Source organism: Aythya marila (assembly GCF_965140915.1).
Source record: "Aythya marila genome assembly, chromosome: 1".
NCBI lineage: Eukaryota > Metazoa > Chordata > Aves > Anseriformes > Anatidae > Aythya > Aythya marila.
Window position 1 is genome coordinate 152813382 of NC_139042.1, and position 130063 is coordinate 152943444.

The following is a 130063-nucleotide window of genomic DNA, read 5'->3' on the forward strand; positions in this document are numbered from 1 at the left end:
ACGGAAAGAGAAATGTGACAGAGGAAAGGGAACCTAACTTCACAGGCCGGGGACAACAAGAAGCACACATAACCTCCCGCTATTGCACATGAGCACACCTGAAAACATGGCACGGTTTCCCCCAGCCACACACTGCAGGGAACCCAAACGAACGTGGGAACAGAGCGAGGGTGACGGCGCCTTTCTGCCTGGGTGGGGAGTCCCACCTGCCTGGAAAACCCCTCACCCTGCAGACCCAGACACCACTCCTGCAGCCCTCCCACCTTTCCCGACTTGGTTTGGGGCATGATTCACCCAGGATCTGCGGCTGGAAAGGCAGCAGCAGCGTTTGCCAAGCCCAGGCTGAGCAGGCAGGCGGTTCTCCTGCCTGCTGCTGCCCTCTGTGGGACAGCAGGGCCAGCCAAACCTGGCATGGCACGGCCCTCGCCCTGCAAAAGCTGTTGTTTCTCTGGCATGCAAACTACCGAGGCCTCCGGCTTGTGCGTAATCACCTTCCCCTGCAACTGGCTGCAAGCTAATTATAGTGCCAGTCTTTTCCTTCTGGATCACTGTTAATTACAGTACGGAGCGTCTCGCTCCATTAAGGCTCCAGATCTGGTTTGGGATTCCAGCCGCCAGTAGAAATAAATTGAGGTAGGCAAGAAAGGTTTCTCTCAGGCGTCACCCAGCCCCGTTGCAGGGAGAAAAAAATGAAGAAATCTCTTGTTTTTGCTGCACTTCTGTCCCTCGTTACACAGCAAGCAGATGCAACCAAGAGGGAAAGAGCCAGCTAAGCTCATGGGAAAGAAAAGAAAGGTTCGGAAAGCCGCCGCTGCTAACACCAACGTCACGCTCCAGTTCATTTCCCATTGTTTGCAACCAGCCGAGACGAGGTGCAGCCTTCTTGATAACGACTGGGTGTTGCCGAAGAGAAGAAAATAAAACACCTCAAGACTCGGGCAGGCTAAAAATTGAGCAAAAAGGGGGCTGTGAGGCACTAGGTTGAAAAACCGCTGGTCAGAAATACTCTCGCTTTCTGGGCCGGGGAGACGTACACCTCCTGCACGGGTCGGGCACGGCCCAGAATAGCAGTACCTAGGCCCCGGTTTCCTAAAGCTGATTTAAATGTTCTCAGAAAAAGGTTCTCTGAGGAGGTAGTAGCGACAGGCAGGGCTGACTCACGCGACTAAAATAACTCGCCTAAAAACGTGCCTGAACACGGCTGAGGAAAGGATGTGGCAATTGTCTCCGAAAGGCCCTTAAAAAAAAAAAAAAAAGCTTTGTGATGCAAGGTAGCGAGTTAAAAAAAAAATAATAATACATTCAGGCACCAAAAAAAGTGCTTTTTAATGGCCAAAAAATCCCCGCGAAGACAATGGGTATCCGTACGGAAAAGCCATTTAGGAGTGTGACACCGGGGCATTTCCCTCGCCTGCCAGCTGCGGGGTCAGTGCTGCAAGGCACCCCCGGCTCTCCCAGCAGCTGGAGGCCTCCGTTCCCCAAGGGTCACGGTGTTGGCACCGCTCAGCGGTGTTATTTATTAATAAAAAATAAAAGGAGAAGGTGCATTGTTCCTTGTGGGACCGCTGGAGCGTGTAGAAAAGGAGCGGTGTGTTAAGCCACGGGGTTAGGGGATTGCCCTGATTGAGCCAGAAGGGGAGAGACAGCACAGTTTACATTCCTGGAGGCTTTCAGTTTATGGGTTTATTTCCTTCAGTTTATTCCCCTCAGTTTATTCCCTTCGCTTTATTTCCCTCGGTTTATGTTTTATCCCCCTCAGTTTACTTCCAGGATTCCACCACCCGCCAACCCAACCCAACCCAACCCAGCCGCCCCCGCAGCCCCTCAGCCGGGCAGAAAGCCGGACCCTGTCACAAAAATGACAATAAATTAACAGCAGGAGTGGTTCCTTTATTATTTATTAACCCCGACCCCCCCCCCCCCCCACACTTCTTCTCCCCTCAGGGGCGCCGCCGCCATTACGCGCACAGCGCCCCCCTCAGGGCGGGCGGCGCGCAGCGCGCATGCGCGGCAGCGGGCGGGCTGTGTCCTTTTAAAGGACACACCGCCCCCCCCACCACCACGGCGGGGCGGAAGAGCCGGAAGCGGCTTCACTTGCCAGCACCACCCCTCTTCCGGTTCATCATCCGGCGCTCTAGCCTCCCTTCCCCCCCTTCTCTATGCCCTCCCGGAGGACCTCGGGCACCTCCCCTTTGTGGCGGCCCGGCAGGGGGCGCGCTCGGCGCGAGGCCACTTCCGGCGGTGGGGCGGGCGGCGCTCTAGCCTACTTCCGCCTCCTCTCTATGGCCCGGCGGCGGGCGGGCGGCGCGGCGGGGCCCCGCTGAGGCGGCGGCGGGGACGGGAGCGGGGCTGGGGGCGGCCGGGGGGGAGCCGGGCCCGGGATGGAGCCCGAGACGCTGGAGGCTCGCATCAGTGAGTAGGGGAGGCGGGGAGGGCGTTGGGGGGGTTGGGGGGGGTTGTTCGGCCCGGCCCCGGGCTGAGGCCGCCCTTGTGCCGCCCGCAGACAAGGCCACCAGCCCGCTGAACAGGGAGCTGGACTGGGACGGCATCGGCGCCTTCTGCGAGCAGCTCAACAAGGAGCTGGAGGGGTGAGTGGGCCCCGGGGGGGCGAGGGGCGGCGGTGGCGGGGTGCTGAGGGGCTCTGTGGGGAGCTGGGTCATTAATAAAGGGGTTCCTATAAGGCTTTGGGGTGGTTTGGGGTTTTATTTGTGATTCGGTTTTGTGATGTGTGAAGGTTTTCAAGGAAAAGCCCATAACTGGGTTTATCTCACTAAGCAATGAGGTTTTTCCTTGCTGTCCAGCCCCCCGCTCGCCACCCGGCTGCTGGCGCACAAGATCCAGTCCCCGCAGGAATGGGAAGCCATCCAGGCCCTCACGGTAAGGGCTGCCGGGGGTGTGGGGTTCCTCCAGCTGGGCTTGGGGAGCCCAAAAAGGAGCTTTGGGTGTCTGGGAAGCTGTGCACAGAGAGGCCTGGTGCATCCACGGGGCGGGAGGCGGGCTGCAGGTGGCAATGCAGGGGTGGAGGAGCTGCGAGCCAGCGTCTGAGAGCTCCCACTCCACCTCCAGATGGCTCTGGGACGCTACGGATGTCCCATTCCGTGGTTCAACGAGCCACCTGCGCAAAGACTGACCCCAGATTCAAAATCCTTCCCCTTCTCCTTTGGGAGGGGGACACTATGGAGGCATCCTCGCAAGGCGCTGTGAGGAAAGCCTGTTTTTTTGGGGGGACAAATCCCAAACCGGCTGACCCGGCGCTCTCCCCAGGTGCTGGAGTCCTGCATGAAGAGCTGCGGCAAGCGCTTCCACGATGAGGTGGGCAAGTTCCGCTTCCTCAACGAGCTCATCAAGGTGGTGTCACCCAAGGTGGGTCCCGCGGGGGTCCTGCTGGAGGGAACCCCCATCGGGTGGGAAGGAGGTGATGCTGGGAGGACGTTTAGTCTGTGTTCCTGGTGAGCTTTCACCCGCTCCTGGCTGATTGTTGTTGCAGGAGGCTGGGGGCCGGCCAGCCCTGATGCAACCGGCGCTTGTGAGACTTCTGAGCTCATCTGTGAGCCTGGAGCAGGCTTTTGCTGCGTTTCTGCCGGGTTTTGTCTGTGCTCAGGAGCCTCCCTCGGCTCTGACGCTGTGACCCTGGCTCTCCAGGGTGTCCCAGCCGGGTTGAGACGCTCCGAGGGCAAGCCCAGGCCTGGGCAGCGGTGCTCTGGCGAGCCTGTTTGAAGCACCAGCTCCTTGCCTGCTCCTCTGCTGCTGCTGCTGCTGTTCCTTCCTTCAGCCAGGGCAGGCAGCTCGTGTCACCAGCAAGCACGGCGTTAAGGGAACGCAGACTAAATATAACGAGGGGAAAACCTGAGGCTGTTAGTCACAGCTTGTGATCTGCCAGGATGAACACCCAGGGGCAGTAACAGTCAGATCCCACGGCATCCTCGCTAGGCTGCTCTGGGGGGATGCCATCAGCACCAAGACGATTTCTTTTGGTGGCACATTCACTGTTTTTTAGCACCAGCGCCCATTTCTCCCACCTCCCGCGGTGGAAGCCGAGGGGACGCGTTGCAAGGGCCTCGTGAGCGTTCCTGCCTGCTTCCTCTTTGTCCCTGCGCCGCTGGGAGCTGCCTCGCTCGCTTCTCCTGGGGGAGGGGAGGAGGGGAACGGGCCAGGCTTGTGGCAGCTCAGATCAGCTTCAGGCCACCTCTGCTCTCCCCTAGTATCTTGGCAGCCGGACGCCAGAGAAAGTGAAGTCCAAGATCCTGGAGCTGATGTACAGCTGGACGCTGGGGCTGCCTCACGAGGTGAAGATCCTGGAGGCCTACCAGATGCTGAAGAAACAAGGTGAGAGCCCTGCGGGGCTCCTGGCTGCGCAGAGGGGGGATTGCTGGTGGTCTGAATGGGGTGGAGGGGTTATCTCCTCCAGGGGATGGCACGCTGGAACGGGTTGGTGCTGAAAGGATACGGGTGGTTTGGCAGCACGAGTGGATTTGGAGCTGGATTTGTCCAAGGCGGGGTGCTGGTGGGGCTGGGGCAGCAGTTCTTGCATAAAAAAAAAAACTCATTTCGGGATCAGAGCAGGCAGGAGCAGCCCCAAAAGCCCTTGGTTCCAGCCGGGAATGATGGGCTGTTCGGGGAAGATCACCCCAGGGTTGAGTGTGTCCCCCAGAGGGTGAGACCTCCTGATGGCTCTGTGGCTCTCTGCTGCAGGTATTGTGAAAAGTGACCCCAAACTGCCTGAGGATGCTCCTTTTCCGCCGCCTCCCCCTCGTCCCAAGAACATCATCTTTGACGACGAAGAGAAATCGAAGGTAAAGGGGTCTGTGGGGGGAGAGGGGCGCAGAGCATCGTCCTCACTGCTTTCTGCCTGCCCCAGCTGGTGTCGCTGCGCTCCGGGCTCTCCGTTGTGCTCGGCAGGCAGGCAGGGGCAGGCTTTGAATGCAGGGACTCTGCAGAAAAAGGCTCCTCTTACTCAACCAGAACCAGGATGGAGAAAGGAGGACGAGTCCAACCTCTCTCCAGCGCTGCAGGAGTGATTTTGGCGGCCGTCCGCTCAGCGTGGGCTCAGAGCTGCCTTTTCTCTTGCAGATCCTGGCTCGCCTCCTGAAAAGCTCCCATCCCGAGGACCTCCGGGCCGCCAACAAGCTCATCAAGGAGATGGTGCAGGAGGTGAGGCTGGGGAGGAGGAGGGCAGGGAGTCACGGCCTCGGGGGCGATAGCTGGGTGCCAGGGGGGCAGCAGCTCTCTGTCCTTAGGCAAAAGTGCAGAGTAGCTGCCAAAATTCTGCAGCAGCAACACCAAAGAGTCCTCGTGTGACTTGTGCCTTCGCTGACTGCTCGGAGGAGTGGCTCCGAGTGGTTTCTGTGGCACAAAAACTCCGGCTGCAGCACAAAATCTGTGGCATCTCCAGCCCCGTCTGGCAGATGCTGCTGCAGGCATGGTCTGGGGTTTTCCACGGGCGTGGAGACAGCTTTTGGGGGCGGCGTTGCTGTGATAAAGCCCCGGGAGTCGACGTGCTGACAGGCAAGGACCTGCTTCCCCCCCCCCAGGACCAAAAACGCATGGAGAAGATCTCCAAGAGGGTGAACGCCATCGAGGAGGTGAACAACAACGTGAAGCTGCTGACGGAGATGGTGACAAACTACAGCAAGGGCGAGACGACGGAGAGCAACGAGGACCTCATGAAGGTGAGGAGAGGCTCGGGCCGAGCGGAGATGAGCAATCAGTATCCTCCCGAGCTCCTCCTGCCTGTTTCACACCACGGCCGAGCACCCACTGCTCCCCTCAGTGCCCATTTATCTCCCCCCAGGAGCTGTACCAGCGCTGCGAGCGCATGAGGCCCATGCTTTTCCGGCTCGCCAGTGACACAGAAGACAACGATGAAGCTTTGGGTAAGCTTCTCACTTTTTTCTCACTCTGTCTCCTCCTCACTCCCTCTTTTTCTCTGAATTCTGTGCTTGGGCTACCTGTGGTGTGGTATCTCTCAGCAGCTGCTGCGTCGGGGTGGCTTGGCTGCTCGCTGAAGGTTAGTTAGGGTTAGTGAGCAGATGGCACCGATCAGCAGCATTACAGAATTCTTCCACTCTTTGTACTCATTGGGTTGTACTTCACGCTGAAATACCAACTTATTTCAAGAAAGTTTGCAGCAACAGTGGCCAAAATGCTCTATGCTGTCAGGTCCTGGGGAATTGCTCTGAAGGAGTAGGCTGAGCGGGGTGTAAAAGTCACCCCCTCTTTACTATTTTACCATTTCTTTACTTCTTTCTTACTGTTTCTTTACTATTTTAATTTTTTTTTCCTATCTGTTCCATTTCAGCGGAGATCCTGCAAGCCAACGACAACCTGACGCAGGTGATCAACCTCTACAAGCAGCTCGTGCGGGGCGAGGAGATCAACGGGGAGGTGACGGCCGGGCCCCTTCGAGGTGAGGAGACCTGGAGAGTGGAAAATAGGAAGATGGAGCACAAAGACCCTATTGCTGGTTTCCTCTGATGTGAAAGATGGAAAGAAGTGGGCAGGTGAAACCTGCAGGAGTTCAGAGTTGGACTGGGATGAAGAAATAGCTTGTGGAGACGACTGATGTGTGAAGAGAGGGGGTTGGAAGGGAGAGGAGATTGGAATTTCCCTCTCCCAGGCGTGAGGGAGGATGGGAACTGGCTCTCAGCACGCTCAGAGGACTGAGAGAAGGTTTTTGCCTCTCACCTCGTTGTTTTTTTTTCTCTGCAGGCAGCACCTCAGCACTTCTGGATCTGTCGGGACTGGACCTGCCAGCGACAGGCCCTTCCTACCCAGCCGTGCCCACCCTCTCCGGTGGCTCGGCGGCCCCCGTGCCTGACCAGGCTGGCTCTGTCTCGCTGCTGGACGATGAGCTCATGTCTTTAGGTGAGGAGGCAGCAGCGAAAGCTTTGTTTTATGTCCTCGACCCCGGAGAGCCTGAGCAGCTGGCGCTTCTTGCGCCAATCGTGAAAGACCAAGAAGTATCCCTCACTTGGAGTGAGGGAGGTGGCACGAAAAACCCTGCAAAAAACCCCACCACCACCCTCCCTGCTCCTTCCCGTGCAAGGATGGAGGCTGCAGTGGTGGCTCTGCCCTGCTGCTCCTGTGTCTTGCCTGATGGGGGGATCTCGGTTACAGCTGCCCTATTTCAGGCCCCGTTTAGTGCCCTCACCCACTTGGTGGCTTGGCTCCACGGTTCTTTTTTTCCCCTCTCTGGCAGGCCTGAACGACCCAGCCCCGCATCCTGCCCCGGCTGCCGACAGCAGCGGCTGGAACAGCTTCCAGGTAACGCGCCGGGAGCCGTGGAAGCGGGTGGGGAAGGGGTGGGCGGAGAAAGAGAACGGAGCAGGGAAGGAAACGTCCTGGATCTGGTGGCTGATGCTGATGCACGGCCCTGCCTGTGTGCTCCTTCCCCAGTCGTCAGACAGCAGCGAGCTCAGCGTCGCCCCCGTCGTGGCAGCGCCGCCGCTCAAAGCGGACGCGGGCACGTCCTCCCCAAAACCTTCGGCTGGCACCAGTGGCCTGGACGACCTGGACCTGCTGGGCAAGGCTCTGCTGCAGCAGTCGTTGCCTCCAGAGTCCCAACAAGTGCGATGGTGAGCAGGGACAGGGCAGTCTCGCATCTCTCCCCACCCTCAGCTTCCACGCACGGAGGTTTCGGTGCTGTTTCCGCTCCTCACCCTCCGTTTTTCACCCCGCAGGGAGAAGCAGCCACCTCCCCGGCTCACCCTGAGGGATCTCCAGAACCGGAGCGGCTCCGGCACCGCAGCCCCCGCCCCCAGCGCTCTGCCCGTGCTGCAGGGCGCTCCTCACCCCCCTCCGCCCCTGCCCTCGGAGGTGCCTGCCCCCGCTGCGCACCCCAAAACCGCGAGCACGCCGCCGGGGAGCGCCCCTGGCCCGGCACGGCCTCCTGCCACCACGCTGCCCCAGGAGATCTCGCTGGCCAACATCACTGTGCCTCTGGAGTCCATCAAACCCAGTGAGCCGGGGTGAAAAAAGGGGGAAAATGGGCGATTTGGGAGGGATCCAGGCACAGCAGGGAAAAGAGACGAGTGTGAAGGGGGTGTTCAAGTGGAAGGGAAGCTTCCCTGTTGGGCTTGAGGGAGGCTGAAGGGTTGTGGCTGCTGGGGAAAGCTCGCTGCAGGCAACCGAGCGCTGCGTGTCCCGCAGGCAGCATCCTCCCCGTGACGGTGTACGACCAGCACGGCTTTCGGGTCCTCTTCCACTTCGCCAAGGACGCCCTGCCCGAGCGGCCTGACATGCTGGTGGTGGTGATCTCCATGCTGAGCACGGCCCCGCAGCCCATCCGGAACATCGTCTTTCAGTCTGCTGTCCCCAAGGTAAGGCAGCTACCGGGGGTCGGGTCCCCAAATCCTCCCCGCGGGATCGTCCCTTCGCGGGATGGGGTGGGGTTGGGTGGAGGGGAAGGGCTCGGTGGGATGGAGGGGGGAACACGGGATGCTCTCCTCTCTCCCCAGGTGATGAAGGTGAAGCTGCAGCCTCCCTCGGGCACGGAGCTGCCGGCCTTCAACCCCATTGTCCACCCCAGTGCCATCACGCAAGTCCTGCTGCTCGCCAACCCACAGAAGGTAACCCCAGCACCTTTAGGGTTGGTCTCGTTGCTTAGATAAAACCTCTTCTGACCGCTTTCCCTTTCTCCTCCATCTCCAGGAGAAAGTGAGGCTACGATACAAGCTGACCTTCACCATGGGAGAGCAAACCTACAATGAAATGGGGGACGTGGACCAGTTCCCTCCACCGGAATCCTGGGGAAACCTTTAGGTTTCAGGCACTACAGCGCGGAGTCCTTGGGAAAACAGCCCCGTGGGGGGAGGGCTGGGGCAGCCCGAGGAGAGACGGGGGAGGGTGGGTGGGGGGCTGCTGCTGCTGCTGCTGCTGCTCACGCTCTGCCCCAGAGGGAGCCTGCCTCCAGGATGAGAGCAGAGACACCGGGAGATGCTCGTCCCGCAGGGCCAAGAAGCGCAGGCGAGCTTCTCGTGGGCCAACGGTTGCCTCCCCTGCTCTTCCGAAGGCATTTCTCCCTCTCCAGTTTGTCCGGCTTCTCTTCTAACCCTGCTTTTCCCCTCCGGCCGCAGTGGGGAGTGAGGATGGGGGAGCTTTAGGGCTTTTGTGTCAGCAAACGCTGGGTTCTCAGGGCTTCCCCCTTGCCCTCTCCTGGGAGCTGAGGCCCCTTTTCTGCTGGGCTCGCCCTGGAGCTGGTGCAGAACGAGGCTGAACGGGGCCTTGGGTGTCTCCAGCACCACCCATCCTCATTTTGGGGTGTGTGGGGGGGATTTTTCGCTGCCCCCCTCCTTCCAGCGGCAGGCAGAGGTCTCGGAGGGAGGTGGGCAGCGGGGCAGAGCGCAGCACCAGGGGGCACCACGAAGCTCTGCACGGGGAGCCCGGCGCCACGCTGCATGGGGGGGAGAAAAAGGGGTTGGGCTGTGCCCTGTGCACCTTTTTTCCCCCAATTTTTCTCTCCCTGCAGCGGGGAGGGGGCTCGCCCAGCCGCCTGATCACTGTGACACGAGAGCGGGGAGGAGACCAGGGGGTGGCACGGCCCCGGCAGCCCCCGTCCTCACGGGGTTTGCGACCCCAGGAGCTGCTTCCCTTCCCCAGGGTGGATCTCGGGGGCAAGCTGTGCTCCTGCACAGCAGCTAGAAGGAAACTTGCACCAGGTGGAGAGGATTTGGGAGATTTTGGGGGCAGCGAAGAGGGGAAGAGGGCTGGGAGCTGGGGTGCAGCGAGTGGCAGAGGAGAGGGGGAAGCGAGGTCTTTGTGCTGGGGTTCTGCTGTGTCTTACTTCCCTTTCTGGTCTCTTCAGGGTTTTGTAGGGGTTTGGTTTTTTTTGTTGTTTTTTTTTTTTTTTTTTTCCTTTGCAGATCTTGTTTGGTTCCAGAACAGACTTGTATATATTTTCAGTGCGAATTCTGTAAATGGAAGAAAACAAATGGGGGGGGAAAAAAAATTAAAAAAAAAAAAAAAAAAACGCCCGGCGCGAAGAAATCTGCTGTATTTATGGGAAATAAAGAGTTCTTTCCTGAGCCCGTGCCTCTTCACCCCAGGAGTGGGGTTTCCACCTCTGCTCCCGGGAGCTGTTTCCACCCTGCCAGGGGCAGTTCCCAGCTCGCATCCTGCCCCTGCTCGCCTGAACCCTCTGCAATGCTTCCCCACGGGGCGAGGGGGATGCTGGAAGTCCCCAAGCTGCTCTCGATTCCTTTTCGAGTCACTTCCACGCCGCGAGCCGGGCGCTGCTTCCCTTTGGGGGGGAGCGGGCGCTGGGCAGGGGCCGTGCCCCCAGCCCCCTGCACCCCGCGGGGCTGTTTTTGTGGGCTGCTTGGTCAGAAACAGCCCCGTGGGGCGGTTTTCTTGCAGGGCCCAGCAGCTCCTGGGGTTTTGGGGCTTCGGGGCACGGCTGTGGTGGCCCTAAAAGCCTTTTGCTGCTGTCTGGCTGCCCCTACCCACGAGCTGACCGCTTCCCGTCTGGGTTCGGCTGCCAGTTCCTTCAGCAGCTCGGTGCAGGAGGGAGGAGGAGGAAAGTCCTGGCTGCAGGTAGCTGCAGATGAGCGATGCTTGCAGCTCACCCAGCAGGAGCAAAACCCCTGGGTGGGGTGGTTTTCGGGCAGGAGCTGCGCCCTGGCACCGAGCAGGGCCCCGCTGCAGCTCTGCAACATGTGGGAACGGGGAGGTTGCGGGCCCCGGGGCCAGGAGGAAGGGGGCCTCCGCGGGGCAGAAGGCACCAACCCTTCACCACAGCTCTGCGGGGGCTCAGAGGGGAAGGAAAGCAGGGCGAGGGGCACGGGGGGGGGGTTTTGCTGGCCGTGGAGGGGTGCCCAAAATTTGGGGTGGGCAGGTAGGGTGCGGGGGAAAGGCGGCAGCCGGGGCGGAAAGCAGGAAGGAGCGTGGGCCCTTCGCTCGGGCTCTGCAGCGGCTTATGCTTGTCCTGCCTTGTTACGTGTTTGCTGTAATAATATTTCCCCTTTAAGGCTGGGCTTCGAAGTTATTTATACTTGTGGGGTGGTGACAGGAACACAGAGCGGAGCAGGAGCTCCGAACTGCGCTCACCTGATCCGCAGCGAGGGGCGGCCGGAGGAGGAGGAGGGAGGAAGAGAGAGAGAGAAAAGGAGCCCACGGGAGGGGAAGAGAAAGCAGGCAGGGCATCCCCAGGGAGGGACGAGGGAGGGGACGAGGCGGCGAAGAGCGAAAGGGGGAACGAGGGAAGGAGGAAGGAGCGAGGAGGGAGAGAGGGGCTTGGGCAACAGCACCAGGCGCGGTGGCTCCGGGGAGCCCAGGGGGCCGCGGGCGTCCCATGCCAAGCGTGACCCGGGGGTGCTGAGCAGGGACAGCCGAGTGGGGAAAAAAAAAAAAAAAAAAAAAAAAAAAAGGGTTCTCCTGGCCTCCTCCTCGCCCTCAAGATGATGAAGAGGCAGTTCAATCGCATGCGGCAGCAGCTGTCCCATCCCAACGCCACCAGCCGGTAAGGACATCGCTGGGCTGGGAGGGGGCAGGACGCAGGGGCTGGAGGGTGAGCCCCAAGCCGGGCTGGGCTCCCCGGTTGGGTAAAGAAGAGGGAAAAAGTTTGGGGTGAGCTCGGGGTTAGAGCATCTTCAGCCAAAGCCAAGGGGCTGCTCACCACGGATGGGTTCCCCAGGCCCTGTTGCCTCTCCTGGGTACGAGGTTGGGTTCCCCAGGACGTGAGGGCCATGGGCAGGGGTTCTCCAGCCTCATGCCCTGGGCTGCGCGGTGACCAGGAGGGTGACAGGAGCTGGGAGCCGCTCTCCCCGCTCAGCACGATGCCCCGCGTCTGGTCATCCCGGGATGTCCTTCAAGGAGAGGACCGGGGATCCTTGGAGAACCCACGGAGAACCTACAGCTTCACACGGATCCCTCCAGCCCGGTCCCACCTCCGCTGCTTCCTTATTTTTCTCTTCGGCTTTCCAAAGCTCTTCCCTTGCAAAACCCAGAACTGAAATTGCAGGGCTGGGCCCTCCCTCCCCAGCCCCCTCAATCCTACAGCCACCTCCGCGCACCGCCACCTGCCTTCCCCAGCACGGGGAGGCTGTGTGGGACTGGCCACGTCCTCGGGGTCCTTCCAACCCACCCCGGCAGAGCTGCCACAGCTCCTGCAGCCCGGCTCGCCCCTTGCTCCTCTGGCCTTTCCCAGCAGGGAGCTGCTTCTCCTGCTTCCCCGGGGAGCTTTTCGCCCCGCTGCAGAGCCTCTCTCCGCCGTGGGCCGCAGTCTCACATGATTTCGAGCCCGCCGCCCCCGTTTCCTGTGGCTCCACGGGCTCGTCCTGCGTTGCTTCTTCTTGCAAAGGCTGAAAAGAGAAACGTGAACCCATCGGGCAAGGGGACGAGGCAGCTCCCAGGGAATTCTGAGGGGATGGGTCCTCCGAGCCAGGGTTCCCCTCTGCGACACGTCGCGGGGGTCTGGCAGCTGATAGCGCCTCTTGGGTTTCGCCTTGGGGTTTTTGATCTGAGTCTGCTGCAGACCAGCAGCTTCCTTCACCCGAACGCCTGCTTGCAAAACCAACCAGACAGCCGCTTTCGTTTCGGCACCCCGAGGGCTGCCGTTGGGTTAGGTCCCCGCTTTGGCCACAAAGTGCAGCTCTGGCGGCACCAAAGATTTCCGCTACCTGCTCCGCAGAGCCTCCCCCAGGGCTCCAGCAGCAGCCGCCTCAGATTCATCTTCGAGGAAGAAGCAGTCGGGGGAGAACATTTTACCCCCAAATTTCCCACCGGTGCAGTGGCCCTGTCCCATCAGGACATTTTGAGCCTTCTGCTCCTGGTGCTCCCTTCTCCTGGGCTCACTCTGCCTCGTGTAGGATGAGCCGGGCAGCAGCCAGCACCTCCCCGGAGCTCAAAGAGAGGAGGGTGAGATGCGCAAGGACCTGCCTCCCCCAGGAGGCCAACCAACCTGCTCATGGCTTCTTCTCCTTCTCCCGCAGAGCCCAAGAAGCGACCGAGCTCCTGACAGAAGATTTGCTGCAGGTGAGGCGTGGGCCGGCTCGGCGGGCGTGCGTCGGCTTGTGGCCACGCGTGGGGACGTGCCCGGCTGTTCTCCCCGCCGACACCTCCAAATCACGGGGCTGGGACGCTCCTGCCTGCCCCAGGGCGGCTCCGGGGCTGGCACGGCAGCTTCGGCACGGCGCTGGCTGATCTCAGCTGGCTCACCGGTGCCCCTTTCCCACCCCCAGATCGAGCAGAGGATCGAGCCGGCCAAGCGGGCGGCGCACAGCGTGTCCAAGCGGCTCCAGGCTTGCCTGCAGGGGCACTGCGGCTCCGAGATGGACAAGCGAGTGGTGAGTGCTGCCTCCAAAGGGGCCTTCTTCAAGCCCCGAAGCCAATGGGGAGCTGGAGCAGGGGAAGAGGTAGGGGACCAGAGCATGTCTGCCACGCGTCGGCTCATCTCTTTTCCCCAAACCGTGGCTCTGTGCAGAAGAAGCTGCCCTTGATGGCTCTGTCCATGACGATGGCTGAGAGCTTCAAGGAGCTGGACACGGACTCCAGCCTCGGGTAAGTGCCGCTGGGAGAAAGGTGGCAAAACCCTTTGCAGAGCTCCAGCCTGCAGCTGCTTCACCTCTCTTCCCCCGCGCAGGAAAGCCCTGGAGATGGGCTGCTGCATCCAGAGCTCGCTGGCCAAAATCCTGGCCGAGTTCGAGATCGCCGTGGAGCGCGACATCCTGCAGCCCCTCAACAAGCTCAGCGAGGTAGCCCCGGCCAGCCCCCGCTCTGCTGCCCCGTCCCCAAACCTCTGCCCCTCACCCCGGCCCCTCTCTCCCAGGAGGAGCTGCCCATCATCCTGAAGCGCAAGAAGACCCTCCAGAAGCTGATCTCCGACTGGAACGCCATCAAGAGCCGGTACGGGGCAGGCTGTGCCCTCCTGTCCTCCTCCTGGTGCCCATGCCCCTTTTCCACATTTGCCCGGTGCTGTATCCTCTCTGACGAGCTGGGTGTTGCCTCTCCTCTCCCCCCTCCAAAGGCTGAACCAAGCTGCCAAGGGCTCCGCTAACAGTGCCGGCGCTGGAGCCGTCCCGGGGGCTTCTTCTGCCAACAAACTGGAGATCCTGAAGGAAGAGGAGGAGGAGGTGAAGAGGAAGGTGGAGCAGTGCAAGGTGAGAACGTCACCGCCTCTCCTCCGAGGGGGAGCAGGAAGAGGGAGCTGCCCCAAGCCCGGGCAGGAGGCAGGAGGTCACTCTTCTCGCTGTGTCCCTTCCCAGGACGAGTACATGGCTGACCTCTACCACTTCTCCACCAAGGAGGACAGCTACGCCAGCTACTTCATCAGAGTGAGTCCTGTCTTTGCAAGTCCCACTCACTGCGTGGGCATCTCCTGGGGTAAAAAAAGCCCAGGGGGGGGGTCCCGTGTGCTAGCCGTGTGCCCCCTCTTTGGCAGCTGCTGGAAATCCAAGCCCAGTACCACCGGCAGTCCCTGGGGTCTCTGGACTCGGCTCTGGCAGAGCTGAAGGAGAGCCACAGGCAGACAGGTACCCGCTGGCTCTCCAGGCAGCCTGGGGAGGGCTGTGAGCACGGCCCGCGAGGCTGGAAAATATGTTTTTATATATCCCCCTCTCCCCCCCAGAGCCCTCCTTCGCCGCGGACGCCCCGGTGGCCGGGTACTACGGCGTGCCCCTGGAGACCCACCTCAGGAGCCTGGGCAGGGAGATCGCGCTGCCCATCGAGGCTTGTGTCATGATGCTGCTGGCCTCCGGCATGAGGGAGGAGGTGGGCAGCACTCCTCACCCCGTACCCCGGGCCCCTTTCCCCTAAGAAACAAATCACCCCACCCCTCATCCCTTTGCTCCATCCCCAGGGGCTCTTTCGTCTGGCGGCGGGCGCCTCGGTGCTGAGGAAGCTGAAGAGCAGCTTGGCCAGCGGCTCCAACGCCCTGGAGGAGTTTTACTCCGACCCCCACGCCGTGGCCGGTGGGTGACAGTGATATGGGGCAGGGGAATGGGGTCAGGAAGGTGCCACCACCCCTTCACCTCCATCCCTGCTGCTCCCCTCCAGGCGCGCTGAAGTCCTACCTGCGGGAGCTGCCCCAGCCTCTGATGACCTTCGAGCTCTACGACGAGTGGGTCAAAGTGGCCAGGTGGGTCAGCGAGGGGGGAAAGCCCCACGGGGTTAAAAAAAAAAAAAGCCCGCGGTCGGCCTCGTTTGTCTCATGGGGAGACACAACCACAGCGTGTGGGTCCTGCTGCCGCCTGGCTGGTGCTCAGGAGAAATTCAGACAGCTCTGAAGCTCAGCCTGGGCTTGGAAATGAGCATGGCAACGAAAACCAAGGCAGGGCAAGGGGGAAAGCTGCAGCCTTTTTGACTGCAAGAAGTTGGGATGATGCCCACCATCACGTGCCATGCCCATCTCTGTCCTATGAAGCTGGCTGAGGTCTCCTCCCCTCCCTCTTCTCTCTCTTGCAGCTTAAAGGACGTTGACAGCCGTGTACAGAGCCTGCGAGACACCTGCAGCCGCCTGCCCCAGGACAGCTACAACAATTTGAGGTGTTTTGTGGGACGGGGCTTCTCGGACCCCACACAACCATCAGGGGCAGCCGTTTGGGTCCCAAATGCATGCTCACTGCCCTCTTACCTTCTCCTTTGACCCCACAGGTATCTGATCAAGTTTCTGGCCAAGCTGGCCGAGCACCAGGAGGTGAATAAAATGACCCCCAGCAACATCGCCATCGTGCTGGGCCCCAACCTGCTGTGGCCACAGCCGAGCACAGGGTGAGGTCTGGCTGGGTGGGATGCCAGCTTTCCAGAGGAGGGATCAAGCACTTTTTGGGCTCTACCCCTCCTGAATGAGCATAAAATGGGTTAATTCCCCAAAATCCTTCCCTGATGCCTCCCCCGCTTCTGCCTCCCAGAGACCCCGTGCAGCTGGACTTGGCCTCGGTCTCCTCCATCCAGGTGGTGGGCATCGTGGAGGCCCTCATCCAGAACGCGGACACCCTCTTCCCCGGAGGTAGGGCTTCGCTCTGCCTTTCTGCCCTCAGGGGGTGGTGGCACGAGGTGAAGGGCACCGAGGCAAAGCACCAGGTCCTGCTGCAACCATGAATTGCAGAGGGACAAGTGAAGAACGTCCCGGGCAGCTCCAGTTTCCTGCCATGGATGTTCTGTGTCTAGCACGGGCACAGCAAGCATTTTCTGGCCTTTCTCCCCACCCAGATGTAGATTTCAACGTCTCAGGGATGTTTACGCCGCCTGCGGATGTCAGACTCAGCAAGGACGCTCCTGTAGAAGAGCCATCCCCCAAATCCCCCATAGCCAGCTCCCCGGCTCTCCCGGATGAAGAAGGGTAAGTCTGGCAGGAGCAGGGGGCTCCTCACCTCCATCCCACCCCACCCCACGGTTCCGTGTCCTCACGGGGCGGCCAGGACCACCACTGTGCCCCACAGAAGAGCTGACCCCTGCCACCAACGGGACAGCCAGAGCCTGATTGTCCCCTTCTCCCCCAGCACAAGGGACCCCGAAGTGAGCACCCAGCCACTTTCCACAGAGGTGACCAGACCGTCCCCCGAAGCCACGGTGCCGCCAGCCAGTGACTCCATCCGCAAAAGTGAGACCATGCAGGCTTAACGTTTGGGAGATGCCCACAGGGCAGACAACCCCACCAACGCTACCTTGTCCTGTTTGCCCTCATCTCACCACGTCCTGCAGGACCGGGTGCTAGGGCTGCCACATGGGAGGGGAAGGGCTTCAGGATGGGCAGCGTGGCCGAGATCCAGCCCCTCATTTTGTAATCATGGAACGGCTTGGGTTGGACGGGACCTTAAAGATCAGCTAGTTCCAACACCACCCAAGCCAAGGTGGGACTGTGGGATGGACGTGACTGGTCCTCTGAGGGGGGAGCGTCCCCAGTTCAAACCTCATGTCCCCTTGTGAATGGAAGAGGGTGGGAAAAGACCCCCAAAAACTGTGTGCTCTGTTTCCTCATCTCAAGACTCCAATATGGGAGCTGGGCAAGGGTCAACGTGCCCATCAGTCCACCCGAGACCCACAGCCAGCACCATGACCCTGTGCTTTCTTTCCAGCCAAGCGCCCGGCCCCAGCTCGACCTACAGTGCCACCACCCGTGGCCCAGCCCCGGAGTACGGTCCCTGAGCACGCCACCAGCCCCAAAGCCCGGCCGCGACGGATAGGTGCTCCCTCCATCCCGCCACCGCTGCCACCGCAGCCAGCACCGCGCCACAGCCGCGAGTCCCTGACGTCCCCAGGGCCTCTCTCCGCCAAGGCCACCACCGCCACCCCAGACTGGGCTTCGGACGAGGGGCCAGCGGGGGGACGGAGCCCCACTGGTGGCATCGCCGATGGCGAAGAATGACTGAGAGAGGTGTGGGGCCACCATCAGCTCCCAGCGGCCGCGGGCCTTCGCCTGCATCCCCGTCCTCATCCTCCACCAAGAGCCTTCCTCCCGAGGGGAAGGGGAGAAGGAAGGGGAGGCCCTGTGCCATTTTGTCTGTGGGTGGGAGATGCCTCAGCGGGCACAGCGCCATGTCGCAGGCCTAGCAGGCAGAGGGACAGGCCTGGCAGCGGCTGTTGGCGAGCACACCACCACCATTCTGCCAACATTTCGCCTCAAAGCTGGGACTGGGAAGAGGAACAGGCAAGCGGTTGGTTCCCCAGTGAAAGGTTTTTATTTAAAAAGAAGCAAAAGAATGACTGCACACACGCATGTGGATGTTTATGTTGAAAGTAGATTTAAAGAGTGGGAGGCATATGGGTGTGGGTCTGGGCATGGGTGTGGATATTGGTATGGTTGTCGGTATGGGTATGAGTATGGGTATGGTTATGGATATGGGTATGGGTATAGATATAGGTATGGATATAGGTAGGATAATGGATATGGCTATGGCTATGGGTGTGGGTGTGGGTATGGATATGGGTGTGGATATGGATAACGGATATGGGTATGGATATGGATATGGATCACAGAATCACAGAATTTCTAGGTTGGAAGAGACCTCAAGATCATTGAGTCCAACCTCTGTCTGGGCATGGGTGTGGATATTGGTATGGTTGTTGGTATGGGTATGAGTATGGGTATGGTTATGGATATGGGTATGGCTATAGATATGGGTGTGGGTCTGGATATGGGTATGGGTATGCCTGTGGATATGGATAACGGGTATGGGTATGAGTATAGGTATGGATATGGATAACAAGTATGGGTATGGATATGGGTATGGGTGTGGATATGGATAACGAGTGTGGGTGTGGATATGGATAACGGGTATGGATATGGGTATGGATAAAGGATATGGCTATGGCTATGAGTATGGGTGTGGATATGGATAATGGATATGGATAATGGATATGGGTACGGGTATGGATATGGGTATGGATAACGGATATGGCTATGGGTATGGATACGGGTATGGCTACGGGTATGTCTACGGCTATGGGTACGGGCATATTGCAACTATCTGGGGGGGGGCAAGATGGCGCCCGCGTGCCACCACCGCGTCGTAGCTCCAGCCGCGCCGCCAGCAGGGGGCGCCCCAGGGCGGCGCGCGGAGCCTCCTGAACCAATCCCGGGTGGCGCCGGCTCTGGGTCCCGCCCCCCGGCCCTTTTTCTCGGCCGGTGAGTGGGCGGCGCGGCTGCCAGTCCCGCGGGGCGGGGCGGCAGCAGCAGCAGCAGTAGCAGTAGGGCCAGCAGCAGCAGGACCAGCAGCAGCAGCAGCAGCAGCAGCAGCAGCAGCAGCATGGCGAGCTGCCGGCGGCTGAGCGGCGCGGGGCTGCGGGAGGTGCTGGGCCCGGCGCAGGGGCTGCTGTTCGACTGCGACGGCGTGCTGTGGGCTGGCGAGCGGGCCGTGCCCGGCGCCCCGGAGCTGCTGGAGCGGCTGCAGCGCAGCGGCAAGGCCGCCCTGTTCGTCAGCAACAACAGCCGGCGCTCGGTGGCCGAGCTGGAGCTGCGCTTCAGCCGCCTGGGCTTCCGCGGAGTGCGGGCCGAGCACGTCTTCAGCTCGGCGCTGTGCTCCGCGCTCTTCCTCAGGCAGCGCCTGGGGGCTGCAGGAGGAGGAGGAGGAGGAGGAGGAGGAGGGGATGCAGGGGATGGGGATGGAGGAGGAGGAGGCCTCGTCTTCGTGCTGGGCGGCGAGGGGCTGCGCGGCGAGGTGCAAGCCGCCGGCTTGCGCCTGGTGGGCGAAGGGGAGGCAGGGGGTGAGGCGGTGCGGGCCGTGCTGGTGGGCTACGATGAGGGCTTCACCTTTGGCAAGCTGGCGCAGGCCTGCGGCTACCTGCGGGACCCCCGCTGCCTGCTGGTGGCCACCGACCCTGACCCCTGGCACCCGCTCAGTGACGGCCGGCGGACGCCTGGTGAGCCTGTGGAGTATTAGGGTTATTTTTTTGGCTTGGCCACCACCGTCTCGATGTCCCTGCAGGTGCTGAGCCACTTTCTGCTGTGTCTTTCTCTCCCCCCCACAGGGACCGGCAGCCTCACGGCGGCGGTGGAGACAGCCTCGGGCCGCAAGGCGCTGGTGGTGGGCAAGCCGAACACCTACATGTTCGAGTGCATCGTGGAGCGCTTCGGCGTCGACCCGGCCCGCACCCTGATGGTGGGCGACCGCCTGGAGACGGATATCCTCTTCGGCAAGAACTGCGGGCTCGCCACCATCCTCACCCTGACGGGTGTCTCCCGCCTCGAAGAGGCGCAGGCCTACATGGCCAGCGACAGTGCCGCCGCCAAGGATATGGTGCCCAATTACTACGTGGACAGCATTGCAGACTTGATACCGGGCCTGGATGAGTAGCAGCCTTCACACGCGAGGGCAGAGGGGTCGGGTTCCCCGTCCCAGATCTCCATCTGTTCCCATTTCTCTCTCACCGCCGTGTTCCCTCGTTTGCCCGTTTCTTCACGTTCTGGTACCCTTCTCTGGGGGCAGAAGGAGGGAGGGGCAGGGCTCAAGTTGCCTCCTTTCTGCTGAGAGCTGTCCGGGATGGACAGAGTCCATCCTCCCTCATGTGCCAGCATCTTTGGGAGAGAGCTGGAGGCCTTGAGGCTGACCTGAGGTCAAAGCAGTGTTTCTGTACGGCCTCTCCCGCTGCAGGGGTTAGGGAACAGCCGTCTTAGCATTTTTCTCTTAGATAACCAGCGGCGGCCTTTTACTGCTGTCCCTCCACTCAACTTTTGAGCTGCATCCCCACAGCCCTCGCGGCAACCCCCTCCTCGCAGGGCGTGTGGAAGGAGAGTGCTGGAGCGATGAACAAGAGCGTCTCTGCCTCCCACGAGCAGAAGAGAGCATCACCTCGCCTCATCTCTTCTCTCCCCTCTTCCTTAGATATGTTTCCCCTACCACCTCCTGCCCTGACTCGGTTAACAACCATGCCGATGTCTGTCTGAAGGACTGTAGAAAGGGAAGAGAGACTTGTCCTTGTTCCTTTTTTTTTTTTTTTTGTGTGCCAAGCAACTCAGACAAGCTGTGACTGCGCACAGTGGGTCTGTGGTTGTACTTCATTTTCAAGCACCCTTTTCCAAAGGGGCTTGTGAAAGAGAGAGGGCTTCTAGACCTCAAAAGCACAGCAGGAGCGAACTGTACGACTCTCCCCTTCCTCCCCCTTCTCAGTGGATTTTGCCATGGTGTGGTGAGAGAAAAGGGCTGACGGGGGGGTGTCTCTGCTCCGGCTGCTGCTGTGCAGGTGAGATGTTGTTGGTATTGTCACTGCTGTGAATGTGTCGCAGCCCTCGAACCATTCCTTGCTGCTTCGTCTTTCTACGTTTGTTTTTTTTTAATTATTATTATTTATTGATCTTAATTATCAGACTTATTTATTGTTCAGATATTGTATTATTTGTATAAATTATGCTGACTGTTTGCACCGAGGGGGCGGGGGACAGTTTATTTGGGCCTCCCTGGCTGTCCACGTCCCGTGTTGATGTTCTTACACTCACCGTGTCTCTGTATATAATAAAGTGTGAGCGTAGGCTGGACGTGGCCTCCTTTCTTCGCCTCTAGTCCCACCAAGATGAGAATGGCCTGGGTTAGCTGGGTGGAAGACTGCATTTAAAGTCCCTCATAAGGGAGCTAAATCCTTCCCTTGATTAAACCTCTGTTGCTGGTATCCCAGCTTCTCCTATCTTGCTTGAAAGATCAGCTGTTGGGATGGATAAACACCCTCGGCGTCAGTTATTGCTGTGTTAGCTCATGTGGCACAACCAGATGCGATTGGGTGGTGCTAGGAGAATCCCACGTGTTGAATGTCTTTTTTTTTTTTTTCTTCCTGTTGTTGTTTAAGTCAAAATGACTTAAGAGATCAGCCCTCCAAAACAGAACGACATCCAAAGAGCTCTCTGAAGACTCCCTGTTGTCGTAACTTGTCCCCTTTGTCTGTCTGTCTGTCCTTTTTGTGCCTGCCATCTCTGATTTGATACCCAGAGGAATGGTACTTGCTTAACGAGTCTCTGATCACCTCTTAAATGACCAAGCAGAGCAAGATCTAATGTGTCTGCTAACTCCAGTTGCCTAATTAGAGGGATACCCAGACCCCAATTGACTTTCCAGAGCTCTGTTGTACCAAATTCCAGCTCGGAGCATTGCTGTTGAGCCTTCGGGCCACAGCTAGGCTGAGTTTTTTATAGGTGCATATACACAGGTGCACAGCAAGAACTTCCCCTGGAGTTCCCCCCTCTTTTTTCTAGGGTGCTCCTAGGGTTAATCCTTCTCCTTTTCCTGTGGCTCCCAGGCTGGTAGCAGGCTGAGAGCAGCAACATTGGGATCCACCAGACCTGCCAGGCTGCTTTTCTGTGGCTTTCCTCCACTAAAGCCTCTGGTGCCGAGGGGTCTAGGATCCCCAGGGGGATCATGCCTGTCGTTTAAACTGAAACAAGCGATGGCTTCTGCCTGGGTAGGCTGATTCGTTCACCGAAAGCAGTTTTACTTCTTGGGCTGAGTGCTCAGTGAGACGCTGCAGTTGCCAGGGAGAGCAGGGCTGCGGGAGCGCACGGGCGGACGGAAGGGATGGGAAGCTTGTTTTGGTGTGGAGAACAGCCTTTTATCTTCTCTCCTGAAAGCTGCAGCATCCCTTCCTGCTGTGCAATGAAGACGCCGCCCCTGCAAGGCGCGTGGCAGCCCTTCAGTTATCCGAGGAGCCCGGCATCCATCCTGCGAGCGCTGTTACTGTGGCAACCCCCGGCTGGTGCTGTTAGCAGCAACCCGCGGAGCACCGCCGGCTCTAGGCAAGGCCCGGGGAGAGGCAAGGGGTGCAGCACGCCTGATTTGAAGGCAGGTAACATGGAAGCGATCCCTGTGTGCTCCTCCGTGGCTGTCTGCTCCTTTCTGCCACCGCTTTGGGACCTGGGCAGCGCTCACCAGCCTGACTTCTCGGGCAGCGAGGCGTCAGCACCTTGCATTTCCCCGTGTTGAACTCCACGGGGTTCCTGTCGGCCCATTTCTCCAGCTCGCCGAGGTTCCTCTGGATGGCAGCACAACCTTCTGGTGTGGCAGCTGCTCCTCGAGGTTTTGAGTCATCTTCTGGGAGCTTGCTGAGGAAGCATTCCCCTCCATCATGCAGGTGACTAACGATGAGCTAAGACAGGACCGGGGCTCGTGCTGACCCCTGGGGTACAGTGCTGGTTCCTGGCCTCCAGCTAGGCTTCTTGCCACCCACCAGCACCCTCCGGGCTTGTCTGTTCAACCAGTCTTTGATCCACCTCACCTCAGCCTGCGCTTTAACTGCTCCTCTGTCAGGATCTGAGGAGAAAAAATATCAAAGGGACTTACTCAAGGCCAGGCAGGCAATGTCCGTGCGCTCCCCTCATCTCCCGTGTCAGTCGTTTCGCCACAGAAGCTTATCAGGTTGCTCAAACGACAAACGCTGCAGGAAGACACGGGCCTAAAGATGTTAATCAGTGAGCTAATAACCACCCCGGCTGGGACGTTGGTAGCGTTCAGCCACATGACCTGCTAAGGAGAAAGGGAAGGATCTGGAAGGTGTTGGGACTGGCAGGAGGGAGGAGGGTTTTTTATTTTTTTTATTTTTTATTTTTTTTTGTATGGGAAAGTTCCTCCAGAGCCAAGACAGGCTGACGACGATCCGAGGAACTCGCTCGCTACTCGTCCAACCTGATGCGAGGAGGCTCCCCCTTTGCCAGGGCAGGCACCTCAGGCACCACCCTGTCCTGCAGCACGGGGTGCCGGGAGGAGGAGGAGGAGGAGGCGAGGAGCAGCGAGCAGCCTGTTCCTGCCTGCCCCGAGAGCCAGCAGCCAGCGTTGGCTCTCCCACAAGGGGTAAGGAGCCTCCTCTGCTGCACTGGCTGCCTCTCCTCGCTCCCTGCTCAAGGTGTTGTCCCCTCCGTGTCCTGCAGGCGTCTGGGTGCCCCGCTGCCATCCCGTTGTACATTCCTTCCTTCTTGTTTTTCATTTCGCAGCGTGGACTCTGACCCCAGCAAACTCACCCAGCCTGCAACTTGCACAGCTGTGAGACGCTGGACCAGTGGAGAACAATTAAAAACCATTAATAACTTCACCAGATTAGAGAGTTGTATCAACCTTTGTAGCTTCAGTGAGACCCACAGCCAAGCACAGGCAGCTCCGTAAGGCCTGAGCGTGGAGATGAGGGAGGTGATGCAGGGAACAGCCCCTGGATTGCCCGGATGTGTTGTCCTGTCTGGTGGCTGTGACTTAGGCACCTGAAGCGAGTTGGGTGCTGTTTGCTGGTTCCTCAGGGTGCTCTCTGCTGTTGTACACGTTAGGGAGTCTTAGAGGATCCCCCCTGCGATAACCACGTTGGTTGTGGTCCTGGCCGGGTGCCCTTTCTCCACGAAGCAGAGGTGTTCCTGACTTGGCATCCTCCGGCCCTAATGCGTTGAGGTTGCTGATTCAGCCGACGTTGAGCAGAGCCCAGAAGCGGGGTGGAGCCGTGCCAGGCCCCGTTCGTGCGCTCACCAAATTTTGGAGGTGGAAATGTGAAGGATGGCACTGTGCTCCCGTTCGGCACAACCACCTGCCCGCACGGCCTGGGTCACACTGAGACTGGCACGTCCCATGGGACGGGCACATCCTACATCCTACACCTCCCCGGGGGTTTAGGCTGAGCTTCTTGGGGCTCACTGCCCTGTAATTCCCCACAGTCTCTTTCGTTGCCTTCCCTCAGCAGTTTCGGGGGTGAAAGGGCTTGTGTCACAGAGCAATGCCACGCTGTGTTTGGCCTGTTGAGGATGCTCAGCTCCTGCTCTGTTCCTTGTCTGTCCCTTGTCTCTTGATGCCGTGCCAGGTGCTGGAAGTAAATCAGACATCACTAGCAAGCCGTCTGTCTGGGGCTTTCATTCTCCCTTCTCCCAGGCTGTTGTTCCCCAGGCTGAAAACAAACCTAGGAGCAGAGGATAACTTCTGGCTCGTGTTCCCATTAGGCTTTCTGGAGAGAAATCCTCTTTCATTTCATGATATCCCTATCAAATTCTCTCTTCCCTATCTTTCTGTTGTAACTCTGCTGCCTATCATTTCCTTGACTAATGGTGGGTAAGCTGTGAACCCCTGCCACCATCCACCCTGCCAGGCACCACTCTTCCACTGCCCTTTAACAGAGGCCTCGGTGTTGGACAGGGCAAGAGGCAAAATAAATGAAATCGAATCGAAAGAAGTTATGCCTCTTGGAATTGCTTTCCAGCAGACCTCACTCTCCCTCTGTCAGGTCGCACGGCAGAATTGCTCCGTGGCTCTGCACACCCAGCCCAAGCTGGTGCTGCCTGCAAAACGCTCCATTATTTCCGTGTCACCCCGAGGCTCGCTGAGAGGCACGCTGAATTTCGGCTGCTTCTCGGGGGCCAGCTTCTTTCACTGCCCCTTGTCAGCACAGCGGGGCCCCCAGCTGCTGCTCCCTCCCGGCTCCGTTTGGCAGGGGGTTGCTCGCCCAAATTTCTCAGCTCGGGAGGGCCGGTGGCCAGCGGGGCTGCGTCCCGGGGAGAAAACGGCGCACGATGCGGCCCCGCGGGCTGGCTCCAAGTCACGGCTGCCCTTTGTGTGCACTTAATCAGCTCCGGCTGCGGCTGCCTGCAGTGCCTGGCATCTGCTGCCCTGCCTCCCGTTGCTCTTAGCGGGGCCTCGCCTCGGCCTGCGTCCCCCCCCTCGGCTCTGCTCCGGCTGCCGGGGTCCGATCCGTGGTGTTAACAGCGCCGGGGGACGTTCCTGGCTGGGAGTCACGGTGTTCCCGGCAGCACGAAGCCCAGAAGGCTGAAAGACATTGTATATTTAAAAATAAATAAATAAATAAATAAATAAAATCAAGCAGAGCGGTGCGTTTCCCATTTCAGCCTCTTGGAGGGATCAAAGAGTATCTTGTCTCTAAAAACATTCTCATAAAGTTTAAAAAATAAATAAATCAAAATAAAATAAAATAATAATAATAGTAATAATAATAAATATATTATATATATATGAGCTTGGCTGTTAACCACAGAGCAAGCCCTGCTTTTCACCTTCCCCTGGGACTCATCCCTCCCTGGCACTGCAAGCACCGGCGGTGGGCAGCTCCTGCCTGTCATGGGGCTGGCCTGAGACGCCTTTCCCCAGGCACATGGGGCACGGGGGGGCCCTGCAAGCCCACAAGGATGTTGCTCTGCCTTTGGCGGGTGTTTGCAGGTCGAAAAAAATGAGAAAGAAACCCTTTGTGAACCGTTTGCAAGACCCCCTTCCTGCCCTGAAGAGGGTGAGTGCATGCAGGCCCAGCAAACCAGGCCAGCCCATCACTGCAGATCTCACCCCTGCCCAGCACACTGCTTGCAGAAAGTCTTTTTTTATCTTTTTTTTTTTTTTTTTCTTTTCTTTTTTTTTTTGGAAAGCCTGCCTTTTCTCAGAAAGCACCCCATTTCCCCGCAGAGCGGTATCACTCTGAGCTAGCGGCCACCTTCCCGGGCGCACGAGGTGCTGGCACCCTCACCAGCTTCTGCTTCTGGGGACAGCAGCGCTGAGCCAAGCAGCTCAGTTTCATTCTGAGGGGCACAGCATCCATCCCCCAGCTGAGCTGAGCAGCACCCTGACCTTCTCGCAGCTCTTCCAGGGACCAGGGGAGGTCAAACTTTGGTGTTAGCGGGGAGCTGTGTTGGTGCAGTGCCTCCTGGCCCAGCTGCAAGCTGTTGGGCAGGGATCCCCTCCTGTCCAGGGCCGTTTTCATCCTCACACCGTGCTGTAAATGTGGCTGGAGCTCTGGTTTCATGCAGTGGGAAGGGTGACTCCACGGGGAGCTGGTCACAGCCTGCTGGTTTGATTTAATGCTCAGGGATGAGGAGAAAGAGGTTGGTTCTCCCCAAAAGAGATCCTCCAAATCAAGAAAGGCTCCTCTCCCCATGCCCTCTTGCTCCTTTGTCCCTCCCTCCCCTAATTCTGAGCTCGCACTGCTCCAACCCCACTTCTGCACCCACAGTACTCCTCACGGGGGAGGAAGAGCATTATATTGCAGCTTGAGCCCCACTCATTACATGAGCGCAGAGGGCAGGAGAACTGCCCTAATTCTTCCTGCTCATTCTTGATGTTTATTGTCACAAGAACAACACTAAGGATCCCATACAGCGATGCTGTACTGTTTGCTTCACAGCTAAGTGCATCAACACGCTTCCCTCCCTTCTCTTGAGCTTCCCAGCCGTGCTGGGATGAGAGCCAGGCTTCCTTCCAGAAAAAAAATGGGATGGATGGAGGCTGAGGAGCCCAGTTCTGCACCTGGGTCCCCTTGCGAGGGGGCTGGAGCCAGCAGCATCCCAGGGGATGACGCACCCCAGCACCTCCCTCTGCCTCCAAGCCGCGATAGCATCAAGCGGAGCACCCTGCACTTTCTCTCCCCGAGCAGCACGTCTGGTCTGCCCGCCACACCTCGGGGAAGGCAGGGAGCCCAGCCCTGCCGAAACATCCTCCTTTTCCAGCAGCTCCCAAAAAAAAAAGAAGAAAACTATTCAAGGGAACCCCTTTCTTCGGGATCATCATTGCAGACTCGTCTTTGCGCACCTCGCTCGCTGACAAACAGCAGGCGGCTGAGTTTCGGTCTGCAGGGTGCTGCAGGAGAAACGTGCCCTTATTCCACGAGCACGCTGCTCCAGAGCCCTGGCTCTTGGGAGAGCTGAAACCAGCACCTGGGCTGCCCCGACATGTTCGAGCACAGCACCCGCTTGCGATCTGCATATTAAAACACAGCAAACAAACCTCTGCCCGGCATGTCTCAAAAGGCGCTTTTGCAGACAGCGACCCGAGACGGGTAATATGCCTCGGCGGGTAGTTTCTAGGCTTGAAATAGGCTTAATAAATGGCAGGTTTCTTTGCTCCCACAAGGATGCTGGTTTGGGTATTACAGCAGTGCGGAGCCGGTGATCACAGCCAGTCCATAGCCTGCAGCTCTCCTGCACGTCAGTAACAGCAGAGCCGAGCCTCCAGCAGCAAGCGGGAGTTGCATTTTCTTTCCCCTTGCACTCCCGGTGCCAACCATTAGCCCGGGAATACTCCTTACCTAAAGCACGGGGTCACGTTTTAGCAAAACACTGCCTTTTTCTCCTGCAGCGCTTGCAATGGGCTGGTGCTGCCGGCCCTCTGGGTGGCATTAGCCAACATCCAGCCAAGTGGTGGCAATCCTTTCCCCCCTAGAGCCAGCGTCTGCTGAGCTTGTAGGTCTGCTTTTGAAACGTGTCATTTCTCCAAGTTCAGGTTTGAGGGCTCGCCGGCAGTGCCTGAACAGCGCATGCTGCACCCCAACACTTCTACTTTTTTTTTTTTTTTTTCTCTTTCTGCTTCTTTAACTGTATTTATTTAAAGAAAAAATGGAAATTCAGTGCACCGGCCCGAATTCCATTTCCCATTTCTTTTCAGAAGCAAATTATCGGTTTCAAGCTGCGTGGCAGAGTTGGACGAGGGCCCTAACCATACTTTGCCTGCAGGAGAGCTCATATCTCCTCCTGCTTATCTCCCGGCCCTCCCTGCGCGGCAGGGCCGGTCTGGTTCAGCAGCTGCTGCCCTACATGACGCAAGGCTTTTCTCCACCTGCGTCTGCAGCTGAGGGAATCCCTCTACGTACAACAACCACCTGGGCCAGGCTGTGTCACTGCCAGCAACATCCCTGCGTCCAAAACAAGGGGGTCCTTTCCTCAAGCACCCGGCCACCTTTGCTTGCATCACTTTGCTTTTACTCGCCGTCCTGTGCCTAGTGGCCCTCAACCAAAACGCAGCACGAAGCCTCCACAAGTAGTCGAGGTGTTGCTGGCTTTAAAGATCTGCTAACTCCACCACTTCCATGGAGTCAGGCTCCTTCATGCCTGAGTTAATCGAAGGCTTGGGGTTTTTTTTTGCTGCACCATCACTATTTCTAGCACCGTCAGTGGCTTCTCACTCTACTTGCATGCTAGGAAAGCACTTGAATGGCTCGGGACAATGATCTCCAGGGGCTGGCACGGGGTGATCCGTGCTGCCCACCCGCTGCCCAGCACCTGGCTGGGATGCTGAGCCCATCCTGCAGCCACAGGGAGCCCACCCCAGCCAGGAGACCAGGTGCACAAACCAGGCTGTGCCCCGAGGGGGTTCATCCCCCGGAGGCGAGATGGAGCCCAATGTGAGCTCCTCGTGGTGGAGGTGTGGGGGTGGAGGTGGGGAGCACCGATTTGGGATACTCCCTGGCCGCACTTTGAGGTGTGTCCAACACATCCCGATGCCATTAGCGTGAGCAGGACTCATCCCCGCTTCCCCAAGCTGTAATTTCAGGCTCTCCCAGATAAATCACCATGCCCGGGTACCCTTTGATAACATTTGTGGAATTATCTTCACCACCGGGGAACACATTTCCATACTGATTAAATGAAAGCAGAGAGTCCGGAGTCAGCAAGAGCAGGAGCCTTACAAGCAGCTCTCGTTCCAGGAAACTGGATGTGGTTGGAAACATTGCAGCAGGAGAGCTGGAGAGATCCTGCTGTGGCTCACTGGAGACGTGAGGCTCGGAGCCTGCGAGATAATAAACCCGAGTTCAGTGCGCCTAATCCTGAATTCAAAAAACCACAGCTCACGTAACACGGAGTGGATGAACAGGTACAAAGATGCTCTCCCAGTGGAAAGATGTTGCAAATAAATCACCGAGGGGGTAATTGCTGCCTAAACAGGCCCTTGCCAGCCGGGGAGTGATGCGTACAGGTGGACCTCGCTCACGTAGTCCACGGGATTTTCGGCCAGGCCCTTCTCCGGCTCTCCAAGGTCATGACTCAGGATGCCCAGTCCATCACTGCCTCCTTCACAAGCAGATTTGGGGGCAGATCTTCCTTCTTCTGCCTCAGACGCTTGCCTGACCGGGATATTTCTTTGGCAGCTGCCAAACCACCTTGGATAGGGCCACCCAACAGCTCAACCCAATGCCCATCGGGTTGGCTCAACCCCTTAACTTGCAGTATCTGGACTCCAACCCTCAGCACGCAGGATCCGTCCAGGTATGCTGATCCGTAGCAATGCCTATCAGCGAGGCCAGGAGGCAGACCTTCAATCAAAGCCACCCGCAGTGATGAAACTCACCTTTAGCAATCGTGTTTCCCACTTCAGCCCAAGCTGAATTACAGCCTGGACGTTGGGAAGGGTGGGGATGGCCATGAGGGAAGCTGGAAGCTCGAGGAACGGTGCCACCTCAGCACGGGGAGCTCAGCGCAGGTGCTTTTGGCATCAAGCTGAGGCTCTGAGGGAAGAGCGGCAATGAAAATCATGGGCAGACCCACACCAACAGACGAGGGTCTGGTTCCTTCTGCAGGAATGGTGGGGTCACAGCCAGCAGCAAAGGACGATCTCGGGCCCCAAGGGCAGCAGCAATTGTCTGAGGATTGTCTGAGATTTCTCACCAGCAAGGGCAATTTGCGCTTTCCTAAGAGGAGTGAGGAGACGGGGACGTTGTGCAAGGAAAGGGCTAACGAGAGGGCAGCGAGTCGCTCCAGGAGCCAGGCTGCCTCTGAAGCACGAGCCGCAGAGGTGCCCTGGGTCAGGTCCTGAGTGTGATGCCCAACCCCTAGCACAGGACAGGCTTGGAAGGGTCTCTCTTTGCTGTGATTTCTGGCCTCATGCTCACGTAGACATGAATTTGGTCTGCCCCTGCCACAGCAAGGACATCAAAGCCTGGAAAAAGCAGGTGCAGTTGTAGATACCACTTGCCTCACACTCTTAACCAGAATTAGTATCCCACAGGCAATGCTCGCTCCATATCTGTAGCTCTCTCTGGCCAAAGAGCTTGGCATGGCCAAGGGCACTGTTTGCAGCAACAGCATAAGGTCAGCTCACTCCCTTCGGCCTGGATAAAGATGACCTTTTGCTTCCCAAGATGCGATAAAGATCAGTGTCTCTACCTGTAATACGAGGGAAGGGGCTGCAGTGCAGTGCAGGAAAGCTCTCCTGGTGAGGAAGAGCCTGGCAGGAGAAGGCTGGAGGAGAAGAGACTCACACCACTGCTGAGTTTCCCCACAGCAGGACAATCACGTGCCACCAGGGTCTTCCGTGACCTATCTTCATCTTCCTCACCTCCATCCTCAGCAGACCGAATGTGCTGATAACCCTTCCTCTGGTGGCTGACCAGCCGCACGCTGGTAAGGACCGAGGTGATGGGAGGTGAAGATTACCAGCTCTAACTAGCCTGGCTCTGCCTTTCTCAACCCACAGCGGCCCTTCCCGTGCCAATCCTCTCCCGAAAATAACGGGCAAGCACCTCTGCATCTTCAGGGTGGTGGAAGGGGTGGCAGGGACCTTCCTTTCCTTGAATTTCCTTGTAAGGATGCCGATCCTGGAGCTTTAGGTTTTGTCACCTGTTTTTGTCGCCTGTTATCCACGAGCTGCTCTCTGATCTTCCCAGCAGCTTTTGGAGAAAGGTCCCTGGACGTGCATGACTCAAGGGGCTGGTGGCTGCTGAGGCTGGGTTATGGTACACACAACCTATCCTTCACCTTTTGAGTGGCCTCTCCCCTCTCCAGCCCTAAGTGAGCAAATATCTCGAAAATCCCCTTCTCCACCCATCATTTCTCACCTGCGACACATGCAAGGAGCCAAGCTCCAGGGCTCAATGCCGTTTTCCAGAGCAGGGGGTGGATAAACCCACGGCTGAGAGACGGGGAAGGAGACACATTTTGGCCTTCACTCCATCTGTTTGTAGAGCAGAAGGGGTCAGCAACCTGGCCAAAGGCCGGAGCCTTTCCATGCCCCCCTTATTTCCAGCAGGGAGGAGTTTCTCCCTGCTACCTCTGCTGGCATTGATGGCACCAAATAAAAGTACCCAGAAGAAAAAGTACCCAGCCTTTGGGGTCGTGCCTGATGGGGGTAAGAGGGATGGGGACTGTCACATCCTGAGCAGATGGGGAACCGATGGGCCTCATAGAAAGGGAAGAAGAAAGCGTTTCAGCGTGTTTCTGTTCTGGGCCTCTTGAGGAAATCGCAGAGCGTCTTGTGATTTAGAGACAAATATGCAAGACAAGGAAAGCTTTAAGCCACAAGCCTGGCCCGCTGCCCGATTTTTTTTCCCCTCCTCTCTCAGCATAATTACAGTTGAGCCATGTAGTAATTGGGTAACTTTTTCCAAAGGAATCTTTTCACTCGGGTGAGTCATACTTGCCACAAAGGGAACGTGGAGGCAGCTAAAAGACGTGTAAACCCAATGTTTTACGATCACGGAGCGTTTTGCCCCCATCTCCTTGTTCCTCAGCCCCTTGGATGTGTCCAGAATTGGTGCAAGAGCACTGAGCGTTCTTGGATGATCCCTCTCCACCCCTCCGAGAGGGTTTCCTCCAGGTTTGCTGTGCCCTACAGCCACAAAATATGCACACACATGGTTTTGGGGGCGCTTAGGGGTTCTGCAGAATAGGTGCTGGTGTCCCTTCGTTGGCTCCAGTACCTACAAGGGCTGGTGGTAAGGGCTGGGTCAGCAGCTGGGGGACAGCAAGGCTTGATGGTGCAGCTGGGAGCCCCTGGATCCTGCATCAGCTCCTGGGGTTTCACCTGGACTGCAGGGAGTTTCGGAGGCACCGTGTACCCCCAGTGGCATTTCTCCTGCTCCCAGTTTAAGCGGAGCTGAAGAGCCCAGCCCGCCCCCCAGTCTGAGTCCCTCTGACTGTTTTCCATGTGGGATCAAAACCTTGGAGAGCAAAACTCTCATTCTAGAACTATTTTCCATTGGCTTGGAGGCCACACGCGGCTGGATCTCCTCCTGGAGCCGGCAGCCTGCTTGGAAGGGTTGGGATTTAGCATCCTGGAGAGGGGCCTGGGTGAGGGTGGGAGGAGGCAGCCGTGCCTGACAGGTCCTCCCTCCCCAAAAACCAACCCCTCCCTCTCCATCCTCCATCTGATTGGCGAGCTGGGTGGGGAAAGGGCTGGCACAACTCAGCTCTCCATCTATTTAAAGGCCAGGGTGGGGCCCCTGAGCTACTTGCCTGGGACTTCTGCACCTTGGAGGAGAGGAGCAGCAGCCCACGGAGCAGCACCATGTCTTGCGTGAGTGCAGGGAGCGATGGGGAGCTGCAGGGGCAGCTTTTTTGGGGGTGCTGCTTTGTCGGAGGTGCTGCTTCACGGAGCAGGACGATGGGGGAGATGTTGGCTTGGCAGGAGGGTGCTTGCACGATCCTCCTCCAGCTGCTCATCTCTCCCTGTGCCTGGGTGCCTGCTGCTGGGGGGAGCCAGGATCCCTGCTGCATCTATTACAGAAGGGTGGCTGCTATTTCTCCTTCTGGCAGGGGAGCTTTTTCCCTGCAGGGTCCCTTTGGGGAGGAATGCGGTGAGGGTCCTTGCTAGGTTGGTTCCCAAGCCGGGGGAACCTGCTTTATAGCAGTTCTGCTCTGGGGAAGCGTCTGCAGTAAGATTTATTGCTCTCTGAGCATCTCCTCTCCTGGGCAGCCTTGCCACTTGCTTCCTGGCTGCAGTTTTCATGAGTCACTCCGTTATTATTTCTCGTAAGAAAATGCGCTCTCCTGAAGTGTCCTGTGAGCACCAAGGGCTGCTGGAGGGCTACTTGTGTCAGCAGAGTGTTTGCACTTTGATTTCTTTAGCAAGACTGAGGAGGGGGAAAATCAGGGAGTGTCCCAGGTGCAAACGAAATTGGGGTGGGGGAGAAGCTCTTGGTATTCTTGTGCTCTTGCATTCTTGTGCTCTTGCCTCTGGTGCTATTAAGAAATAAGTACTAGGGTATTTTCCTTCTCCTAGAGAAAGCAGGGAAAAGTGCATGCATGGAGCAGGAAAAAAGCTCTTGCAAATGTTAAACTTGAAAAAAAAAAAAAAAAAAGCCCTTGGAAGATGGGGAGCAAAACATCTGGCTGTCCCTGCAGAGCCAGGCTTCTGTGGGATGTCGTGAGACCCACAAGGCACATGGGTGTGTTCAGGAGAGGGTGGGTGTGATGGGAGCTCGCAGGTACTCTCCTCACTGCCACGAAACACAGATATGTTGACGAGAGCAGCAAGAGGAAGGTTGGGAAATCAGGCAGATGGTTCATGTGATTCGGGGGACTTCTCGAGGGAGTCCCGTGCGCCTGGCCCTAGGGGAAGGGAGCATCCCTGTCCTTCCTGCAGTCCCAGGCACTGCACTGCCTGGTGAGGCAGCGGGGAGAGCTGCCAAATTGGAGCAAGGGAGCCAGCAGGTACTGAGCTAACATCTGTCTTCTCGTTCCTCAGGGACCTGTGTGCACCAACCTGGGCCTCAAGCCTGGCCAGCGCCTCACAGTCAAGGGGACAATTCCACCCAATGCCAAGAGGTAAGCTGTGCCAAAGCCCCGAGCTGAGCTGGCTTCCCTCGGTCCCCAGCAGGGGAATCTTGTCCCTTGGGTGGGAGAGGAGCAGCTCTCTGAGGGGTTAACCCCGGCAGCAGTTCCTAGTGAGTCACTGCCTAATGTACACTGCAGACGTGGCTCCGCTGCCAAGGGGCTAAGCCAAAGCAGATGTGAAGCCCCAGCTGCACGAACTGGCAGTGACCACATCCTCTCTAACACAGGGTGAAGGAAATTGAAGCTGTATCTGTGCTGAGACACAGCTCGAGACCAACCCAACATCCTCTCCCCTGCCTGAAGGTGGCCTAGGAGCAAGGGCACCGTTACTGTGCCTTGGGCAGAAGATCCTGCCCCAAGGAATGGGGAGATCTTGGGTGCTCTGCTGCCATGGATGCTCGGAGCCACGGCTCCCTTCATGGTGTAAAGGGAAAGGCTGCAGCCCTCTCGCAGGTCTGTGGCTGGTGGGGCCCCTTGGTGAGCAAGGTGGAGCCCGTAGCTGCTGTACCAGCACTAGTGGTGTTCCAGGAAACATGTTCCAGCTCTTCCCAGCGCCTTTGAAGTTTGATACCATTGGAGTGAAGCCTCCTGGGCTTTCTCTTGCCAAACGAAATGCCTCCTCACTTCTCATTTCAGTCAGAGGCCTGGAGGCAAGGTGGACACTGGGCTGGGAAGCTGTTTCCTCCCACTGCCATTGCAAGATGCTCTGGGATAGCTAATGAGATGGTAATTACTTCAGCTGCCTGCAGGGCTGGGAGAAGGCAGTGGCTGTCAAGCAGGGTGCAGCCCCAACTAACTGTTTGAGGCTGGAAGGAAAGCTGGGACGAGCAACTGACTCCCTGGGAGCTGGTTTGGGTGTAGAGGAATCCCATGTTCAGGGCTAAACACTGAATATTTCTCCTGTTAAAAGCTTAGTTGAGAGTATCTTGCTCTGACAGCACCATCTCTTCTGTAAAATTGCACAGCTTTCCGAAAGGATTTCTCCTTGGTCACCCTCCTCTGGGCTTGAGGGAGCAGGCCCAGAGGCGGTCATGGTAATGAGTGACGTGCTACTGTGGTGTCTGTCTCCTTTCCCTGCAGCTTTGTGATGAATCTGGGGAAGGACTCGACCCACCTGGGCCTTCACTTCAACCCCCGCTTTGATGCTCACGGCGATGTGAACACCATCGTGTGCAACTCCAAGAAAGTGGAGGAGTGGGGTGCGGAGCAAAGGGAGACGGTCTTCCCTTTCCAGAAGGGAGCCCCCGCAGAGGTGAGACCTGGGATGTGGTGAAGGGAGGGTGTCTGGCACAGGGCACCCAACTGGCTTCTCCTGCTTGGCCAGTGCCACCCTCCAGGGCCCTGAGCAGTGGTGACGGGTGAGGATCAAACGTGCAAGCTCCATTTAACTCCAAGGGATGTTTCTGTTGAACTGAGCAGGGAATAAGCATTGCTTGGGACACCAGAAGCATGCTGGTGCTGCTGAAGAGCAGGTTATGCTGCTGAGCATGTTCACCTTGCAGAGCAGAAGGGTTGAGAGTATCTTGGCAGAAGCTTTCTCTGACTTCTCCCCTTATTTTGCAGGTCACTTTCAGCATCAACCCAAGTGATGTGACCGTCCACCTGACGGGCCACCAGTTCACGTTCCCCAACCGGCTGGGTCTTTCTGTCTTTGATTACTTTGATACACACGGGGACTTCACGCTGCAGTCCCTCAGCTGGGAGTAACTCCCTCTCCTGTTTCAAATACACCTGTTTCGAGTACAAAAAAGCCATCAATAAACATGTTTTGGTCTACCATGTCTCAAGCTAATTTTTGCAGGCTTACAGGGGTTAGTCAGCTGGGGGACTTGGAGTGGTATAACCTGCTTTGCTGGCATATCACACGTGGGTGAGATTAACTAAATATAGCCTTGGCCCTTGATCTAATGGGTGGAGAAGAGGTTGGTGGGGGCAAGAGCCTGGGAAGACAAGGTAAAAATGTTGGGAAGAGTCCCAGTAGGAAACAGTGTGCTGTGGCCAGATGTGACTTGCTTCTGCACAGGAATAGCAGTGGGAAGAAATGTCTTGCTGACCTTGGGAGTGTCTGCCATGGGCTCTTCATCCAAATAGTATGAATAATACTTCTGATACCCCTTCACTCACATATTAGCCTGCATAAGCCTGAGTATTTCTGTCTACTGTGAGGCTGGCCTCTGAAGGGGCAGGAGAAGATGAAGCGTGCTTGATATTACAGCATATTGCTCACTGGGCTGTGGCTTACCCAAGGCATCAGCCAACAGCTGCCTTGGGGGCTCTCTTAGCCTAATGCTAATTTAGCAGTAATGATGAGTGGTGTGCCTGGTGCAGCTGGGGTGGAAGCATGCAATCTTTGGGTCCTCACTTCCAGGCTGGCCACAAGCAATGTGAAAGACAATTTGATGTCCTGCAAGGTTGCCCTGCAGGCCTGGCCAGCGTAATTCCTCCCATTAGGCAGTTGCAGAGCAGCTGGTGCACGGGAGCTTGTTCCTGAGGCAGCAGCACCTCTCGTTCTTGCTCCATAATTCATAAGGATCTGCCAGGTCCTGTGTCTCAGGTACCCATGCAGAGAGAGGCTTGGCTGCTAGGAATTGCGACTGGGGAAGAGGAGAGAGGCAAGTTGGAGACAAAGGCTTGAGATGGGCTTTTAGGATGGGAGGCAGGAACATTTAGGGAGTAAAACCAGGCTGAGACTCTGCAGCTGGATCGCTTTTGGAGCCTCATGTTACTCAAAGCCAGGCTGCTCTGGATCACATCCTCTTCTTTAGGGTTACATCTATAATAGGAAACACAGCATCTAGCATTGCCACCCTGTGCACGGGCACTGTTAGGGGACAGCATAGCCTGGGCACTTCCAATGCGGTGATATGGATGAGACCAAATTTTCTGGGGATGAGAAGAGAGTTTATCTGTGTGGAAGTGAGCCATGCAGGGCTAGATGGTCTCAAGGCAAGAGACCTGGCCCAGTTCATGGTGTGGCATTGTCCCAGCCTGGGGTACATTCAGTAGGACAGAAGGTTGGGGATCTCCTTGACCACAGTAGGGACACGGTACTGGTGACAGGCCCTTTCGTAAGCTGTGATGAAGGACACGTAGAGAAGCTCTCTCCTTGTAGCTTCCTGTGCTGGACTGACCTTGAAAGCTAGGCAGACATGCTCACCTCCCTGAGCTGTACTGCGGGGCAATCTCACATCCCACAACGTCTCCAAACCATACTTGGAGAGTCCAAAGACTCTTCAAAGATTTCAGTGAGGGTGGGCGGAGAAAAAAAAAAGCTGAATGAGAGTTTCGCCACAAGCCAGAGGATGCACTTTAATCAGGTCTCCCACTAGCGTGCCTGCTTCTCGAAGTGACTCACCGGTCCTGTGAAATCTGTGAGTCACTGTTGTCCCTGTTTTGTTATGGCTCTGTCCGTTGCCAGCGAGGAGGTGAGGGTGGTGAGAGTTCCTTGGTGGTATAATTTAGACACACAGAGGTTGACTGCTCCCTTCCACCTACTCCCTGGCCTTGCACGAGGCGGAGGCCAGCACGTGAGGGCTCGGAGGATGAGAGTTGGGACTGACTCCTCACCATGAGCATCCTCAAGCGGCCTCACAAAGTGCGAGGCATGAAGGGGAACGCACCAGGTTGACGACAAGGATGGAAAACACCACAAGCCAGCACTGAAGACAAGGAATTTTTATTTCATGTCTCAACTCCCACAAAAGCCTGGGAGATGCCCCTCACCCAGGGAGCTGCTCAAGACCTGGGGCTTCCCACATTTTCCCCCAACATTTCCCCAGAAGCCAGGGGGATGCTGTGGCCTCCCGTGGCATCCAGGGAGGGTGTGTGGGGCCACACCATCCCTGACCCTCTGTGGCCAGGGCGCCGGCGGTAGCTGCTGGCCAGCAGGGTGTAGAGGAAGGGGTTGATGCAGCTGTTTCCATAAGCCAGGCAGGTGACACCAAAATTTAGATAGGCCTGGGCGGTGGGGCCAATACCCAGCCCCTCACCCTCATACAACCCAGCCAGCTGCCAGCCCCAGAAGGGGAGGAAGCAGGCCCAGTAGGCCACCACGATGGCAGAAATCCTGGAGGAAAGATGCCGGCTGGGAGCCCGGCCAGCCGCCGGCAGCCCCGAGGGCCAGGCGGAGGAGCGATACGCCCGGGCCAGGCGGGTGTAGACGATGCCCAGCACCATGCCGGGCACCAGGACGCTGGTGGCAAAGAGCACCGTCAGGTAGAGGCGGAAGGCTGCTGGCGTCCAGGTGGGGATGCAGATGCGCTTGTGGGGGCCATCCCCCTCCCGCAGCTGGGTCATCGCCATCATGGGGGCCGTGAGCAGGAGCGCAAGGAGCCAGAGGACGGCGCTGGCCAGCCTGCGGTAAGCGTTGCCGGCCCGCCTGGCCCGCAGCGGCTTGGTGACTGCCCAGTACCGCTCCAGGCTCATGGCGGTCAGAAGGAAGATGCTGGCGTGCATGGTGAGGAGGTCCAGGCTGAGCAAAATCCTACAGCCCGCGTCCCCGAAGAACCAGTCATGGGCAAAGTAGGTGCAGACCACGAAGGGGATGGTGGAGAGGTACAGGAGGTCGGCCAGGGCGAGGTTGATCACGTAGACCCCCAGGGAGCCCGCTGAGCGGCCCGACACCCTGCCGGAGGCCACCAGCACCGTGTAGATGTTCCCGACCATCCCAACAAGGCACACGAGCAGCAGCACTGTGCCCAGCGGCCCCGTGACGGGGCTGTCCTCTCCCAGGACACTACTGCTGTCACCCCCACCACCGCTTTCCTCCGAGAAGCTGCCACCCTCAGGATCTTCTTCAGGCCTGACACTGATGAGGGCAGGGTCACGAGACATCTTGGGGATTGTGGTGGGAGAGCTATCGGGCTGTGAGAGACCTGTTCCTTCTCTCTGCCCTCCCTGCTTGCTATATGAGACACAAATATTCTTAAGGGAAGCCCAGATAAATGGCGTGAGCTCCGCAGACGTAAGGTGCTCCTGAGAAGTCTATTCCTCACCTCCAGCCATCTCGTCCATTTTGCTGATCTTGTCTGTCACAAGCTCCGTCCAGTGGTTTTCATCAAATAAAGGCTGAAAAAGGGACGCCACCCTCTCCTTCCAGGCTGACAGGTGCAAAGTAACCGCTGTCAACCCAGAGGAAAGGTCTGTGCTCTTCACCAGCTCCTCACTTCTTGCTCCTCCAGTGTTTGCTGGGCAGAAAAACAGCCGACTCCACGGACAAGTGGGTTTCTCCTTCTCCCTAGCCTCTGTTCTTTCAGCTCAGATGCTGGAGAAGTGTGATCCCCCCTCTTTAACCCACCGCTGGAGAGCCTTGCCCACTGCACAGGAATGTGTCTGACTCACAGCTTCACACACCAGTGTGATCCCAGTCCCAGTTCATACCATGCTGCTAGCCACCAGCTGAGGAGCCGTGATGGCTCCCTCCTTTCTTTCAGACACGCTCCTTCTTCCTCAGAGCCTTCCTCCTGCTCTCTCCTCCTTCTCTTTCTTTTCTCCCTTTCTTTTTCCTTGCCCAGTTTTCCTCCTGTGAGGCAGGATAGATAAGCCACCCCAGGCTGGCAGGAGGCAAAAGAATTGTGCTGTGGCTTTCGAAGGGAAACTAGGGTCAGCACTGAAAATGCAAAGATTGCTACACTGCTCCTTGCTTAACCAGGGCAAGAGGACCTACCCCAAGTCATTTCCAAGGTCATCAGGACCCCTTGAGGTGTAGGCAATGGATTTAACCCACAGTTTTCCATGCAAAGGCCCCCACAGACCACCAGAGGGTAGGACATCTCCCATGGCCTGTGACCTGGCCCTGTTCCGCCCTTGTCCCCAGTCAGCATCAAGCTCCTAGAGGCGCAAAGGGCTGGGTATTTTAGACCCACTACCTCCTTCCTTTCCCCAAAGACCACCCTCTTCCTCTAGGATTTCCCCCTCCTCCCTTCCTGCCTTAGGCACCATTGCCTTCTGCTGGAGTATCACCGTATGACAACTGTGCCCCAAAGTCTTCCGCACCCAGCACACCCACTTTTTTTTTTTTTGAAATAAACCACATCTGAACCACATTTGTCTCAGGAAGCAGACAGACGTGCCACTGCTGATCTCCTGCTAGTCTGCAGGGGTTTTTAGGTCACTCAAGATACTTTTTTTTTTTTTTTTTGCACCCTCAGTGAGTGCGTTCACTTTGTTGTGGCTGAGTCAGAAGCCTCCACCTACCTCCAGCAGCAACATCTCAGCAGCAGATAGGCAGATCCTGCTGCAGCAGGAGCCAAGCACCTCCCAAGCAACGTGCTACATGCAACAGCAGCAGCTTCAACATGACCATGCCACAGGAGTATGGCACACATGGCAACGATGGAGGTGACTTTAGAGGCCTCCCTCGGGGTTATATGTGCCAGCACTTGGCATGGCTGGGTCCCTCTCCTCTCCTTTCTAGAGGAGAACTGAATGTGCAGGATATTCAGATGGGGCTTGACCTTTTTATTTATTTATTTATTTATTTTAATGCACTGTCCCATTTTCATATTATCAAAACTGAAAGGCACTGCGCTTCGGAGCACAAGCTTTGCAATGGCCCTCAGTTTCTGGGACAGTCATGCTCCAAACTGAGAGACATCAGCAAAACTGCAGTGAAACACACTTATGTGTGGAAAGATTTGCTGTGTCATAGCAGCAGGATGAGTAATCCTGTTTCTTATCCAAGAAGCCGGTGCTCCCAACAGGTTGTGGTGGTCTCAGCACAGAGGGAGAGGATCGCCAGAAAAGCAGAGGGGGATCACATCACCCAGTTGGTTCTGATGGGAAGATTCACAGTCCAACTGCACTGGAAAATGCATTGAATAGCCACAGCTCCTTGCTCTGACTGTCTTTTTTCAAGAAACATACCTTAGAAGCCAGCAGCTCAGCTCATTGAGGAAGTTACAATAGATTAAAATGGTTTTTTTTTATTCATTTATTTAGGAGCTAATTAAAATCATAGTTGACTCATTAATTCCACTTAGCTTCCCCTAGCACCCTAAATGCCTATTCTCACCCTGCCTATGTAAAAGTGCAGACACATTAGATAGCACAGCCAACAGTAGAACTCAACCAGTCCTTCCAGCATGTGAAACACGCTGGGGAGCTTTAAGAGATGATCTCTGAGATATGAATCATGGGTTGATTTGGTGGTTAGGTCTGTTACTAGAAGGACGTGAACATACAGACTTCCCTGCTATACTAATGCAGAGCAGGATACGTAATATTCACATACATATGGAATGTGTAGCTCAGAATGCAAGTTCCTTTGACATACAGAGAGCGAGGGAGCAGAGACCCACATATTCTTTACTTCAGACATCAATTCCTAGGCTCTAGTAAAGGCAACAGAGAGTCTGAAGTCTGTAGCAGGCATGCCATAGGCTGGTCTCTCCAGGAGCCAACCTCTCGCCTTCGGTTTGACTGCAGCGACTCAGATTTGGCAGCTGAACTTCAATAACACCAATATCCTTCACAGTATCTTCCCTACGGCAATATTCCACCTCCCACCACTTTTTTGTTTTGTACACACACACATATTGTCCACACACACACACGCACACAAACACTGAGCTGGTTTCTTCATCTGCTCAGCAGCAGTCAGAAGATGAGCTCCAAACAAATGCGGGCTGAAGAAACTTTCAAGCCCATACACACGGGAGGAAACAGGCTTCACAGTCGGCTGTTAGATTACATCTTTTAAGTGACCTTTAACAGCTATTAGACTAGCTGATCAAGTAACTAGATGTTTCACATCTCTGTCACCAGCAGAGAAGCCACTTCTTGTAATGAAATTGTCTCCTCTAGTCCAGCAGCCCCCACAGTCCACTGGGCCTCGGCTCCAGCAAGGCAGAAGTTTTCTTACGTAAGGCAGGTGGCTGTCTGCAGTTGAATGCAGATGTGATGTGAGGTCCCATGTCCACCACGGCAAGTGCCAAGTATTCAAGGCCTGATCGATAGGCAAGGACTGCCAGCATCCAGTCAGATCACAGCAACTCAGCAGTGACAGGTCGCGCTGAGAAGTCAGTCTCATGAGGTGAAATTCAGTCTCCTGACTTGAAAAGAAGCAGCTTCATCGGGTCCCAGAACAAAGAGAAATGTCCGTGGGGGAAAAAAAAAAGTGCTTCAAAGGGGAGGCTGCAAGAGCACTGTGTTTCTTTGATGTCGATTTCCTCTCCTGTCTTGTCAGCCCACCCAAGAGGACCAGGTAGAGTCGAGTAATAGCGAAGTTTCCACGTGGCTTCCTAGGACTTAAACTTGAAGTAGGCTTCAACTGTAGTGAAGGAGAAAGGAAGTGCATTAGGGCAATGCTCTGAAGTGGAGCAGCAGGAGGGGAAGGAAACAGCATCCAGGCACTTACTGGCATATTCCTGGGGTGTCATGGCCTGGTTGATGACACTAGTGAAGGCTGCGATCCAGCCCAGCTGGTCAGCCTCCGTCTCGCAGGTGAAGAGGTATTCCCGGTCAGGGGTGACAATGGTGAGGCCGTAGTGCCAAGAGAAGTTGCCCTGTGTCCCTGCAGGCAATCCCTTTTGGACACTATAACCGTTCTCGCTGCTGCCCACAAATACCTCGCCCTTAGCAAACGCGTCCTGCACATCAGGAGGGAAAGAGAGGGAATTACTGAATCCAGGAAGAACCAGAGATTAATAGCAGTGCTCCTAAGGGCAGGGTGAGGAGCAGGGACGCAGCAGCAAAAAGATCTGAAGGTGGTCAGGGGATTCAAAAGGGAGAGGCTGTGCTCAAAGACAGTGACAGAAGGGAAAATTTAGGAGTGTTCAAGAGGTCCAAGAGAGGATCTGCTGCATCTGTCTCTCCGTGACACTCACCATGTCACTCTCCTCGCCCCCGCTGCCTTTACACCCCTGCCCTTCCTCTTCCCATTGTTTGCAGGCAGCGAAACAAATGAAGTGTGGGATGAATGAAGTGGGATGGAAAGGGGAAGACCTGGAGTCCACTCAGGGACTTTGGGCAACCCCCCGGCCTCCCTTACAGCAGAGAAAAGCAAAGAAGCAAGACTGTGGTTGCACTTTGACCCTGCCCTCAGCACTGCTGCCTGCAGCCGCCGCAGGTCAGATCTCCCCCTCACCAAAGGGTCCTTGAAGTACATGAGCCTGCGGTGATCCAGCGTGAACCAGCGCTTCTTAAAAGCCTCTCTCTGCTGCGGAGGGAAGAGGTGACATTTGTAAGGTGACAGTGCCCTCTGCTGTGAGCTGTGCAGATGGATACCCAAAATTCACCCCAAACGCTTGAATCCAGTCCCTGCCTTAACAGCAACCTCCCTCTCTCCCCTTCTGAGCTGCAGGTGGGGATCGGTGACCAGTTTTCCAGTCCCAACTGTTGACCCTAACTCTTGGACTTCTGTGAAGGACCCCAGAGCTGAGACAGGAGAAATCTAGGTTCTAAACACCTCTAAAGTCATGCACACACAGACACATTCAGAGAGATTGGGAGAAAGCAGGGTGTCTGCTTTCATCTACTTCCACTTATGTCCTTCCCCTTGCTTTTATTTTCCTCCCCCTTGATTGCACACATGCTGTTCCCATTAGTGTCTAAAGAGTAGGGAGGAGTGGGGAAACAACAGGAGGAAAACGATGGAGCAGGGAAAGTCACTGGCTCTCTGGCAAATCCCTGCTAGTTTTCTTCTCCCATCTCAGCTCACCTTGGGACCTGTCTTCTCCATGTATCCCTCCTTCAGGAAGTTTCTTGTCAGCCGGCTTTTAATCTGGCAAAAAAGTGAGAGTAACATTCACTCAACCACACGTCTTTGCTATTCATTGTCAAACTCTTCCTTCTCTTTGCCCAAATTTACCTCCCTCTTAAATTCTTGTTTGCAGAACTGCCTAGCCACAAGTCCCTTCTGTTTGCAATGTGCCTTGGAATAGCAGAGAGTGGCTGTTCTCAGGCCACCCTCAGCCCTTGTACGCACACTTTCTCATCCTTCTACCTACATATTGCAATTTCTACTCCTGTGTCTAGGGATCTAACAATAACTAATGGGCTCTTTTATCAGAGTAACCGAGTACCAGCAAGAAATTCGGCACTATGCTCTAGTGCTGCCTTACCTCATTATCGCTGGCTATGGGAAATGCTACCTTCAGGTAATGGAACTGCACAGAGCGAATGGCATTGAACCAGTCCACTACCTCCTGAAAACAAAACAGAACAGAACAAAAAGCTTCGAGCAGCAGTGGGCCACCCAAACTCACCCAGCTGCACCCAACCCTATGTCAGCTGCAAGCACAGCTAGCTCTCCCCCCGCAGGCCCTACAGCACCTCCCTCACACACACACACACACAGCCAGCACATCTTCTGCAGCAGCTCCTCCCACACAAACCCACTCAGCCAGTGCTCCTGCCCTGCTCCCTGCCACAAAACTCTCTCGCAGACACGCGAGCACAGTGCCAGAACCCTCAGCCTCTTTTCCTACAGCAACTCGCCAACACGCACGCCGTCCTAGCCACAGCTCACACCGCTCATAACCCGCAGCTCTTCCAGTCAGCTCAGTTGTTTTGCAGCGTTTGATACGAAACCAAGATACCTTTCCACTTTTATGGTATACAAATATGTTCCGAGTCTTGTTGTCTTTGAGATAGGTGATCTGCAGGCCATTGGGATTCCCAATCTTGGCTGGCTGGAACGTAGCATTGATGACATCTATTTTGACACTGATTTTGGGTTCTTTGGACTGAGAACAGAAAGGCATTGATCATGCGTGAGCAATCCTAGCGGGAAAGAGATCTGAGCTACTGTCTTAGTGAAGGCCAGAGGGTGTTAAAAGGTATTAACTGCCCCCTTCCCATCAAAATTGCCCCCTCCACTGTGTGGCATGCTCAAGCCCAAAGAGTGGCTCAGCCCCTCCAATTTAGATTTGAGCCATACTCTGGAACTGCCAGTGAGATGCTGAAAGTACATCTGACTCGACAGCTGACCCAGTCTAAAGGCTAACAGACTCCAAAAGGAAAGCCCCCACTCCTGCTCCTCCCTACCCCAAGCCATTTCCTCCCTTGCAACAGTCCACTAGCACTTGCCCCATTCATTTCAGGGAAGCAAACAAGCAGAAAAGTAGCCCGACACGAAACAAAACAACAGGTTTTTGGCAACTTGGTTCACAGTAGAGTGAGGCTGGTTCCAGGGATGGTGCAGGATTGCACAGACAGGAAGATGGATGGGGTGAAGTGAAAGATCATCCCTTTCATCAATAGTAGGATTGTATGTCAGCCCTGTACCCTGATATTCACCAGTAAGACAGGACAGGGGGAGTCTCATGAAGTGCCATTTCCACCTTGTCACCAACAAAAGTAATGTTGAAGAGGGAAGGATGTAGGAGAACACAAAATGAAGATGTGGTGGAAATGTCACCCTGGGAGTTGCAGGAGAACCCCTCCCCTATGACACATCTCTCTTTTATCATCCCTGGCCTGGATGAGTAAGGAAATCTCAGGAACACACATAAGAGAGAGACACATCTCCGTGACATCACTGCCCGAGGTGGAATATGCAATGAGGTGGGAGTTGTCCACCATGCTCACATCCTGCTTGGTGAAATACTTCAGGCATCCCTCTCGCTCAGACAAGAGGAACTTGCGGGGTAGGAACTGTCCATTGTCTCGGCCTCGCTTCCAGAGGATGCCTTCCTTCACCCCTAGGAACAGAAAAGTCGGTTTTAAGAGCATCCCTCCACAGAATCAGAGTTGTATTCAGCCAGGGGTCCTGGCCACACGCTGGGACAGAGCATGCGATGCTTCCCACCTCCTCGGCTGGTTCCTACAACTGCCTCTGTCCGTGTGAGAGCCGCCTCTCCTGTGAACACCACAGCCCTGGCCCATGCAGACAGCTGGCGTGGAACCAGAACTCTTCCCATTCGTCTCTGCAGGCCCTTAGGCTCCTACTCTTTGTGTCACAACGCTGGCAGTGACATTTCAGAGGCAACTGCTGTGGCCGAAGGGGGTGGCACGCAGCAGGACAGACATTCCTTCTTGCAGAATTCTGGCTCCGCCAGCACAGCAAATGCCTCTGAACAATGCCAGCTGGTAATAAAACACTTGGAAGCAACCTACGGCAGTGCAAACCTACACTGTCCACAATTTAAACTCTCCCCGAGCCATGCTTTGTAAATATCAGGCAGGTTCTCAGGAGTACCTGTGGGATTTGCAGCACTGACACAATGTGCTTTGTCCTCGTAACACTCAAAAGCCTCCGGTAAAGGCAACAAGGAGGACATTTTGAAGCTGTGCCCTGCTCTTACCATCGGTATATGGCAGCTGCTTTCCTGGCTCGGTGAACTCTTTGCGTTCGTATTTGGCCCGTATCCACTGTTCTCTCAGCACCCTGCAGGGAGAGGTGACAGGTAGCTGAGAAATGAACCAGGGGAACCCAGAACTGCCCTTCCCCCTTTGCTTTTTATACACAGCAACTTACTGGCAGTCATTGTAGGTTGGCTGGTAATAGTAAATAGGGATGTGAGCTTCGTAAGTGGCTTTAGTCACAGCATTCCCATGCTTGGCCAGAAACTGCAGAGTTAGACAGAGAGTTAGTGCCTTCCCCTTGATGCAGACTCATGTCAGGCCTTTTTCTTATCTATTACAGGGCGAGCTCTCATGGACCATACTCATTTCCCTCCTTTGCAACATCCCTGCGAAGTCTGGCTAAAGAAAGGTGGGTCTCAAAGGACTTGTGTGTTCTCAGAAATTACACTGATTGCACCTGAATCAACAGAATGCCTTGAATGTCAATTCTGTGGTGCTGGGTGCATGCACATTCAGTGCATTTGCTGGAGAGACTGAGTTTAACAACAGCTCTGACTTTCCAAACCTCTTTGCTCCTCTCCAAAGAGCAGCAAGATACAGATTATTTTCCTTGGATCTCTGGAAAATTTTGTCAGTCCCCTGAAAATTACTGGGCCCAAGGGGAGATGTAACAGGAAGAGGTCAAGTCCACAGAAGTATCGTTATTCTCAATAATATCCCGTATCCCAAAACTCTTCTCAGAGCATGGAATTGCCCAAAATTTTCCCTTCGTATTGCTGAAACCAGGAGAAGACAATGAGCCAGGACAGAGCCAGGACGGAGCGGGCGAGTAGGAAATGAGTAACCATGATAAAAGACACTGAACCTGGTGTGACACACTGCAAGAGATTTGTGTCAGCCACACAGTAACAGGAAATGGGGAGACACATAAAGGCAAGTGCATCTTCCCTCTCCCAGTGAGTTAAGAGGAATTATCTCCACTTGTGTATCCAGAGCACTAGAAAAGTGCCTGCTTACCACATTAATCTCCAGTTCTGTGAGGCCAAAGGCCTGATTTGGCCAAAGGCTAGAAGAAGTGTTAGTATACAGCCTAGACCCAACCTACCTGACATACTGACGGGATAAAAATCTCACCTGCACCTGAGCATCATCCCAGTGGTCCATCTTCAGGGATTTGACTTTGCTGATGCTAGGGATGTTGCGGTGAATTCCTGAGCAGCTGAGGCATATAAAGACACCCAAGGTAGAGGATGCCCAGTCAGGGTCTGAGGGTATAAAAAGGGGTATGAGTAGAAGTGGTAAATTCCCCCAGGGAAACTGTCTCAACTCAGAACATATCCCTGAGAAACAGAGAGCTTTATGAGCATGGTTCCACCTGAGTGGGTTAATTAACCCAGGGTACAGATGTCTGTGTGGAAAAAGCATAGTTAATATTGCCTCCACTGCTTAATCTGAATCTCTGTTGACTCGAACCTTGTAAAACTTCAAAGTGCTCTGCAAACTCCCTTTGGGTAAAGAACCATCTGAGACAATAATGCAACCACCTCTGTGAAAAGACTCCAGGAGCTGTTTAGTGAAACACAGCAAAACCACAACAGTATTTAGCTCAGGAAGTGAAAAGCAACCTTCAAACCAAAATCATCCCGGGAAAATTTAAAACGGTAGAACGGTATCAATCAGCCCGGTTTTACTTTGGCTTGGGTGGTACTACCCACACGTCCCTTTTGGGAGGAGTACAATGGGCATTTTTTAGCAGTGCTTGTAGATCCTCAGAGCGGTCCCCTTTCAAGAGGACAAGCTCCTCAGTGAAAGAAATCTCCCAGGCGCCTGCTGAAGGTTGTCAGTTCAGCGCTGAGTCACAGAAGAGACCGTGCTCTCCCGAATCACGCCTTCTTTGTGCAGCAGTTCGGCTTTCACTGGGAGCTTTCCTGTCGGGTCCTGACTGGGCATGACCTTGATTTGCATCTGAGATCCACCATGATTGCAACCCACGGTGCTGCAGCTGCCCAGCCCCTGCTCTTCTGGTGCTGCTGTGTCCCTGTCCTTCCCACCAGTGCTGCATCTCCTTCCTCTTCCCTTGCTATCACATCTCTGGGGTCCTCTTCAGTCTGGACCAGCCCACACCACAAGAGCTGCAGGGCATTGCACGGCTCCCACCACCTGCCCTCCCAGCATCACCCCTTCCCCATTTCACACTCCTCCTTTAGCAGGCTGCTCCAAAGCCCCACCAGGCCAGGATGAGACCAAGAGACCAAGTTCCTGCCTCTGACCTGTCCTCCAGCAACCCTCGGGGACTCACCCGGCTTCCCGCAGTCTGCGCACAAGGAGTTTTCTGCCCTTTTCCACACTTCCCTCAGGGCCTTCGCGCTCTTCTCACCTCCAGCCATGGTATCTGAATGCCACCCCTGCCTCCGGGCAGGGCAGGTGCCTGGGGCTTCTTGCACCTGCAGTCCACCCCGAGGGAGAAAGGGGCCACCAGAGCGCCAAAAGGGCTTGCAGAAGGAAGGGGAAGAGGGAGGCAGGAGAAGCCCTGAGGTTAATGGAGGGAGAGTGGAGGGCTGGCTGCACCTGAGCCGGCAGGGCGCGGGCTGCTGTAAAGAGGCTGGAGGACGAAGTGCACCCGGGCAGTGAGAGAAGAGGAGGAGAAGGAGGAGGAGGAGGCAGCCTACCCCATGGGCGTGGAGGGAAGTGCGGCAATTAACCACAGAACTGGTTTTGCTGCATTTCTGCTGGGCAGAGGACAACCCAGGAAAAAAGAGCAAGCAGACAGTGAGCTGATAAAGGCAAGGCGGCTTGGGACAAGCGGCTGTCGGGCCCTGTCGGGACTTGTCACACTCTGCACGCTTGGGGCGGTTCTGTCCTTGACCCAACAGCACTTGGGAAGGTCCCATAAAGCCAGCTGGCCACCACGCAAGCCTTACAGACGTTTTTAAGGGAAGGACTAGAGGTCAAAAGAGGTTCAGAAGTTCAGCAAAAGTCACCCGGTTAGCAATGAGGAAGATGGGCATCCCCACGCCACCACCGGCTGGTGCTGGGACCTCTCCCACCATGGCCCTATTGCTCCCTGCAACTACCTGAAAGGAAGTTGTGGGGAGCTGGAGGTCGGCCTCTTCTTGCAAATAACTAGTGGGAACGGCCTCAAGTTGTGCCAGTGGAGGTTTAAGTTGAAAATTAGGAGACGTTTCTCCTCAGAAAGAGCAGTCAGGCATTGGGACGGGTTGCCCAGGGAGGTGGTGGAGTCACCATCCCTGGGGGTATTCAAGGAAAGGTTGGATGTATTGCTTAGGGACATGGGTTAGTGGGTGATGTTGGTGGTAGGGGGATGGTTGGACCAGATGGTATGGAAGGTCATTTCCAAGCTTTATGATTCTGTGGCTGCTTGGACAGGTCCTGCATCCTGGAGGCTCAGCCTCAGAGCCGAGACCCATCCTCAGGCTCACCTCCCCAAGGCTAAGAGGAGCTGTACACCAAACAACGAAGGCACCTTGAAATCCGTTCAGACTTTTTATTACAGACACATGGAAGTGAAACACTATGAGCAAGAACTCTCCTGCTCCCACTTCAGGGGAAAGAAAAGTGCAAGGGCACAACGAGGGGACACACAGAAGGGTCCCTATAACTCTCCCCCATCACAGGCGGCGACGGAGGCACAAAATGGCGGGCGGGGCCGGACCGGGCGGGGGGACGCCCCCGCCATGTCGCGCCGCGCCGCCCCTCATGGCCGGGAGGCGACGGAAGGGGCGGGCAGGGAAAGAAGAAGAAGAAACCGCGTGGGGCAGCCATGGGTCGGAAGAAAAAGAAGAAGAAGGGGCCCGGGGGAGCGGCTTCACGGCTGGTGGTGACTTTTGATGAGGAGAAGCGGAGGTGGGAGCGGGCGGGAGTGCTGGGGGGGTTCCCCGGGGTAGGGGGGGGGCGCTGGAAGCTGAAGGTTTCCTCTCTTGCAGGGAGTACCTGACCGGCTTCCACAAACGGAAGGTGGAGAGGAGGAAGGTGGCCCTGGAGGAGATCAAGAGGAAGCTGAAGGAGGAGCAGAGGAAGATGAAGGAGGAGGTACAGCACCCCCCAGCCCTCCGAGGAGAAGCCCCCCCCCCCGCCATGGCAGAGGGAGCCCCGGCTGGGGGGGGGGGCAGGCATCCTCGGGTTCCCACTGTGTTGCTTTTGGGGAAAAAAAGGTCCTCCTGAGCGAGGAATTGGGATGGGATGGGTATTTGGCGTAGCAGGGGTGCTGCAGTGACTTGTTTTCCTCCCTCAGCGGCACAAGGAGTACCTGAAGATGCTGAGCGAGAGGGAGGAGGCGCTGGGTACGTGCTCTGTGGTGTCAGGATTTGGGGCTCCCTCACAGCAGGGTGGGGGTCAGAGGAGCCTGTGAGGAACTGGAGGGGCACCAAACATGCCAGAAAGCTGGGAATCTGCCTCTGTGGCAGGGCAATCACAGCTGGAGTAGTAGTGCTGCCCCACAGGGATGGCACCTCACTCCTCTTATATCCCCTCAAGAGACTGGGCAGCAGTCTGTGTGGGTCTGACCCTCCAGTGTGATGCTCAGGAATGTGTCTGCACCTTGTGGAAGGTTGAGTGCTTTGCATTGTGTTGTGTTATATTTATTTTATTTTAATTTTTTGTCTCCCCAGAAGAGTATGATGAGCTGGAGCACTTGGTAACCTCACGGACGGAGTCAGTGAACATCGACCACCCAAACCACATCGTAACGGTGACCACCATCAGTGACCTGGACCTCTCAGGTGCACGCCAGCTGGGACTGACCACCCCTGAGGTACAGCCACTTGCTGCCTCTCTCATAGTATCAGCCTTAAACATTCTTGGGGCTGACTAGGTAGGAATGGCCAAAAGACTTGAAGCTAGCTGGGAGCATGGATGAAAAAGGAAATTGGTAATTTTCACATTTCTTCCTCTTTAGTGGTCCGGTGTTTGTGGAGAAGTGTTGTACGTGATCACTCCAAATCACCCTGGAGTCCTTTACTAACTAATCTTGTGTTAGTAGAAGCTGCCACAGAGGTGGATGGGGAGAACGTAGTATTTTCAAAGCAGGTACAGTACAAGCAGTGAAAGAATATAGGCTTCACTGCATGAACTGTCCTCCATGTTCTTCCTGTGACCTGTCCAGGAAAAATTGCTGCTAGGGTGAGAAGGGATTTTGCTCTCTGTGATCCTATGCTTGGACCACAAATAAACCATTTGATTCTGGTTGCGGTCATTTCTATTTTTGGAACAGATACTGAGATCTCATGTTTGTTTCGTAAAGGCTTTGTAGCACAAGTTGACATGACCCTTTTGATCTTTGTGGCTGGGTTTAATCTCTGGCAAACTGTCTGTATTGAGCAGTTAGCCTTTTATATTTCTGAGGACATCTTCTAAAATGAAAATCTACTTAAGGAAGTTTTAGTATTTTAAGGAAGAAAAAGCTGAAACCTTCGCTTTATAGGTTAGACTTCAATTGTGTGGCCATTAAGATCATGCTGAAGTTGGTTCTTGGGGTGGAATAATGTAGGACTTCTTACTGGTTGTCCCTATTTCAAGGGCCGCAATAAGAAACCTTGAGACTTGAACAATTATAGTTGTCTAAGATTTAAAGTCTTGATCTGTAACCTGATGTTTCACAAAACAGGATGAAATCAAGAAGGCAGCAGAAACACTGGTATAATGAGACTGCCTGTTTTAATAGGATTTTTTTTGGTTGATGTTTTTTTTCCTTTTTAAGGGAAAAAATGATGGTTCAGGAGAAGAGAAGGGAGAAGAAGTAGTGAACAAGCCTGCAATAACAGTGCCCAAGAAGTCCAGAAACCCCCTCCTTTCTGAAAAGTACGTATAAATTCATTCAACTTCTTGCTGCTAGGCTCTGTGAACTGGTCCAGGAGGATCTTGGTGCCAGAGGGGATGCTGTGCTTTTAGGGTGCCGGTGGGCAGGAGCCAGCAGAGGGCACTGGCAGAGCACAAGCCCGCCTGGGACACTTCCTATCGCATTCATCTCTGATGACAGCAGCAGGAGGAGGATGCGTCTCAGGGTGGGCTTTGCCCTGAACTGTTTGTCTTGTCCTCCTCCTTGTCAGATAACGCAGGGAAGGGTGTGTTGCAGGGAACAGAATTTGTACCTAGGATGAAGGTCAAATGACCCTAAAGCTTAAAGCTTTGGCATTCTCCGCATTTTTGAGTATCCAGGCTTTACAGCTGCTTTGGGGTTGCAGAGAATGACTTAACTCCCTGATGGATGGGCTGCCCTCTGCTCAAAAAGCTTGTTTTAGTTGTTACTGTGCTTGCAGATTGCAAGTTTTCTGCCCTCTCAGGACGATGCCTGGCACAGTGGAGTTCCCCTGGGGCATGCAGTTGGCCCACAGGGTTGTCCTGCTATTGTTGTGGTGTTGCCTTGCTCCTGCAGGCTTCAGTCCCCAAATATTTCTCTTTTCTTGCCCTGCCCAGGATCTCTGCTCTTACCGCCACGCTGCACATGCACAGCCAGAAAAAATCAAAAGGAAAGCGACCCCAGCGCGGGCAGGGCCCACGCCAGAAAATCCAGAAACCCGCCATGAGGCGAACCACCAAGACTCAGCGACGGAGGCTGACGGGCAAAATGGGCCGCGACCAGGATTAACGGAGAACCTGGTGCTCAGAGCAGCAGCTGGGACAGTTTTCTGCATCTGACCTGCTGCTCTTTTTGGCTTCTTCACCATGGGCAAGGACCTTGGTTGCTCAGCTCGGACCAGCAGTGAGCCCAGTGCAGCCCTTCTCTCACCTGAGTGCTGGCCTGGGGCGCTAGATGCTCTACCTATTTATTCCTGCGGTGTCTCCAACTAAATATCTGCCCTGAAGTCTCTAAAAACTGTGTTGGAGGTCAGATTCTGTGTCTGGCAGAACCCTTCTGTCCTCGAGCCTCCCCTTCCAGAGCTGATGCTTGGTTTTTATCAAAGGAGGGGATCTGGCGCTGAGCGCAGCAGGCACACCACCAGGGCAGCTTGTGAAACTGGGAGGTTTTCCCAGTCAGAAAACTGGGAGTTTTCCCACTCAAGCACCAGTGCCTTGGTGTTTCTGCTGTACAGTAAATCCTTCTTCCATGAAGATGTGGAATTTTCTTGTCTCGTGTGTTTCTTCTCCAGCGCCACACTGGAATTTGGGGATACTTGTATTATTTTTTAGGGGTAGCTGTCCCACGTGAAATTCAGTAACTTCCTGCGTAAATCTTTATGAAATAATCCTGCTAAAAACCTGACTTGAAGTCTAACAGCAGCAGTGCTCGTGCCAGTACCAGCTGAGAAGGGGGTAGATGATTCCCGTTGCTGTAAGAATCTCGCAATCCGCTGGTGCTCGAGAAAGGGAATGGCCAGGAGGCGTTCTGTGGTAATACAGAACGTGCCAGAGCAGGAACAAACAGCTCATTCCCTTGCCTGCTGACTGCGCCGATCCCAATCCCGATAGCTCAGAGGGCTATGAAATCCCTTAATGCCCTTGCTGTTTATGTGTGGCCCTCTCCGAGACGGGAGCAGCAGAGGCTGCCCTGTACCTCAGGGCAGTTGTCCTCCTTCTGGGGACCTCGGTGTGTGTTGAAGTGTTTGTTGTTTTACTGCCAGGTGATTTAGGAGAGTCACCCTTTTAGTTTGCGTGTTTCCCCGGCCCTGATAACTTCTGAGCCTTTCTCGAGCATCAGCTGAAATTTCCAACAGCTTCTCCACGCTCTGGAAACTTCCAGGTCCTCCTGGAAGCTGTTTTCACACAAGTAGATGAAAAAAAATATTAAAAAATAGAGCCATGAAATCCTACGCAGAGTTAACCACCAGTGTTGTTGGCTGCGGTATTGATTTCTCCAGCTGATTGATCCAAGCTTGATTTTGTAGCGTGAATTCCTGGCTCCTCCCCGGCCCCGTGTCTCTGTTACGGGGTGGGACTGGGCTGCCTTGGGGGAGGGCTGCGAGATCCCTCGTGAGCTGGTGAGTTAAGCATTTGCCAGACACATCACGGTTCATGCCAGCCTGTGAGTTCCACACAAAAATATAACGGGGATTAGAGAGGATCAAAAGCAGGCGGGGAGGCAAAAAGGGCAGAGGGGGGCGGAAGAGCTGGAGCTCAGCTCACAGATGGAGCTGCGGTGTGTTAATTGTTGCTCTGTGCTTGCTCCTCAGCAGCACATCAAGCTCCAGGCTGCATCTGGTGCAATGCCTCGAGTAAGGAACTGGGGAGAAAAGTTTTGGGGAGAGAGGCAAGAACTTTGGGGAATTAATGGAGCAAAATTGAGATTTATTTATTTTTTTGAATAAAACTTGATTTTTTTTTATTACCGGGCACAGAGGTAACTGCAGTAGGAGCAGCTGAGGGCAGGCCAAGCGAGGCCCAGGCAGGGGAGCGGCGGGGGCCAGGAACCGAGGCCCGGGGGCGAGCCGTAGCCCCGGGGCCACCGAGCCCGGCCCGGCCCGGGTCGATCGCCCGCCCGCTGCTGCCGCCACGTGGGTGCCCGTACACGTGGCGCCGGCGCGCCACCAGCCAGCCAATCAGAGGGCAGTATTCAAATGGCTGTCGGGCGGCGGCCAATGAGAGGGGAGGGGGCGTGGCCTCGCTGCCCGCAGTTCCCACGGCCGGCTTCATTCAGGGGGAGCTCGGCGGGCAGCGAGGCGCTGGGAGCCGTGGGGGAGTCGAGGTACTGGGGGCACTGGGAGCTACTGGGAGCTGCTGGGAGCAGCGTGTGCGGCTGCCTGGCTGCATGCACGCGTGTCAGAGGCCCTGGGGGGCTCAGCGTGACCCCGGCAGCAGGCCCCGAGCGCCCCATGGGGTGTGGGGGCGATGCTTTGCCCACCAGGCAACGCCACGTCGTGGGCTCCGGCCACGGGTGGCAGTCCGTGGGCAGGGGTGGACGGCGATGCTGGGCTGGTTCCTGCTGCATCCCTCGCAGGCGAGTGCCTAGGCTGGTGGCCGGTCAAGAAAACACGCCTCAGTGCAAGGAGGGAGACTGCAAGGGCAGCGCTGGCGCGTGCGATTTGCAATTAAGCAGAGCCCTTCCGGCACGGATCCCGTCCCCGAGTTGAAGGGCTCCTTCTCAAACCCAGAGGGGCAGAGGAGGTGATGATGTGCGGGATGCTTGAGGGAAAGCCAGGGTAGATGTGTGGAGCCCGGCTGCTGTGCTAGCCACGCTCGTTGCCCTTTGCAGCGTTGCCAGGAACTATCCCCTAGGTCCCGAATATTTTAGTGGGATCACTTAGTGGGTTTCCAAATTTCCTAGGCTGCTCTTTGTGAGCATTATAGGCATGAAGGAAAGTTTCCTTTCTGTGCCTTTTATCCGAGCTTGAATTAAGACAACTTTCTGCAAAGAAAAGAGCAGGACCCGAGCCTTGTGTCCTCGGGGACTCCCAGATTGGCTGTGTCAGCAGTGTTTGAGGGTGCAGAGCGGTGCCCCCTGCTAAAAAAGGCCTCTGCTGGAGCACACCCTTTTATTATGTGCAATTACGCGGCTCGCTTGTGCTGATGGCCTCGCATCTGGCTGCCCTTGGGCTCCAGCCTTGCCAGCCGAGAGCAGCAAACAGCCTGCGGGTAACATTTGTGCTTCCACAGGAGCCCGAGAGCCTCGGAGGGGGGGAGCTGAGAGCTCTGCCCTCCCTTCCTCCCCTTCCCCTGGGCAGCCCGGCAGCCACGGCGTCCTCGTCCCCGCTATGGGTGATGCGGCGGTCGCCGGATGACGTGCCCTGTGCCGGTTTCGAGGCCAACATATTCGCCGGGAGCCTGTGCCAGCACTGTTTGCGCGCCGCGGGGGCTCACCGGCACGCTGACCAGGTGAGCTTCTGCTTGGCACCCGCAGCCCACCCCACCTAAAAGACGCTCCTGGCAGAGCTTGCCGCGGCCAGCTGTTCCCAGAATTTAGGTGGAAAGGAGTAAATCTAATGGGATTTGGGGCTCTGGATGCCTCAGTCCTAAGCCGGTCCTTCCGCACGAGCCGCCTGGCTGCGGCGAGCTGCATCCAAGCAGGCGTCGGCTGGTTTCATGTTCGCGGAGGGTTTCGTGTTGTTCGCTGCCCTCCCGGAGCGACCGGCCCGGGATCATGAAATAGTAATGAGCCTCCCGCTCCCTTTCGTGCCCTCTACCCCTGCTCGTGGGCCCTCTAAGGTTACTGCAGCCCTCTGCCTGCGAGCTGCTCGGAGCCGCCTCTGAGCGAATCCCAGCGCGGGCGAGATGCTGGAGGGAGGGCGGCGCGGGCACCCTCGGCCCTGCAGGTAACCAGAGGGGGAGACGCCGAGGTGCAGGGGCTGGGGTTTTGCAACCTTTCCTGGGGGAAATCCTCCTCTTTCGGGGCGCGGTGTCCTCTCCTGGGGCTGTCTGGGTGGCAAAGGGGGGGGTACCCTGAGCCCACATCCACGTGCGAGCCTCCGAAACCAGCCTGCTGGCGGAGGAGGTGGAAGAAGCAAGGTTTTTCCCAAAGGACCTGCGTTTTCCTTCCTCCTCGTGACTTCATCACGGCGCCACTGCATCCTCCTCTTCCTCGCAGGAGCATGCCGTGGAGGTGGCAGGGCGCAGCGCCGGCCCCGAGGCAGAGCCGGGGGGGCCCTGGGACGCCGTCCGCATCGTAGCACCCCGCTGCGAGGTGTACGTGTGCGTGGGCCGAGCCGACGGGGACGGGGCGGCACGGTGAGTGCCACCAGCAGCCACCCTGCTCGAATAAAACCCCCCGGAGCACTGCGGGGAGAGGGGAGCCAAGCCACAGGAGCAGGGGGACGTCGGGAGCGACGATAGGGCTGAGCAGTCCCCTCCGTACGGGTTCCTCTGGGCTGTCCCAGGTGTTGGTGGCCGTCCCCGAGCTCTGCTGACCGCCGGCTGTCCTCTCTCCCCGCTCCACAGCTGGCAGCAGGGCAGGGCACGGCCCCCACTCGGCCCCGGAGCCGAGGGCGAGCACGGAGAAACCGGCACCGAACCCCGAGGCTGTGCCGAAGGCGGCTCCACGCTCGCCAGGGTGAGACGGGCGTCGTGGTGTGGGGTGTGCCGGTGTCCCCAGCCCCTCGTCTCCTTGTCACCATGTCTATCGGGCACGTTCAGGAGCTCCTGAGGTGGCAGAGGGGCTCAGCTGAGCTCCTTCATCCCGCAAAGCAAGCTCTGCCCCTAAATTCGCTGCTGGGTTCCCCTGTGGGGTTTTCCTGCCTCGCTCCATTGCCCTGCCAGCCGATTTGGGGCTGAGCCCGCCTTATGCTCCTCTCCTGGTCCCGTTTCGCCAGCAGCTCCGGGCTGTAACCCCTCTTTGCCTCCTTCCAGCCCGCAAGCTTGCTGCCCCCACTGCAGAGACCTGCCCTGTCTTGTCTCCCAGGACTGGGAAATGACCAGGCTGTGGGACAGCTCTTTGGGATCGGGCAAGCGGGTCGCCATGAGCCACGGGGGCCGCAAGGACGAGGCGCGGGCGCCGCAGGCAGACAGACCCAGGTGGGCTCAGCCCCTTCCCTCTGGATCCTGGGTGAGGACGGAGGCCCCGAGCTGTAGGAAAGAAATCTGCCCGCTGAAAGCAGGTACGCTCCGTTTGCCCCCGTCCTACACCCTGCTTCTGGCTTGCTCCCCGTTTGGGGGTGCCTGAAGTTGGCAGCGGGTCTCTAGATATGGCAGAGCCTGCTCCTAGGAGGTTTTTGATCCAGGAATCCTAAATGTTTAAGGCCTGGAGCCTGTGAGCTGGCACCTCTTGGTATTAACACCCTATTAAATCCCAGCCCGAGGTCCCGCCAGCCAGAAGCCCGAGGAGAGCCGGGCGAAGCCCCGCACGGGGAGCTGCCGCTTCTCCCCGGAGCACCCCAAACCCGACCCTCCCCGGGCTCCTTCGCCATCGCCTCGCGGCCGCAGCTCCTCTCTCACCCCCGGCAGGCTCCTGGCGTCCTCCTCCCGTCCCGGGGAGCCCCACGGGCACCCCGGCGGCGCGGGCACGGAGGGGAGGCGCGGGTTGGAGTGGCAGGAGTACACGGTGCTGGCGGACCTGCCCAAACCCAAGCGCCTCGGCCGCGGGGACGCCGCCGAGCGCTGCGGCTCCCGCACCCTCAGCCCCGGCCGGGTGGAGGTGGAGAGGATATTCGGCTGCGAGCGCAGGTGAGAAAGGAGCGGGGAGGCTCTGGGGTGTCCCCAAAAGCAATCGGGGGTGTGTGGGGGCTGGAGCCCGGCTCCTCGTGCCCGCAGGAAATCGGAGACGCTGGAGGCTTTCCAGGCGCTGGAGGAGGGCCGCGTGGAGAGGCTGGATGGGAAGACCCCGCTGCCACCCAGCAAAGGCCGCCTAGGTCGCAGGCAGTCCAGCCCCAGCCTGCCCAGGGAGGTGAGTCCCTGGCTGCTTGTTCCTACCACTTTTTTTTCCCCTATTTGAGAGGTTTCTCCTCGCCGCAGGCTGCCTCCGCGCGTGGGGGTGCGATGGCTGCAGTGCCTCTTGTTATGACCCAGCCGACCCTCATCCCACCTTATCTCCCTCCCCGCTGTCCCTCCCGAGTGTATTTTCCATCCCAAGAGGACCCTTTGCTCTCCATCCCCTAGGCCCAGCGGCTCTCCTGGCACCCCGAGCAGCGCAGCAGAGACCCCAAAGAGCTCCGGCGCTCCCCCAGCCCAGCTCGGCTCCCGGAGAGGACCGGGGCCCCCCTGCGCCCCGTGTGCCCATCCCCACGGGCGGAGAGGGACTGGAGGAAGCCAAGGGACTCCTCGAGCCCCACTCGGCAGCTGGAGAGGGGCAGCAGCAGCCCGCGCTCCCCCAGCCCCAATTTCAGGTCGGAGCAGAGGGCGGGGGGGGCCGCGAGCCCTCCCCAGCGCTCGGAGAAAGACTGGAGGAGCCAAACGGAGAGGGGCCGAGCTGCCTGGCAGGCTGGCAGCGTGGGGAAAACGGCGGAGAGGAAGAGCCTGGGGGATTCCCTGCGCCCCCCGAGCTTTGGGAAGGGCTTGGATAGCGCCAGGCTGGGCCGGGCGGGGCCCCCACGGTGCACGAGTCCCCTGGGACGGACGGAGAGCGCGTGGAAAAGCCAAAAGGAGATCTCCCCGGCTGGCCCAGCACGGGGGGCAGAGAGGAGATGGGGGAACCCAGGGGAGCCTCTGCACGCCAGGGGCTCCGGGAAACAGCCCGAATGTGGCTGGCAGAGCCTGCGGGAAAAACTACAGCCTCCCCTCCCCGGGAAGGGCACAGACGCTGAGTGGAGAGGCCGAGGGAAGCCGCTGCGCCCCACCAGCCCGACGCGCCCGCCGGAGCAGGACTGGAAGGGTCGTGGAGATGGCCAGCAAGCTCTGAAGCCAGAGAAGGACTCGAAGGTCCAGGAGAAGCCCCTGTGCCACGTGGATTTGATGCACCAGCTGGAAAAGGACTGGAGAAGCCCTGGGAGATGTCTAGACGTGTGGCCGCGGCCGGATGACAGCTGGAGAAGGCCCGAGAGTCCAGTGCAGCAGCTGGAAGATGACTGGAAGGCGCCCGAGCGCACCCAGGACTCAAACAACCCCGAAAAGCCCTTGGAAAGTGACTGGGGGAGCAAGAAGCTTCCTATTTACCACGTGAGTACGGCAGGGGAGTGAAAACACAGCCAGGAGCCGGAGCTGGGGGGGGACCCTGCTGCCAGGGGTAAAACCAGCGAGCATCTCTGCCTGCACGGAGCGGGGTGCCGACCTTATTTGCAGCTTTTCTCCCTGGCCAGGGCAAGATTGAGCTGCACACACACACACACGTCCACACGCAGCCTTCCTGCCCCTCCAGCATCCCCTTTTCCCCAGGGTGTGAGGAGCGGCGCCTCCTGGCACTGGGGTGCTTCCTCCTGCCCCACTCCAGGAGGGCGACAGCGGGGTCTGGGGAAGCAAGGAGGGGATGAAACCCCCTTGCTTTTAGCTCTCGCTTTCTCTCCCCGCAGCCCCAGCTGGGTGGAGGCGCCTTCCCAGCACAAAGCTCCTCGGGAAGCCAGCAGCCAGCCCCAAATCCCAGTGAGAGACGCAACAAGGTAGGGGGCAAAGCCTGGACTGGGGTTGGGGGGGCTCAGCACACACCAAGTGGGCACCTTCCCTGTCACCTCCTGGGCACGGGGCTCGCTGTCACACCCCGTGGGACGGCGGGGGTCACACCCCAACCCTGTGCCCATTCCCCAGATGGGAAAACTGAGGCACGGAGCCGCTTGGCGAGGCTGGATGGGGGGCGAGCAGCGCACCTGGGCCTGACCCCCTCGCCGAGCTGCCTTCCTTCCCCTATCTCCTGCTGGCAGCGGGGCCTTTTGGGGCACGAAGGGGGCCGTGAAGCGGGGGTCCCGGCGTCACCCCAAGAGCCCCACAACTTGTCCTTCCGTGGGGGCCCCACTGGCCTCACCCGCCCCGCCGGCTCCATTGGCTGTGCGCTGCGGGGCGGCTCCCATTGGCCCGGCTGGGTCCTCCCAGGAAGTTTAGGGTGGGAGGAAAAACTTTTTTTTTTTTTTTTTCATTAAAAAAAAAAAAAAGAGTAAAAAAAGCTCAGGCAGGCATGGTGGGGCCACGGGAACCACCCGGCCTCTGAAGCCACCCCGCCACCCTGGCTGCCAGCGCCCGCGCCCGCCGCGCCCCAGCCATGACGGTGAGTCCGGCACCGGGGGTCCCCCCGCTTCAGCTCGGGCCTCGCCGCCACCGTCTTCACCCCGTCACCCCTCTTGGGCTGCCCTCCGTCCCCTCCTGGCTGGCGATTCAGCAGCTTTCGGGGCAGCCCCCCACGCGTGGGGACACCGGAGGGCACCCCGGTGGGCGCGCGAGCGGCTGAGGCTCGCCACGCCGGTGGCAGGGGGACGGGGAGCGACACCGGGGGGGACACCCACGGGTGGCAGGCTGGGCTGCGTGTCCCCTCCAGCCCCAGAGGGGTTTTGTTGAGCAGAGCCGGAGCGGTTTAGCTTTGTCTTTTGGCCTGCGGCCCTTTCCTGGCGGAGCGAGTTCCCTTTTTTTTTTTTTTTCGGAGGAAGCGCGCTGGCGGGGAGGCCGAGAAGCCCCCGCTGCCAGCCCTGTGGCGGGGAGGAGGCGAGAGGAAGGAGCCCTGGGCAACCTGGGGGTGCACCTCCAGAGGACACTGGTCACTCAGAGGTGACCTCCAGAGGTCCCTCCTTCCAGCCGCCGTGGTCAGGGAAGTGTTGCTCCGGGGCCTGCGGTCCCGAAAGGAGCAGGAGGCGCGGGGACGGCGGTGGAGGCAGCGCACCTGACCGGCCACCCCCTCCCCGTCAGCTCTGGGGTTTCTGCCCTCCAGGGCTCCACCACGCCGAGGCGAGGTCCTCCTGTCCTTCCCCTCCTTCAGCTTCATCTCCCTCACCCTGTTGCCTTCTCTTCTCCTCCGTTTCTCCACCCTGGGCTCCGGCTCCCTTGTACCACCCGGCGGCGATTCCTCCGCTCCCACCCCAGCCCCTTCCCTTCTTCGGTGTTTACATTCTTCAGATACTTGCCGGCTGTTATCACAACCCTTGTATCCCCTCCTCGGCTGGCTCTGCAACCTGCCGGGTTGTAACCCAGTCCCTCTGAATGTCACCCGTGTCCCCAGCCACTCGGTGCTGTGTAGGGCCGGGTATAACCCGCGTAGGGCTGGGCACAACCCACCTCTCATCCCCACGGCTATTTTTTTTTTTTCCTGGGGACACATCCTGCTCCATCCTCGTGTCCCAGCCCCCGGATCTCTCGGCAGCTCTGCTTTCCTGCCCGTTTCCTCCTCCTGCCTTTTCCTCCGAGGGGGGATTCAGTCCGAGCCCTGCTCTGGTCTCTGCTCGTCTCCCGAGCTCTCTGCTCCAGCTGGATTTGGTCGTGGATTGGGGGGGATATAAATGGTTTTACACACTTTCTGCGGCCACCGGTGGCCTGTCCCGTGCTGCCAGCCCTGCTACAGCAAAAATACTGCCAGGGTGGCTGCAGAGCTGAGGCTGGCAGGGCAAAAAGGGCCCGTTCTGCCCGGTGACATTCACGTGCTCGGGGGAAGCCTGCGGCGGGGATTTGCTGGCCCTGGTAATGCGTGCGGGGCAGTAATAGGGCAGCGAGCCTTGGCAGGGGCTCTGGCAGGGCTGGCCTGATCTTTTTTTTGCAGTTTGTTTTCCCATTGTTACGCACCAGGCTCATTATTTCAGCAATTAATGCCCTGGCATGGTAAATCATCGATACCTGAGCCCTAGCTGACCTGCAGAGAAGCCCCCCGGGAGTCCTTTCGCTCCCTCTCTCGGCCCATTTTTCTTCCACCCGTGAGCCGAGCTGCCTCCTGGCCCCCGGGACGCGGAGCCCACCCTACATCCCACCCCAAAAACACTTTCCCAAATGGGAAAAGGAGCAAACACAGCGCTCCTGCCTGCCTGCCTCCCCTGCCCCGCACACGTGCGTGCCGGGAGGGGCGGCCGCGCCGAGCGCTTCGCCTCCTTTCCTTCCCTCCTGCCGCTCCCAGTCCGGAGCCAGGGCTGAAGTCACTGGATTGGAAAGGGATAACGGCGAGCAGGGTGGAGCCGCCACCACGGGGAAGGAATTAATTTTCAGAGCGCTTTCCCAGGGCGGCAACCACCGACGGGGGCCGGGGGAGCGGCCGAAGGGATGCGTCCGGCCCCCTCGGTGCCCAGCCACCGGCACACTGCTCATTGCCTCCTCTCCCTGTCGTGGAGGAAGAAGAGGCTCTGGGCTGAGATATTTGCTGGTGCAGCTCCTCCCGGGCTGGTGGAGTCGGGAGGAGGAGCGGCTGCAGCCTGTTGGGCCGAGGGCAAAGCCGGGGAGAGAGGTTGCCCTGAGTCAGCTCTCCGGCACGGCGCTGCTGCGGGGAGAGAAACTGCTTGGGATGCCGTCCTGGTGGCGCGAGGTTAGGAGCAGGCAGAGGGGGGCGAAACTTTATTTTAACAGGCTGGAAGCTGGATGAAACTCCCCTCATCCTCATCCTCTGTAGCCGTGGGGCGAGGGGAGGCTCTGCGGGAGGAGAGGAGCCACTCGTGTCTTTAATAAGCGGTCGGTGGTGAAGTCGCAGGCGGGATGTAGCTGTGGGGCACGGATGGATGCCTGGGTTTGGGGTGAGGTGTGTCCGCTTCTCCCCTGCCTTCTCCAGCCCCGGCCTGTCCGGCATTCCCTTCCCCTCGCCCCTGCCTCCCTCGCTTATCTCAGAGTAAATACCTCCAAGGCACCTTGTGGAAACCTCCCTGCTGCATATTTTCCTTTAATTTTTTTTTTTTTTTTTTCACTCTTATCTCCTGTTTCCTCTTACAGGAATGATTGCCTGCTGCTGAGAGCTAAATCCCGGCCTCCTCCGCCACTGGGTCCTAAACCCCCACACGTTTCCTAAAAGCCTTGCGGTGCTCTTCCCGCTCCTTCTTCCCCCTCTGGGGACTCTGATCCCATCCGCTGGCACGAGGGACCTTCCGTGGCTCCCAGCACGCAGTAACCCTCTGCTTTCTCCTCTCTCCTCCAGCCAGACCTCCTCAATTTCAAGAAGGGATGGATGTCCATCCTGGACGAGCCAGGAGAGGTAAGCCCCACCTGGATCCTGTCTCTCGCCCCAGCCCTGTTGGTCGTGGTCCCCGTGCGAGCAGTGTTTTTTTTCCTTCCCCTCCTGTTCCGGTCTCTCCCGCTGTGGGAAACCCCAGCTCGGAGCCGAGGGGCGCGAGGGGGAGTTGGAAGGGAACCGGAGAAGGGGGCAGAGGCTGGAGGCTGCGAGGTGGCGGAGCAGCACGTCCCCCCCTGTTCCTGTGCTTCCCTGGGTAACCGTCTATCCGTTTCCCTCCTGTCTTTTCCCCTCCCTCCCCCTAACGGGCCTGCTGGCAGTGGAAGAAGCACTGGTTCGTGCTGACCGACTCGAGCCTGAGGTATTACAGGGACTCCAACGCCGAGGAGGTGAGCGCTGGCAGCGGTTCCCGAGCCCTCTGTGCTTTCCTGGTCTCGTCCACGTGGTGAGGGGGAGAGGGACGCCACCGCTGGCCTGGCCACCTCGTGTCCTGTCCTTGTGAAAGGAGCCAGAGGTGGCCAGTGTCTCTTTGAGACCTCATCCGGGTCCATCACTCATCCTAAAAAGCCCTTGGGGGGGGTTTGTCATAGTGGGAAGTGAAAAGAGGGGCTGCTCTGATGCTCTCCAAATCTTCCTCCTCCCGCAGAGCGGAGGTGGCTCACGCTTTCTTTAGGCTGCAGGCAGGTGGCTGGGGCTTTTTCGGAGCCGGGCTTGCATTTATACCCCGGGGGGCGGCTGTGCTTTCAGGCCGATGACCTCGATGGCGAAATCGATCTCCGCTCCTGCACGGATGTGACAGAATTCGCGGTGCAGCGCAACTACGGCTTCCAGATCCACGTGAGTGCCCTGCAGGCACGGGGGGTTTGCCGGCTGGGAATGGCTGCTCCCTTGCCATCCACGCCTCTGATGCAGAGATTTGGGCTGTGCAAACCTCGTGCCAGGGTGCCAGGGTGGTTGGTGACATGCCTGGCACCCGGAGTCGCCCTGTGGTGGCTCATGTTTGCCTTTGCTTGGAGATGGTCTCCTGAGGGGTGTGAAAGAGGCTGCCCCACAAAGAGCACGTGTCCACTGCCACCCCTCCGTGCGTCCCCAGGAGCCCAAGATAGAGGGTGGCATCCCTAATGGCTGCAGCAGGCGAACAGAGAGGGGCTGCGGGGTTTTGTATAAAGCTCTCAGTGAGCTGATGCAGCACGAGCAGGCGCCCGGCGGTTCTGGGAGACCACCGGGAGCTGCCCGTGCCTCTGGTGAGCAGTGACAGCCTCCGTCCTGTCCCCACTGCAGACGAAGGATGCCATCTTCACGCTGTCGGCGATGACCTCGGGCATCCGGCGCAACTGGATCGAGGCGCTGAGGAAGAACGTGCGCCCCGTCAGCGCCCCGGATGTCACCAAGTAAGAGCTGCCTGGTGTCAGGTCCCCCTCCCCTTCCCCGCTGGAGTCTGGCACAGCTGGGGCTCGGGGCTGATCCTCTGCACCCCGTGGGGAGAGCCTCTCACCCACGCACGCAGCCAGAGCTGCCAAGCACCGTGACGAAACCTCTCGGTGCTCACGCAGTGTTTTTTTTTTTGTTTGTTTGGCTTTTTTTCGCAAGGCTGGGTTGAGCAAAACCCCAGCTGTGGGTTTCGGCCGGCAGCGCGCACACTGGGGCTGTCTGCCCGTCCCCACGCTGCGCCTCTCTCCCTCATGTGCCACTTCTCTGCTTGCAGGCTCTCCGATTGCAACAAGGAGAACGCGCTGAGGAACTGCGTCCCGGCCAGGGGCTCGCTGCGGGCAGAGGAGCAGCAGCAGCAGCAGCAGCGGCCGGGCTCCGAGGGCAGCGCCAAAGGCAGCCCCTGGAAGGCAGACGGGCAGCGCCATGCCTTCGACTACGTGGAACTGTCCCCTTTGCAGCAGGAACCCCCCAGCCAGGGCTCCCCGCCGAGGACGAGAGGCAGCTTGAGGGGCTCGGAGCGAGCCCCCAAGCACCACGAGGATCTGGAGCGGGATCTGGCTCTCCGCTCGGAGGAGAGGCGCAGGTGGTTCGAGAGCCCCGATAGTGGGGTGCCCAACGCCGACGGCCTGGGGGGGGACTCATCCCGCAAGGCTGGGGAGCCGGATCTGGCCCCCGCGCCGCTTTCGGAGGAGCAGCGGGCTCGGCTGAACGAGGAGATAGAGAAGAAGTGGCTGGAGCTGGAACGCCTGCCCTTGAAGGACTCGCGGCGGGTGCCCCTGACAGCACTGCTGAACCAGGGCAAGGGAAACCAAGGAGGAGACCTCAACGAGGCGCTGAGAAAGGAGGTGAGAGCATCTGTCCTCTCGGAAAGTTGGCTTCTTACAGTGCATGCCCTGGGGCTTTGTGCCTCCCTGGCAGCAGGAGGCTCCGCAGAAGAGCGAGGCCACCCACGCCGGTGGCACAGCTTGCACGGAGCTGCCTTTTGGTGCAGTTTTGTGTGTGCTGCCTCCCTTTTGAGCTTCACCTCTGAGCTCTGGAGAAGAGCAGCGTGTGTGTCTGTCGGAGCTAAGCATCCTCAAACACAGATCTGCCTCTGGAGGAGAGCGTGTCCATCTCCTCCCCTCCTTGCTGGCTTCCCCACGCTGCTCTTTCCAGGCTGCCACCTCCTCCCTGGGCTCAGCACCTCTCTCTCTCTCCCCTCCCTGGCACAGGTCCAGTCGCTGCGGGCGCAGCTGGAGTCCTGCCGGGCCAAAAACGAGGCGACAAAACCCCAGGGGGACAGCCACGTGCCCCGGGGGTACATCTCTCAGGTGAGCCCCAAAATGGGAAATGCCACGGCCTGGGACTCGCTGCCAAGCAGGTATCGCTAATCGTTGGGTTGCCTCGGTGACCCTAATGGGGCTCGGCTGTAATCAATGGTAATTAGAGAAAGGCTGGTGTGTGTATGGCAAGCCCTAAAAGGGGCTGGAGCCAGGGGAACGGGTGCTTCCAGCTTCCTGGCAGGAGGTTAGCAGCGCGAGCACGCTGCTGGGATTTCAGGATGTGTCGCAGGCAGCCAGGGGAAGGAAATTCGGGCTCCCGGTGAGCTGGCTGCTGCTAGCCCAGAGAAAGGAAACCACGAGTCACGTGGAGCTGTTTCTCAGGTGCTCTGGGATCTTGGGTAACATCCACAGGCCTCCGTTATGTTCAAAAAAATGAAAATAAATAAAGGAAAAGGAGCGGGGAGAAATGGCATCCTATCTTCCTGATTACTTGGCTCCCAGGCCAGGGCTTTGTATGTGAAAAACTTCACTTTTGAAGTGAATGACTTCATTTTTTCCTAAAAGGGCCCATTCCCCATCAATTTTTTCAATGTTCGTGGCCAGCCTGATCCCTCTCCTTTTTTGATCTGCGAGGCAGCTGCCAGCTTCCAGCCTCTCAGCACGAAGGGAAGCCGGGGAGGGCTTGTGTCCCTGCAGCCTGCTGCTCCAGCATCGCCTCTCACGGTGGTTCAGCGTTTCCCTTAGTGCCAGGGGAAGGAACTGGGGGCAGCAAGTTGGGGGATGCGAGGGCTTCTTAAAAATAACTTTCTGGCGTGGTTAGGTGGCAAAAACATCCTTCCCAGGCCTTGGGGGCTGAGAGGGGAATGTCCTGCTTGGGTTTTTCTTGTAATACCAGTTATCCACAGTGCTGGGTGCTGAGGGAGCTGTCCTGCAGCTCAGGGCCAGCGGAAAGGAAAGCAAACTGGGTGGGAAGGTCTCTAAGAGCCAGGCTCTGGGGAAGAAGGGCTCTTTAACAGCGCCCAGCCAAGTCATGTGGCACTGGGAGGTGTCACTTTTCCGAAGAAGAGGCTCGGTTTCCATCGATTCTGGGGTCGCTGCTTCATTTGAAAGGCAAATAGCGGGACGTGGTTCCAGCTGTTAACCTCCTCCAGCCAGAGATGTTCAATCTCTTGGTGTGTTTTGTGATAAAAGCAGCACCTCGCTTTCGGGAGGGACAAACCATCCCGGGAGGTGATCTCTGGCCCTGGGCTGGAGTAAGGTTTGCCGAGTCAAACCAGCCTGGCACCTCCAAGCCCCTCACTCCTCCTGTTTCTTGTCCTTTCCCCCGGCCTGGCAGGAGGCCTGCGAGCGCAGCCTGGCCGAGATGGAGTCGTCCCACCAGCAGGTGATGGAGGAGCTCCAGAGGCACCACCAGCGGGAGCTGGAGCGGCTGCGGCAGGAGAAGGAGCGGCTCCTGGCAGAGGAGGCTGCGGCCACAGCAGCGGGTAGGGGCGGCTGTTTCGGGTGGCCTTGGGAAGCGGAGGAGGCGAGGGAAGCCCAGAGGGCAGAAGGGATGGAGGAGGAACTGCAGAAGGAGATCTGAGTCTGTAATAGCTCGGTCAGCTCCCCGGGTTGGTTTCCCCAGATGTGCTGAGCAGGCAGAGCCTGATCCCCCGTTGTCCCTCTCTGCAGCCATCGAAGCACTGAAGAAAGCCCACCGGGAGGAGATGAACAAGGAGCTGGGCAGGACACGAAGCTTCCAGCAGTGCGGCTCCATCTCGGATGCCCTCCAGAAGCAGCACCAGTAAGAAATCTCCTCTCCTGCTCCCCTTGCTCTGGGCTGCTGCCCTCGCCGAGCCCCGTGCTGGTCTTATCGCACCCATCTGTGTCTGCCTCTCCAGGGGTGGTGGGTGACAGCCAGGCTCGCTGCCATAAAACCAGCTATATGGCAGAGAGCTTTATCCCCTGCTTGGTGCCAGCAAAGCAGGATTGATCCACAGAGGAATAAGGAGGTGCCTGGCCACCCAGAACTAGCCAAGCCCTCGCTATTCCTGGCGTGTTTCCCCTATCAGCTCATATCTGCCTGCGTTACGCAAAGCTCCTCCGCTTCTCCTGCCTGACTCGAAGCTCCCCGAAGCCCCATCCTTGTGTTGGGAGGGTGGAGGATGAAGCCTGGAGCCACACGGAGCAGTGTGGCAAAGCCACGACGGAGGCTTTGGGAAGAGCCCGTCCATGGCACGGGGCCGGGCGATGCTGATGGCAAGGCCAGCAGTGACCCGGCGCCTCTTTGGCAGGTTGGACGTGGACTCCCTGAAGCGGGAGCTGCAGGTTCTGTCGGAGCAGTACTCCCAGAAGTGCCTGGAGATCGGGCAGCTGACGGAGAAAGCGGAGGAGCGGGAGCAGACGCTGCAGCGCTGCCAGCAAGAGGGGAAGCAGCTCCTGCGGAAGAACCAGGCAAGAGAGGGGCTTTCCCTGCCCATGGAGCATCTTCCTTCTGCTGGGGGCTGCCCCTATCTAACCTGGCTTCTAAAACTCCCCCTTTTGGGTCGTATTGTTCCACTATTTTCTCGGGGCTTGCCCGCAGGAGCTGCAGACCCGCCTCTCGGACGAGATCGGGAAGCTGCGGAGCTTCATCTCCTCGCGCTGCTCCGGGGACCGCTCACAGAACAACGAGCGCAGCTCCTGCGAGCTGGAGGTACGGGGCTGGCAGGGTCTCACCCTGAAAGAGATTTGGGCTCGGAGGGGAGCCGCGGGGCGGCCAGGAGCCGTGCAGGAAGGAGGTGCGCAAGCTTCCCCTCCGTGCCTCTCCCGGGGCACCTCGCATCATTTCCCTCTTCCTTCCTCTCCCAGCGCCGCGCTTGCGCCCGGCCGGGGCAGCGGTCATCCTGTGGCTCTCTGCTTCCCCCTGCCTTGAGTCACCTCTGGCTCCTCTCTCCCCGGCCCAGGTGCTGCTCCGGGTGAAGGAGAACGAGCTGCAGTACGTGAAGAAGGAGGTGCAGTGCCTCCGGGAGGAGCTGCAGATGATGCAGAAGGTGGGCGGTTGCCTGGAGCCTCCCTCCCCTGCCTCCCCTGCTTGCTAGGGCTGCGCCGGGAGATGTTTCACCTTGACAGAAAAAATAACATTTTATGGTGAAAACGATGAATTACTGGAACAGCCTCCCCAAAGGTGTGGTGGAGTCCCCAAAAACTGGAGGTTTTCAAGACGCAGTTGGGCAGGGTGCTCAATAAAATCTCATCTAGGCTCCCTTTTCCCACAAAATATTGGACCTGATGATTTTTCGAGGTCCCTTCCAACCCGGGCTGTTAAATACTGCTATAAAATCGCTGCTGAGGTTCAGATCTTGGGCTGGTTCCTCCTCCACCTGCTAGCCTTTCTCCCACTGGCCTCGCCTCGCCACCCCAATACCAGCGCCAGGGTTTGCTGACTCTTCCCCCCTCTCCCGGCAGGACAAGAGATTTGCCTCAGGGAAATACCAGGACGTCTACGCCGAGCTGAATCACATTAAGGTGCGCTCAGAGCGGGAGATCGAGCAGCTGAAGGAGCACCTGCGCCTGGCCATGGCAGCCCTGCAGGAGAAGGAATCGCTGGGCAACAGCGTCAGCGAGTAACGGTGAGCGCTGGGGAGCTGCCACGTCCCCCCCGAGCGCGGGTGGCTGGCAGCTTCCTCCTGCTCCCCTTTTTTTTTTTTAAATTTTATCTCCTTCTCTCTCTCTCTCCAGGTCTGTTCTTCGTTTGTTTATCTATTCTTGTTTTTAATTTGCTCCGTTCCTCACTCGTGGGGAGGGGGAGGTTGAGTCCCATCCGTTATCGCCTTGGCACGGCGTCCCCCCCTCCCCAGCCAGCCTCCCCTCACGCCCCTCCTGAAGCTTTCGATGAAGCCCTTCAAGCCCCTCTCGCCTGCGTATCTGAGCACGTCGTTTGGACTGGCTCCTAACATGCACCTTCTTCGGGATTTTATATGTGAAAATTATATTTTATAGAGGAATTTCTTGTCTTCCCCTGGGAAGAAGGGGAAGAGGAGGGGGGAAAGCTTTGACATCACCTGCGTTTTCTGACCTGAGAAAAAAAGAGAATCTCTCCCCCCTCTCCCCAGCCCCATTTCTCCCGGCCGTGCAGCCACCATTGGCACTTTTTGTGCCCTCTCTTCCCCCCATCTCCGTGGCCCTACGGGGTCATACAGCGAGGACACTGCTCCCCTGGGGAGAAGACGCCCAAAGCCATAGGAGGGAGCCGACGGGGCCGCAGTTGCGCTCGCCCGGGACTTTGAAAGAGGAGACCTTGGCACGAGGCTGCGTGATCAAGCTCTCAGTGACTGTCCTTCGGCTCTGCCTTGGCAGAGCCTCAACCCCCTGGCACCTCCCTGCCCGCCCTCCCTTGGGACGGGGAGAGCCCCCCCGTTGTTTTTTTTGGGGCAGAGGAGCTGCTGCTGTGCTGTGCAGCCAGCCCCGAGGTGGGAGCTGCTGCTCTGCCGTGCCCTTCACTTCTTAACTTAATAAAATCTTTCCATTTTGCTGATGAAAAACATGTTCCGTGAGGGGAGGGCTCGGGACAAAAAGTGCAGACAATTTTTGCAGCTTCCTGCGTGATTTTGGGGCCGGCACAGAGGCTGAGGGAAGCCGTGCAAAGCAGCTATCCGGCTGTCTGCTCTGTATTTGGGTTTGGGGGGGGGAATAATCTGCATCATGACACCGGTCCAATAATTCTGCTTTAGCCAGAGCTGTGTCTGGGCTGGGATGAGAGAGAAATGATGGTGGGATGTGGGACCTGGCTCGGATTGTGCCCAAAATGCCGGCTTAAAGATGGGATGAGTTTGGCACACATGGCCAGAGCTGGGAAGGCGAGAGCTTCCAGGCTGTGGATGTCCACCTCGATGTTAGGGATTTGTAGGAACCAAATTAGGAGGGCAAAAGCATTACACACATGTTTTTAGGAATAAACACGCCTGCACGTCCCCTGTGGCTGAATTCAGGCGGCATGATCCTAACCACCCACGGGGGATGCAACTGGCCGGCCACCCCCTTCCCCAGGCGCTCGCTATCTGTGTTTGTTTGGGTTTGGGCTTTTGTGTTTGTTGGTTTTTTTTTTATTTTATTTTTTTATTTCTTTTCCTGGCCGGGGGCTGCTGCCTGTGATAAAGGCATCGCGCCGAAAAGCGTGGGCACTGCCGATCAGCCCCGTCACCCCGCGGCGCAGCGTGTGGCGGGGCGATACCGGCCCCATGGCGGCCCCACAGCGCTATCGCCCGGCCGCAGGGGCACGGGAGGGCCAGGCAGCCGAAATGTCGGCGGGCTCGGCAGCCTGTAGGGCTGCTTTTCTGCGTGTTTCGAGCCCCTTTGAAAAGGGGAGCGCGGGCTGAATTGAATTTCGCCGGGATGGATTCGCTGGTGTCGATCACCGGGAGCGCTGCGTGCTCCCCCTGCTGTGCCTGGATGCTGTTAAAGAACAGCCCCGGCCCTGCGAGGTGTGGGTTGGTACCCGGTGGACTGCAGCACGTCCACAACGTGTGTGCTTTGACCATTTAAGAAGAAGTCCTGGGCTGGACGTGCAGAAATCCCGAGGGGGGCTGGTCAGACGAGGGACGGGGAGGGAGGAGGAGGAGGATGAAGACGTTGGGATTACTGGAAGATTCCCCTGCCAGGCTCCTAACCCGGAGGTTTGTGATAGAGGGATGTTTCCCAATCTCCAAAGCCGATTTAATGCCGGAAACGTGCAGCATCGGCCTCTGCACCATTTCCATTACACCTCCAGCCCCAGAGCTGCTCCTGCACGTTAAGGACACGCTGGTGCACCAGTGCAGGGTGCGAGGGATGCTCTCACCATCAGGGGTGCTTCAGGGACCTTTGGGATTTTCTTGGCCAGAATTTGCCCGTGGAGGACCCCCAAAGAACTGCGACCACCCCTACAACCTTCCCTTCTTTTGTCTTGCTAAAAATTAGGGACCTGGTCGGGATGAAGGGCTGGGGTCCCCCATGTACAGCGGAGAGGCCGCGGCCCCGCCAGCTGCAGGAGGTGCACAGGTGATGGGCTCCGATAAGACAGCCCCTTTCCAGCTGGCTCCAGCAAGGTGAAGCCTTTTGTCCTCCTCCCTGCCCAGGCGCTGCGCCGCCCTGATAACCGCTGCCTCTTTTTTTGGAGGCTCCGCGGGGAAGGAGCGGGGCTGGGAGATGCTCTTGGCAACCCCCCCCCCACCGCCACCTCTCTTGTTTGCTCCGCTTGGCGGGCGAGCCCGGGTGCTGCTGGCGGTTTCAAGCTTGGATGCAAAATAAAACCAGATGGGGCCTTATCTCCCCGCGCCCGAGTGCCTACGTGCAGGCAGCCAGCAACGGCGCTCCATTTCCCGCTCAGAAAACGCAGGGTGCTTCACCCGGTCAGGGTGTCACGGAGAGGCCAGAGTCCTCTACCAGGGTCCCCTTTTCTTCTCCCGATGCCTGCGTGTCCCAGGCTGGTGGCACGAATCCACCCAGGTGCCATCGGTGTTGCGGGAGGGTGCTCAGCATGCGCTGGATGTGCTGAGGTGTTTTGAGCTGCAGAGTTTTGTCCCCCAGCACTGCAAGTCTGCAGGCAGCCAGATGTTTTTCAGATGGAAGGAGGAAAACATCATCTGAATCCTCCGGAAAGGTGATGGCCACGGCCACATTTAATCTCCTGGGGGCAGCTGAATGTAACCCCAGCTGGGAAGCGATGGCTGATGAGAATTCACGTCCCTGCTCTGTCCCCCAGCAAAGAGCTGTCTGTCCCCAAAAACAGGGGACAGCCTTTAGTTTGTGACTCTGCATGAGGGATGTGAGGATATCCCCAAAGCCCCTTGGTGGGGAGCAGAAGGGACAGAGGAGTGGGGACAGAGACACTGGACCGTGGGGTACGGCTGCCAAACCCATTTTTGAGCCTTTTTGCATGAAAATAGTAGCCCCCAAAACCTTTGTGTGCCCTGGGGACAGTGGGTGGTGTGACAGGGAGCCATCACCCACCCCAGGGTGACACCATGGTGGCTCGGGGCAGAGGGAAGGGAGAGACCCCAAGTGTCCCTCCTTGTCCATCTAGTGCCCCTCTCCTTATCCCCTGTTGTTCCTCCCTCATGTCCCTCCTTGTCCCCTAAAACTCCTCTATGTGTCCTTGCCACATCCCCTCCTTGTCCCCCCCCACTTTCCCCTTCAGTGTCCCCATTGCGCATTCCTCCCTGTCCCCCGATACCCCTCCCAGTGCCTTTGTCCCATCCAGTGTCCCCCCAAAGCTCCAGTGTCCCTCCCCATCCCCTGGTGTCCACCCCAGTGTCCTTCCCTGTCCCCACGGTGTCCATCCTTGTCCCCACACTCTCCCTCCCTGTCCCCACCACGTCCCTCCCCGTCTCCCCAGTGCACCCCAGTATGCAGGGCGGGACGGGACGCAATGGGGGAGGGACACGGGGGACAGGCAGTCCTCCCTGCCGTCCGCACCACACCCTTAAATTCGGGGCAGCGCCGGCTGCACCCGCAGAGGCGGCAGAGGCAGCAGAGGTGGCAGCACAGCATCCCGTGTTGCCCGCGGCTCCTTCTTGTAGCCTGCCCCGGTGCCCCCGTCGCGGGTGGCCGACCCGGTCCCGGTTTCCACCACAGCAGCACCGGGAGAAGCGCTGGCCATGACGGACAGCCCCATCCCGGCCCCGGCCCCGGCCCCGGCCGCCAAGCCCAAGCGGGCGAAGGCGCCTCGGAAGCCGGCGTCCCACCCCAGCTACTCGGAGATGATCGCGGCGGCCATCCGGGCCGAGAAGAGCCGCGGCGGCTCCTCCCGGCAGTCCATCCAGAAGTACGTGAAGAGCCACTACAGGGTGGGCCAGCACGCCGACCTCCAGATCAAGCTCTCCATCCGGCGCCTGCTCGCCGCCGGCGTCCTCAAGCAGACCAAAGGGGTCGGGGCCTCCGGCTCCTACCGCCTGGCCAAGGGGGACAAGGCCAAGAAGTCCCCGGCCGGGAGGAAGAAGAAGAAGAAGGCTGCCCGAAGGTCCACGTCGCCCAAGAAGACGGCGAGGCCCAGGAAATCCAGGTCGCCGGCGAAGAAGCCCAAAGCCGCCGCCAGGAAAGCCAGGAAGAAGTCGAGGGCCAGCCCCAAGAAAGCCAAGAAGCCAAAGACTGTTAAGGCCAAGTCGCTGAAGACATCCAAGGTGAAGAAGGCAAAGCGGTCCAAACCCAGAGCCAAATCCGGCGCCCGAAAATCGCCCAAAAAGAAGTGAGAAGTCTGGAGGCCTTTGTCCAGACTCTCCCCGTTGGTTTCTGTAAATAGCTTTTGCCTTTATTTTTACCTCTTACTATTGCCTTCTTTTTTTTTTTTTCTGTGTAACGAATCGATCTATTTCTGTCTGGAAACAGCTAAAATAAGGCAATTAATGAAAGAAAGAAAGGAAAAAAAAAAAAAAAAAAAAAAAAAAAGGAACGTCTTCAGCATGAAGAGTTCCCCTTTTTAAGAGCTGCTGGTCTGGGTTTTTATTTCGCCTCGGAAGCGCGGGTGGCCCCGGGGGTCTGCTGGGGCCGGGCAGGACTTGGGTTCCTGTGGGTCTGGGGGGTTGTGGTGGGCAGGCTGAGGACTCGGAGGGAGGGAGGGAGGCAAAGAGAGCCGCAGCCCTTCCAGGAGGAGGAGGACGATGGGTTCCCTGTTCCCTTCCTGCCCCACGTCCCCATCAGCCCGCCACCCGGCGGGTGAGGGCTGGAGATAACGGCGCAGACGGGTGGTGGCGGGGACCTTTGGGGTGTGGGGATGGGCACGGCCCCGCTGTCACCAGGGCTTTGGCACGGGACCAGGGCTGGCCTGGCCCCATAGCGTCCCTCCCAGTGGGGCTGGCAGGGAGCCCACGGGACGGTCTGAGAGCCGCGGGTAGGATCTGCCCAAGTGATCCCAAATCATACAGGGGATGATTTGAAGGAAAGGGGGTCCCTTCCCTTTTTCCCTTCTCTTCCCTTTTTCTTTTCCCTTCCCTTTTTCCTTTCCCTTCCCTTTTTCCTTTCCCTTCCCTTTTTCCTTTCCCTTCCCTTTTTCCTTTCCCTTCCCTTCCCTTCCCTTCCCTTCCCTTCCCTTCCCTTCCCTTCCCTTCCCTTCCCTTCCCTTCCCTTCCCTTCCATTTTTTTTCCCTTTTTCCCTTCCCTTCCCTTTTTCCCTTCCCTTTTTTCCCTTCTCCTCCCTCCCTTCCCTCCCCCCGGTGCCATTGGCCGTGCTCGCACCGCCCCCAGCGGTTCGGGGCTCGGGGATGTGGCTCCGGGTGGCGGCGGCGGCGGCGGGGGCCGGGGCCGGGGTCGGGGCCGGGGCCGGGGGGTCCCGGGCGGCTTCGGGGGCGGCGGCGGCGCAGCTCCGGCGGCGGCTGGAGGGGGAGCTGGAGGGGATCCGGGGAGCCGGCACCTGGAAGAGCGAGAGGGTCATCGCCTCCCCGCAGGGCCCCCACCTCCGCCTGGCTGGAGGGGGAGACGCCGGTGAGTGGGGTCACCGATGGGGTCCCCGATGGGGTCACTGATGGGGTCACCGCTGGGGACCCGGTGGTGGCTGCAAGGTGTGCCCCCGCAGGGATCCTCAATTTCTGTGCCAACAACTACCTGGGGCTGTCGAGCCACCCGCAGGTGATCCGCGCCGCTGTGCGAGCCCTCGAGGAGTTCGGTGCCGGCCTCAGCTCCGTGCGCTTCATCTGCGGCACGCAGGTAAACGGGGCAGCGGGCACAGGGAACATCCCCCCTTAAACCGTTCCCCTCCTGGAGAGGAGAAAAATCAATATCCCCCCGCATTCAGAAAGCAAATGCCGTTCCCCACCCCTCCCAGCACTCAGGGTTGCAGCCAGGCTCGCTTAAAAATCCTAAACTTGAACCATCTCAGTCAAACCTACCCCAATTTATCCCCCTCAGAGCCCCAGCAGGTTAAACACAGAGAAAACCCATGGCTGCTGCCTCGTGGCTGGGAGGCTGGAGTCTCCCTGCTGGGTTTTTGGCATCCAAACCGATCACCGTGGTTTTAGGGCCCATTAGCTTCTCCCCCCTACACACCTCTCCTGGATAAAACACATTTATTTTCTCCCCCTGCAGACTGCACCCATCAGCAGTGGGCAAGCGAGAACTCGCGCTGCCCTAAGCGGTGATGCTTGCTTTTTTTTTCTCTTTCTGCTCAGAGCATACACAAGGAGCTGGAGGAGAAGATCGCGCGCTTCCACCAGAGGGAGGACGCCATCCTCTACGCCAGCTGCTTCGATGCAAACGCCGGCATCTTTGAGGTTTGTCGTGCCTGGCAAAGAGGAGGGGAGAGGCTGCAGAGGCTCCCTGGTGGAGAGCCCAGACCTGGTGCCCTTGAACTGGGAGGTGTGGGCCGTGCGGAGCTGTTTACTCAGCCCTCAGAAAGCCAGGGGATAAGGGAGCTGGGCAGGAAAGTGGAAAATTTAGCAGCGCCAGGAGAGACGTGGCAGCTGCAGTCAAATGCTGCTTTGTCCTCCACACCGGGACGGGCTGCCCGATTGGGGCGAGGTGGTGCCCTGCAGCAGAGGCTGACCCTGTACGTTTGGCACGGGCAGGCTCTGCTCACCCCGGAGGACGCGGTGCTGTCCGACGAGCTGAACCATGCCTCCATCATCGACGGCATCCGCCTGTGCAAGGCGAACAAGTACCGCTACAAGCACATGGACATGCAGGACCTGGAGGCCAAGCTGCAGGACGCGCAGGTACGGGGCTGCGCTCCCACCCCAAAGCCCCCACGTGTCCGGGCAGGACCCAACCCTGAAGGATTCGGCTTTTTCCCATGCCTTGGGCATCCTTTTTTGCTGTTTGGCGTGGATAAATCCTGTGGGGAAGCAGCAGGGTGCCACTCTTCCCTCCCACAGAAACACCGCCTGCGGCTGGTGGCCACCGATGGTGCCTTCTCCATGGACGGTGACATCGCGCCCCTGCGGGAGATCTGCCAGCTGGCCCAGAAGTACGACGCCCTGGTCTTCATCGACGAATGCCACGCCACAGGGTTCCTGGGGCCCAACGGCCGGTAAGGGGGCGTTTCACCCTCCTGGAAGGCCCCCTTGGGTCTTGGGGGTTCGGTGTCACTGCCTTGCCGCCTGCCTGGTGGTGCTTCGTTTCCCTCGAGGTGCCAGGTGTAGAGCAGATCCCCTGGTAGGCGCTGGCACGGGTCCTAACGTGACGTTCCTTTGTCTGCAGGGGTACTGATGAGCTCCTGGGAGTGATGGACAAGGTCACCATCATCAACTCCACCCTGGGAAAAGCTCTTGGAGGAGCTGCAGGTGAAGGCATCCCCTTGCCCATGCCCTAAAGTGCTCCACAGCATCGCTTTGACGTTGCCTTCATCTGTCCAAAACCAACAAAACGCCTGCTCTCCTTGTCCTGCTGGTGGCACGAGGCTCGGTTTGGGACCCTGCCGCAGCACCGAGGGGTGCCTCACCCATTCCCCTTTCCCCTGCCTCCGCAGGTGGGTACACGACGGGCCCCAAACCCCTCATCGACCTGCTCCGCCAGCGCTCCCGGCCCTACCTCTTCTCCAACAGCCTGCCCCCCGCCGTGGTGGGCTGCGCCTCCAAGGCCCTGGACCTGCTCATGGAGAGCAACGCCATCGCCCAGTCCATGGCTGCCAAGACCCAGCGGTGAGGGGCCGTGTCTCCACTCCTCTCCCATCCCCGGTGGGGTGGGAGCACGGGAAGGGGCTTGTTAGGAGCGTTAGGGACTTGTTGGGTGTGCGTTCACCCTCTGCTGACACCTTGCTGGAGGTCCTCAGGGGGAGGAGATGTGAGCCAGAATCACCCCCAGGGCTCCCGGGGAAAGCACGGCAGCGGTCCCCAAGGACAGGGGTGACAAGCTTTGACTCCTCCTCTCGTTCTCCTCACCAGCTTCAGAAGCAAGATGACGGCAGCCGGCTTCACCATCTCAGGCAAGGACCATCCCATCTGTCCCGTCATGCTCGGGGACGCCCGGCTGGCTGCGGTGATGGCTGAGGACATGCTGAGCAGGGGTGAGCGGGGCAGGGAGCTCTGGTTGCAGGCACGTTTCTCGATGGAATCGATGCCTGATGGTGCCACCACCACCATCATCTCTCCTCCAGAGAGATTCCTGCATGAAATCTGCTCGTTTCGCACCCTCCGGCTGCAAATATCCTCTTGGTCCTTCCTAGAGGGGAGGGGATTTTCCATGAGTCCATCAGAGCTCGGAAGCAGGTACCCCTTGAAATCCAGCTCTCCGTGCTTTCTCCCCAGGTATTTACGTCATTGGCTTCAGCTACCCCGTGGTCCCCAAGGGGAAAGCCCGCATCCGGGTCCAGATTTCGGCTGTGCACAGCGACGAGGACATCGACCGCTGCGTGGAGGCCTTCACCGAGGTGGGACGGAAACATGGAGCGCTGCCTTGAGGGGCCACCAGCGGCGTCTTTCCCTCGGTGCCTTTCCTGCCCGTGACCAAAACAAGTGCCTGTGCCGGGGTGGGGAGGCTTGAGCACCGTGCTGCTGGACGCAGGACCTGAAGGCTCTGGCTGTTGCGGTGTGCTGGCAGCAGTCCCCGTGTCATTAAAGGTTTCCTGCAGTGCAGTGGGTAGATGTCTGGCTCTTGCTTTCTCATCCGGGAGCTGCGGTTTCCCAGGCTGTGCATCAGCCCCTGGCAACCCCTGCCACCAGCAAAGAAAAGAGGGCAGAGGCTGGCCTCAGCACCAGCTGCTCCTCGCTCCCAGGCTTGCTTGGTGCCTGAGATCAGCCCTACAACTTCACCCTCCCCACAGGGCTCCCACCCCAGCCCCGGGAGCTGCATCTCGCCCCACGTGGTGCAAGCCCAGGAGATGGGCAAGAGGGCATGCATCTGTGCAGGTGACAGAAACCTGTAATTTCCCTCCATCAAGTGCAATTTTCATGTGGCAGAGAACACACAGCAGGCTGGCATCTCTGCATTTGTTCCTCCGAGCCCTGCCGAGGTGGTGATTTAGCACTCGAGCAGGCACACGCCGGGCCCTGGGTATCACAGGCCGGCTTTGTTCGAATTGCCTCTGCTCCAACCGTGTGTCATGCAGCCTCCCGCCCGTGTCCTTGCACGCACACGTTCTCTCCCCATCCTCCTCGCCTCTGGACACCCCAACCTCTCCCCTCCGTCCCTGCTGCCTCTCCCAGCCGCTCCAAGGCCGAGCTGTGCAGCAGGCTGCGGTCTGCGCGGCGCCGGGAGCTGCAGCGCCGGGGAGGCAGGCGGGTCAGGCCACAGCGCGCCGCGGCTGAATAACGCAGCCGCTGCCGACCGCAGCGAGGAGGTGCAAGAACGTTTTGTTCCCAGGCGAGTCCTCCAGCTCTTTATTTTCTTCAAGGCTTCCTGGTGGAGGTCTGATCCGCGGCTGTTTGTGGCTCTTAGCCCAGAAAGCAGAGGGCTTTTTGCTCGTTAGGACGCAGAGGCAGGAGGTGCTGCCTTTCCAGGCTGTAGTTCCCAGCCTGACCCATCCCAGGTGGCCCACCCCAGATGCTGGTCCCACCCCATCCCTGTAGGCAATGTGGGGTAGGTGTGGGTTCACCTCTCTCTCCCATTGCGCATTAAGCTACCGGAGCTCCCCATCCCATTCAATTCCCCTACAAACAAGGACACTTCCAGCCCTGGCTTCCTGCCTCCCTCACTTCCACCCACCCTCATGAACAGCCCTCACCGTGCTGTCACACCTCAGTCCCAAACCTGCCCCTCTTCCAGCCCTTCTCCACATCACAGTGTCCACCTTCAAGCTCAACCCACATCCCCTCACGTCTTCCCTGCACCCCAGCCCCGCTCCCACCACCCTCAGTCCCCCGTGCACAGGGATGCCACGGACTAACCCTCCCCGCATCCTTTGCCCCAGATAAACACCCGGGGGGCGTCCCGCTTGGCTTCTGGCATTTTATTTCTCCCTCTTCCCAGCCCCTCAGCGGCAGGAGCACTTGCAGGCGACCACCACGGGGTAGGGGATCTGCCGCCAGGCGCAGTGCGGGGGGCCGGGGGGCCGGGGGGCCCAGCAGTGCCAGGCCAACAGCTTGAGCTGGGTGAGCTGGGCAGGACGGCAAGCCATACCGGGGGGCCAGGAGCAGCCGGAGGGCTCGGGCTGGCAGGCGGTGTGGCGCACCCAGCGGGGCCAGAAGACGGGCCCCAGGTCTACCCAGGAGGAGGCGAGGCAGCAAGCGGCCCGCTCCACCAGCCACTGCCGCAAGCGCCGCGCCACGGCGGCGGCCAGCTCGGGGGGCAGCCCGGGCACGGGGGGCAGCAGGGTGGGCAGCTCCAGCCCCTCGGCCTCACGCCACAGCTTGCGGCGGTACCGCCCGGCACCCTCTGCCAGCTCCCGGCTCTGGTTCTCCAGATCCTCAGTGGTGGCAGCGGTGGTGGCGGTGCCGTTGTGACCCGCCGGCTCCTCGGCCGACATCCAGAAGGGGTCGAAGGCTGAGCCCAGCAGCCGGCGAAGCCGCCCGGGCCGTAGATGGCGGGGTTTGGGAGCGTAGCGGTAGTCCTCGGGGGAGAGCGAGAGGCTGTAGGGCCGCACCGGGGCCGAGGGGCGGCCGCGCAGCAGGCGGGCAGCAGGGTCAGCGGTGCCGGGTGGCAGTGGCAGGTCTCGAGGGTCCTCCGGTGGCGGCGGCGGTGGTGCCAGGCCCGAGGCAGCCGGCGGCGGCAGCGGCAGCAGGCAGAGGAGGAGGAGGAAGAGGAGGAGGAGGAGGAGGCAGCGGCAGGGGCCCTGCATGGCGAGCGGCGCTGCGGGCTGTGGCTGCGTCCCCCCCGGTTATCGCCGCGTCCCGAGCGTGGCCTTCCCCTTTTCCCTGGTTGTGGGTGCTGATACCCGGCCGCCCGCCCGCCTGCCCGGGGACACCCTGCTCCCTCCAGACATCGGGGGGGGCAGCGGGGGCCTCCAACCGGGCTGAGGTGCTGCGGGTGGGGATGAACGTGGGCAGGGGCAGCGGGATCCTCGCCTCTGCCTCTTTCCACCCGTGCTGCCCCAGAGAGAAGAGGCTGCCACGGAGGGGAAGGGTCCGGCACCTCCGTATCCTGCCCATGCCTGTGCTTGAAGAGGCATCCGGGACCTTCCCAGCAAAGGGGAGCTGCTGGGTTTTGGGTCTTGCTCGGAAAGGGCCCCCCCTAACCATGCTCAGCCCTGGTGCTCCTGGAGGTCTGCAGGGCATGGATTCGGTGCAGGATGGCTGCGTGGGTCACGGTTGCTTCTTGTCACATCAGCCGGAGCACACGCTGTCCTGCGGGGTGATAAGGGAGCTGGAGGTCTGGTGGGGCCGGCCCTGCACTGCTTGTCCTCCCTCCCCTGGGAGAGAAATTCTGGTGAGAGGTCAGAAAACAAAAGCCTATTTGCCCTCCGTCTCCGGCTCTGATGCTGGGTGTGATTTGATCTGGTCTGCGCTACGAGCCCTTTTTGCCATGCTGCTGGCAATTAACAACAGCTCGAAATAGCAACTAATTGCTCGTGCTCCAGAGGTTTTAGCCCCATAGACCGAGCAGGAGGTAAGGGTCAGGCATGGCGGGACATCCACGTTCCCTGGAGGTGTTGGGAAGCACCTCCCGAACACACAGCGGTGCCAGGGCTGCAGGACCCTATCCTGCCCCTCCCAGCAAGGAGCAGCACCCTTGTTCTCCGCTGTCCCCTCCTTGTGGGAGCTGCTGAACCCACAGGAAGGCTGGGCAGAGAGGAGTTAACTCCAAACCCAACGACGGGGAGAGGGGAAAAAAAAATAAATACAGAGAGAGATCAATGGATCAGCAGCAAGAGCAGAGGGAGGGAAAAGGGGGAGACAGAGAGAGAGAGAGAGCGTGCGAGGAGCTCCAGGAGGAGAGAGACGAGCGCGGGAGTGAGGAGGAGAAGAGAGCAGAGCTGGCGGCTGGCGGGGAGCGCTGGAGCACCGGGCAGGGGTGACGGCACTGCTCAAACTGTCCTTGTCCCACGTGGATGAAGGGCTGCCTCCTCCTCGCCACCGCTGCCCAGGCTCTTCTGGAGGTTTCCCCTGAGCAAGCAGAGAAGCTGAAGGCCCTTCCTCGCAAAGGTGAGTGCCAGCTTCACATCCTCGGGGCTCCCCGGGCAGGGGTGAGCGTGTGCCCACGGCTCCCCACAGCCTACGTGCGAGGTGTGGGCCCAGAGGGACGCCGCAGGCTTCTGCTCGTGCAGGAAGGTCCCACAGGGCCGGGATGGAGGAGCTGGGCAGTCACCAGTAGGACAGAGGGGAGCTGAGAGCCAGGGATGAGCTGCCAGCACAGCACAGAGGGTGATGTGAAGGAGAAGCAGCATGAGAAGAGAGATGGGGGAGCACAGGGTGAAAGAGCTCGCGCGACCCAAAAGGAGTTAATTGCATGTCAACAGTTGCTAGATAACGGTGTCTTTCCTTCTTGGTTGCTGCTCAGCCAAGGACAATTTGTTCTAATGATGGAACAATAAGGCGAAGGCTCGTTAGGAGAGCGGGTGTTTGCGCTCCCCGCCTGAGCACGGTGTTACTCAGTGCTAGAGGAAGTTTGGCAGCAAATGTCAGCACCTCGCTCCTCGAGCTCTGGGGTAAATCACTCCTTTGCGATGACTATTTGGTTGTGTTTTGAGGTCTCCCCCCCATTCCTCTCCCACATCACAAGATAGGGCCCAGCAGCCAAATTTCCTTTGCCTGCACCTTCTGTTGGGTCAGCAATACCCCACACCCACGGATCAAATGCATCCCACCTGTGCTTTTCAGAGACCTGTTGAGCTCTGATTTGAAAGCACATTAAAGGCAACAGGGTGCTGCTGCCAGGGGGTGTTCCTTCTCTGTGTCCTTGTGGCCCTGGCCAAGCCTGGTTGAACATCAGCTGGGATGAAGACTTGCCAAAGCAAGAAATCCCAAAAGGTTTAAAAGCAGTTTGGGGATTGTAGGAGGAATGTAGGTGAGTTGGTGGGAGAGGGGACGCTGTGATGGGGACGTGAATCCAGGCTGTCTCTCTGTCTCTGCTTGCAGGGCCCTGCTGTCGGATGGGGAGATGCCAGGGGGCTGGAATGCCTCCTCTGACAGCCCGGAGCTGCGAGCGGCAGGGATCATCGTGCCCATCATCTTCTCCCTCATCTTCCTCCTGGGCACTGTGGGGAATGGGCTGGTGCTGGCCGTGCTGCTACGGAACGGCCAAGTGAAGTATAACACCACCAACCTCTTCATCCTCAACCTGGCCATGGCCGACCTGTGCTTCATCGTCTGCTGTGTCCCCTTCCAGGCCACCATTTACACCCTGGACGGGTGGCTCTTCGGGGCCTTTGCCTGCAAGGCCGTGCATTTTCTCATCTACCTCACCATGTACGCCAGCAGCTTCACCCTGGCTGCTGTCTCCATTGACAGGCAAGTGTCCCCTCCCATCTTGGTCCCTCAGCTCAGGGACAATGTGTTCACCACTCTCAAGCTAAGGGGTAAGGGAAAGATCAGTCCCTACCTTGTTGAATGTCCTGTGAAGAGCATGTAGGGTCTCCCTAGAGGCAGGGCCAGCAGATCCAGCTTCTCACTGTTCCTCCACATCTCCCTCTGCCTTCTCCCAGCACCTAGCCAAGTTCTCAGCCTGGTTACCCAGCCCTTTCCCTTTCTCACCTGAGCAGGAGGAGTACAGGCATGCACTGAGGCTTGGTGTCCACCATACAAAACCAAGAGTGCTAAAACCCAGGGAAACAGTGCACCAGAGGAGAAACATGGAGTCCTCTGTGTCCTGCTCCTGCCCTCTTCCCCGCTTCAAGAGGCACGTTGCCTGCCCCTCCTGAGCTAGCACAGGGTGATGGAGATTCCCAGCTCCACGTTGGGATGATCCCATTAGCTATGTGAGCTCACCATAACCCTCCCTCGTGAAAGGTGGGGAAGAGGAGAAATGGGAGGCTGCACAGGAAAGGCTGCCTAGATGGCAGCTCCACGGGGCTGGAGGGCAATGAGATATCCCACCCGCATTATGCCTGGTCTCTCCTTCCCCTCCCCACCAGGTACCTGGCCATCCGCTACCCGCTGAAGTCCCGGGATCTCCGTACCACCCGAAACGCAGGAGTGGCCATCGTAGTGATCTGGTCGCTGTCCCTGCTCTTTGCAGGGCCTTACCTCAGTTACTACCAGATCGTCCATTACCACGGGGTGCCCATCTGCGTCCCCATCTGGGAGGACCAGCGCCGAAAGATTCTGGACATCCTCACGTTTGTCTTTGGATACCTCTTACCCGTGACTGTGGTGAGCCTGGCATACGCCAGGACCATCAAGTTCCTGTGGACCTCTGTAGACCCTATTGAAAGGATCTCAGAGTCCCGTAAGGCCAAGCGGAAGGTCACCAAGATGATTGTGGCTGTTGCTATCTTGTTCTGCCTCTGTTGGCTCCCCCACCATCTGGTCATCCTCTGCTTCTGGTTTGGCCACTTCCCCTTCAACAGAGCCACGTATGCCTGCCGCCTGGCTTCCCACTGCCTTTCGTATGCCAATTCCTGCCTCAACCCCATTGTCTATGCCCTCATCTCCAAGCACTTCCGAAAGCGTTTCAAGCAGGTCTTCACCTGCCTCTTCTTCCAGAACAAGAACAGGAAGAAGAAGAAGCGAGTTGGAAATCAAGTCCACGTGGTCAACGTGGGCAAAGGTTTCACCAACAGCACTGGAGGCTTCTATGGAGGCAACACGGAGGTGACCCAGGTCCCACGGGAGAACACCAGGAGGAGGGATGCAGAAGGTGCCAACCATGCCAGAGCATGGACTCACCAGCTACAAGACGCCATGGCCTCTGCTCAGAAGGAACTGCTGGAGGAGGAAAGCTTGGTAACAGCTGGCAATCTCCTAGCCATGACCCCTCCGAGAAGATCTCAGGAGTGTCTGACCGTTCACTACAAATGAACAAAGCAAAGAAACCTCTTTTCCAGCCGGTGGGTGGAAAATTATTCCAGAATAATGTGGGGCACAGCCAAGCTGAAAGCTCCTGTGGCAATGGTCAACTGGTTGCTCAAACTCACCTCCGCTTACTGGACCGCTTGTCTAGGACTGGCACAATCCACCATACAGATGCAAAACAGAGGGATGCATTAATGTGATGTGAAGAGTGGAAAGGCTTGGGTGCTGACATATCTGCATGCCCTCCCTGGGGCTTCTCTGAAGTTCAAGGAGGAGAAGACCAGCTTCTTCCCTTGACTCCGCTCCACCAAAGGTACTTGCTGGAGGATGTCTCCTAGAGGTCTGTCCCTCATTTTTTCCTAAACAAACCCCAAAGTCCTCCTCCCACCATGTTGTTCCACCTGGTTCATCCTTTTTCTTACTTTCTGTCTGCCTTTTGCAAGTTCCTGAAGGATTGCTGCCTTCTCTTTGGTATTTCTTCATCATGAGGAGTTTCATCCCTTCCTCCTGGGGCTGAAGGACATGTTGCTCTCCAAGCAGTGATGCTATTCAGTGGAATTAGCTCCATGTGCATGGTTTACTGACTTGGCAAGACACTTTATTTCCATGTAATGACTATTTTGGTGGCACCCACGTGCACTTAGTTTAATCTTTTCTCCTCTGTGCCCCTTCCAACCTAATGGAGAGGGCTTCCAGGAGAGCGTGAGGCCTACACCAGCCGGTGGGCTGGGACATCTTCCACAACGCTCATCGCTGTGGGACTTCTGTGGGACCCATGTCCTCCTGGGAGCAAGACTTACCCCTGCTTTGTTCCTTGTTGGCCACCCTGCCCTGAACAGCCACAGAGGAGGCTTTGTTTGTGGTAGCAGTTGAACGACACCCCACAGGAGGGCCGAGCATCCCTGCTCACAAAGCTGAGCTCGAGCACTGCACAGCTCAACAACACCCTCCAAAATCCCACAGCCAGACCTCAGATGCCTTATCTGCAAAGCGTTAAACCTGCCACTGCGCTGTTCCAGCTCAATATTTACAGTAAATATTGCATGCTTGCAACAGCCCTCGTTTTCCTTAATTGCAGATGGCATTTGCTCAGTGCTGTGTGGCTCCTGAGTGTATAAGCTCTACCGTGAAGCAGATCTATGCTGATAATGCCCTAAGAGCCTGTGAAAAAGAGAAAGCTTGGCAAAAAGTGTCTAGTGAGGGCAGTGACACTGTGGGACACTCCAGAGTTTCGTGCTGGAGCTGGCTGTCATGGCATCAGTAGGTTTCAGAGTGAACGTGTTTGCCCTGAATGGGGTGGATGGCAATTTTTTCCTGACAGTTCACTTCTCGCTGCCCTGCTGCCCACAGCCAGCACGTGCGTGGAGCCAACCCTCCCAGCAAGGCCCCTGAGGCTGGTTTTCCAGGAGGAGACGCAGAGGCCAGGTGGTGCGGCAGACTGCAGGCTGGAAATCCGCGGGGACCGCGCTGCTCACTTCACAGCTAATTCAGACAGCGAGGGAGCCCCAGCTGGGAGAGAGGAGCCATTTACTGCCAGCCCACTGCCAAATGCCAGCATGCCAAATGCAATCGTTGGAGGCAGCACAGCCCTGTCAGTGGTGCCCCAAGCCCTGTGCAGGCTGTGGAAACCCTGGTGTCCTTCCTTGCCCCTGTGTCTGGTGGGATCTTGGAGATGCAGCTGAAGGCTGCGGTCATAGGTGAAAAAATTTTGGCTTTGTCCTTGTTCTCTGACACTTTCAGTGCTACGGGCACTGTAGGGTGGGGATGAGGACACCTGGCAGCAATGGGATCTGGGGGTCTGGTGCGTGCAAGATGCTGCAGATCTTGCAGCGGAGCTACACCCTCCCACCCCCCTTTATTCCTCTTCTCTTCACATCCCCTGCCTCTGCTTGCGTAAATCTTCCCTTATTGCTTTGTCCTGCCCACTCATCAAATTCCCAGGCGACGTGGCATTTCTAACCCTCACTGACGCTGTTGTGCGGCTTGTTAGAGCTCAGCTGCAAGGACACCCCCTTCCCCACGCTGAGGTCAACTCCATTGCTGCGCTGGGGATTATTCTTCTTTTCCCACTTAAGTGTTTGATGTCGATTTCTGCCCCTCGAGCCTCCCTCACCTCCCAGCCCTGTTCCCGATTCCTCTGCCTCTCTTTCTCCGTGGTGGCTGCTTCTCCTCTGGAAATACCTCCGGTGTGCTTTGCCCACCTCCATGGGGGTTCGCTAGTCCTGCAGCTCGCTGCCACCACCCTTTGTGCGTGACACAGTGGCTGGTGGCCTGCTGGCATGTCACACCAGCCTCCGGGTACAAAAATCTGCATCATTTCCAGATGCAAAAGCCCATTTTGCAGCCCAAAGTGCTGGAGGGAGAAGGGAACAGTGGTCAGGAGTGGTGATACTCCGATCCTGCTCCTCGTGGGCCCTGCTTGCAGAGGGAGCAGACCAGGTCAGGGCTGAGTGTTGTGTATTGGGGTGAAGCCTAAATAACACGGGACAAAGAGGATGGGAGAAAACCTGTGTGAGAAGGTTCATTTAGCCCAGCAAGCCTCTGCAAGCCCAAGCTCCCGTTCCTTAGCTCTCTGGGGCTGAGCCCCTCTTTTGGGGAGCACGTGAGTGGGAAGGGCAGACGCTGTGTCTGGCTTGGGGAGCTCCCATAGCCAGGAGGGAATTCCAGTCTGCCCAGTAACAGCACGCACGCTCCAACTGGTCCAACGGCTCAAAGCTAGGGGAGAAGAAAATGTGACTTCTCCTTGATACCGAGCTGGCTGTAATTAAAGCTGAAGGAGCTTGATTGCTGTTCTGCACGCAGCCTCCCCGTCAGACTGATTAGCGTTCGGCAATCTCTGCTTCCAGCTTTTCACCTTAATTAATGATTACTTGCTTATATTTTCTCCCCTACTTCTCATCACTCGGGCTGATGAGCTTGGCTTTAACCCTCTCAGGGCTGGCCGCACCTGGGCAGTGGCTGAGCACAGCTCAGTGGGGCGGTGAGGGCAGGCTGGGCAGCTGCCTCTGCCATAAAATCAGGCAAGGGACAGCTTTGGGGTGAGGTGACAGTCGTGGACAGCATGTCCTGCTGGTTTTGTGCTGCTCCTGGTACGTGGGCCTTTCCCCAATGAGCCCGTTAGCTATAGGAAACTCTGCTTATTTGCTTTGGGGTTTAGCCGCCTGTCTTCTGGTTCCTAATCCGTGACCAGGCTTAGCGGGCTGCCAGCTGATTCTTCAGCTCTTCTGCAAACCACATGGTATCTTCCCCTCTCAGAGCTTTCAGAAGGGGAAAAAAAAAAAAAAAGAAAACAACAGATGAGTGCTATTTGCTGCATCTCCTTCATCAGCCTCCTAATCAAAACTGCTGGCTCTTCCCCCGAGCCATTCCCTGGGCCCTGGGGCTCGGGGCCACTCTCCCACACTGGCTGGGTGCAGTGCACGAGGAAAGAAGCATCTTTCTGCCAGTACCTTTCCATGACGGAGGAGATGAAATCCCCCTTGCTCGCTGAACGAGCCGAGGAAACAGCTGAAAGGGCGGGAGGTTTGCTGGAGATGCTTCACGGGGCTTCCTCAGCAGCACGGAGGATCATTACCATGATGGATTTGGAAAGGTAAAAGAGGGGAATTAATTAAAGTGCATTTGGAGGTACAGCGGTGAGGGGGGAGCAGGGCTTTGGGTCAAGTCCTGCCTGCCAGAGCCTGATGGCAGCCTGGCGCCACGGCCCTGAGGAAGAGGATGGGCACTGCCACTCGAGGAAGGCCTGAAATGCGGTGCTTGGCAGCGTAATGCAAGGGAAAAGGGGAGATGGACCGAGTTTAATGGCAAAATAAACAGCAGAGTGAAGCCCTGTGCTGTTGTTTTCATCATTGCAGCAGCAGACACCTCTGTGGGAAGCTGCCACCAACCTCACACCTCCGGGCTGTGCAGGCAAATCCATGGCCAGGGTGTGAGGGCAGGGGGAAAAGCTGCTGGGTGAGGCTCAAAGCGTCGTGCCAGGAGCAGAAGGAAAAGCAGATGGAGCCCGGGAGCAGCTCCCAGCACCTGACTCCCTGCTGAGACAGAGCTGCGGAGCACGGCCAGCTGACCCAACAAACGGCGTGGGGTGATTCCTCTCTATTTTTCTCCCCACTGGAAATCAGATCCCATTTTCTTTATCTGTTTCCACTGAAGCAGCAGCAAAGCCAGCGACGAGGCTGCTCTCAGCTGCCTCAGCTCATTGTGCCAGCCTCCAGGGGCCCGCCAGCGCTGCCTCACCTCCCGTGGAGGCGGCAGTGCTGCGAGAGGCAAGGCAAAAACACTCCTGGGTGGCTGCAGCACCCTCACCTTTCCACTCCAAGCAGAGTGAGGAGCACTTATGGAAAAACTCCAGCACCAGGCAAATCGAAGGCCTGAAGAGCTGTGGACAACGAGGTCCTGAGTGCTCGGGCTAAAAGCTCAGCACTGGATCTCCGCTAAGCGAATTCCCCATTGGGTGGAAAGCTCCCGAGCGGCGTTGGGTTTGCAGCCACCATCAGCAGCCAAGGTAACTGCAGCGATAAGAGCACCTCATCCGCCCGCTCGGCGGGTAAACCTAATGGTCTCCTCAGCAACAAGGCTGTTGAGCGCAGAAGCGGTGGCGGCCGGGTGAACGTGGCCACCAAGCTGAGGTGGGAGGAAGCCGGACGGGGCCAGGCCGGACACGCGGGTCACCCATTCCTCTCGCAGGGACCTCTTGGTGAAGCCTCTGCCCTGCCCGACGTCCTCCCTAGCACCTGATTAATCCCTTCGCCCTCTCCGCAGCACAGCCGTGTACCTTGGTCTGCAAACAGACGGCTGTTTGAAGTCCAACAGTTTCGTGTCGCCGCTTCTGATTTCAATACCAGGTTCGAAAGCGGCAGTTGCAGAGCCTGGCGCTGCGCCTGGAACGGAGGTAAAGAGGGATGAGCCGCTCCGAAAAGAGAGAGCTGGCTGAGGAGCCCAAAAAAAAAGGCCGAGAGGATTTTATTGAAGTTCAACATACAAAAAAGGTCAGATTGTCTCCCACCCTTCCCATCCAGCGTTCCCTAACCAAGTAACCTTATTCACAGTGACGGCTCCAGCCCTACCACAACGCTGTCCTAACCGTGGCTTCCAGCACCAACGCGTGACCCCATCTACAAGCACTGCGTGTTCTGGCATCTCAGCTCGGAGCTCCAGCTGCCCTTTTCCTAGACAGGAGGCCAGCCGTTAGAGAAAACGTTTTCCAGTAGCAGGAAACAGAAAAGTCAGATGCAGTGGGTTTGTGTCGGCTTGGTTTGTTTTGATTTTTTACAGCGTGGCTGCCTAAAACCGCACGAACATTGGGTCAGCCCCTAATCCTTATCTTTGCGCCGGGGCAACCCTGACCCGCGAACTGCCTACCTGGGTAACTTTCACAAGTGATTCGTTGATTTAAGCATTAACTTTCAGCAGTGCTTTACAAACCGTGCCCGGAGGAAGCTGTTAGCTTGCTTAAAAGCTTCGTATCCCATCCCTAACCGGCCTGATTCTCTGCCCTCTGTCTGCAGGCCCTGGGGACAGTCAGGATTAAGCGTGGCTGCGCGTTTCTGCAGGCGGTGTGTTTGCTCAGCTGCTACCATGCAGAATAAAGTGCATGTCATTCTCCCAGCACAAAGCCTTCTGCTGTCCGGGGCGCCCGCTTCCCACCCCCCGTGCTGTTTGGTGCTGCGGTGGTGGCAGAAGATGCCTGCTCCAGGCAGCGAGCTGGGCTGGCTCGTGACTGCTCGTGGCATCAGCCACCGCCTGTGTTGAGCTGAAGCGCTTAGGACAAGGCAGAATACCTCCGAGAGGGGTATCCTATTCAGCGCCAGCCTCTCTGATCCAAAGAACGACTCTTCTTTTTTTTTTTCCTTCCCCTAAAGTCTCAGCCGCACAACTCTGCTGTCCAAATCCCGCTGCCTCCCCTTGAGGCAACTGTGGGGCCACGGGGACAGTCCGAGCACCAGCCAGAGCGCGGATCCGGCAAAAACGTTCATTCATCAGCCTGCAAAGTCTGCGCCTTCTTCTCTAAGGCTTCTCCTCCTGGGCCAGCAGCCCCGTTACCTCTTCTCCATCTTCTGCATCTGCAGGCTGAGCGATGTGAAGCTGGCGAGGAGGTCCGTAACCTCATCCACCTGCCAGAAGAACACAGCTGGACGTCAGGCAGGGGAAAGCAGCCTCAGGAGGCTGATGCTTGACCTCCAGCTCGTCTAACCAGCCCTGAAGATAGAAGCGCGTTGCTGCATTACTCAGAACTCAACAGGGAGCATCACGGCCACGGCCTCTAAGCTCGAGGGCCAATCCTTTGTACCAGAAAAAAGAGAAGCAAACAAAATAAAACCAACCAAACGGGCAAAACGAAGGCACCCTGTGCGTTTGTGCTGCCTCCTGGCCTTAAAATGCCTCGGCACATCTGGTGCCCAGCTTCTCTGCAGAGCTGCTGGACACCCTGATGCTTTCTGCATCCTGAATTCCAGCTGAAGGAGTCCCACAAGTCCCCACGTAACTCGGCCACGTCACCCAGAGCGAGCAAGAACACGTCCACAAGCCTGCCTTTAAAGCTGCCTGGCTCACGTAGCAGCTCTTGAACGCAGAAGCCACCGCGCGAGCAGGTGAGTCACCCGGCGCTGCCTACCTGCTCCTTCGTGCTGGTCATCTGTAACTTGGAGCAGAGGTCGTCCAGCTGTTCCTTCTGCTCATGCCTCCCCAGGCGGTCCAGGTATTCCCGCAACATCTGGATGATCTGAAACCCACGGGCAGAAGAGGCGAACATCAGACAGCCCCGTCAGGCTGGGGCGTTTTTGCGGGAAGAAGTTGAAATTTAAAAATTCAGAGCAGCGGGGTGGAAAAAGGAAGGTCTCCGGAAACGGAAGGAAAGGAAAAAGCCAAACTCTCCCCAGAGCAGCTAAAAGACTAGAAAAAGGCTTTAGACTTTAAAACAGCTGCTCAAGATGTGAGCTATAGCACGCAGGAGGCTGCCAGCGGCTGCAGCACCTCCCGGGGACGTGGGAGCGTTTCCTTTACCTGTTTCACTTCGAGGCGCACGGCCTCCAGGCTGTGGGAGAGCCCTTCCTGCAGGATGTTGAGCTTGGATTTAGCGAGGTGCAGCGGGGTTCTGCCAGCCCGATCCAAGGCGTCGACTCTGGCCCCTGCAGGAGCAAGGAGAGAAAGCGAGGGCTGTCTTAAAGACCGGGGAACGCCAGCAGGGCAGGGGCAGGCTGTAACTGTTCGAGAGGAAACGTTACCTCCGCGCAGCAGCGTGGTGATGACGGGAACGTGGTTCGTGCAGGCAGCTGGGGAGGGAAAACACAGGACACACAGCTCAGAGGTAGCAGCAAACAGCAAAATTTCTGCTCAGGTGCGCAGCTCGCCACTTTCCCGAGGCTCTTTGCCATGAGAAAGAGCCCCACTGTTAAGTGTCATCGCATGCTCAAGCCTGGGTACCCTCTCTGGGACAAATCTTGGGGCCAGCAAAGGCAGGGGAATGGATTTTCTCTAAATCCGACCCGACGCCCTCATGAAGGACGAAGGGATTGAAAAGAATCCCTCAGAAGTTCTTCAAGCTGGGGACGCATGCCGTGATGCACAGGAAAGAAGATGCAAAGGAAAAAAAGAGCAATGCAGAGCTCACCTCACCTCCCCGCACGCAGAGCTGAGCTGTGTGGCACTTACCCAAGTGTAAGGGAGTGTTCCCCAGCCCGTCCCTCTGGTTTGGGTCAGCGCCGTGGTCCAGAAGCAGTTGCACTGGAAGCAGTGACACAGAGCCAGGTCAGTCCCTTCCCTCCGCCCCGCTGACTGCACCTCGCTGCTGAAAGAAGCCTCGTTTGGCAGCACGTGGCGTGCCACCGCCCCGCAGCTGCGTTAGGGGTGCTTCTCTCAGCTCGCCAGCTCCCTCACTCCCAGAGAGGAAGGACTGGGGCTAAGGACATCCTACAACCAGCACAGCCCCACAGCTGGGAGCTGCCGCTGCTCCCACCCCAGCTAGGGGGACTGCAAGTCCCAGAGCTGGAACTCAGCTGGCAGCTGTGCCATAAAACAGGCAGAATTGGCAATTTCTGTTAGGTGCTGCATCAAAAGGAAGAACATCCCCCCCCAAAACGCCCCCTCCCCACTCACCGATGTGGTCGTTGCCGTTGCAGGAGGCGAAGTGCAGGGCTGTCCGGCCTTTGTCGTCCGCGGCGCAGGGGTCGGCTCCATCCTCCAGGAGTTGCTGCACTGACAGCACCAAGGAGGAGGAGGAGGTAAGTTGCAGGGGCACCCGATCAGAAAGGGGTGACGCCACCCGCTCCTCCGCAGCTAAATGTGGACTTTGCACGCCGTCAGCCGGGCGTGAGCCAGCTCCAGCAAGCATCCAGGCTCAGCAGAACCAGCAACACGCCCTCCACCCCCTGCTACAGCCTTCGTCAGCTCCCGAAACTGCCTTAAAAGCCAAGCCAACGGCTGTAATGGCTAACGCTCAAGATCCACCTAGCCAAATATTCAGGCTCCAAGAACGAACAGCAGCAAATGGAGCATACAAAGATGCCAAGGATGCGAGTCTTGAGTCATCTGTATCTCAGGCGCTTCCCAAGCCAGAAATAGCAGCGTGTGGTCAGCAGCCCTCCACGGGCTGTTCACGGATTTCTGCAGTCGTGTTTTGCATCTGCGTGAACTCTGCCCATCAGCGCGGACCCGCGATGGGAAGTTTCACAGTGTAACCCTGCCCAGCGAGGAAAAACTACCTCTCCACATCTGTTTTGAACAGGTCACTTCCTGGGTTCACCTGCAGCTCCTGGTTTTTGCCCTAAGAGTGGCGGTATGAATATATTTTTAAGAGATGTATGGAAGCGAGCTAACGAACAGCCCCAGTAGCTTTATCATCAGCTCCTTGCGGTTGCTCCCCTCGCTCTTGCACCCAGCAGAGCTGCCTGCTTTTCCTCGAGCTGTGGGAACACCTCAGGATCATAAAGAGGGGCATCGATATATCAAACACAGGCACAGAATGAAACAAACAGCGTTTTCACGAAGCCTGACCCTTTCAGTCTCCATTTTGACCTGCTGACTGACGCCAAGCCGCACCCTTCCAGCCCTGACAGCACCCACAGCCTGTACCCATCACCTTGAGGCACCTTACGCCGGTGCCCGGTGCCTCACCTGTATCCAAATCGTTCCCGTTGGCGGCTTCCCGCAGCCTCTTCAGCGCTGTGGAGAGAAGCCGGCCGTTACCCTGCAGGCCCGGAGGGGGGGGGGGGGTGCTGAGGGCCCATCCCCCCCAGCCCGGCCTCCCCCACTCACCGTGGCTCTCCTTGCCCGTAGGCCCCAGGCGGCGGTGCAGGCGGGCAGCCCTGCGCAGGCGGCGGGCCGGGATCTTGCCGGCGGGCTCGTCGCGCTGCCACAGGACGTGCAGGCAGCCCAGCGGGCCGCCCCCCGCCGCCGCCGCCATCGCCGGGCCTGGCCCCGCTGCCGGCCCTGAGGCGCCGCCGCCGCCGCCGCCCTCCTCCATCCCCTCACGGAGCGCAGCGGGCCGCCGGGGGGCGGGACTAGCGCGTTGCCATGGCAACGGCTCGGCGCGGCCAATCGGAGGCGCGGCCAATCGGGAAGGCGGGAGCTGCGAGGGGATGATGGGCAGGTGGTACATCCAATCAGAGAGAGGAATTTGAGACAGGCAGGTGGCTCAACCAATCGGAGCGCGCGCGGCCGCTCGCCTCAGCTGGGGTGCGCGGCCTCGCTGCTCCTTCCTGCCGCGCCGCCAACATGGCCTACCCGGGAGAGGACTACGACAACGACGTGAGGGGGCTGGGGGGGGGCTGGGACCGAATCCGGATCGGAATCCGGATCGGGATCGGGATTGGGATTGGGATTCTGATCCGGGTCCGTGACCTCTCTCCCGCAGGCCGCCTACGACCCGTACGCCTACTCGGCCGACTACGACCTGCACACGGGTGGGTGCAGGCCCTGGGGGGGGATGCAGGCCCTGGGGGGGCTCCCCACAGCTCCCCCTGACCGCGCTCTGTGCCCCTCGCAGGGGACCCGAAGCAGGACCTGGCCTACGAGCGGCAGTACGAGCAGCAGACCTACCAGGTGATCCCCGAGGTGATCAAGAACTTCATCCAGTACTTCCACAAGACCGTGTCGGATCTCATCGACCAGAAGGTGTACGAGCTGCAGGCCAGCCGCGTCTCCAGCGACGTCATCGACCAGAAGGTCTACGAGATCCAGGACATCTACGAGAACAGGTACCAGCCCGGCAGGATCGCCCCTGCAAACCGGGTCAAATCACTCCCAGCTTGTAAAAGGAGTCGCTAATGGTCTTGTTCCAGCTCTGGGTTTTCTTTAAAATACAGTCCACGGTTTGATTTAAATTGGAAAAACAAAACAAAAGCATATTTCTAGGCTATTCGTTTAATATAACCCTTGGTGAGCTGTGGCCCATCTGAAAGAACACACAGGTCCCGTGGGATGTTGGCAGCAAAAAGTGAGCCCAGCAGTGCCAGTGTGTAGAAAGCAGGGAGGTATAATCACATCCGTTCTCTACAGGTGCTCCCATTTGTGTCCATACCTGCGTTGCTTTACCATAAAGAGAATGTAAAAGTAACACGTGCAACTTTTCCACACTTTCGGGACAAATTAAAGATTTTAATTGCTCTGTTTGCCCCTCTTCTTTGCTTCAACATTGGTCTTAATAAGGGGGGATGTCTACTTCCCATCAAGTCCAAGCCTTCTGTATCGTGAACTCTTAACTCCCGCTCTCTGGTACTGCTAATCAGTTTCTCATGCCATGTGTGTGTCTATCTTTCAGCTGGACAAAGCTGACAGAAAGGTTTTTCAAGAACACCCCGTGGCCAGAGGCGGAGGCCATTGCCCCCCAGGTTGGAAATGGTGAGCATTTCTTCCTCTTTCCTTATCAGAGGGCTAAGGAACTAAACCACTTCTGATTTATTAGCGAGCTGGAGCACGCTGTCACTGATCTCTGAGTCACTCAGCTTCGCTCACTGCGGCAGCTCCATCAGTAGATGCCTGTCAGGAGGTCAAAACTGAACAAAATTTCCTCTTTTGTCTCTCTTTATTGCTGTGCCAGTACAAGCATCACCAGCATCTCTGAGAGCTCCAGTTGCTTGAGCCTCGTGGTTTGCTAACGTTCAGTTCTCTCACCGTTTACAGATGCAGTTTTCCTCATCCTGTACAAGGAGCTGTATTACAGGCACATCTATGCCAAAGTCAGCGTGAGTATTTGCCCCGTGTCTTCCTTTGGGTTGTACGCTGGCTTCTCTGGGCCAGAAAACTCACCCAGCGTTGGTGAGTTAGGGAAGAAGGAGGTGCTGGGAGGGAGTTGAGTTTTTTTTCTGGGTAGAGCTGTAAATACAAGACTTACAGATCGGTTTGTTTTGTGTGTTCCTTTGTGGCTCTTAATTTGTTCTTCAGATTAGCGGGTGGGTGAGAGTGGGTGTCACAGGAGAAGGCCACGTTGTTTGTGGCTAAAATACTGTGTGGGGTCAGAGTGCTTAGTGGAGAGGGAAATACAGGCACCGAAGAGGAGAAGGAAAGAGAAAAAATAATAATCTATAGAAAAGCACTTTTTTCTTTTCCCCTTAAAAAGGCCAATTTGAAGTCAATAGTAAAATCAGAGTAGTTCTTGGTTGTTTAAGGAAAGAAACCGAGCAGGTATGTGACTTACAAGGTAGACGAATAATAGCTGTAGCTTTGATGGGGACCAGAGGGTGGAGAAATGGGAACTTCAAAACGGTCACTTTAGTAACCCACGTTCAAGGCTTGCTTTAACAGGAGGGACTGGTTTCTTGAGTTGCTCTGTGAGAGGTTCTCAAACTGCCCATGGGTGTCTACAGGTGAAGCAAGGAAGGTGGCTCTAGGAAGAGTGATTCCCTGCTGTGTTCATTGGTCTTTCAGAAACGTTTAAAAATACTGTCTAGGGTCCAAGGTCTTTCGTGAAGGGAGAAGAACAAGAAGCTGTGGAAAGTAATATGAAATCTGGTAGAAAATTGGCTCTAACATCACCAAATTAAACTCTGTACTGCTGTGACCGTTGACTGTCCTTCCTACTTTGTTACCTATAAATTCAGTCCTGCTCTGCTTCAAACTAAACAGGCTGAGCTGCCTTCTCATTGCAGGGGGGCCCCACTCTGGAGCAGAGATTTGAATCTTACTACAACTACTGCAATCTCTTCAACTACATCCTGAGTGAGTTGCTGCAATTCTGTTTTGCTTCGTGTGCTTTGGAGAGAAAGAATGGGTGGAGAGGATAAAGCTGGAGAAAGGGAGAAAAACTGGAAGATGCTTGCTTATAGATTGTGTAGAGAAGAGTAGTCTGTGAGCTTTCCATGTATTTGAATTTATTGAACTTTAAACCACAAAAAGCCCAAAGTTTACAGTGCTTTTTGAAATGTTCTAAAGGCAGAAAAGAGAAAGAAAGAAAATCAAAACAAAACTTATTTAGTTTTCCATCTTCCTTGAATTTTTGCTTACAGATTAATTTTGCTTTTAAGGTAAAGGTAAGCTAGGAAACTGCAGCAGCGTTTCACAGCTCTTTACCGTTGTTGACTCCGCTTGGGATAAATTTAAATGTTTGTGACTTCCTGCCAGGTGTCTTGCAGAGAAAAGTGGCTGGGATAAACCCCTAGAATTTGTGTGCAGTTTCTGAGAATTGCTGCTGAGCAGTCACACTCTAGCCGTTAGCCCTATATATACTCGTGTTCTTTAAAAATAAGGGCAGCTGAGGCAGCCAGAGCTACACAGTTCCTTGCTGGAAACTTCATTCACCTGCTCCTGCATTTCCCAGCTTAGAAAAATTCTCAGTTCTGTCTGTGCCTCCAGTTCTGCCACCGCTCTTGCTCGAGGTGTTAATTTCTCATCTGTTACTAACGATCTTTTGCAGATGCTGACGGTCCTGCTCCTCTGGAGCTGCCCAACCAGTGGCTCTGGGATATCATCGATGAATTCATATACCAGGTACGTGACCCTGAGACTGGGCCGTTGTGGGGTGGCCTTGCCTCGATTAGCACTATTAAATTTTCCATCTTCCTCTCTGTCGTTCTCATATCTAGGGTATCATTGCAGGTCAAACGACTTCAGTGAGCGCTGTTATTCGTGCGACACTGAGTACGTGAAATAGTTGTAAATATACAGGTTTTTAAGCTACCAGGAGCCATTTAGGGAGTCTGAACTTCTACTGATATTTCTGTTTCAGTTGTTGCGCTGTTTTTGTTTTGGTGGTGGTGTTATTTTTTTTCCTCATTTGGTTTGTATTTTTTTTTTTTTTTACAGCTTCATTTTTGCCTGGTTTATACAAAGCCTGACTGAAATCTGCTGCTATAACCACAAAGACTTTATTAACTTGTTCATACTAGTTCCGTTGTTCCGTGGTTTTACTTTAGCTTTGTATTTGGTAGTTTGCAGGGCCTTTATGCATGCACTGAGAGATTACTGACCTTATTTGAAATCTGTGGTCTAAGATCTTGATGTCAGGAAACATTTTTATGCTTATTGTTCGGAGTGCAGTAATTCAGATCTCAAATACTATTCATTTTTCTCTACAGACTCCTTTCTGTGTGACTTAATATTGTAGAGGTGCTTGGAATTCCTCAAGTGCAGTCTTGGAAAGCTGATATAAAAAAGGATGTGTGTGTGTGCACAGACACATCTTATGACTTGGTCGTTCTTTTTGTTACTTCTTTAGTCAGCAAATCTGTGTTTAGTTGCCTGTCCTAACTGTCTAAGAGATCGTTCACTTGGTTGTGTTTTCTGGCCTTTTTCCTCAGCTTGCCTCTGCACAGTACCAGATTTTTCTGTAGGTCTTTTAATGGTGGTGTAATTTGCCGTTTTATCTTCTAGGTGGTCTCAAATTAAATTCTTCTTTTCCGTGGGACTTGTAGCTTGTCATACTGCATTTGTGTGATCAACTCAAGAGCGTACTGCACTTAGTTGAACGTCTCCAGACTAGCCCCTCAAAATCAAATCTGTTTTTTCACCCACAGTTCCAGTCTTTCAGCCAGTACCGCTGCAAGACAGCCAAGAAGTCTGAAGAGGAAATCGATTTCCTTCGTTCCAACCCCAAGATCTGGAACGTCCACAGCGTCCTTAACGTGCTGCACTCCCTGGTGGACAAATCCAACATCAACCGACAGCTGGAGGTGTACACAAGTGGAGGTGAGACAACTGGGTGATGCCAAGCAAGGTTGGTGTCTCTGCTGCCTTGCTTTGGTTCGACCAAGCTCTGTTCTCTTTGTATGGGAGCTGGATCGAACCCTTAGGCATCGGATGGATTAATTTCGAAGAGGTTCTCATGTTCTCATAGGCCTTACATGAGAAATGAGTACACCAGAGGTCTTGCTCCTTTATTTGTAAGCACAGAGGTGCGGAAAGGAGAGCTCGTTCCCTCGGAGGGACAGCATAATGGTTCCTTTTTTTGTTCCTAGGTGATCCTGAAAGCGTGGCTGGTGAATATGGTCGCCACTCCCTCTACAAGATGCTGGGCTATTTCAGCCTGGTGGGGCTGCTGCGCCTGCACTCCCTGCTGGGGGATTACTACCAGGCGATCAAGGTTCTGGAGAACATTGAGCTCAACAAGAAGGTAACGAGGCAGCAAACCCTCCGCTGCCCTTTTCCAGATGCTTCTCTTAAGATGGGCTCCTGAAAAATTGCCATAATTGATCCTGTAGCTGAGGAAGAGCTTGGTGGTGGTGTGGGGAGTTTGTTTATAGGGTTAGCTGGAAGAAACGTCTAGTTCCACGCTTGTGTGTGCTGAGCACAGCTGGAGCTTTGGCAGCAAATCAAGCCATATGATAATGGCTGCTGCTGTTGGAGCACATACGCCCGATTCTTTAGGAGGTTTGTTTGTGTTGTGCAAGGCAGCGTCGTTATGGGGAATATTAATTGGGCTGTAAGTGGTAGCACAGTGCTAACAGGAGACATTGCTGCCACCTTGGTTTATGGCTCATTCCTCTTCTTTCTGACTCTTCTTGTTCTCACTGTGCCCACTCCCACCCTGCGTGTGTTTGCTCTGGAGTTGGGTGTTACTTGTGACAACAGCAGCTAAAAAAAAGTCCCTCTGCAACACGGGCTTGGTCCAAGGCTCGGCAGGAAACAGCGAGAATGGGAGTTGAGCGAAGCAGTACTAGGCACAGCGCGAGGGTCTTCTGCTTGCAGGAAGCCGTGGAAAACATAGGGGGTGGGATAATCTAACAAGCAGTGAGGAAGCAAATGCAGGGAAGGGTGTGAGGTGAGGTTTCCTGCAATATTTTCTGTAATTGTTGGGGTCGGAGGTGGTTGTCTCCCCTCTAATGGTTCATCCGTCCTTCTCAGAGCATGTACTCCCGGGTGCCTGAGTGCCAGGTGACCACCTATTACTACGTGGGCTTCGCCTACCTCATGATGCGGCGTTACCAGGACGCCATCCGCGTCTTCGCCAACATCCTCCTCTACATCCAGAGGACCAAGAGCATGTTTCAGAGGACGACCTACAAGTACGAGATGGTAAGAGAGTGGGTCCAGGCTTCCCAAAAGAAAATGCTGCTGTCTTCTTTCCTGTCCCTCCTCTGTCACCCGATAACCCACGTCTAATAATCCAGCTTAATTTTCTAAACTGATGGTGACTGGAGATCCTTTGACCTCCTTTGCCATTTTTCCCAGTATTTTCTTTTAGCTGTGTTACTGGCTCCTTTAGCTGCTCACTGTGCAGTTGCCCCTCTTCCACCTGCATTTGTCCTGTGGGTGATGTTGTTAATGAATGTCAGCTGCTAATGATATTCTACCAAAGCTCCTTAAAACTCAGTCCTGTTCAGTTCTGTGTTTCAGGCTACTTCTGTTATCAGATACATTTCCATTATCAGATAGTCCTATGCAAATTGGTTAAATCATCGTGGCTAAAACAAAGCTTCTGTCTTTCTCCACCTAAGCTGCCTCTGATGCCTTTTTTTTTTCTTACCTACCCTGCTGCTATTCTCTCCTCTTCGTCCTTATGATTCATTTACAACTCCTCATGTAGCCAAATCAGGCAGTTCCTATTTCCGTGGCACTTCAGAAACTTGGCGTGTTAAGTTTTAGCCACGTAACTGCTTCATCCCTCACTCATATGAATTTTCCTTCTCCCTCTTTTCTTCCTTGATAACAATCCCCTGCCAGTCCGTGTAGGAGATGACTTAAACTCTTTTCCTTTCCTGTCCCTACTCCTCTGCACTTCCTTGCACCAAAGCCATCAGACCTGCTTCTGGCCATCCAATCTCTGTGTGGCTATGGCTACATTCACCCCTCTGGGCGTTTTCCTCTTGTCATTTCCCCTTTTTCATTGACAATAGCCTTGATTCATCTGCTTTGCCCAGAAGCCCTTCTCCTTGCCGCTGTTCCCCTTGAGCTTTAGGGCCAGCAGTTTTCTGGGTGAAGGGTCTGTCTCTGAAAAACACAGCTCCCACCTCTCTCCTGCGCCGTAAACCCCGAAGCCCACCCCCAGGCTAACAGGTTCTCCTCTCGGCCCCAGATTAACAAGCAGAACGAGCAGATGCACGCGCTCCTCGCCATCGCCCTCACCATGTACCCCATGCGCATAGACGAGAGCATCCACCTGCAGCTGCGAGAGAAGTACGGCGATAAGATGCTGCGCATGCAGAAGGGGGACGCGCAGGTCTACGAGGAGCTCTTCAGTTACGCTTGCCCCAAGTTCCTCTCCCCCGTGGTGCCCAACTATGACAACGTGCACCCTAACTACCACAAGGAGCCCTTCCTGCAGCAGCTCAAGGTCTTTGCTGACGAGGTTCAGCAGCAGGCTCAGCTCTCCACCATCCGTAGCTTCCTCAAGCTCTATACCACCATGCCCGTGGCCAAGCTCGCTGGCTTCTTGGACCTGACGGAACAGGAGTTTCGCATCCAGCTGCTCGTCTTCAAGCACAAGATGAAGAACTTGGTTTGGACCAGCGGCATATCTGCGCTGGATGGGGAGTTCCAGTCCGCCTCTGAGGTCGACTTCTATATTGACAAGGTTGGTATCTGCCCCTCGCTGCCTGTTCCTTCGCCCAGCAAATTTTGGCAGCACCAGGTTTTTGTTCCAGCCTGTGGGAAACGTCCCCACGCCACGTGATGGGCTGCCCACGATGGAGCTGTAGCCACGCTTGGTGGAAGTGCTGGTGGATGAACAGTGACAGGGTATTGCGGGCAGCGTTGGCAGTTATCACACCCAGGAGAAAAAGGCCCTAAATGTCTTCTCTGGGACAGAGTGAATCATTTGTCAGGGTTCTCAGGGGGTGGGGGCTGGGTGACAGCGCTGTCAGCGTCAGGTGAGGTTAGCAGCTTTGTAGGCGTGTCCCCTGTGTCTCTCCTTTGCTTGTCATGTTCCAGTTCTGGTTAGATCCACTTCTAGCTGCTGGTGGAGGGAAGCAGAGCGTGAATTGGGGTTGGGGCTGTCAAACTGCTGCTAAGAGAGCTGAAAATACGCAGAGGGTGCAAATACAAGGCAAGTTTGGGACGCATCTCAGGCGAGGGTAAAGGGAAGGCAGTCCCCAGGGAACAACGCTTGCTGTGGGACTAGCACAGGTCAGGTGTGTGTGCGGTGCTCAACTGGGGCTGGAGTCGAGCCCCTTTCGTTGCCCCTCCTGTCCGGCAGTGCCTGCTGCTCCCTGCCAGCACAGTCCTCTTCCTGACTTCCTGCTCTTCCTTCCCCAGGACATGATCCACATCGCAGACACAAAGGTTGCTCGGCGCTATGGGGACTTCTTCATCCGCCAGATCCACAAGTTTGAGGAGGTGAGGCCAGACAGGAAAAACTGCGTTAGCTCTGTGGGAATAGTAGGGAAAGGTTTGGGCTCTGCAGAGCCTGACGAAGGAGTGCTTTGTGTGTGTGTGTGTGACAGCTGTGCTGCGCCTTGCTGGGCAAGGGCAAGTGGTTTGAGCAGCAGCTGCTCACTTCGGAGGTTCTTACTTTTGTATGTTCTCGTGTAAGAAGTTCTCATCCAGTCGAGCCACACCAAAAAGGAGGGTTTTACTTTCTAATGCTGCGGACTGCGTTGTCCCTAGACCAGTGCGGTGTTCCTCACACCTCTACCCTCATAACTGAGGCTCCAGAAAGCATCCTGAAAGACTTGACGGGCGGTGACGTGCTGTCACTGCTCCGCTCTCCCAGCAGAGGCTGCTGTGGGGTTGGGAACTTTGGCAGCAAAATCCCAAGACGGGGGGGGGATGTGAGCAGTACGTGGCTGAGGGTTACCCTGTTAAGATACAATTTCCAGAACTTTGCAGCCTCTCTTCTCCCCAGATCTCCCTCTGCTGTCTTGGAGAGGAGGAGGAGGGAGTTTCTCTAATTCTGTTCCACACGCTGCCTGCAGCTGCAGGAGAGCTGTTTTTGCAGTGATTTACAGAGGAAGGAGTAGAGCCCCTGGATTAAGGCTGCTAAGGAGATCAGTAGCACGTGTCGATCCCTCTGTATTCTTCTGACCTTTGCTTTTTCTAATTCCAGCTGAACCGAACCTTGAAGAAGATGGGCCAGAGACCCTGAAGCTTCTGGGGATGCAACAATCAGCCTGAGCAGAGGAGTGGGTGGGAGACATTATTCTCTTTGCCGTGAGGGAGGGGAGCCCAGGGTTCTGGCATTTCTGGAATCCTCTGCGGCTCAAAAGGTTTTTGTACTTTAAATAAGCAGACTCATTTGGCTCAAACCATCCTATGAAGGACGAGACATCTAATAAAGGAGTGGAATTTTCCCGGTGAGCATTCAGTATCTGCTATTCTCTTTCTTTTTTTGTCTCCCCTTCATGTAAGAACACAATTGCATCCGGAGCTATGGGCAGCCACTGCTGGTTTGTGCCGTCTGGGGCTGATTCTGTAGCAGGTAACTGGGAACAGCTCTACGAGGTGCTGCACGCAGCGAACAGGGAAGGCTGCAGGAGTGGTGAACAGGGCGAAAAGGAGCTGTTCCACAGCATTTCCACAGGATATGGAAAAAGTCACAAGCTAATATTATTCCTTTCAGCTGTTGTTCCACGTCGAATAAACCCGAGTCATGGTTGTTTTCCTAGAAGGTTGCCTCTTTGCCTTCCCACCCCTCTTTTTTTTTTAGCTCTTAAGAAGTAGAAATGCTCCCAAGTGAATCAACATGTTTTTAAAGGAAAGGGTAGGATATTTTTAAACATTCAACTGATATTAACTTTGGTCATCTGATGAGATGTCCTTGCTGGAGGCTGTGTTTTATTTCAGCACAGGCAATGCCCAAGTCCTGGCCCTTAATTTAATGGAGTTCATTTTCCCCAGAAAATTGCCCGAGGGCATTGGATTTGTTAAAACCTTTTAAATGCTTTGAGCTTCAAATGTTTTCCTAGCTCTCCCTCCAGCCACCTTGCATTCTTCCAGACAAACTTGCAGTGCCTTGAAAGAGCAGCTGAAAACTAGCCCTGTAAAGGGGAAGCAAGGACCTATAAATATTGGGGAAGAGAAAAGGATGCAAAGAATGAATTGCATCTCCTCAACCCGCCACGCCCTGTCTCCCCCCTCTCCTTTTGCAGGCTGCCTTTAAATAGTTTTGTGTTTGAGTGGAAACAACAGGTGCAAAAGGAAAAAAAAGCAAAAAACCTGCGCGTGTAATGGGAAAGCTACACAAAGCACGCTTCGTGTACCCCCTCTGCCTCCTGGGACCCCTCCCTTTCATTCCTTTCCACTGAGAGAGGGTCCTGGCAGCCCAGCGTGGCTTCATGTGGGATTCTGCGTGCAAGTCAGGAATAATAAGCCTTTGTTGGGCTACACGCCGTGTTCGAACGAGGGTCAAGTTTCTACTGTCCTGGATAACTTCAAAAGTTGCATTCCCCATCAGAAAGTCCCATAACTCAAGCAGGCAGGGCGCAGGCAGCAAGGTTTACGTGGGTAACTCCTGCTGGTGTTGTGCTTGCTCAGAGCTTACACCTGGTTTTGAAGGGTTGGGGGCAACCAAACCATGAAAGGGAAGGACTGAGATGCTGCTGCACTGCAGCAAAACAGGAGCTGGGTGGTGTTCCAAGAGAAATCTGGTCCTTTTTATTTTTAGGGCTGGCGCTTCCCACCTAGATGATTCTGTGATTCCGTGACTCTTCTGCCTGGGTGTATTTACCAACAGCAGCACAGTGACTAGAGCTGTCAACAGCAACACCCCTCCTGCTTTCTCCTTATCCAAAGCCCAAGTTTTTCACAGATAATGTGCTAAAATAGATGTGCTATACAACAGAGGAACCTCTGGCAAGGCAGCATCTCCGTGCTCTAATTAATTCACGGCACAGCAAACGAATCAAACGTGTTGCTGGGCTTCAGTCCATTTTTAATCCATGACTGATGTGTTTGGATGACAAAATTTTGCTGCGTGTACGTACCAACTTAAGCCCTCCAGGCTGTTTCACAGCTTTACGAGCTGTTTCCAGGTAGGTGAGGATGGCGCTGCTCGTCTTGGTGCCTGCCCGAGTGTCTTCCTGAGGATGCACAGAGACCATCTGCCGCCCGGCTCCCCGCCTGCTGAAGGTTAACTGACCGGGGCTGGCACTTGTGGAATGAAGCCAGGGAGAGCTGCAGCTCTCTCACAGAGCGGAAAGATGGGGCTCAGCGAGACGTGGTGCCTGGCACCGCTCGAAACGAGAGGAATGCAGGGCGCTCACGCAGCACCCGCGGAGCCTTGCTGCTGGAATCGTGCTGCGCAGGGAGGCAGGGTGGGTTTGGTATACCTCAGCCTCGCTTGGTTTTAAGAGGGAACCACAGCACGGGGTTATCTCCTTCACCTCTCTGACCTGCAGTCGTGAGGGGAGCAAGAATGGAGCGAGCAACCCTGGAAAAGGCAATTAAATAAACATCCCTCAGCCTGTGCTCCCTTAGGATACAGCAGGAAGATGCTGTCAGGCTGCTCTGGGGAAGGCTGAGCAGCCAGCTCTGTTGCTATAAAGTCGTGGCAATGCTTCCTTCCTCTCTTCTCTACATAGTCTCTCTTCTAGTGATTTATGCCACGGCTTGTCTTGGGCGCTGAACCCCAGAGAAAGGATATTTTTACCTATTGCAGCTTCGGGGGCAGGGAGTGATCGAATGAAACGCACAAAGGAAGGGAGTGTGGATGGTGCAGAGCATGAGATCTGACAGGAGGAGGGAATGCACAGCCCCCTCCAAAAAGAATGTGCAGAGGAAGAGGGGACTCCAGATTTGGGCTTGGCAGCAATCAGCACGACATCTGGGCGTGATGGCTCAGTCCTCCACAGAGGTAGGTATAGATTGCCTAACTGGAAATGGGAAAAAAAAAAAAAAAAAGCTTTAGCAAAATAAGCAAATGCTTAATAGCGTGCTTCTCCTCGTCAGAGCGTTACATTCAGCACAAAAGCCAAGGCTTGTGGCCATCCATCTTCTCGGTGTCAGGGGTTCCTGAGATCGTATCGTGCTCTTCCTCCCCTTCGTGCAGGGCTTCCTGCGAGGTCCCGCCTGCAGCTCCAAGCGTTCTGCTCTTCAAAGCCCTCCCTGGCGCGGAGCCTACCCCTGCAGACACCCCATGTCCCATCTGTACCTCGCTCCCCGATCTTTTCACATCCTCTCATGCCCTCGCAGTGCTGAGTGCTGCCGCCTGCGCGGGACCCAGAAGCGAGCTCGCCTTTTCCTTTCCCTTTTTGACCGCAAACTGGGGTTCGCTCCAAAGCCTTCTCAGAAAAATAAATAAATAAATAAATGAAATAATTAAATAAATAAGGCAGGAGGGAGGGCTTGGTGACTTCATTGACTTCAGGCCCTTCTCTCCTCCTCCTCCTCCTCGCAGGCGGGGCTGCGCCGCCGCCCTCCCCTCCTCTCCCGTCCCTTCCCCTCCCCGCTGTGCTCCGCTGCCTCCCTTCCCCTCGGCGGAGCGGCTGCCCCCATGTCGGGCCCACGGGGCGCCCTCCAAGCCTGGTGCCGGCAGCAGTGCCAGGGCTACCGAGGCGTGGAGATCCGCGACCTCAGTGCCTCGTTCCGCGACGGCCTGGCCTTCTGCGCCATCCTGCACCGCCACCGGCCCGACCTGCTGTGAGTTAAAGGCCGGGGGGAGGACAGGAGGGGATGGGGTGGGAGGCGGAGGGGTGTCCCCCATGGGGGTTTTGGGGCTGGGGGTGGGGAAGAAGAGGGAATGGGAGCGTGGCGAGGCGGACGGGAGCTTGGGCTGGCTGCGGGGCACGCTGGTGAAACTGGATGAGCTGTGGAAGGAATCTGCCCCGACCTGCTGCTGCTGCTGCTGCTGCTGCTGTAACCCTGCCTGCTGCTGCTGTAACCCTGCTGTAACCCTGCCATCAGCTGAGGCTGCCTCGACTGGCCAAATCCTCTTTTCCGAGCTGGCCCTGGGGTGGCCTTTTGTCACAACAGCAGCGAAGGCGGTCTACGGCAGGCCACCGGGTAGCAGTGATGCCCCAGCGATGCCCCAGCACCCACATTGGTACAAGCAGAAGCTGCACAGGTAGGCTGGAAACCCTGCTGCTGGCTGACTTTTTGTGGGGTGGACAGCTCGAAACCCTCAGCGTGGTGTTGAGGAGTCACCCAGAGCCCAGCCAGCAAGTGTTTGGTGCCGACCAGGCAGAGCAGACCCTCTGATGATGCTCCTGGTCTCAAGGGTGCTACGTGCTTCATCTGCTGGAGAGGAAGAGGCAAATCAAGGACCCGAACAGCAGCAGCTCCCGTGTTTCTGATTTTTCGGTCGGTAACACAGTCACAGAACCGAAAAGCGAAGGTTCAGCAAAAAGCAGACAATAAAGACCACTAAAAGCACCTGCTGGCTTCCCGTTGACCATATTTACCATCCCGTTAAGCAGCAGCCGCTGCTCTTCAGTTGTCAGTGGGCTTACAGCGGCTCCTGGCAGATGTCCTTACCGAAAGGCTTCACAGTTGCTCTGCACGAGCCGCGTTGTAAAGGCAGAGCCCAGAGCCTTACAAGGACATGGCATCTCGTGGCAGGATTTTCGCAGGGTGGTCAGGAGCAGCACCATTTCATCCGATTCCAGCTTCCCCAGCCTGCCCTGATTTGGAAGTGGGAGGTTTGGATCAGAGGCAGAAAATCTCCCGACGGCAGAGTGGAAGCGACGGCCCTCCAGAAGGGACTGGACCCTCGGGGCTTTCTTTGGCTGCCGTGTCAGCTGTTTGTCTCTCCTGCCTGTCCGACCCTGTCTCGAAAGGAAGGAGAGGCCTCACAGATCTGTGAAGCTGGAATAATTTTCGGCATAAGCCCTGTTTCGATCACCACCCCCCTGGACTGAGGCAGGTGGCACTGGAGGGATGCTGCCCGGGGAGTGCTGATTTTTCTGAAAGAAGCAGCCAAAGCTGGAAGTGCTCGGTGTCTGCTGAATCCCGAACGCCTTGAACTGCCCACCGAGGGTAGGCTGCGTGCTTGTGGGACCTGTGTGTTTAACCACAAGGCTGAACATCCGCATCCAGGCCTTCCAGCTCTTCTTCCACTGAGCACACATCTTGGTTTCGCTGCCTCGCTCTCCCTGTCTGGGAGCAGCAGAGGCACTCCTCTGGCAAACCTGCTCCCTCGGGCGCAACCTGGATTTAGTGTGACCGTGATCTTGGGGCAAAACGTTTAATCTCTCCTTTCTTCTTGTCAGCTAAGCTGGAAGCGTCCAGGCCGACTTGACAGCAGGCTGCGGGGCTTAAGGAGTTTGTTTGCTTAGTGTTCTCGAAATCTGAAGCATGAAATATATCTTTGTGAGGTGTCTGTGGCAGCGTAGCAAACCAGCAGGCATCTTTTAGCTTCCCAGAGCTCAGGGGAGGTTTTTGGCACTCAGGAGCCAGAAGAACACGGGGGCATGGCACATGCCTTTTGAGCACTGAGAGAGAGACGGAGGCTTGAGGAAAATGGGAGAGGAGAGCCGTGTTTGAAGGCTGCCGGGCGTCCCAGCAGCCTCAGGATTGCTCACAGTCAGGCTCACAAATCCCATTTGTTCCCTTCCGTGTCCTGCCTACGTTTCCCTGACAAGCTCTGGGCAGCTGAAGGCCTCGTTGTGCGGCGCTGCCCATTAGCGAGCTCGTGGTTGATATTTGAGGAATCCAGGGATTTGCTTTGGTTTTAGCAGAGCAGCACACCCTTCCCCCCTTCCCCGGGCCTGCTGCGCTCGCTGGCAGCTGCCCTCAACCCCACAGCACTTAGTGGCTCGGCGAGTATCTAATTAGGGAAGCGCTCGGGACGTTATTTGCATGGAAATATTCCTCCAGGATACGCTGCCACGCCGGGGTTTGCCGAGCCGAGGCGTCCCATCGACTGGGATGTCCAGAGTCTCTTATTCTCACGTCCGATGCCTTGGACTGGTGTTGCCTGGTGGTTCCTCGGGAGAGGAGATGATGTCTGGGGAAACCCTCCCGTCCTCTTTGCACATCCTTACGGGTGATGGAGACCGGCGTGGTCCAGTTTGTGCCTGGAGAGAGCTGGAAAAGGCAGCGGAGAGCAACCAAATGAGCTGTGATCCCCAGGGCCTCGTCCTGGTGGAACTCAATATCCAGGGTAAAAGCGGAGACTTTTTGCTCCTGCATTAGTGGGAAAACCATCCTCGTATTCCCTCGCTGCTCAGGAGCCCTCCTGTTGCCTTCTGAGCCTCACGTCCTCCCTGCTGTCATCAGCTTTCCCAGGCAGATTTGCTTTGCTAAAATGGCTTTTTTTTTTTTTTTTTTTTAATTTGCTAGGGTGGGGTGGAGTGGACATGTGTTTTTGTCTGTCAAAAACTCCCAGCCCAGGCCACCAAGGAGCCTTCAAGCTGCGCCACTCCCATATCCTGCAAGCGAGGGCATTCAACATGAAGCTTGTTACTGCTCAGAGGGCAGCCGACCCATAACTGCTGTCATCACTTCTTCTCCGTTCCCAAGCTGGTATTTTCTTTAAAAGAGAATAAAGAAATGCAGCAAGGCTAAAGGAGTTCTCCAGGAAAAAAAAAAAAAAAAGACCCGGAGAAGAACATCTCCCAGTGGAAACTGGTCGTAAATATGGAAAAGGCCCCAGCATTCACATCAAAGTGAAGCCTGCCACTGAAACCTTTTCTCAGCCGCGTGCAGGGTGGGAAAAGTTGTGGTGTTTCGACCCGTCTGAGTTCTGGGGGCTCGTTTGCCTGTGCTTTCTGCAAGGTGCCTCTGTAGGACGCCCAGCCCGCCTTCTGCACGCCTCCTGCCTTCGCTCTGGCAGCTTGGTTCGCCTCAGAGGAAACGGCACCAGCAGCCTCTCGCTTTTGAACGGAGGAAGTGTAATTTTATGGGGTCGTGGGCAGCTGGGAAAAGCTCCCCGAGCTCTTCGGGGACTTCCTCTGCAGCCCTGGGACAGGCACGCGAGCGGTGCTGAGGAGGGCCCCGGGAGCCTGCGGGGGGAATCCTGCGTCGGTGTCCCAAATTTTGGCACCTTTCACTGCGCCGTCAGGTCGGTTTCAGCTGCTGCTGAACCCCTCTGGGCTGTGAATGTAGCTTGCAGGCACATCGTGCTGCTGCGCGAGGGTTTTTTTTGTAAAGAAGCCGAGATCTTCGACAGGAAGGGGTTATATTTGGTTGAGCGTGATGCTGCTTTCACACCCAATGCCCCCATAAACGTGAAAAAGGTGTAGCTAACTCCTTCCTGTATTTCTTCCCCTCTCTGGAAAACCTGCAGATTATTTTAACCTTCAGTCCCCTCCTGTGGCCTTGCTCCTCTGGCAAGGGGAGCTGCTCGATCCCCGTTTTGATTTCCCAAAGGGATGTGAAGGGATAGGTGAAATCCTACAGTGTGCCCACAATGGGAACTGCTGGGGTTCCTCTCTGTGCCCTGGTTATTCCTGCAGCCTGTACCACACAGGCAGAAATTAGAGGTGGAGCCTCTAATTTCTAATTTCCTGCCCAACACCCATTTGAGACTTTCTTTTCTTAATTCCAGTTTCCCTAACAATTTTTCTGCTTTACCAAGGCTTTGTTCATCTAGGTTCTTACGTGCTGACTTGCTGAAATGCCCGAGGAAGGTTGTCTATCCCGAAAACCTTCGTGTGGTGGCATTGGGGCGCTCATGTCTCTCACCTCTGTGTCTCACGTCGCTTGTTTGTGCTTTCTCGTTTCAGAGACTTCGATTCGCTCTCCAAGGAAAATGTCTACGAAAATAACCGCTTGGTAAGTCCCTGCTGCACCGTGCACAGAAGGAAAAAGGAACACGAGAGGGACTGGAGGGAGGTCATGCAGCGGGGAAGAACTTAGTGACAGCGCTGAGGGGGTGAGAGAAATCTCTTGGTAAGCAGCAGGCAGGAGCTTCTCTGGAAACGTCTGAAATACCAACGTCCAGCCTGCACTAAAGAGAAGATAAGGTGGTTATCCTGGTAGTTGCATCCCCCTGCCCTCAGAGATCACTTGTGGGTGTGCTGCCCTGAGAGCAACAGCAGGATGCAGAGTGTAGCTGGTAATCTGCTAGTACTGCTGGGTGGGAAGCTCTCAAGTGGCTATTTTCTTCCTTCACTGCTTCCTTTCAAGTAGCCGTGTACGTAACTGCAGGAGTTATGTGCTCCTTGTCACAGTGTCGCTGTTATTTCTGCTCACCGAGACCCAGAAAAGCACCCAAGTGGCTTGTGTGCGGCAGGCGTGGCTGCGCTGGTGGTGGCAGGAGGAGATGTGGCACCCCAGAGTGTGAAAGGATGGGCAGGGACTGGGTTTCTGCGGGGTCAGAGTTTGGGGTGACCGGAGCCACCATGCAGTAGAGCTCATATTTGGCTGTGTAGGAATTACCTGCCGGTCCTTGGCCCTCCCCAGTGCCAGCCAAGGCTCTGCTAGGCTCTTGCTTGAGGGTAAGTGGTGGTGTGCCTGTTTCACAGGTTGAAAAAACACATCTTTTTCAGCTCTGAGAGCCCCCCTCAGAGCGGTAGCTGAGTGGCAAGAGCATTTGGGAGGGAGCTGCAGGGGCGCAGACAGATGAAATGACACCGGGGCAGCTGCAGCAACTTGTTCCCTTGCCCTCCTGCTGCCTTCTTTCCAGTCAAGCAGCACGTCTGGGATCCCCCGTCTACCTGGGATGCCACAGGCTTACTGCTTAGTCTCCAGCAGGATCCTCCCGGCTTGATTTCTGTGTTATTTGTCAGAGGGTATCAATCTTCTCTCGTTACCACCTCTTTCTGCTGTTCCCACAGGCCTTTGAGTTGGCAGAGCGGGAGCTGGGCATCCCGGCTCTGCTAGATCCCAACGACATGGTCTCCATGAAAGTCCCCGACTGCCTCAGCATCATGACTTACGTGTCTCAGTATTACAACCATTTCAACAACCCCAGCCAAGGTGGGTGCCCTTCCCCACCTCTGCCTTCCAGTTTGCCCCCAAATTGGCTCCAGAAACCCACAGGCGCCACGTGCTGAGAGAAGTCTTCCCAATTCCTTCCATCCCCTTCCTATTCCTAGCCCAAACCTTTTATTTTTTTTTTTTTCTGGGCATGGAGTGCTCTGCATCTAAAAATTGGATTTTATGGGATTTGGGGCTGACACGTGGTAAGGGATCCTGCGTGGTGGTTTTGCAGTTCAGCATTTGTGGGGTCCTGCAGCCACTTTGGGGGAGGGTGTTTGGAGGTTTGTGGGCCTGGAGGTAGGGGAAAACCTTCCTTTCTGTAGAAAATGGGAGAGGGACAGATAACACCTGCCTGTTCTGGATCGTGGTGGTGCTGGTGAGTCAAGCCTGGAACAGGGAGTTGGGTAGGGCGAGGTTTCACAAGAGGCAGGGACGGATTTAACAGCTCACCTGGGGAACGCCTTGCTTCTCCTCCCTCCGTGCTGCATTCCTGCCGCTTGGGTTGCCCCTGGAGCACATCAGACCCCTTTGTGATCTGCTTTACCCCACTGAGGAAAGCTAGATAGGGAACGTGCCTACCGCAGCTGGTTTTTATTACCTTGGTAAGCTTGGAGTGACAGGGGAAGCAGGGTGGGGTGTCTTCAGCCAGCTCATCTGTCCTTACAACTGCAACCTAAGCTCTGAGACAGCTCTTCCAGGGCATCCCTCCGGGGTGGAGGCCGGAGCTCCAGGCCTCTGCTCTGCTCTCTGGCTCCAGCACGCCAGAGAAATCTCTCCCACGTGCGTGGATGTGAGCACTTCTCCAGGGATGCTGGCCTCCCAGCCAAGGACTGCCTTTGGGGGCTGCTGGGCCAGGGGTGCTCCACAGACCCGCTGGCACCCCAGAACCCAGTGGGGAACAAAAACGCGTTAGCAGCAGGTATTTAGGGTGCTCTGGTCTTTAAGCATCGCTTGGGGAGCTGATAATGAGGAAGACAAGTGGCATTGGATAGGTAAATCAAATGATGGTGACAGGCTGGTGTCTGCGGGCCGCAGAAGGGGACCTGCTGCAGGCTCGTGGCTGCCCTGTTACCAGATTGCCTTTCCCTCTGCCCCCTAAAACAGGCACCAAGTGGCAAGTCCCATCCTGTGTCACAAGGCTGCTTTTTTTTTTTTTTTTTCCCCTCCCCTCCCCTTCCCCCACACGCGTGGCATGAGTCACTGCTCTCGCCTGATCCTCCTTTTGCCTTCTGTCTCCAGCCAGAGTCCCTCCGCCTATGAAGCGCCCGGCCGCTGCCGCCTCGCCGCCCCTGCTGTCCCACAAGAAGCCCGTGGCTGCGGCCGAGGGTTCCTCCACGCCGCAGGTACCTCCCGAATCCTTGATTTGAGTCAGCCTGAGGCTGTGGTCCTCCAGGGCGAGGGGAGGGGAGAGAGCCCATCACGGTGAGATCGGTCTGTGCGGGGGGCTAGCAGCTGCGTGTTTTGGGGTAGGAGGGGTGTTTGGGGTTTTGGTGGCTTGGGAGACCCTGCGGAGAGTGTGCTTGCTCTCTAGGACTGCAATTTGTCCTCTGGTAAGGAACAGGCCAAGGGGGGTGGGTGTGGGGTGGTTCCTTCAGCACCCGGGGCACAAACACCTCCCTTCCTACGGAAGGATGATGCTGTAGGTGAGGCAGGAGCAGGAATGTGGGATCAGGTGAGCAGAAAAAGACATCTCCTGCCGCTCTGGAGGAGCCACGGGACGGTGGCGAGCGCCTCGTGGCCCCCCTCGCTGAGCTCCCTGCCTGTCACCCCTCAGGACGATGTCCCCACAGAGCCAGCGGAGCCATCGCGGCGCAGCACGCTCAGCAGCACCTGCGCCGCCTGCCAGCAGCACGTCCACCTGGTGCAGCGCTACCTGGCCGAGGGCAAGCTCTACCACCGCCAGTGCTTCAGGTACGTGGCCAGCAGCCTGCTGGAGCTCTGCAGCCAGCCAGGCCCCTTCCCTGCGTGTCTTTTTGCAACACGGAAAAGGGTTCAGTGATGGTGTTACCCCTCAAGGTCTGGCTGGTTCCTTGTGTGCAGCCCTGTGCTGCTTGCTGCCCCCACTCCCTGCTTCTCCTGCTCCTTCCCACTCTGCTGACCAGCTCCTTGTGCTTCTCCCAGCCCCCAAAACCAGGATGTTTTGCCTCTTTACTGCCTCCCTACCACGTAACACCCCCACCACGAGGTCAGCCCCGCAGATCTCCTTCCCCCCGCGGTGCCCGGGGCGGTGCTGAGCTCTCAGGGGCAGCGTGTGGGGAGCTGCAAGCTGTTAGCAAACCGAGGAAAGAGGGATCAGCAGCCCTGCAGTTACTCCCTGGCTGCAGGTCCTTACCTGCAGCACCAGTGAAGTCATTTGGCTTCGCTTTCCCTGCTGGGCTGACGAGGGGGTGAGATCTTTCCTCTGGACCACAGGACGAGAGCCTGCAAGCGGGCAGGCGGCATCTGAGGGCAGAAAAGCTGAGCCACAGGAAAGTTATGAGAGGCCTCGTTTCACTGTGTGAGCAGCTCCTGACTAAGCCAGCCAGGGGTGTGTTTTAGAAAGAGTATTGTGAGAGAGGAGCCGTGCTGGGACCCAACAAACTTCTTGTCTGCAGCTGGGGCAAAAGCAGGAGCTTTGGAGAGCAGGTGCAGCACTGTTCTAGGGCCAGGAACAGGAGAGCTGCAGCGCCTATCTTGGCACAGCTCATGGCCCTTCAGACTGAGCAGTGAGAGTCCCAAAACGTCATCCTAAGTATTTTTTCTCTGTGTGCTTTCCTTGTCTTTTTTTTTTTTTTTTCCCTGCTGATTCACGGCTGCTGTTTGCTCGGGAGCGTTCCGTGGCAGTGTGCTCTGTGGGCTGACAGAGATAAAACCCAAACACACTTCTTTCTCCCCGTGTCCGAACTTGTTACCTCTCTATTCCGTCATACCTCTTCTCCCCGCCCTGCTGTCTTTACGCTTCTGCTCTGCATTTCAAAGGAAGCAGCAGCCAAGTGGACACCCAGAGCAGAATTCCTCACCCAAATTATCTGATTGCAGCGCAGGGCGGCCAGCAGCTGTGAGCGCCGGCTGTTCAGGCAAGAAGAAACAAGCTTGGCTTTCATGGGACTGCTTCATCAGCCCCTTGCCCTCGGCTCTTTCGTATAGGCTGTCCTCCTCCCTTCCCAGGTGGAAAAGGGCTGAGCCGGTTGCCCGTGCTGTGTCCTTAGGGTTGCACCTCGAGGGCTTCATTAGGGAGGAGTCAAAGGTTCAGCAGGGAGAGGGTGGACGAGCCTCAGACCAGGCATGGATGTTCCCTCTCCTGACTGCCCTTCGAGCCTCCAGCTTAGGGATTTCCTGAGCCACAAGTAGCATTGTTTGAGTTCATGCTCAGTGTTTGTTCCTTCTCCTGGCGCCCACCAGGTGCATCTTTTCCAGCTTGGCAAATATTCTCCTGGCTCTGGAAACCGTGCTGCCCCCCAGCACCAACGTTGCCCTTTATTACATCCTTTCTGAGCTGAAAGAGGAACCCAAACGCAGGCAGTATTGGAGCTGCGAGCTCACCGAGGGCACACAGTGGTGTGATGATGTTTTTCTGTTCCTCTCCTTCCCTGCATGACTTCCCGCAAGATCACGATGCGATTTAGCAGCAGGGGTGAAGCCCTGCCAGGATCTCCGAGTGCCAGCCCTTCTCGGTACCCCGGAGGGCCTCTCCCACCTCACGGGGCTCTTTCTTCTCCTTGGCAGGTGCAAGGAGTGCTCCAGCACCCTGCTCCCGGGCTCATACAAGCCCGGCTCGGAGGCGGGGACGTTTGTCTGCACACACCATCGCGGCAAATTGGCCGTGAGCGGCAAGATGGACAGGAGGGCCAGCCCCGAGCGGCAGTCGCCGGAGCTGAGAACTGAAATTGCTGCCAGCAGCGTGGGGGAGGACGGGCTCCCCGCGGGAGCGGAGGTGGGGAAGGACAACAGCACTGCTGTGGAGACCCAGACTCCTGCAGAGAGGCCAGCCAGCCCGGAGGAGAAGGACAGCACGCCCAGCAAAGCCCAGACAGCAACGCCCCACACGGGGAGCACGGCACCCACCTCCCAAACACCCCCCAGGCCTCCCCTTCCCAGCAAGCCCTCAGCGCCCAGCCAGGACAAAGCCAGCCCTCTGGACGCACGCCTCAGAGACACTCGGCCCACCCCGGCCCCGAGGAGGTCGACGGATGCCTCAGCCCTCTCCCCTGCAGCCTCCCACCCCGTGCCCCGGCCCCGCTCCACCGTGCAGGGCGAGGGAAGCGACTGCGTGCCTGGCTTGGTGAACGGTGAGAGAGCCTGGTGCTGCTTCGTCCACCAGTTCCCTTCTTTCTCTGCAGCCTGGCGCCCTTCTGCCTGCAGTTAAATCTTGGGATCATTTTATTTCTTATTTCTTATTTCTTGCTGCGTTTGATTTCTCCGGGGCTTTCCGGAGGGCGCTGGGAGGTGGCAGCGTGCAGGGGTGGTAACAGAGGGACACGTCGGTCTTACAGCTTCAACTCCAGGATAAAGTTGGGAGGAAAAGGGGATATTTGGGGGAGACTGGCTGCACTGACCGGGGGAGAAATGCCACGAGGTTTGCAGAATAGTGGGAACCACCTGGCTCCCACGGGGAGATGCACCTTGTGTTGATTTAACCTCTTGCTATTCGTCATTTTGGTGTTGTGACAGTCTGCCCCTCTGTCTTTCTAGGTAGGGGACCTGAGCCCAGCCCCCCTGTCCCAAAACCTCGAGGGAGACCCTGCTCCTCCGATCGGTATGTCCTTCTGTTTGTGGGTTACCTGCACCCCCCCTAGCGAGGTGGGGCTGTGGGGCTGGCTCGGCTGCAGTCTCCTCTCCCACCTCCCTCAGCCCCAGCTCTTGGGAGGATCGAGGTCGTGATCGAGTCCCTTCCGAGGCCGGTGACAGCCCAGCTGGTGTTTGTACCTCCCGGGGGCTCTGTCCTTTAGAGCCTATAAAAATCCTGGGGGGCTTCAGGAGCGCAGAAAATCATTTCGGCGTTTCCTGCTGACGCGGCCTCGCGTGTGCGTGCTGAGAAGGGGACGTGTGGCCGCCTTGTGAAGGGTTTGTCCAGGACATTGTGGGTGCTTGGCTTCAGTCAGGAACCTTTATACCTACCAGGCTGCTTCCAGGAGCCTGCTGCTGCCTGCTTTTGGGACAGAGGTTGCACAAACACAGCATGCTCGCAGCGGATGCGTGGCGCGTCCCTGAGGAGCAGGGATCCTCCGAGCTGCTCCCTGCCACCTCGCGCTAGCTTCTCCTCTCTTCTCCCAGTGCTGGAGCTGCTGCGAGAGCCAAGGACCCGCCGTGGATGGCCTTAGTGCAGGCAGAGCCCAAGAAGAAGCCGGCTCCTCCTCCTCCTCCCCCGGGGAGCGGCCACGAGACCCCGAGCAGGACGGAGGAGGAGGAGGAGGACGGGGAGGAGGTGGGCAAAGCCAAGAGCGAGGAGAGCAAGCCCGATGCCGCAGAGCCCAAACCGTACAACCCCTTTGAGGAGGAGGAAGAGGAGGAAGAGGAGGCTGCTGCTGCCCAGAAGAGCACGCCTGAGCAGGAGCAGGGGGAGGCTGCTGCCAAGTCCCTCCACCCCTGGTACGGGATCACTCCCACCAGCAGCCCCAAGGCAAAGAAGCGGCCAGCCCCGCGAGCCCCCAGCGCCTCCCCGCTCGGTGAGCTTTCCCCCACCCCCTTATCCCTCCTCCTCACCCCTTCCACGCACCCCTAACCCCACTGTGTACCCCCTCCCTTCTCTCCCGGCTGCCCCCCTTACCCGCCGAGCTCTCCCTTCCCTTTGCAGCCCACCACCCCATCTCCAGGCTGTCGCACTCCGAGCCGTCCTCCTCCGCTCCGTCCCCAGCCCTCAGCCTGGAGAGCATCCACTCTGAGAGCTCGGCCAAGGCCCTGGCCGACACCGACGAGGCCTCGGTGCCCAAAAGCTCCTCCGAGCCCACCGTCCACACGCCAACGGCCACCAAGACCTCCAGCCCTGACACGCCGCTGGCCAGCGTCTCCTCCAGCGAGAGCCCTGCCGCCCCAGCCAGCCTCTCCACCACCACCTCCTCCTCCTTCTCCTCCTCCAGCGAGCTGGCCGGCTGCGGTGGGGAGGCGCAGCCCGGCGCCCCGCACACCAGCAGGAGCATCTCTGCTGGCAGCTTAAAAACCAGCCCCAGCCGCCTGCCCCCCAAGCCTCCTGCTGGGGCTAGCCCCACGCCCATCCTCTTGGCTTCGGACGGGGGTGCCGGGAGCCCTAAGCCCCCCTCTTCGCCCAAACCCCAGCTGAAGGTGAGGTGGTGACCTCAAAGCGGGGATTGAGGCCGGGTTTGCACCTGACACGGGTTTGGGGTGGGTGTGTGTGTCCCGAAAGCAAGGCTCGGGGGTGTGTTGGTTAAGTGGTGGTCGTGCTCCTGTTCTGCTTGCCCCGCATGTGAAATTCCACGTGCTCAAAGCAAACAAGAAGGGAACCATCACAAAAATAATTCAGCGAGCTTGTTAGAGGGAGGCTGGGGAACCCACACCAAATTTGAGGAGAGCTGTCACCCCATGGTGGAGATCAGTGCTGTGCTCCTCTAGGAGGGAGTGGGGTAGGACAGGCTGTAGGGCTGCCCGTCTGCTCGACCCCAGCTCTTGGGATGCTGTACCCCTTCCAGAGCCTCACACATCATCTCCCTCTGTCCTCTCGTTCCAGTCCTCCTGCAAAGAGAACCCCTTCAACCGAAAGCCATCGCCTGCTGCCTCGCCCTCGGCAAAGAAACCTCCCAAGGGCTCCAAGCCAGCGCGTCCTCCTGCGCCGGGTCACGGCTTCCCGCTGATCAAACGCAAGGTAAGAGGGTCCTCGGAGAAACCACGGGGGAAAGAGCAGCCTGCGGGATGCCAGGAGATGGAGGGTGGTGGTAACGGCAGTGCCCGCTGTGGGGTTTGGCAGGTGCAGACGGATCAGTACATCCCCGAGGAAGACATCTACGGAGAGATGGATGCCATCGAGCACCAGCTGGACCAGCTGGAGCACCGCGGGGTGGCCTTGGAGGAGAAGCTCCGCAGCGCTGAGAATGGTAGGTGGGGCAGGACAGAGCACAAAAAACCCTGCGGGGGCTCCAAGAGAGGTCCCAGCCCCGCTCGTGGAGTGGAAGCAGGTGAAAGAGGAGACGAGGATTTTTTTTTCTGGGGCTCAGGAAGAGGATGAGGTCAGGCTGACCCTCGCGGAGTGCTGACGGGATCCTGCGGGGTTGGGGCTGGCTCTGAACTGTCCTTTTGCTCGGCAGACAACCCCGAGGACAGCCTGCTGGTGGACTGGTTCAGGCTCATCCATGAGAAGCACATGCTGGTGCGCCACGAGTCGGAGCTCATCTACATGTAAGCACGCGTGTGTGCGTGGCAGGGGGCACCAACGGTGCCATGGGGAGTCCTGTCTCGGTGCTGCCAAAACTGGAGGGCCTGGAGAAGTAGGGGAAGGAGGGCGAGCAGACAAAAGTGTCCAAAAATACTCAGAACCGACCTCAGAAAGGCCTCGAGCAGTCGGGGTTGGGCCCTGGTGGGGCTTGGCTCGGTTCTTCCTGAGGTCACCCCCAATTTTGGGATGATGCTCTGCCTTTCTGGAGCCTGGCAGCGGGTCCCAGCTGTGCCCCCTTCCCTTGCAGCTTCAAGCAGCAGAACCTGGAGCAGCGGCAGGCGGACGTGGAGTACGAGCTGCGCTGCCTCCTCAACAAGCCAGGTAAAGCAGCGCCCCGGCTCTTGCTGCCTCCGCTTCTCCCTTGGGGCTTCACCTCTGGGATCCCGAAGCTCAGAGCTCCTTCAGCCGTGTAATTGCCTGTCCTTCCTTGGGGTTCGGCTCGGCAGAGAAGGACTGGACCGAGGAGGACCGGGTGAGGGAGCAGGTGCTGATGCAGGAGCTGGTGACCATCATCGAGCAGAGGAACGCCATCGTCAACTGCCTGGACGAGGACCGGCAGAGGTGAGGAGTGAGGCGAGGGGAAGAGTGGGTTTTCCTGACTCAGCCCCACAAAAAACCCCCCTTTAAACACCGCAGCAGCTCTTCTCGGGGTGGAATCACTGACCTGTCTCCCCCTTCTTTCTTTCAGGGAAGAGGAGGAGGATAAAATGTTGGAAGCCATGATTAAAAGGAAAGGTAAGGAACGAGCGGGAGGACTGCGGAGCCGTGGTTTCACCGCTGACCTCAGCGAGGGGCAGCGCCTAAACCATTCATGAAATCGCGTGCAGAAGGAGGAAGTGACACTGCTCCGTGCAGACAATGAGGCCTTTCCTGTAGGGCCCTGAAAAGTCGGGAGCACGGCTGGGCTGTGAGGCCCTGTTACGCAGAAGGAAGCGGAGGGCTTTGATTCCTTGTCCCTGTTGTTGTGTGCGCAACCCGCTAACCCCTCTCCTTTGCCCCCCCAGAATTCCACAAGGAGACGGAGGCCGAGGGCAAGAAGAAAGGCAAATTCAAGCCCATGAAGGTGCTCAAGCTGCTGGGCAACAAGCACGACTCCAAGAGCAAGTCACCCAAGGAGAAAAGCTAGGGCAGGCCCGACGCACTGCCTGCCCGAATTCCTCCTCCGAAGCCTTGCTAACAAGGCCGGGAGCAAGTGGAGTCGCTTTTCAGACCTGTTTCCCTGTCGCCTGTCCGTGTTCCTGCCTGAGAAGCAAGCCGAGGAGCTTGGTGTTTGTGGGAAAACTTGCACTAACTGTCCCCCCCCCCTTCCCCTTGCTCGTCCCGTGACAGCTCCGTGTGCCTCCATCCTCTTGCAGGGGGGGATCTGGCTGGCCCTCACTCCCTGCTCTCGTCCCCTTTCCTGCCCCGTTTTTAACTGCAGGAGAAAAGCCTGGCATTGGAAGCAGGATTCTTTAGGTTTTACTGGCCTGAACTAAAATATTTTAAAAAACAAACAAAATCTCACGTCACAAGGCTCTAGAGCCAAAAAAAAAAAAAAAAATAACCGGGGCCCTATTTATTTCCAGCTGTCCCCTTGAGCATTTCGGGGCTGAGAGGACCCCAGGGGACCACGTACAGCTGCTCAGAGGCAGCCCTCGTGCCCTACTCAGGACATCGTACCCCCACTGCTGCTAACCACCGCTGCCTGCTGCCCTCGGGGGGAGGGAGGAACATTCCTGTCCCAGGCCAGGGCAGAAAAGCACAAGACTGACTCAGTGCAAGGGGCGAGCCCCTGCTCACCAGTGCCACCCTTGAGCGGCTGGGGGGAGAGGCAGAGTCGCAACTGACCTTTCCCCAGCTTCGTCTGTATATACTTCAAAAGTGTGTAAAGAGGGTTTGGCTGGTTGGTTTTATTTTTTTTTTTTTACGCCTCCTTTACTACATGAATTCCAACCCGCCCCGAAACTCTTCAAACCCGTATTTTATTTGTTGTATGTGTGTGTGTGTACATCAAGGGAGGGAAGGGGCGGGCGGTATCCTTCCACCCATCCCTTCTTCCTTCCAGTTTTGTTCTCTTGCCTTCTCCTCCAAGGCGAGGAGCTATTTATTGCCTCCTTCGATCGTTTTGTTCCACGGGTGTTTGGTCGGTCAGCTGTTTTGTCACGCCTTCCCCTTCGCAAATCAGTCGTGTCAGCCCCCAGCTCCCTTCCAGAAATACAGCAGGCTTCAGCCCAAACCCTCTCGAAGCAGTGCCTTGCGACACGGCTGGCAGGGGGCGTTCTGGAAACAGCCCCCCAGTTTCTCCCAAAGGCCGTGCCGCTCCTGCCACACCTCAGCAGGCTGCTCAGGAGCAGCGGTAGGGGAGAGATCCCAAAGCACAACTCTTCTCTGGGGAGAAATGCATCGGTTTTAGAGCCTGCTGTCGCGTCGCCGTTGCCAAAGGCCGTCAGGATGGCCGCAGCCTGACAGCCCCTTGGCCCCGTGCCCGGTCAGAACCTTGGTTTGTAAGTTACACTGTACTAACTCCGTGACTTCCATTCACCTGAAGAGAAATAAAAAAGAAAAAAGGCTTTAAAAACTGATCACGGCTTAGGTTTCTTATTCCTTTCCGTGCTCACGCTGTCCTGGGAACAGGGCACGCTGCCTGGCTGATGAGCATTGCTAAGAAGCAGCTGACAGGACCTTGAAATCCACCTCCACATTTCCTTACGCTGGGCTTTGTGCAGGAACAGAGGGGCGTCGTGCCTCAGCCTGCTGAAGGACAGAGGCGGTGACTCAGTGGCCATCTCCAGGCTTTGTGGGGGACTGAGGGCTGCTCAGCATACCACGGTTTCAGGAACCAAAAAACCACAGCAAGCCTGCTGCGAAGAGCAGCACACTGAAATCCCCTCTCCCCCGCCTCTGAATCCATCTTCCTGAGCGCCTGCCCGCTTTAGCTGCCCCGGAGAAGTCTGCTGATGCAGTAATGTTGGAGGCTCGTGCTTGCGCAAGGCCAGGCTGCTGCATCTTCCTCCTCGCCCTCTGCCAGCGCAGCCGTTCCCGGAGCTGCGCGGGCCGGAGCGGGTCGTGGATGCGGGTGGGGACACGTCAGCATCATACCTCTGCTAGAAACCTCCACCTCCGGGGAGATGGAGGAGAAGGAGTGACATTTGTAGCTGCGTGGAGTGCTGTGCTCTGAGGCATTGTGTAACCAAAAGGCTTTTTGTCATGTTTTAATAGCTGCTGCTCTGTGTTTTCATCTCTTTAATATTGTTGAGCAGGAAGGGAGCCGCTACACGGGTAGGACTTTACAACAGCTTGCTACACACAAATAGTTCCTGCCTTCTGGCTTTAGGCAACAGGTGCTGCTGCCCCCTCTTCGGGGGAACCTCTGAGAGAGAGGCCGGCACAGGCCAGCCCTTGAGACTCTAACGCCAGGGATGGGGGAGAAGAATTGGGAGCAAACTGCATTTGCGATTTTCCCTTGGCCTAGTTATGGGAATCGGATTTGTTCCCAGCAGGAAAGTCTTTTGTCATGGTCTCTCTCACTTCCTCGCTTCTCTTCTTGTCAATGATCTCCATCTCGCGCATTTTCTGCAAAGAACAAAGGGGAAGGGCTGAGCAAGGAGAATGCCAAGAGCTTTTTATCTTTTTTTTTTTTTTTTTTTTAAGCAAACTCCAAGAGCAAAGGTTCTGCTTCCCTGATTAAGGTGCATGCAGATGTAGAAAGAAAGGCTGAAAGCCTCCTATCCCCAATTTCTCAAATTCATGCCCCTCTTGTGCCACAAAAGGGAATTAATTGTCCCCTCTTCTTCCCTGCTTGGCTATAAGAGGGAGACCGTGCTTTAGGGTTTCTGACACTTAACATCCTGTAGGGCCAGTGCTGCCAGGGCCCTCACATACCTGGGAGATTTCAGTGAGGATAATTCTCTGATACTTCTTGCCCTGTCCTAGAGCTTCCATCTCTGCCAGGAACTCCCGCCTCTCCCGAACTTCATTCACCACTGACAAAGAGAAAACCACTGTGAAAAAGAGTTTTCATTGTAATGTGAGAGTCTTCTGTGCTTAACAGTTGTCAATCTGTGCTGTCCCAGTTAAAACAGGGTTGTCTGGAGTGCTCACACACACAGGAGTTCCAAGCACAGGGAGGCATAAGGCAGGGTTTTGCCATCCCAGCATACTGTGCAGGCCAAAGTCCACCACTGCTTAAAATTCTGCCCTACTTTTAAGCTTTGCTAGCGTAGCTTTACTGATCTTGGAGTGAAAATAAACACAGCCCAAAGCACGGTCAGGCTGGTAAACATCCCAGCCTACGCTGAGTCACACTGGCTGGAGAAAGGATCCACAGTACCTGGGCTTTCTGCCCAGGCTGCCCCTGCGAATCACCACGGTATTCCTCTGCCAGCAGTTTGTGTTCCGTGGGCAATCCAGACAGCCTGCATCTGCCAGCAAGCCTCTGCAGAACAAATTCTGCGAGGAAGGCTGGCTCACAGCAGCACGCTGTCAAGCCCTTTCTCTGGGAACCTGGCTTTGTGTTCTCTTCCACCCAGGGCTTCAGATTCGGGGCCGCACAGCCTGCCTCACAACCCTCGGGGGGAGCAGTTTTCCAGGCTTCCCCTCCTAGACTACATGACAACATACGTTCTTCAAAGCGGTCAATCTCAGCATTCTCCTCTTCCTTTGTCTCAACAAACACCTGCTTCACCTGGTGTTCCACCACATCCTTCCCTGTCGCTAAGATATTTTGGAGCCTTTGCTTCTCCCTTTCCAAATCTCCTGTGAATGAGAAGGGAAAAACAATAAATCCTTAGCAGCCTGTCTCCTCAGCAAGGAGCCTGGCCACCCTGCTGCTTTGCCAATGACACCAGAAGTGTGACATTAATGACAGTGCATCCCCAGACTGAACTGCACACGCATGCTCATTGCGAAGAGAAAACCAAACTGACATCAAAGGTTTGATACATGTTTATAAGATAGAAAATTATATAGCACCCCTTCTTACACAAGGATTGTACAAGGTCCTATCACTTATAATTCCCCTAGCTAGCGGGCAGAAGTCAGTGAGTATTTGCAGTGAATGCTCTCTCAGAGATCTCTTTTTTAAGCATCTCTGAAGTCAGAAAGTATGAGGATGAAGAGTAATTAAGAACACCTCCTATGGCTGCTGCTGTTGCAGGCAGAGGGTGGACGTAAGGGTGGAGAGAGGGGCTGGGTGGCATGATTAGTGACATTTTCTGACTTACTCCTTGCTTGTGGCTTGAATTTCTCTCGGGTGTAAGCATCTCCTGCCTGGCAGAGCTTGGCGGGCCGAAGATGAGGTTTAGCTGAAAGCCTGCTTGGCTGACGGAGCGGTGGGGAGGAAGCAGGCGGCACGGGCGCTGGTTGTTTGCTGGATGTGGGGTGGCACTGGAGGGGCAGGGCATCTCCCCCTGCAGAACAAACCCAAAATATTGATGTCAGACACAGAGGAGCCTGGCTGGCTGACCCCAGACAACCACCAGCTGAAGATCTGGCGTAGCGCAGCCAAGAAAGATCCACGGTGCCACAGACGCTGCTCATGGATACACATCTTTTGGTGGCCGTTTGGGGACACCTCACCGGGTACTTACACAAACCATCAGCAGCAGTGCTGCCGTGTGGAGGGGAGCAGCGGGATGCCTCCATCCGAGCAGCCCTGAGGCGAGCACCCCCTCCATTGGGATGGGGGCATGAGCTGTTCACCACAGCAGCGAGAGGGGACGGCACTCACGTTCCAGGCACTCCATCAGGCATCGCCGCTGGAAGCTCGTCAGCTTCGACTCCTCCATCATGGCTGGAAAATAGCGTTTTTGTGTAAAAACCGGGCTCCCCACGTCCCTGTAACACCCAGAAAGGGAAGGGGGGGGATCCCTAGGGACCAGACAGACACAGACACGGGTCTTCCACTGCCTCACACAGCCCAAAAGCGCCCCTCGGAGCCTTCCCTGCCTCAGGCCCCGTTACCTCGCAGCAGCTCCCGGGTTTTGGGGCTGTACCGGGCTCTGCCTCCTCCCTCCGAGCCCGCCATGGCCGGCGGCGACCATGGCGGAGGGGGGTGAAGAAGGAGGGGGTAAAATGGCGGCGCGTCGCCACGGCAACGGCGCCATGGCGCAGGGCGCCCGCTAGCGCGTCACGGGGAGCGACAGGGGCGGCCGGGGAGGAAGGAGACAAGATGTCTGACAACGAGGACAAGTGAGAGAGAGCGGGGCAGGGGGTGGGCTGGGAGACGGGGAGCGATCGGGATCGGGATTGGGGTTGGGATCAGGATTGGGATTAGGATCGGGATCAGGATCGGGGTCGGGAGTGGGATCAGGATCAGGATTGGGATCGGGGTCGGGATCAGGATTGGGATTGGGGTCGGGGTCGGGATCAGGATTGGGATTGGGGTCGGGATCGGGATTGAGATTGGGGTCGGGGTCGGGATTGGGATCAGGATCGGGGTTGGGACCAGGATCGGGGTTGGGATCGGGATTAGGATTGGGGTCAGGATCGGGGTCGGGATCAGGATCGAGGTCGGGATTGGGATCAGGATCAGGATTGGGATTGGGGTTAAGATCGGGACTGGGATCAGGATCGAGATCGGGATTGGGGTCAGGATTGGGATCAGGATCAGGGTCAGGATTGGGATGAGGATCTAGATTGGGATTGAGATCAGGATCGAGATCAGGATCAGGATTGGGATTAGGATCAGGATCAGGATCGGGGTCGGGATCAGGATTGGGATCAGGACTGGGATCAGGATTAGAATCAGGATCAGGATCAGGATCCAGATTAGGATCAAGATCAGGATCCGGACTGGGTGCCAGCAGCCAAGCGCGTTGCCTGACATGCCCTTCCCTCTGCCCCTCAGCTTCGACGGGGATGATTTCGATGATGTGGAGGAGGATGAGGGCCTGGAGGACCTGGAGAACGCGGAGGAGGTGGGTGTCCCCGCCAGCTCGCCCGCCGCTCGGGCCTGAGGTGTAGCTGAGCCATAACGTTGTGCTGGTTTCCCCAGGAGGGACAGGAGAACGTGGAGATCCTCCCCTCGGGAGAGCGGCAGGCGGCTAACCAGAAGCGGATCACCACCCCCTACATGACCAAGTACGAGCGGGCCAGAGTCCTGGGCACACGCGCCCTCCAGATAGCGTGAGTATTCCTCTCTATATCGCAGTCATCCCTACAGTGAGGTTGTCATCTCCTAATGTCTCCCAGCCCTGTTAAAGCTGCTTATTCCTGTCCTCAAAACCTCCTGGACCTCATGTAGTCCTTTACCTGACAGCTGAGCTTCTGTATCATCATCACAATCAGCACTGAAAAGCAACACCATAAGCCCTTACATCTCTAACAGATGTCACAGGCAAAAAAAATGGGGAATGTGACATGCTGATTCTGCCTTCTGCCTTTGCTAAGGCAGCCAGGAGGGGCTGGAAAATTCAGGACCGGTTGGCGAAAGCTACAGTTTTAGGGAGAGATGCTCTACAACATCTTCGTTTATTACCACATGGTTGTAAGAATTAGGAATGGTATAGCCATCCTGAAATCTCTGAGTGCATTTGTAACAAACTATAAGTTTGTTAAGTGTTTGGAATAGCATGGCGTCATTTATGATAGATAATGCCACTTGAGTCCTATTTTGAGTGCAATTAAGGCTGGCTGCTCTCAGTCTCTTCCATTTACCTGTCCAGATCTGTTTTAATAATACATGTCGAAAAGTTTTGTGCTTTTTGAAAAACTGCCCTACAAGCGACACTATTAAACTGTCTTAAAATTTGTCTGAAAGGGCATCTCTGAATTTCATCTTAGCTACATTCACCTTCAAAAATAGCGCTTCTCCACATCTCCTCACCATTTACAAGCTTCTAAATGAACTTTCCTTAATCGTCACTTTGCTGAGCTGTTCTTTGCCCGGTTATCACTCCAGGAGGCTATTTTGTGTGCATTCTTTCAACTGGTCGAAGACCAGAAAAATGAGTGAGATGGGATGGGTGTGTGCCAGACCTGCAATCCAAAGCACTCTGGCGCCTGGTTCTCCTTCAGCTGCATACTTCTGCTCTCGGAGCTGACTCTAGGCCAGGAGCAGCCCCCCTGTGGCCTTACCCACACATAACATGAACTCCTGTTGCTGTTGCCACCAGACAGAGAGACAATCATCAGCAGTGCTTGCTCTACTTTTACAACCCTCTGCAAAATGCATTTTTTTTTCCCTAGAGATAGACTGCGTCGTAAATCCAGCCTCTTATTTTCTCCTAGAGGGAGTCTGGAAAATGGGAGCAAGTGAGAACATGGGGGATGCCAGTGTTTCCACCCTCTTTGTTAGATCAATTTTAAATCAGTTTTGATATTCTGTTCCTCTGTTGTGGTTCAACCTGGCAGGCAGCTAAGCACCACACAGCCATTTGCTCACTTCCCTTCTCCCCCGACCAGTGGGATGGGGGAGAGATTTGGGAGGGGGGGAAAAAAAAAGTAAAATATCTAATGGGTTGAGATAAAGACAGTTTAATAGGACAGAAAAGGAAGAGAAATAATGATGATGATGATGATAATAATAGAATACATAAAGCAAGTGATGCATGATGCAATTGCTCGCCATCCCGTCCCCGAGCAGCGTTCCCCCTGCCTCCTGGCCACCCACCACCTGTTAATTCAGCACAATGCCATGCGTTATGGAATGTCCCTTTGGCCAGGCTGGGTCAGCTGTCCTGCTTCTGTCCCCTCCCAGCTCCGTGTGCACCCCCAGCCTGCTCACTGGCAGGGCCAGAAGAACATTCAAGCAAAAACTCGGTCCACAGTCCCCTGGGGAAAATTTTTTCCCAAAGTGGATGAGAGTGCAACACACAGGCACGTGCTTAGCTGTCCCTTCTTCGTGTTCTCTCAAATGGTTGTCGATGTTTTGTTCCAGGATGTGTGCCCCTGTGATGGTGGAATTGGAAGGAGAGACAGACCCCTTGCTGATTGCCATGAAAGAGCTCAAGTAAGTCCCGGCCTTTGGCAGTGAGCGTATTGATTTCCATAAAGCAAGCACTCCCCTCCTCATCCCAGCATTTAGCAGCTTATTCCATGCAGCTCATTCCAGGACAACATTGTGTTCCCTCAGTAGCAGTGAGTACCACATTTGCCTTCCTTTTCTGCTCCTTGGGACTTCTCCACAGCTGCTCTTCCATCAGGGGAGCTCTTGCATAGTGCTGATGATTAGCAGTGCTCTGATCTCTTTTACCTGGGAGTCCAAGTGTCTCTTTATTTCTGTGATGAGAACACAAGGTCCTCATCTTTGTGGAACCAGTTTAATTCCCTGAAAGGGATTGATGCGAAGGAGCCTTCTGAACAGACCTGTGTTCAAAGGGAGTGCTGGCAAAAATTAAAATAAGGGTCAGGTTGGTAAAGTGAAAGCCCTGGTAAGAATGTCTGTTTTTCCTGCATCCTTCCAAAATTGGCTTATTGTGCTTGCAGGAGGCACAACCCTTGCTTACAGAGAGATTAAATAAATCCTTTCTGACTAGCAAAATCAGCTTCTGGATGGCTGCTGACAGGCCCACCTTCCCACAGCAGAGTGTTCTGGCCCACAGCTTGCTGACGTGGTCAGCGAGCTAATATGTCATGGGCAGGCTTCTTGCAAGCAGAGCAGCCAGACCCCCTTACTAATGAAGTCCCTATGCTTGAGTTGAGTTGTCCCTCTGCTCCCCCAGTTTCTCAGTACATTGCAGTTGCTCTTGCAGACTTCGTATCTCTATTACAGCAGCTCCTTTTATCATTGCTAAAACCTCCGTGGGTCATGCTCCTATCAGATCTCCAAGATCCTAAATTGCTTCTGGTCGCTGTCTGAGTGTGAGCTCTAGAAAGCAGCCGGAGTGTGACACACAGTGGCATCCTGTGCTGTGCCAAAATTAAATTGTGATTCTTGGCGTGAGGGAGCTGCTTTGGCACCAGAAAAACAGAAGCCCTGAATGTGGTCATTAAAGACGTTGTATTACTTTTCATGTCTGATATGGTCGTAAACCTGATGCCCTGGTTAGATTCCAGACTGTCTAATTACATTCTGCAGATTTAAATCTGCTTCCACTAAGTTAAATTCTGCTCAGCACTTTCTCGCTTTCTAATTGGAGCTGCTGCTAGCAGACGCTGTGTTCTATCCCAGCTTTACCAGGTTTTGGTGGCTGAACGGTCTGTAATATTTCACATATCCTTCTTTAAAATGTACCTCATACCCCCAGACATGCAAAACACTCCATAGATGTCAGGTTTAAATGAAGGTTCTCAGAATTCTGACACTTCTGTAGTGTCTTGTACGGGGAAAAAAGTCTTCACTGGGTTTTCCTTCTGGAGGTCTTAGTTTAGAGACTTACTTTGCTCAGTGCTTTGCACCTACAAAAGAAAATGTTGTTGGTACTTCCCTCTACTGTGTAATGCCAAATCTCTGGTGCCATACAGATCTCCCTCTTAAACCTGGTGAGCTTACTGAAGCTAGCAAGGCAGCATTCCTCAATTCCCATTGCCTGCTGAAATGCTATAGGGAAGGCCGTGGCATTTCTTTTCACCTCTCTGTCCTTCCTCCAGAGCACGCAAGATCCCCATAATCATACGTCGTTACCTACCTGATGGGAGCTATGAAGACTGGGGCGTGGATGAGTTAATTATCACAGACTGATCAGCCGTCGCTTTTGATTCTTTCCTTCTCCAACAGATGTTTCTATTTTTGTTTATATTTGTGTAAATAAATTATAAGCCTTCCCATTTTAAGCTGAACGTATTTTTTTTTCCTCTCCCCCACCTGTTTTTCCCATCTCTGCCCTACATGCCCAGGATTTCTTTTGAACCCTTCCTTATTTCTGTACATCAGCTTGATTATTCTTTAATTCTGTGTCGGTCTGTGTGGGTTTTACTGAG

At 56.7% G+C, this 130063-nt stretch overlaps 17 protein-coding genes across 22 annotated transcripts; 12 read left to right on the top strand and 5 right to left on the bottom strand.

The window, feature by feature from the left end:
- The first annotated feature begins 2316 nt into the window (after window positions 1-2316).
- On the top strand, window positions 2317-10022 carry GGA1 (golgi associated, gamma adaptin ear containing, ARF binding protein 1). Its single transcript, XM_082752014.1, has 17 exons — window positions 2317-2412; window positions 2504-2588; window positions 2802-2877; window positions 3265-3363; window positions 4203-4326; window positions 4693-4793; window positions 5071-5151; window positions 5532-5669; window positions 5792-5873; window positions 6299-6406; window positions 6709-6864; window positions 7199-7263; window positions 7396-7574; window positions 7680-7957; window positions 8149-8318; window positions 8457-8567; window positions 8650-10022. Exons 1-17 carry the CDS (start codon window positions 2382-2384, stop codon window positions 8758-8760), a joined length of 1995 nt encoding a protein of 664 aa, XP_082608140.1. The 5' UTR covers window positions 2317-2381; the 3' UTR covers window positions 8761-10022.
- Window positions 10023-11111: 1089 nt separating this feature from the next.
- Window positions 11112-17625, top strand: SH3BP1 (SH3 domain binding protein 1). The gene is made up of 18 exons (XM_082784727.1): window positions 11112-11455; window positions 12927-12969; window positions 13176-13280; window positions 13418-13494; window positions 13577-13688; window positions 13763-13839; window positions 13961-14093; window positions 14199-14267; window positions 14375-14465; window positions 14561-14703; window positions 14792-14903; window positions 14989-15070; window positions 15397-15477; window positions 15586-15702; window positions 15843-15940; window positions 16144-16273; window positions 16434-16534; window positions 17010-17625. The coding sequence occupies exons 1-18, from the start codon at window positions 11394-11396 to the stop codon at window positions 17297-17299; spliced, it is 1923 nt and encodes a 640-aa protein (XP_082640853.1). The 5' UTR covers window positions 11112-11393; the 3' UTR covers window positions 17300-17625.
- Window positions 17626-18642: 1017 nt separating this feature from the next.
- On the top strand, window positions 18643-20899 carry PDXP (pyridoxal phosphatase). Its single transcript, XM_082751562.1, has 2 exons — window positions 18643-19293; window positions 19402-20899. Exons 1-2 carry the CDS (start codon window positions 18681-18683, stop codon window positions 19725-19727), a joined length of 939 nt encoding a protein of 312 aa, XP_082607688.1. The 5' UTR covers window positions 18643-18680; the 3' UTR covers window positions 19728-20899.
- An 11408-nt stretch (window positions 20900-32307) lies between these two features.
- Window positions 32308-35416, top strand: LGALS1 (galectin 1). The gene is made up of 4 exons (XM_082753767.1): window positions 32308-32381; window positions 33552-33631; window positions 34721-34892; window positions 35204-35416. Exons 1-4 carry the CDS (start codon window positions 32373-32375, stop codon window positions 35345-35347), a joined length of 405 nt encoding a protein of 134 aa, XP_082609893.1. The 5' UTR covers window positions 32308-32372; the 3' UTR covers window positions 35348-35416.
- Window positions 35417-37375: 1959 nt separating this feature from the next.
- On the bottom strand, window positions 37376-38473 carry LOC309874048 (urotensin-2 receptor-like; the record flags this gene model as incomplete). The annotated part of the gene is made up of 1 exon (XM_082751958.1): window positions 37376-38473. One exon carries the CDS (start codon window positions 38471-38473, stop codon window positions 37376-37378), a length of 1098 nt encoding a protein of 365 aa, XP_082608084.1.
- Window positions 38474-40581: 2108 nt separating this feature from the next.
- Window positions 40582-48493, bottom strand: LOC309891113 (arf-GAP with dual PH domain-containing protein 1-like). Of its 2 annotated transcripts, none has more exons than XM_082784500.1 (11): window positions 48186-48493; window positions 47021-47151; window positions 46059-46150; window positions 45886-45968; window positions 45170-45282; window positions 44179-44325; window positions 43702-43785; window positions 43299-43361; window positions 42726-42794; window positions 41997-42228; window positions 40582-41909 (listed from the first exon to the last, which is right to left on the bottom strand). In XM_082784500.1, exons 1-11 carry the CDS (start codon window positions 48271-48273, stop codon window positions 41881-41883), a joined length of 1131 nt encoding a protein of 376 aa, XP_082640626.1. In that variant the 5' UTR covers window positions 48274-48493; the 3' UTR covers window positions 40582-41880. The 2 variants fall into 2 exon arrangements, with proteins under 2 accessions (XP_082640626.1, XP_082640625.1); XM_082784499.1 differs by having other exon boundaries at window positions 42726-42797.
- Window positions 48494-49624: 1131 nt separating this feature from the next.
- On the top strand, window positions 49625-52957 carry NOL12 (nucleolar protein 12). The gene is made up of 6 exons (XM_082751561.1): window positions 49625-49750; window positions 49831-49936; window positions 50139-50187; window positions 50515-50657; window positions 51603-51703; window positions 52319-52957. The coding sequence occupies exons 1-6, from the start codon at window positions 49668-49670 to the stop codon at window positions 52488-52490; spliced, it is 654 nt and encodes a 217-aa protein (XP_082607687.1). The 5' UTR covers window positions 49625-49667; the 3' UTR covers window positions 52491-52957.
- Window positions 52958-55537: 2580 nt separating this feature from the next.
- On the top strand, window positions 55538-70466 carry TRIOBP (TRIO and F-actin binding protein; the record flags this gene model as incomplete). The annotated part of the gene is made up of 22 exons (XM_082751972.1): window positions 55538-55651; window positions 56361-56500; window positions 56711-56822; window positions 57171-57366; window positions 57562-57931; window positions 58019-58181; window positions 58364-59359; window positions 59710-59796; window positions 61968-62621; window positions 63222-63278; window positions 63575-63643; window positions 64002-64091; window positions 64536-64645; window positions 64960-65530; window positions 65897-65995; window positions 67284-67431; window positions 67619-67730; window positions 68221-68380; window positions 68511-68621; window positions 68872-68958; window positions 69374-69537; window positions 69647-70466. 21 exons carry the CDS (start codon window positions 55538-55540, stop codon window positions 69533-69535), a joined length of 4608 nt encoding a protein of 1535 aa, XP_082608098.1. The 3' UTR covers window positions 69536-69537; window positions 69647-70466.
- A 2943-nt stretch (window positions 70467-73409) lies between these two features.
- On the top strand, window positions 73410-74364 carry H1-0 (H1.0 linker histone). The gene has a single exon (XM_082752063.1). It carries the CDS (start codon window positions 73543-73545, stop codon window positions 74131-74133), a length of 591 nt encoding a protein of 196 aa, XP_082608189.1. The 5' UTR covers window positions 73410-73542; the 3' UTR covers window positions 74134-74364.
- Window positions 74365-75141: 777 nt separating this feature from the next.
- GCAT (glycine C-acetyltransferase) lies at window positions 75142-78451 on the top strand (the record flags this gene model as incomplete). Its single annotated transcript, XM_082751984.1, has 9 exons — window positions 75142-75361; window positions 75453-75583; window positions 76045-76146; window positions 76441-76587; window positions 76747-76901; window positions 77072-77154; window positions 77340-77511; window positions 77755-77876; window positions 78118-78451. The coding sequence occupies 9 exons, from the start codon at window positions 75142-75144 to the stop codon at window positions 78267-78269; spliced, it is 1284 nt and encodes a 427-aa protein (XP_082608110.1). The 3' UTR covers window positions 78270-78451.
- Window positions 78452-79781: 1330 nt separating this feature from the next.
- On the bottom strand, window positions 79782-80661 carry LOC309885962 (noggin-like; the record flags this gene model as incomplete). Its single annotated transcript, XM_082776412.1, has 1 exon — window positions 79782-80661. Exon 1 carries the CDS (start codon window positions 80583-80585, stop codon window positions 79782-79784), a length of 804 nt encoding a protein of 267 aa, XP_082632538.1. The 5' UTR covers window positions 80586-80661.
- Window positions 80662-82434: 1773 nt separating this feature from the next.
- Window positions 82435-85327, top strand: GALR3 (galanin receptor 3). Its single transcript, XM_082756781.1, has 2 exons — window positions 82435-83193; window positions 83817-85327. The coding sequence occupies exons 1-2, from the start codon at window positions 82844-82846 to the stop codon at window positions 84700-84702; spliced, it is 1236 nt and encodes a 411-aa protein (XP_082612907.1). The 5' UTR covers window positions 82435-82843; the 3' UTR covers window positions 84703-85327.
- Window positions 85328-89636: 4309 nt separating this feature from the next.
- ANKRD54 (ankyrin repeat domain 54) lies at window positions 89637-94166 on the bottom strand. Its single transcript, XM_082784694.1, has 8 exons — window positions 93949-94166; window positions 93808-93855; window positions 92791-92889; window positions 92347-92418; window positions 91920-91967; window positions 91699-91823; window positions 91310-91417; window positions 89637-90809 (listed from the first exon to the last, which is right to left on the bottom strand). Exons 1-8 carry the CDS (start codon window positions 94154-94156, stop codon window positions 90735-90737), a joined length of 783 nt encoding a protein of 260 aa, XP_082640820.1. The 5' UTR covers window positions 94157-94166; the 3' UTR covers window positions 89637-90734.
- Window positions 94167-94364: 198 nt separating this feature from the next.
- EIF3L (eukaryotic translation initiation factor 3 subunit L) lies at window positions 94365-103369 on the top strand. Its single transcript, XM_082778584.1, has 13 exons — window positions 94365-94440; window positions 94547-94595; window positions 94679-94889; window positions 95453-95532; window positions 95815-95876; window positions 96780-96849; window positions 97544-97617; window positions 98643-98814; window positions 99084-99238; window positions 99970-100140; window positions 101141-101638; window positions 102319-102399; window positions 103109-103369. Exons 1-13 carry the CDS (start codon window positions 94408-94410, stop codon window positions 103145-103147), a joined length of 1695 nt encoding a protein of 564 aa, XP_082634710.1. The 5' UTR covers window positions 94365-94407; the 3' UTR covers window positions 103148-103369.
- Window positions 103370-106289: 2920 nt separating this feature from the next.
- MICALL1 (MICAL like 1) lies at window positions 106290-120836 on the top strand. Of its 2 annotated transcripts, XM_082781835.1 has the most exons (16): window positions 106290-106638; window positions 110664-110712; window positions 111717-111858; window positions 113101-113204; window positions 113636-113772; window positions 115567-116129; window positions 116533-116596; window positions 117115-117506; window positions 117635-118119; window positions 118523-118657; window positions 118760-118886; window positions 119097-119187; window positions 119472-119545; window positions 119671-119785; window positions 119913-119959; window positions 120229-120836. In XM_082781835.1, exons 1-16 carry the CDS (start codon window positions 106493-106495, stop codon window positions 120348-120350), a joined length of 2793 nt encoding a protein of 930 aa, XP_082637961.1. In that variant the 5' UTR covers window positions 106290-106492; the 3' UTR covers window positions 120351-120836. The 2 variants fall into 2 exon arrangements, with proteins under 2 accessions (XP_082637961.1, XP_082637962.1); XM_082781836.1 differs by lacking the exon at window positions 117635-118119 and having other exon boundaries at window positions 117115-117265.
- Window positions 120837-120968: 132 nt separating this feature from the next.
- On the bottom strand, window positions 120969-125265 carry LOC309889136 (UPF0193 protein EVG1). 4 transcript variants are annotated; one of them, XR_014319199.1, is made up of 7 exons: window positions 125165-125265; window positions 124932-124994; window positions 124426-124611; window positions 123824-123958; window positions 123086-123186; window positions 122303-122776; window positions 120969-121745 (listed from the first exon to the last, which is right to left on the bottom strand). XR_014319199.1 is itself a non-coding variant. In XM_082781851.1 (6 exons), the coding sequence occupies exons 1-6, from the start codon at window positions 125226-125228 to the stop codon at window positions 122672-122674; spliced, it is 654 nt and encodes a 217-aa protein (XP_082637977.1). In that variant the 5' UTR covers window positions 125229-125265; the 3' UTR covers window positions 120969-122671. The 4 variants fall into 4 exon arrangements, 3 of the variants coding, with proteins under 3 accessions (XP_082637977.1, XP_082637978.1, XP_082637979.1); XM_082781851.1 differs by having other exon boundaries at window positions 120969-122776; XM_082781852.1 differs by having other exon boundaries at window positions 120969-122776; window positions 124792-124994; window positions 125165-125243.
- Window positions 125266-125315: 50 nt separating this feature from the next.
- POLR2F (RNA polymerase II, I and III subunit F) lies at window positions 125316-129910 on the top strand. The gene is made up of 5 exons (XM_082781890.1): window positions 125316-125392; window positions 126051-126120; window positions 126198-126328; window positions 128082-128153; window positions 129734-129910. The coding sequence occupies exons 1-5, from the start codon at window positions 125373-125375 to the stop codon at window positions 129822-129824; spliced, it is 384 nt and encodes a 127-aa protein (XP_082638016.1). The 5' UTR covers window positions 125316-125372; the 3' UTR covers window positions 129825-129910.
- The last annotated feature ends 153 nt before the right edge of the window (window positions 129911-130063 follow it).

Coding starts and splice junctions, on each gene's coding strand:
- GGA1 (XM_082752014.1), top strand. CDS start 2,382: ATGGAGCCCGAGACGCTGGAGGCTCGCATCA. Junction 2,589..2,801: donor CTCAACAAGGAGCTGGAGGG/GTGAGTGGGCCC, acceptor CTTGCTGTCCAG/CCCCCCGCTCGCCACCCGGC. Junction 4,794..5,070: donor ACGACGAAGAGAAATCGAAG/GTAAAGGGGTCT, acceptor TTTCTCTTGCAG/ATCCTGGCTCGCCTCCTGAA.
- SH3BP1 (XM_082784727.1), top strand. CDS start 11,394: ATGATGAAGAGGCAGTTCAATCGCATGCGGCAGCAGCTGTCCCATCCC. Junction 14,268..14,374: donor ACGCCAGCTACTTCATCAGA/GTGAGTCCTGTC, acceptor CCTCTTTGGCAG/CTGCTGGAAATCCAAGCCCA. Junction 15,071..15,396: donor GAGTGGGTCAAAGTGGCCAG/GTGGGTCAGCGA, acceptor TCTCTCTTGCAG/CTTAAAGGACGTTGACAGCC.
- PDXP (XM_082751562.1), top strand. CDS start 18,681: ATGGCGAGCTGCCGGCGGCTGAGCGGCGCGGGGCTGCGGGAGGTGCTG. Junction 19,294..19,401: donor TGACGGCCGGCGGACGCCTG/GTGAGCCTGTGG, acceptor TCCCCCCCACAG/GGACCGGCAGCCTCACGGCG.
- LGALS1 (XM_082753767.1), top strand. Junction 33,632..34,720: donor ATTCCACCCAATGCCAAGAG/GTAAGCTGTGCC, acceptor CTTTCCCTGCAG/CTTTGTGATGAATCTGGGGA. Junction 34,893..35,203: donor AGAAGGGAGCCCCCGCAGAG/GTGAGACCTGGG, acceptor CTTATTTTGCAG/GTCACTTTCAGCATCAACCC.
- LOC309891113 (XM_082784499.1), bottom strand. CDS start 48,273: ATGGCTGGAGGTGAGAAGAGCGCGAAGGCCCTGAGGGAAGTGTGGAAA. Junction 45,283..45,885: donor GCAGCTGCCATATACCGATG/GTAAGAGCAGGG, acceptor TTCTGTTCCTAG/GGGTGAAGGAAGGCATCCTC. Junction 42,229..42,725: donor TGTACTTCAAGGACCCTTTG/GTGAGGGGGAGA, acceptor CCTGATGTGCAG/GACGCGTTTGCTAAGGGCGA.
- NOL12 (XM_082751561.1), top strand. CDS start 49,668: ATGGGTCGGAAGAAAAAGAAGAAGAAGGGGCCCGGGGGAGCGGCTTCA. Junction 49,751..49,830: donor TTTGATGAGGAGAAGCGGAG/GTGGGAGCGGGC, acceptor CCTCTCTTGCAG/GGAGTACCTGACCGGCTTCC. Junction 49,937..50,138: donor AGAGGAAGATGAAGGAGGAG/GTACAGCACCCC, acceptor TTCCTCCCTCAG/CGGCACAAGGAGTACCTGAA.
- H1-0 (XM_082752063.1), top strand. CDS start 73,543: ATGACGGACAGCCCCATCCCGGCCCCGGCCCCGGCCCCGGCCGCCAAG.
- GALR3 (XM_082756781.1), top strand. CDS start 82,844: ATGCCAGGGGGCTGGAATGCCTCCTCTGACAGCCCGGAGCTGCGAGCG. Junction 83,194..83,816: donor GCTGCTGTCTCCATTGACAG/GCAAGTGTCCCC, acceptor CCTCCCCACCAG/GTACCTGGCCATCCGCTACC.
- ANKRD54 (XM_082784694.1), bottom strand. CDS start 94,156: ATGGAGGAGGGCGGCGGCGGCGGCGGCGCCTCAGGGCCGGCAGCGGGG. Junction 93,856..93,948: donor TACGGGCAAGGAGAGCCACG/GTGAGTGGGGGA, acceptor TTCTCTCCACAG/CGCTGAAGAGGCTGCGGGAA. Junction 91,824..91,919: donor CACCACGCTGCTGCGCGGAG/GTAACGTTTCCT, acceptor TTGCTCCTGCAG/GGGCCAGAGTCGACGCCTTG.
- EIF3L (XM_082778584.1), top strand. CDS start 94,408: ATGGCCTACCCGGGAGAGGACTACGACAACGAC. Junction 96,850..97,543: donor TCTCTTCAACTACATCCTGA/GTGAGTTGCTGC, acceptor GATCTTTTGCAG/ATGCTGACGGTCCTGCTCCT. Junction 102,400..103,108: donor AGATCCACAAGTTTGAGGAG/GTGAGGCCAGAC, acceptor TTCTAATTCCAG/CTGAACCGAACCTTGAAGAA.
- MICALL1 (XM_082781835.1), top strand. CDS start 106,493: ATGTCGGGCCCACGGGGCGCCCTCCAAGCCTGGTGCCGGCAGCAGTGC. Junction 116,130..116,532: donor CGTGCCTGGCTTGGTGAACG/GTGAGAGAGCCT, acceptor CTGTCTTTCTAG/GTAGGGGACCTGAGCCCAGC. Junction 117,507..117,634: donor CCCCAGCGCCTCCCCGCTCG/GTGAGCTTTCCC, acceptor TTCCCTTTGCAG/CCCACCACCCCATCTCCAGG.
- LOC309889136 (XM_082781851.1), bottom strand. CDS start 125,228: ATGGCGGGCTCGGAGGGAGGAGGCAGAGCCCGGTACAGCCCCAAAACC. Junction 124,612..124,931: donor CCTGATGGAGTGCCTGGAAC/GTGAGTGCCGTC, acceptor TTTGTTCTGCAG/GGGGAGATGCCCTGCCCCTC. Junction 123,959..124,425: donor ATTCAAGCCACAAGCAAGGA/GTAAGTCAGAAA, acceptor TCTCATTCACAG/GAGATTTGGAAAGGGAGAAG.
- POLR2F (XM_082781890.1), top strand. CDS start 125,373: ATGTCTGACAACGAGGACAA. Junction 125,393..126,050: donor ATGTCTGACAACGAGGACAA/GTGAGAGAGAGC, acceptor TCTGCCCCTCAG/CTTCGACGGGGATGATTTCG. Junction 128,154..129,733: donor ATTGCCATGAAAGAGCTCAA/GTAAGTCCCGGC, acceptor TCCTTCCTCCAG/AGCACGCAAGATCCCCATAA.